Raw genomic sequence first — 144,179 nt, forward strand, 5'->3', positions numbered from 1 at the left:
ATTGCATTCTCACCTATACCTTCGGTTGCATTAATCAATTAGCCTCGGAATAATTATGATTATGGTTTAAATGCGAGGCTGTCTGTTAAGAACCAAGGAAGTGGTGGGTTTAAACCAAACCCCGACCGCAGAAAGTGCAAGTCTTGTATCGGCTTCGATTCGGGACACACACCGACGTGGAAAACACACCTCTCTCCGGCATTTGTATTTCTGACGTGATATGTGTAAAAAACAAAAAAACAAAACAAAAAAATGTGATAGTTATCGACAGGAAGCAAGAATAAAGTCATTTCAGGCGTGTATCTGCGGTGTCGCGTTAAGGTCACTCGCTGGCTGCCTGAATTCCCCTCTTTGTGTTTATACATCCGGGTTTCCCTGTTTGCAGCCCATTCCCCATTTAGAAGCCATTTTGGACACAGATCAGTAACATGCATGTAAACCCCGACCGACCTCCCGACGCAGCGGTGCTACTATTCAAGTGAATAACCTTAAAAAACAACGAGCTTCCATCTCGGGTGTTTTATCGGCTTCCTATTCGGGTTTTGGATCCACTTCCGACGCGAAATGAAGCACCTATTAATGGAATAACAACCTGGCAGTCAATTAATCGCCCCTATCTTTTCTTGCAACATTGTTGCAGCGTCGCGGCTATTGACACGCGCTGTGGCCGTGGTGGTTTAGGCTGCTGGAGGGACCGGAGGCCTGTGGTCGTTTTGATCCTGGACTGATGTTTTGGGCCACCTGAGTTTTAATGTTCGCGACGGAAAGCGGGGGAAATCTCTGCCCTGTATTTAAAGCGGAACATGTCTTTTTCATGGCTGACTTGTTCACTTCTTCTGGGAACTTTATGCGCAGGTAAGCCGCCGTTGTTGGTCCCGAATTTGCAACAGTTTAGTCGAACAGTTCGCCGCGATTATTTTCATTTTTTTCGTGGGAGTGTGAGTAATTTGTTCGCGTTTGAAATTTCGACCCGCGAACGAGTCCGCGGTTGCGAGTTGTTTAAACTTTGTTGGCAGCTCGTTCAGCTGGGATTTTTATTTCCCCTCTACAACCATAATCTCCTTTTCTCCGTTTAGCCCCCTTAAAGACAAATATGTCACACTCGGGATTTTCCCTCATTTAAACGCTCGAATCACACGTAGTATTTTCACAGGAGAATATATCTTATTATTATTTTTTTTATTGTACATGTATCCAAATTTAAAACTGTTGCTCCTTCGCTGTGGCAGGAATAGAAGGCAGCAGCTGCATCAACATCCTGAAACCTTATAGGCTACCTCTCAGGTCTGCACTCTTGTTTGTGGTTACGGGCTCAACAAGAACCTTCTCCAAACACTCTTCCCTCTGTAAGGATTTGTATGAATCGTTGGCGTTTGATTTGGAGAGACGGCAGCTGTTGTCACAAGTCAGGTCTTTGTCGTGAATCGAGGTTATTGTCTCCCACTGCTGAAGTCTCCACAGGGTTTGACTTGGTACCACGTGAAATTGAGCAAGAGGGTTGTTTTTTTTCTTTTGTTTGTCGTTTTTTTTGCCAGCGTTTTTAAGCCCATATGGATAATTTTTAATGTCCCAAAACGCATGCAACCCCTCTTCCTAAGCTAGGTATCGCGTCTGTGACTGAACAGAGGGCTTTGAAACAATAATTTCCACTTTAGGTTTTTTTTTTCCCTCTAACTGTAATAAAAATTTAATTGAGGCACAGCTTTCTCTTGTGTGTCAGCAGCACTGTGGCTAATGTCTTTATGGTTAATAGATTAGGACTGGCAGTGTACAGTAAGCTGCTTCTGCGGAATTCATGTTGTTGTGGTGTAAAAGCTCAGTAAGTGACAGAGGGAGGGGGTTGGGGAACGATATTGTAGTAAAAGTCCTCGCGGATCATGTGACCGCAGATATCAGAAATGCCATCTCGGTTCAATGAAGCGTTGAGCATCGCTGCTGTGTTTTATCCTTTGCTACCTTGCTTACTTCCAACCTTTTTTTTATATATATATAATGACTGCGATCTCTGGCCACTGTGTGCATTGCCTGTTTCTTATAATGAAGTCAGTTGTGTGCTGCTGAACAGCAATATGTATGCATGCGTGCCTCTGAGTGTGTGTGTGTGTGTAATGGGTTAGTGGGGGTAATATTGGGGGATGGGCAGGCTCCTATAGGCAGGGATTTAAAGAGACAGGCACCTTTTTTTTTTTTTTTTAAACCCTCCCCCCCGCTGAACAAAGATTAGGCCTGGATGTCCAAGCTAAATTGTGACTAACATGTACTCCATGTTGTCTGCTTTTGTGTTTGCCACAAACCCAGTTAGGTAAACAATTATTAGGACACGGGACACATATTTTATAAAATTTGCCTCTTTGCAGCACCACAGTTTGTTTGAAACGAAGCAATCTGATACAGCTGGAGTTAGAATTTCAGCTTTAAATCAAGGGGTTTAAAAAGAGTGATTGCATTTACAATTTTTATTTGATTTATTTATTTATTTTTACATTTTCACAGCCTCAGAAGTAACTCAATAATTAACTGATAAGACTTTTGATATCCATAGTTATAGTATAGCTGTTCAGAGGAACTCTCAATTCACAAACCGAAGAGGTGTTAATGCAAATAAAGGAGCACATTATTTGGCTGACAATAAATAAATAAATACAACAGGGTGTAACTTGAAGAACTGTGGGTGGGAGTGAGAATTGGGTCGAGAAAGAAAGGATGCGCTAGGCAACAGGAAAAAGTCATGCAAGACTATGAGTGACAGTTAAAGTGTTTGACTTCTTTTGTTTTTGAAGATTTTTTTTTTTTCCCAACATCCAGACATTGAGCTGGGTGTAGGACTCAAGAACTGAAAGGTCATTGAGAATTCCATGACAAATTTCCCAGCTTTAAACAAAAGCCTGGAAAGTTTTGGAACAAAACTCTGGATAAAGCCAAACGTTTACTGGAATGATGGTAAGAGAAGAGGATGGAGAGGAAGGAGGCATCTGTCAAATATGGTTGAGATAGTGGGCGTATCATGCTGCCAGTGAAATCGAGTTGGTGTTTGTTCATAGATATACTATAGAAATACATTTTACACTGAAATTCAGTCAAGTGACTTTGTGCTGTGGAAGTCATTGTGTAGTGTTTCACAATGCAGAATAACAGTGAGCTGAAATGTGTTGCAGAAGCAAGCTCCTTAAGATTCATGTTGATTTCATTCACATGATCTCAGCCCAACTGGGTGTGCTTTTCAATAAAGATAAAAACTGAAGGCCAAAATACCCACAAACAAGCTACAACTGAAGGTGGCTGTAGTCAAGTCCAAATGAAGCATCTAAGGAAGGAAACCTGCTCAGTATTTGGTGTTGTCCATGGATTCCAGACTTCAATGAGTACAAAGAAGTTTTGTGCAAGTACTGGTAAAAACGAATCCATGCATGTTATAATTGTTTGTTCAGCTACTTGAAAATCAAGACCATGTGTTTAGAAACAAAAACAAAACTTAATTCATAAAAGGTTAGTTCAATATTTTATTAAACCCCCTGAAAATCTTAGAGTTCACACTTGAGTCACACCTAGATTGCTTCCTTTCAAATCCATGGTGGTGTGGTAAAGAGACATAATTACTGAAAGTAAGTCACCATCCAAATAATCATGGAACAAACTGACTGCACACGTCTAACATGAAATCCAAGAAGAGAAATGAGAATAATGCCTTTTCATTAAATCATTCACCACTGGAAGACTGACAGCTATTGTAAAAAAAAAAAAAAAAAATTACTGTAGTTTATTTTCTTTAGTGTTTCCTGTCAAAGCTCTCAAAGAATGTCTTATCGGTCTTTCCAGATGCGTCTGTAGTCTTTATCTATAGAAAAAGAATGCCGACGTATTCATGCTGCGATTCTTTACCACAGCAGGGCATATCATTGTTTTATAGCTAATTGAATTCTGTAATTTTCCCCTTCTTCTTTTTTAACTTTTCACTCTCTGAAAAGATCTTAGTTAATGTGATTATGCCAAACTTCTATTCAGCACAAGTTTCTTAGCCCACAGGAACTCCCTTTTTACTACAGAGAGCTCCCAAGCTTGGATACGTGCCAGAGTGACGATGGAGGCTCTGCTCGGCGATGTTTCGTCGTGGCACGGAGCGGAGCCTGCGCCATATGTCTGTGCTTCCGCCATTGAGTTTCGATTCATTACGATGTGAGCTGACTGAGACTTTTCTGTCATTCTCAGGGTACAGTCTTGGCGAAGCGGAGACCCGGGAGTGTGTGTACTACAACGATAACTGGCGTTCGGAGAGGACCAACCAGAGCGGCTTCGAGCGTTGCGAGGGGGAAAAGGACAAGCGTCTGCACTGTTATGCCTCCTGGCTCAACTCCTCAGGGACTATCAAACTGGTGAAGAAAGGCTGCTGGCTGGATGACTTCAACTGCTATGACAGGTCGGATAACCGTGCGAGGTCATTCGCTGCTGCGAATTTGCATTTATATTTCATGTACCTGGCTCGCAACCAGACTGACGACTGACTGACATTGAGGACAACAGAAAAGGTTCCCTCAGTACCTGCATATAGTTCAGTGCATCTTTTTGTGCCCCTCTCTCACTTTGCACTGTTAAAGACAAATTAAAAAAATGTTTTTGCCCGCCTTTAGTTTAATAAATGGAAGAGTAATCTCTTTTTTTCACCTCACCCTTTGGCCTCGTGATTTCGCAGAGCAGGCAACCATCTCATGCTCTTTGAATGTTTAAAGGATCTTTTTCATTTAGCCTTGTGATGTTTTAAAAGGTGAATAACAGAGAGAAACCATGGGAAAATATCAGTTGCATGCCATAAAAGCAACCACGTATAACAAGAAAAGGAGATTAACTGTGGTCCAGTTTCATATTGCTTAAGGTGCTGTCAGGCAATCAACCATACAGGTATACCGAGACAATTTTCTTGTGCATGAAGCATAAGATATATTCAGATATTTATATTAGCCACTTATCCAATTCAAGCTCACAGATATTCATCTTCAGACTGCTTGTTTTGTTTGATTAGTTGGCAAAACCTAAAACACATTCACTGTAGAATGATATAAATGTGAGAGCAGTGGCAAATATAGATATTAAGAAGCAGATGCCAGGTAATTTTTAGCAAATCATTTCCAAGTATGGGTGTTTGTGTCGGGGAAGGTTCTCTGCAGCCTACACATATTTGTGCAAAAGCCAGATAGCCTCTGTGAGCAGTGCAGCACACAGTTCAGCCTGATGATGGCAGATACATACTGTGACACGAGGCCACTCAGGATTTTGTACGTGAGGAGGAGAATTTAAAACTAGTCTTTATCAGAAGTCTGCATTGAATTGAGTGCCGCAATCAAACTTTCCAGTTATTAACATGCTATCCACAGCCTTTCCAACAAGCGGGGGTCCTCTTGTGGCATGGAAAGGGGAGCTGGAGAAACGAGAGCTGCGATAATTGATCCTACATGACACAACTGTGTGTGTGTGCTTTAAAATGTGTATTTTATGTGGCTTTTATTATCCTTTCGAATACTTTGGCATAATTTGCTAGATTAATGTGCAGATGTTGTGAGTTGCCAAATGGCAATTAAGTGACTATTTCACTGAGTGTTAGTGTGAAATTTGAGCATTACCAACATGTGACTAAAAGCTAGAGTGGCATATGTAGAAATTGTAGGTTTAGGTACAAGATGCTGAAATCTTCATTTACCCGTGAGCTGCTGAGGGTAATTACAATAGAACCTGGGAAAAAAAAATACATTTGCTGGTCAATTTAATCTGTGTGAAAAGCACCATTAAATGATTGTAGTAATTGAAGAGCAATGGAGCAGGTGGGGAATTTTGAGTACATGAACATTTAGTGTCAATGGTTAATGGGAGGAATATGCAGATGCATAAAGTGTGAGAAATCCTGTGATTCCTCGGAATTGGGAACATCTGCTGTCTTAAGAGGAGTGAAAAGATGAAAAATTGGCTGTAAAAATTATTTTTTTTCCCACCCTAAACACAAAAACTCTATAAATGTAGTCTTTCCTGCCTTATATTTGTTGATACCAGTACAAGCAACCACGCAAAGATGTGCATTAGGTAATCTGTGGCAATATCCGATCCAATTATTAGATTGCGTTGTCTTAGAGTTAATATACAGCAAATACATGAAAACCATAGACTGACACTACTAAACTTTAACAGCCAATAATAATATCAGAAAATGTTTTTGTCCGTTGGGTCTAGAACAGTAACGTTGATGCGCCATCTGTTGTTTTTAGGCAAGAGTGCGTCTCCATGGAGGAAAACCCTCAGGTCTTCTTCTGCTGCTGCGAGGGCAACTACTGCAATGAACGATTCACCCACCTTCCCGACTTGATTGGCAGTGGCAACCGAGGTGAGTGGCAAATGCATCGTATAGATAGTAAAGATCTCTTCTTTCCCACTGTGATTAGTAGGAGTGAATCTGCATTTCAATGAGACTACAAATCTCATTAATATTAATAAATGACGCCATATTTAAGAAGGGGCTATTGGATCTGACCGATTTTGATTATTGGGAATGTATATGTGTGATTCTTCTGGTTCTGGCTTTTTAATCGAGTGGGATAAAACAAAAATTAATCTCTATGTTAACTAATTTCTCATCTTAGAATTGATGTCAGGCAGTCTCTTACCCTGCCAATTTAAAATCAGCTCTCACAGCCTGTGAGGGACAAACGTGATGCTTAACATATCTTATGTGTCATACAGCTGACATGCCGTAATTATTCTGTACCTCCTTGACAGTGAAAATCCAGCCTCCACCCCGAGTACCTTCCCTGCTCAATGTGCTGGTGTACTCCCTGCTGCCTCTCTGTGTGCTGTCCCTGGCCCTCGTTCTGGCCTTGTGGATGTACCGCCACCGCAAACCTCCCTACGGCCATGTAGACCTGAGCGAGGTGAGACGGGCTATGCTCATCTTAGTGTGAGACTTGTAAGGCCATCAGTAACGTAGTCCTGACAAGGATGGAGTGCTTGTCACTTTTGTGTTTTGTAGCACTGAAATTGTTAATGTTTTGAGGTGGATTCAGCAGTAGAATAAGATGTTTTTATTTATTTTTATTTTTTCTGTTCAGGATCCAGGGCCAGCTCCTCCATCTCCCTTGGTGGGTCTGAAACCATTGCAGCTTCTAGAAATCAAAGCTAGGGGGCGCTTTGGTTGCGTTTGGAAGGCCCAGTTAATGAATGAATATGTTGCTGTTAAGATCTTCCCAGTTCAGGTATGTCATTAATTCTGGCTTAAAAATATACGTCATATGCTTCAGTGTATGAAGAGACGCCTTTTTTCTTGTTCTAGATTCCATGTGCGCCTTTTTGTTTTTGACCTCCAGAATGCTTCTTTGCATCTTCAAGCTCTAAAAATAACTCTGGTTTGTGTTTACAGGATAAGCAGTCATGGCAAAATGAGCGCGACATATTCTTGACTCCGGGGATGAGACATGAAAATATCTTGCGTTACATCGCTGCAGAGAAGCACGGAGCCAACATGGAGACGGAGCTGTGGCTTATCACAGAGTTTCATGAAAGGGTGAGAACATATTCTGTCTACATACAGAATGCACACAGACCGATACATCAACCCCAAAGCAAGTTTATGGTGAGGTATACGGCTTTTATGTCGACTAGTACCGCTGGAGGTTTTCCAATATTGAGCGAGCCTCTCTGTTTACCTCAAAACAAGAAAAGAGAATCGCAGCATTTATTAAAAAGAAGATTTCACCACATATGTCTGATCTGCTGTTCCAGTAAATCCAAAAGCAACAGATCAGGCAGTGCTGCTTAAACTTAAGGCGGTTTGTTTTTTCTAAGCGTGTAGCTTAAAACGTTTGTATTTGATATCAGATATTGCAAGATGTTGTGCATTTGCAGTGATGCTGATATATGAGGACACAATAATTCTAAACACAAGTGGGACTGATTGTTGCAGCACCTTTTTATTCTTGGTATTGATACAAACGTGGTTAGTTGGAGGCATCAGTGCATGTGTCATTGTTTTTTTTTTTTTATGGTAAACGTTTAAATTGCTATTTTTGATGTTTTGAAGTATGAAATTGGGTTTCTGTTATATTCTCCCAGACTACAGTATTTGCTGTCAAATGGAAATGAAAGCAATTCCTGCTCCTTGGTGGATTCAGCAACAGCTTTTCGGTTATGCCTACGCCTGAATTCATGCGCAGTTGCTAATCCTTGTTTCATAATCCTTTTGTGTGTTTGTGTGTGAGCAGGGATCCTTGACAGATCACCTGAAGGGCAACACTGTGACCTGGACAGAGTTGTGTCACATAGCAGAGACCATGTCCCGCGGTTTGGCTTACCTTCACGAGGACATTCCCAGTTACAAGGGAGAGGGGCCTAAACCTACAATTGCACACAGGTAGGAAAATCAGCCTGGATTTCCTCAACTCTCGTTAGTTCACTAAAGATTAAACTGTTGCTTTTGATTTGAACAGAAATCTTAATTTACTGCTGCCCTCTCCTGGTTGTACCTCATTTAATATCTTTACTATGACAGTCTTTGTCTGACTTCTGTGACTAAACCTCCCTCTAATTAAGACATTGTAATGTGAAATTAATTCCCCAGGGACTTCAAGAGCAAGAATGTGTTACTACGAGATGACTTAGCTGCAGTCATTGGTGACTTTGGGCTTGCTGTAAGATTCGAGCCAGGAAAACCTCCTGGGGATACTCATGGACAGGTATGTAATAACTTCACTACTGTTTTTTTTTTTTTTTTTTGGGGGGGGGGGTGTCTGCATTGGCTCTGTGATGCAATTGTTTGCAGGAGTTTCCTTCTGCTTATTCTTAAGTGGATAAAACCCCCAAATTCATTATCCGTCTAGGTGGGTACGAGGCGTTACATGGCCCCAGAGGTGCTGGAGGGAGCCATCAACTTTCAGCGAGACTCCTTCCTGAGGATAGACATGTACGCTATGGGCTTGGTGCTGTGGGAGCTGGTGTCCCGTTGCTCCGACACAGATGGTGAGTCAACGTGGTGAAGGAATGTGGCTTCACATTCATAGGTGAAAAGGTCACATTGCTTGACCCCGGGCCAGTAAAGATTCGTTTTTGTTTTGTCTGCAAAGCAAATGAAGGGCAAAGCTGCAATGTGGATAAAGTTACTCTTTAAATAGTTTTGAATTTTCAGAAGTCAAAGTACTGCAGTATTTTCTTCTTCTGCGTAACACTTTCCACTCTGTTGCTTTGCTGTCCCTTTGTAGGAACAGTTGGCGAGTACATGCTGCCATTTGAGGATGAAATAGGCCAGCATCCCTCCCTGGAGGATCTGCAGGATGTGGTGGTGCACAAGAAGATGCGTCCAGTCATCAAGGACTCCTGGCTCAAGCATCCTGTGAGTAACAGCATAATAGCTACTGCAGTTTCAGCAGCAATACCAGGAAGTGGTGCATCCTTTTAGTGAAGAGCTCAATGATTTGAGGTTAAAGTTCTTTGAATTTGTTGTGGCTTTGTAACTTTAAAATGAATGGCTTAAATTTGGGGTCATTAATAGAGTTAGAGATTTCTCTGATTTGGGTTTTATATTAAAATTATGAACAGAAGATGGACAAGTTTAGTAAAAATAAGCAAATGCAACTGCCAAAAAGAAAATCCTTATATATTTTGTCTTTTGTGCGTACAGGGGCTGAGCCACATGTGTGAGACCATCGAGGAATGCTGGGACCACGACGCAGAGGCTCGACTGTCTGCAGGTTGTGTCGAGGAGCGCATCGGCCAGATCTCCAGGACAATAGGCAGCACTACCTCAGACAGCCCCATCTCTTTAGTCACGTCTCTCATCAACGAGGACCTACCTCCCAAAGAGTCCAGCACCTGAACGGGTGACACCATCTTTCACCTGAGCTCCTGACTTTTTATTTTTCAAACCCAAACTCAGCAGATTTTCGTGAATATTTAAAAAAACATATATATAAAAAAACAAAAGAAAAACAACAACAAAAAAATACATCTAGCAACTTAAATGCAGCTGCTATTTTATCCCAATACTGGTATTTTTTTTCCTGTTTTTTAAAGTGTGTGTGCGTGTGTGTGTTTCAAGTCGGATCCTACTAACACATCCATCTGCTGTAGTTGAAGTAGTAATAAGCTATGCGATGGGCACATCTGATAACACCCATGTGTCAAATCTTAAATGTTGTCATTACCTCATGTGTTTCTTTTGTGTTAGTCTATATTGTTTTTTTCTTTTTTTTTCTTTTTTTTTAAATTACCTCATGGGTTGTCATCGTCGTATTTCGCGTCGTGGTCCTGATCGTCTGCGGCCAAATGAAATGAACCTTTTTGCTCCAAACCTCAGACGACGTGCTGCACACCTCGGAGGAACCGTTTTGAGACTGTTAGACAACATAAATACATCTTCCTCAGGGGTTGAAGCTTCTCGATTTTGAAACTCTGAGTGCGCTCCCTTATTTTAAACCTGTGATTTCCTCAAAATGAAAAACGGAAAAAAAAAGTTTCAAAAAACAAAAACCGGAGCACAGCTGTTTTATTGTAAGGGAGGGAGCTAAATGGGAGCTGTATTGGACATTTTGGACTTGGATTTGGGGCAAGTGTCTTGTCCTCGGGGAACTACCTCTCAGGTATTCAGTAGGCTTCTTTGGAACATTTTCTCTAAGTTAAGAGCCGAGCTATCGAGCTAGCTATCATGGACATATTCCTGGATTTTTATTTTAGTTTTTTTATTTGTTTGAATTCAGAGTTACTCCTTTGCCAGTGCCAGGGGCATTGCTGGATGCTGTCTGAAGTTGCAATGTTACACATTCTTAATTTGAACTGTGTGAGTGAGTGTGTGAGTGAATCTGAAATTGAAATGATGTGAGATGGATAGAAAGTTTTTAAAGTGAGAGTCATGGGCCATACTTGAGTAAGCAACATGTCTGTTTTTTAATTTCCATGAGTGCGTGTTCAATAGACTCAGTCGGACACCAGTTCCCAGATACCTCAGTCACTGTATGTCATGCAAGGAGAGCTCAAATGGTTGCCTTTTGTCTCAAATGCAATGCCATAGTTGTACCATAACATGAATACCATACATTGAATGTCCGTTATGCTGCTGTGACTATTCCAGGATACTCAAGGATTTGTAGATGTACATGCATTCTTTGTTAATATAACGCTAACATGTGATTACTATCCACGATATAATGTGAGGCTAATATTCTGTTTTTGTGCGTTTTTTATTTTGACTGGGTAAGCCGTCAGGTGCTTACTCCTACAGACTGACCTCAGATATTCTGAAAAGTACCTCAGGCTTTTTCTACATGTATATCAAATTGTGTTATGTATTTTATTGTGTTTTTGGTAGTTGAGATATTTTATTGCTGGTTGGGCCTCTTGTCTGTTGAGATTGAGATTTGATTTGATTTTTTTTTTTTTTTTAGGAGTCTGACCAGTTTTCATGGTGTTAATTCTCTACAAATCTAAAAGAAGATGGGCAGATTTATGTAAATATGGGTGTACACACAGATGGCGAACACTGCTCAGTGATTTTTGGGGTGGTTTTTTTTTTTTCTGCGCTCTCTCTTTTTTTTTTTTTTTTTTAATAACACAAAATCAGGGCATTAATGTTCTCATTTTGCAGAAATGGAAGAGATTTCTCAGTTCCACCTCTATATATTTAAATAATTTTTATAACTAGCCCTGCATAATAATTGTTTTTCTTTTGGTAGAGAGTGGCGGTTACTGATTTCAGTGAATTTCAGTGAATAATGGTATCGGTCCCTCTGGATCAGAAGCTGTGTGGGTTGCACTTTGCATTATAGAGCTCAGTGTGTATATTATCAAGAACAAACAGAAAAAAACATACAGATTCCTTTTGTGATTTGGCTTCCTGTTTTGAACAGTATTGCCTCAATATTAACCTGCTGGTGTGATGTTCAGACTTGTTTAGTGCTAGTTTAGCCACATTGGACAACACACAGGCTCATCTGTTGTACGTTGATTAGTGCTGTGGAAAGATGGTGATTTTTAACAGTGATCTGTAATGCTTGCCGATGTGCAGTTTTGGTAAAGGACACTAGAAAAAAAATATCAGTCGAAATGGAACAATTACTTAACATTTTTAAAGTGTTTGGAGATCATCGTGTTTGTACCTACATTGATCGACTGATGATGCAGCACCATTGGGAGTCATGTGAGCGGTGGCATGTGCATGGTCCGAGGGTCCAGCAATATTTATTATACAGCAATAGTCTAAGTCTATCATAGTTTAAGACATTTAAACTCAGCTGTGACTTAGCAGGTTTCTTCTGCAGATCAATAAACTACATCTCATCACACCTGGACCATGTCCTGACGGCGTGGATGCGCTAAAGTCTCCTGATAAGTTGGGGGGGGAAATGCTGACGGTTGCATTTTTAATGTGAACTGAGCATGGCCCAGGTGCTTTCACGAATTGTGCCAGAAATAAAACAGCAGTCGCGTAGGGGATATCTGCTGCGGTCTGTTGTTACCTCCAAATGCTGTCTTACACCCAGCTCTTCTGAACAGAAAAACCAGTTACCTCATGCAGTACCTCATTAGTAACACTAACATGGAGTCAGCCTCATCTTCAACAAAAAGAAAAGAAAAAATGTATCAATTATTGCGTGTGTATATATCTATATATACATATATATATTTGACAAATGTAAAGGTTTTCTTCCTTTTCATGTGTGAATCCCGTGAAAGAAATCTTTTTTTGTTTTTTAAAGTTCACAGTCAACATTGTTCATTTCTTGTCGTGTGGATGGATGTTTGACTGAATTGTGTGACTTTCCCTGTTTATGTGAACTGTGTGTGTGGGGTGTATGTTGGTTGATGATTTCACTAAAACAGTACGAATGGTAATTTTATCTGTGAAACAAAATGCTTAGAAATATAAACTAGATGAGAATAGTCATCCTTTTGTATATGAAAATAAAGACAAATCTTGATTAACCATTACTGGGTAAATGGAGTTCTTTGCATGTCTCTCACTGCTTTCAATACTGTCTGTCACTTGAGACAACAAAAAGATTAAAATCAAATAAAAGTGCTGTGAATATTTAATGGTAGAAGGGGAAAAAAATACGTGCACTATGCCTAAAGACTGTAAGACCGTTCAGGGTTTTTTGTGGCTGCATAAATCCACTAGATGGCAGCAATGGTGCTACTAGTTTGAACTGGTTCATTTGCAACATTTCAAGCTCAAGAGTACAGTCTGGCTTGAGTTCACAGTGAATGCTGGTATCGCTTTCCGTTAAATCATTGGCGTACGTTTTAGTTATTTTTGCGGCAATTGTGGAAGAAATTAATAAATGGACGCTCACATGATTTGTAACTCTTGCAATATTTTATAATACAACAGTAAATACAAAGCGTTAAACGTCACCAAATGTTGCCATGTATCTGATTCTAGGAAAAGCCAGAAAGTCACTACCGCATTCAGTCATCCGTATAATCTGGCTTCAGCTCATTCCTATAATGAGATCATATGCCTGATAGCTATTACATATTTTAGGCAAAGTAGAATGGCAAAGATTGGCTATTGTGTCCTCAAATGTACCCTGTATCCGATAAAGATACATTACAATACCTCACATAATTAAGCCACCTCCGTTTGCGCTTCTGTATTTGGTATCAAAATAAAACGTCCGCTAGCACGTGAAGGCATCACAGAGCTATCCTTCGGAGGAATCTAGCCAATCAAAACGCGTCATGATTGTCATGTGACGAGCCGACTGGTAAATTACGATTGACTGGAGAGTTGCCGATAGTCAGCTACTTCTCGATGTACAGTTAGGCAAAGCTGACAACTTTTTGCCTTTGTTGGAGTTTGTTCGTGTCTCACGGAAATACTTTGCTGCCTTCTCCGTCTTCAATAAGCAACGTTTTATTTGGATATTGTTCCCATTATGTCAGCAAAGAGCCAAACAGGTGAGATTAGATAGCGTATTTTGGCTGTGCCAGGAATGCAGTTTATGACCCGAGGTCGACTGTTTTTACCGGGGAAGTAGCATCACTTTTTACTGTAAACTGTATGCAAAGAACCAGCACCATTTTAGTAGTTGCTAGAGTTCAAACGTCTCTTGCAAGCTTACATTGTGTTAACCTTCTTTTAACTGGATTGTTTTTTTGGGGATATTTTTTTGTGTGTGAAAATGTGTGTTACTAAAGGATAACGCTGTTGTTGTTTTTTTTTAGAACTTAACGTTACCTTAACTAGCTAAGAGCTAAACGTTGCTTTACAAAACTTTACAAAAAACGTAATTAAGTAAAAGTGTTAGCTAAAAGTGGAAAAGCAAAAGTAATTTAAAGAAATGAAAGAGTGTGAGAAAAACCCCCATTACTTTTATGAACGTTATACGTGCTGAAACTCAATAGTTTTTTTTTTAAATATATATTTCCCCTCATATAATAATCATAATAATAATGATATAGGTTGAGTTCCGTGGTCACTGTATAGTTTTTTGTAATATAGTAAATTGAAATAATAACAATAATAGCCCGATCTACAGATAGACATCAAGTCCACGCGTCATTCTCTGTCTTTCAGCTGTCCACGGACCAGGGCAGCGTGCTGAGTTCAGGGGTTAGCTGGCCTACTGTACCCCCAGTAAAGGGTCGCAGCTGCACTGAATGCTGGGATGCTACGGAAGGGCAGCGGCAGCAGCAGTAGTGGTGGTGGAGGCGGTGGAACAAAGCACACCCAGAGACTGCCACAGAACCTTTCCGAGACATCTACAGAGCCTCTATCAGCTGGATCCAGTAAGACCTTGAATATGGGGCGCAGTTCAAAGAACCCAAACCCTCTGAGCAACATGGGCCTTACCTCCCGCCTGATAGGGGCACCCGGAGTGGATGTCGAGTATGTAATGCAGCTGGTGAATGATGTGCGGTTGTTTGCTGATGTGCTACACAACCTCAAAGAAGCTTTCCAGTATAAAGGTAAGTTCAGGTAGAGCTGGAATGTGGGGGATTGTGTGGGGGCTTTGGAGGTCAGGGAACCATAAAATGACAGATGATGAAAGAAAATGCACCCTGGGCGGTAGTGCATGCGCCATTAACATCAGATTCAAGGACATTCTTGAGGTTATTTTATGATAACGTACTATTGTTAGCACCGTACCTGCTTTGCTGACAGGTACTAATCCATCAGTTATGATTTCTTTGATATCCTAAGTCACATTCAAGTGATAGTTGAGAGAGCATGAAAAGAAAAATAAGAGCAGGAAAGTTAGTTTTTCCAGTTACCTAAGTATCTGAAATCAAGCAGCAGTGCTGACCGATGGTCTAGAAATAAAATCCTTGCTCTTTGAACTGAGAAACTAAAACCCAATAGTTAAAAGTTCTCTGCCAGCAAATTCCACTAAACACCAATTTATGTGGCATCATGTTTTCTTTGTTTGGCCAGTTGTAGCAAATTCCACACACCTAAACCTTTTTATAGCAGACTGTAGTGAATATCTTGTTTTGGAATCACTATTACTATATCACACCTTCACTAACCACAACATTTAGTGGCACACGAAACTGTAAAACACTCTGAACAAAGTGCCCAGGAAGACTGTGCATTTCATTTGTGATATTACCTCCCAAAGTTTGCCACCATAACAGCCAAAACCACCTGTGGCATGTTAGTGTGATAACAGCCTCACGTCAGCTACACCATGACTACATACTTTATACAGAAGAATACAGGACGAGCAGAGATTAGAGCAGAAACAGGGTTTACATTCTTTCTGTTTTTCTCACTTGGCTTTGATTGCTCGGCACTTGTTTGGAGACATATACAAACACTCTGCCCACACAAATGCTCATTATTTCACACATTATAAATACTGATAGTAGCTTGCTGTGAAAGGGCTGTTAGAGCTTTTTTATAATCAGCACTTAAAAGTTTAAAGTTGTCAGTTTAATAATTGATGACTACTAATGTTAAATTGCAGATTATAAGTGTAAGATTATGTTAACCTTATCTCCTACTGTACTCCTAAAAGACACACATATGCTGGAGTACTACTGTAGCTCTGGTAAGGAGTGAGTTGTTTAGCCATTCCTCTGTCTTGGGGGAGGGGGTGAAACCTCTGTGTGAGAGAGAGAGACTTGGTTCTTGTCGTGCTGAGTGTTACTCTGAGCCGTCACAAAAACATTTGGGGTATTTACCTCCCCAAGAACAGCAGTGCTTATTCATCAGGTGGGATGAAATCATACCGTATGACCCCATAATGTCATTTGAATTAGTGTTTATTATTGCCGAGACACTGACATAAGCAGAATGGCAGACCAGCGCGTGCAAGATGCTGTTGCTGCAGTGTGGTTTCCTGCTCATGCAAATGTAAACAACGAGCCATTTTTAATTAGCAGTTAAGCAACAAAAAGTAACGAAAGATGGTAGGAGAAATCAAGCATTTTAGTCAATAGTTCTAGTTTAAGTAGAGGCTATGATTGGGGACTTAAAGAAAGACAAAACCAAACAATGCCCTTTCATTTTAATTCTAGCAAACATGAATCCAACAGGTATAGTACTTTGAACTAAAAACTATCTTTAAAGCTTAATAAATCTTACAATCAAAGTCTTAAGACCATTTCTTAAATGAAATGAATGAAATAGATGGATGAATGAATGGTTTACAGTAGCCCTTTATAGTGTAGGAAGATGGCTCAGCTTTTCATTTAAATCAGTTTAATCATACATATTGTTGAAAGTTTGGGGACTATAAAACAATGGGTCACAACACATGCATAGACATCAGGCATTCACAAAGGTTCTTGGTCATCATCTATGTTTGTCTACTACATTGTAGCATCCCTTGTTGACTTGGTGATGAATTGCTAATCTTATCATCTAAATCTTTAAGTCTTAAATTTGATTGGAGTTAACATATTAACAGCAGTTTCTATTTCATTTTCATGAAATCGTTTTTTAATATATATATATATATATATATATGTGTGTGTGTGTGTGTATGACTGAACCATGAATTTACATCCTAAAATATTCAAATCATTAGGGTTATTAAAGGGGAATGTATACTGTAATTTCTGCCTCAGTTTGAAACAGTTTTACTGTTGTGTGATTGGCAGCATGCTCTATGTGTCCTTTACATGAACAGACATACAGCCTCAGCGACAGGAAGAAGGTTTTGAGAGAGGTGTGGAGGAGGTTAGCGAAACGTGTGTCGTCTCTTCTGTTATTCTGTTTTGTTGAGCACTCTGTGTGTGTGTGCGTGTGTGTGTGTGTTTTCTCTCTCTGAAAGGTGTGCAACCTGTTGAGATCTTGCAAGCTTTTATTCCTGTTGCAAATAGGCATCCCATATAGGCATCAGAGTCCCATATTTCCACTTATAGAGCAAATGTTAGTTTGGAATACACTTAATTTTCCACTAAGAGCTCACACCATACTTCCAAGAGGCAACACATTAGCACACAGCATGTTTGGTTGGTGGAAACCCACAGAGACTATCCATGGCCATAAGTTTGAGTTAGCTAGACCACCCACATACACACCATGAACTTAACATCTAATGTTTCTCCATAAATAGATTGTCGTGAACATTTACTCTTTGTATTATAAGTGGGCTTTCAGTTACAATGCTCACAAGAATGGTTAGCTAGCAGTAATCAAGCTGTCAAAGAATATGGTCTAAGAAAAGCATGTGAGGGTGAGTGACCTTTGATTGAGTCGGTGACCCCTGTCCCCATGCTTCTTTTATCCCTAAATTACCTCTATCCAATCTCACAGCCTATAATCAATGAACCTTATTGTGTTATCCCTCTACACAATACTCATAATGGTGTTATGATCCTGATGTAATTGTTGAACTCTAACATTAGAGTTGATTTGCCTGAAATTGTAAGTAGTGAAATGTTAACATGTAATTTCAGTATATTGTTTAGCCCAAATCTTTGCTAAAAGAAAAGTTGAGAAATTATATAGTGAAATCACATATAATCCCTTCATGTGATTGTTGTCAGTGTTGAGTCAATTTCCCTCTGATAGAATATTTCTGCACATCTGGTGAGGATGAATGGCCTTTATGCCAGTATTAGAGCATTTAATAGTATGAATGTAGTGCACAGTACTGCAGGGCCAACATTAAAATGCAATGAAAGTGTCGGGGAAGGTTCTTCATTGTTACGTTTCCATTTTTGTCTGTATTCAGCTGCAAAAGACAGTTTGGTTAATAGTTTTAATCAGCATGAAAAAGGAGTCCTCTGCACGCAGTCTAGCTGCTGTCCCCCTCCCATCCCCCCGCTCTCCTGCATACTCTGCATTCCTTCTGAACAAATGTTCACTTGTAGCTATAGTGCCTTCAATAGACTACTGGAAGGTGCGAAGCACATTAATGATAAAAACCTTGCAAAATAAATACACTTTAAATTTGAGGCCACGGTAACTATTCATAAAGTACATAGCAAAGCTTGTCGTGAAATTACAGTTATAATAAAAAAGGAAGAATAATAACCTGCTTTAAAGGGAGTAAAGAAGTATTTCGCTGAATGAATGTCACATGTTGGGCAACAAGCTTGATAGCATTTCATATCTTTTCTTTTGCTTTTAGAATTTCACACTAAAATATCTGTTTTTGTTTTTTGTTTCTTGATTTTTCTTTCTTTCTTTTTTTCCCTCAAAATGTTGAAATTGGTGACGGAGCTCACTACTTTGTCCTTCGTCAAGCCAAAACAATTTTAGGAATGTGTGTTTAGAAGTATCCATTGTAAGTTCGGGATATTGGGGCTTAACGGGATGAGGTTTTAATTTTAAATGTCTCTTATGACAACAGCAGATATGCATCGGAACAGGATACAAAATATTATTTCCTTACAGTTTTCTTTGCTCAAGAAAGTCTGTATTTCTTATGTTATTGTTTTAGCCTCAGGTGCAGAAGAATTTCACACCAGTACCTACCCAGTTGCACATCATGGTAGATTAGACATCTTAAATCATGAGCCTAACCATGAGCTTAAGAGCTTATTTAGTCATTGTATGGTTTTCATTGTACAGTGAGTTTGTCCAAAGATAAACTAAAGATGATGTTCTTCACACAATCTAGTTCTTTTTAAGAGGATTTAAATGTCTTTAAATGAGGAAGAACTGAACAGAACATAGGCCTGTGAGTCAGCTAGACTCATAAGCCCATGTTCAGCTATTAAAACTGTTGGTGTCATCATGACACTCTGATAAGATCTGGCTGTACTCCAGTTAAGCTGCATTGTTCTGTGCCTCACTGTACCAGCCTGTAACTGTGTTGTTGTCTAAAGGAGCAAATGTTCACTGTTGTGCATGACTTGTTTAACTTGATGCAGACCGTTAGAAGCAGTTAGAAGAAGTTTTTTTTTCTTGAATGTTTTTCTGCTCATAATGTTTTTTCTTGAGGTTAAAAAAAGGTTAAAACTTTGTCAGTGGCTCTCAGAAATGTTCTGTCTTTATCACTGAGCAGGGTCATTTGTTTTACGTCTATACCTTTATTTTTTTATTTATTTAGTGATTATAAAGCCACTGTGGGGGAAAAAAACAGCAATAGCTTCCACAAATATCCTTTTTCCCTCACTCATACACACACACACACACACACGTAAGTGCTCCTGTGCCAACTGAAGTGGCCACTTGCAGGTGGCGCCTTCAATTGAGAGAAAAGCTGAAATCTACCACATAATGGTTTAATGGCCTGCTGCTCTTAGTAGAAAGAAAGGCTAGAATTGTTGGGCAGTAACTTTCCCCTGTGATGCTGAAGGATGTTTTTGTGCAAGCTTGTGGTTGGGGTGTGTTTCCTGGGGTGGGATTTATGGTTATGGGCTGTGGATGTTTGTGTAGGACAGTGGTCATGGAGAGTGCTAGATTGGGCACTGGAGCTCCTGCTAGCAGGGGATGTTACTGCTGCTGATTGGGTCAGACTCTTGAAATTTACAGCTGTGGGACAGGAGACAGGCTTGCAGCAGTGAATGAGCCAAGGCCAAACTATAAAGGGTTTTTTTTGTTTTGTTTTTTGTAGAGGAACAAAACCATCTACTGTATGTTGTTTTTCCCCAGCTCTGACTTTAGGAAGACAACAAAAACTTTGTGCATGTCCCCACAAGTTCTTAGTCTATTCGTTTTACATGTCTAAAAGCATCAGTCATTTCTCTTGCCCAAGACAACAGTTTCTACAAACATTTATCAAACAGTGTTATTTAGCCAAGTAGGTGGAGATTAATTCTCACTTCTGTACTACCAAGTTCTCTAGGTGAGGTCATCACATACCTGTGCCACAAACCTCTGTAACAGTGCCAGGCATTCATCGTTCTTGTGATCATAACAATAGCCTTGAAGATGACACTATTAGTTCATTAACTGGCTTGAATCATTCTTCAGACAATAAATAAATGAATAAATAAATATTTCAAATTCAAGCATTTGCTGCACTTCTCTAAAAATCATCATCATGGATTTTGGACAGTTCGAAAATGTCACTTTATGCTCTTAGAAATTATGCTTGGCATTTTCCTTAGAGTTTTATAAACATGAATAAGGGTGCAAATAACAAAAATTAACAATAATAATAATAATGATAATAATAATAAGAATAAGAATAATAAGAATAATTCAAGTCTCTAATCAGAGAAATTCAAGAATACATGTAATGAAGTGATGCCCAGACCTTACTCAGTGTAGTTCACTATTAGTCCGAGAGCAGGTAGATGTTTATGGGCTGCCCACTGTTTACTGTCTTTGTTAAGTCTGGGGCTCACTTTGTCTCCAAACAAGGCATGGGAAAGAAAGAGCAGCACCCAGCAATGCTGTGTTTGTTTAGGCAGAAGGGGAAATTAGTGTTTAGAGACGGGATCCTGACAAAACAATTCCACCTATTCCATATCAAGTTGCAGGCAGCTCAGTAATACCAGCAGAGTATGATACAGTGATGTTTTCTGGCTTAACAGTTTGCTGTTGAAGACATCTGTGTATAATCTCTGCTTGGCTTATTTATTTCTATCTGTGGGAAACACGGAAACAAACAAGTGGCCGTTGGAGGGGGAGTATTTGGGTTGATGGCTGATTCACCAATCAGAACAGTGTGTCATCAACCTGGTATGTGGCACACAGATATACATCTGAAACTAAATCTGAAAATCATCCGCTGCAGTGCGGTGTGAACGTGTCACCTTTCCTTCTTGAAGAAAAGAACGAAAGGTCTTGGTAAAGCCCTGCAGCTGTTTCCCAAAGCAGCGCTGTGCCACCAGAGATCCTGAGGCTTGTTTCATGTCGAGCAGATCGCGTGTCCAGACAGGCCAGTTGAAAGCTTGTTGTTATCAGTGGGGGGAGCAGAGGCTGTAACCTCTGTCAGGCCACCTGAAGATTTGGATTAGATTGGTCTCTGCAACCACTACACTCACAATGAGCTTTATTAGACACAATGGGTACCCACCTCCCAAACACACACACATGCACGCATGCACAGACACACACACGCACACACACACACACACAATAATCTGCGAGGCAACATTAATTTAAAGGCCCAACGTTTGAGCTGCTGTATGACGTTAAAGTCAAGTCACCACAGACCTGCTTAGACATTGTACTCCGGAGCACATGTTTTGAGTATTTAGGAATATAATGGCATTATATATGTGGGTGTTTGCAACACACTGCATAGAGATTTGACAGCAGAGAAGCGGATTATTCTGAATGAGTGGTTTGAGAACTTTTTATTGCCCTTCTTTTCCTGGTCACTAGTTTTAGATTAATTCCTTTACCACTTTTCACTCTACACCCATTGCATTTTTCAACCATGTTATTTAGAATCTATTAGATGAAAAAAGGCTGCAGATGTTAAAGGACTTTCAGATTAAGTCCAATAGTATGGTCTTGTTTTCACAGCATAATGGACACTGAGGAAAATCTTTATCTTTACTAAGAAACAATAACAGCTATTGGTTTGGCTTTTTATTTGTTTCAAGTTCGTTTGAATATTATTTAACCATCCAAATGGCCAATACATTTAGAACTAATTCTAGAAGCATGTCTACCCAATATGCCATGATGTTATAGAGCTTAATTAATTTATTAGCAGTTTATGACATTTTAAAAGCAACAGTACCAGCTATTTCATGGTTGCAGTCTTAATTATGCATATGTATCTGCATTTTCCTCTGTTTAAATATATTTTCCTAAAAGAGAATGAGATCTTGATCTTGTAGGAAGTAAATGAAGTAGACTAAGCCTTAAGTGTGGTTGGGACAACACCAGCTCATCCCACCACTGTAAAGAAAGACAGGGGAGGTTTGAGAATCACTGAGGTAGGTAGGGGGTCTTCCTTTAAACAATGTGGCCTGGCTGTATGCCTCAACCCTGTCATCTCTACCAGAACAATGGAGTGGCCCCCACAATCACCAGCGAATTTCCAGTAAGCTTTTTGATGCCATTGTTGTGACAAAGCCACTCATCCACTGCTTTTTTTTGCTAACCAGCTTTCTGACTTGTCTCATGCTGCAGTAAGCAAAGATACTCTTATACAATTTAAAAAAATAAAAAAAGAAGCAACAATGGTAAACACTGACCTTGCTTTGGCAGCTTTATTCATGTTCCTAACGTTGAAAAGTCTTTTTGGAAATTAGCTGCAATTTAAGTAACCTCTCTGGGCCCAGACTATACTGGCAGAAAAAAGGAAAAGTATGTGTAGCTTGGTCAGAAAATAGTTTAAGTATTTTTGCACAGATGGAATAGTATAATGTCTGATATTTTTATATGCAGATTTTTTTTTCACAAACCCTTGACTGAAATGTGGAAACTGTTTTTGCTTGCCTATTTATATTCCAGCAAAACAATCCAGCAGGTTTCGCAGGTGTGGTGCAAAATGTTGTTTCAGTGGATTCATGAAACTCTTCTCTCATCAGTGTAGATGCTGTCTTTATTTGTTCATGCTCGCTGGCAATATGTTTATCATTAATTGAGATTGCTGGCTGCTATTTATACATTTGTGCCATTCCAGTGTAATGTTTTAGCTCTGCACAGTGCCACATGTCTGACAGCAGGCAGTGCAGCAGTAAACAAAGGATGAAAAAATGCCTTTTTTGGCTTCAAGTATCATCTTGTAGATTGGCTCAGGACATTTGTCCTTGCTGCCACAACATCATGGCTATTGTTATTTCCTCACAATTTCTGCCCCCTATAGTGGTCTGAAGAATAGATTAGTCTAATTAAATTCTTTTCTTTTCAGAGGAAAAGGAAATGGGTGATTCTCATCTACACTACTGCTGTGATACTGTAACAGAACCTTCAGTCATGCTCCACTAGTGTCATGCTAAGTAAAACAATTCTCAGGTGTGCATCTCATTAGGACTGGCTCTTATATGCTAATATATGACTCACACATGCCTTTGATAAGAAAATCTTCAAAAGCCAGTGAGCTAGCCACTCAGTCCCTGAAGGGGGTTGGGGGTTTGGGGGTGGTTAAAAGGAAGGAAAGGGTGCTTAATGAAGACCTATCTTCAATAGGTGGACTTCAAAGTCTGTGTTGCAAGGTCAGGGCCTTGCACCTTGGGGGAAATGACCAAGTGAACCACCTGCTGTAATGGACACCTTTTTGTTAATCCTTGGGTGGAACCTTTGGACAGGGTATGAGGGGCAAGATGGACCATGTTGTTAAGCCATTTATATTTTGTGAATGATAAAAAAACAGGTCTTGTTGTTACTAACCTAACCTTGCCATTCTTCTTCCTTAGTCTCTTTGAATTTCTTTTAATTAAATTCAGTGTCTGTTTTTCTAGTCATTAGTTAAATGTCACAGATGGTGAGATGTCGAAATTTCAAATGGTCCTTTTTACATTTTTTACACCAGCCAGTTGGATTGGTGTGTGTGTGTGTGTGTGTTTAAAAAAGAGTAGGAAGTGCAACAAAACCACTCCCAGACTTTCTTTTTCACTCCCTCTCTAATTCCTTTTAAATTTCCAATAAATTTTGTCTCGCCTCACCCTCCTGACTGCTAGTGTAGCTTTGATGAAGAACAGATGAGTTTCTTTTCTCAGTCGGTGCCCCTGCTTCTTCCAAAACAGTGAGTTAAAGATGAATTCACCTATTGTGTGGTGAAGCTTACAGGGCTTCTGGTGATTAGGTTGGATCAGAGCAGGACTCCTCTCCTGTAGTTGCTGTGTTGTGTGCATAGGTTCTTTGTGTCACATGATTTATTGTTTTTCATGCTGACTTCTATTTTTCCCAAAGTGCTCAGCTGTCTGTTAAAACCCTGTCTACGACCACTTGGAATGATGTAGAAATGAAAAAAATCAGAGCAGCTATGGAATTAGAAAGAAGACAATCTGCGGGTAGAAAAATTCTTGGTTAGATACGCAAAACTGTTCTTCGGCTTTGCGTGGTTTTACAGGAAAGAGATACCTTTCATAGCAGTGATACACTGATGCAGTGTGATAACATAAAGAAAAGAAAGTACAGGAGTAATCAGATTGCATTTTGCACATTTTTTTTCATGTCGTCATCTTGGGTAACTTTACTGGCATTCAAAATATCTTGCAGAATCCCCCTTAAACAAAACATTCTATGTTGCTAACACTGTGTAGAAATTTCATTTCTACATCCTTGTCCACAGAAAGAGCCCTATGACTTGTATTCATTTTACAGATTGTATGGAGCACAAAGTCCTTCCCAGTACTGTTGCACTAACCATTCCTAATAACTAATAACTAATAATAAATATTAGATTTACCTGTCCATCAGGACTGAAATAATGACAGAAACTATAGATGGATTTTTGGCTCACTTCTGACTACAAAAACACACAAAAAACACGTCATCATTTCAGGATTCATCATCTCTCCATGTATATGAATATTAAAGTTGTGACTGAGACAGATTAACCTGTTTACAACATACACCTCTTCCGTTGTACGTGTTGTCACTCTGCCTGGAGGAAGCAGAAAACAGCTTGCATCACAGCAGTTTCATGCAACCGAGATCATTGCTGTCACAACCACAAGCTTCTGTTTTCCACCTTTAAACTGGTAGAGACACAGCTATAGACACTGATTAAAAAAAAAAGTTACACAACGTACAGTTATGTGAAAAAGAAAGCACACCTTCTAAGGTTTTATACGTCAGGACATAATAAAAAAAATCTAGTCCTTATCACCCTCAATAAATACAACATCAGATGAACAACAACACAACCCATATTTGCAGAACAAATACATCACATTTGTATTGCTGTTTCTCAGCATGAAGCTACAGTATACTGCTGCTCAATAATCACTTCTCTCCTACTCATCTGCATAACTCCACAGGCATGTTATCTGGGCCAACCAGTTTTCCACTTTTCATCGTCTTCATAGCTACCTTTACTTCCTCCTTGCTAATCCTCTGCGCCTCCTGATTGACTAACTGTCCCTCTTTCTTTCATTTTCATCATCCTTGACTTCTTCAAATCTTCTGAACACATTCTTCACTTGTCAGTAAATTTCCATCTCTCTATTAATCATCTATCTATTCTATCTATTAATCCAGCTCTGCGTTTCAGTCTCTCTGCCTCACTAATTGATAAAAGTCATTTTCTCCTTCCGTGTCCAGCTTTACATATAATTCGCTATAAGCCTTTTGCTTTGCCACACCTAGGCTCCCAGTACTCCTGTCTGCTTTTGCCATAAACTTGACTTTCACACTATTTCTTTGCATTCCTTTGAATATTTTCCTTCCCTTCCACATTCCACCACCCAGTTTTCTGTCTTTCCTTAAGAAATCCAGAGGATACACAAGATACCTTTGTGGTCGTTTCCCTCACCATTTCAGCGGTCCTTTCCCAGTCATCTGGTAACTCCTCCCTACCACACAGAGCCTGTATCAACTTCTTCCCTGGACTCTGGAAAACATTCTTCCTTCTTCGGATTCCTCCATTTAATCCTTGCTTCTGCTTTCATTCCTTCTCCTTGATTTCTATCTTACTAAATCTATTGATCAGGAAAAAAAAATTACACCAGTATTGTAATCTTTATTTTTCTTTTAAAAGCTTCTTTAAAAGCTTCTTTTTATTTTTTCATTAAAATTTTCCCTATAGTATTGAAAATGGCATCATAGCAACACTACTTTGTACATAGAGGAGTTCATGGTCAGATCAGTGCTTGCAAAACAAGCCCCTCCACTACCATGCTTGACAGTTAGTATGGGGCGTTTGTGTTGATATGCTGTGGTTGGTTTCTGCTGAACATTGCGGTATGGTCTCATCTGTCCAAAGGAAATCGTTCCAGAAAGCTTGTGGTTTTGTTCAGATGCAACTTTGCATTCGTGAGCGGTGCTGCCATATTCTTTTTAGAGTGAAGAGGCTTCCGCCTGTCAACTCTTCCAAACAGGTCATACTTGTTCAGTCTTTTTCTAATTGTGCTGTGATGAATTTAATATGCTAACTGAGGCCTGTAGAGTCTAAGATGTAGCTTTTGGGTTTTTATGCAGTTTTTCAGAACATGACGGACTCTTCATAGTTTCCAAAAACATTTTAAAAATATTTGTGAAGTATTGTTTGTGACACTGACAAAGGAATGCCAAGAATTAACGTGACATAACTAACTTTAAAATGCAGTGTAATGGTGCTCATTTTGACTAATAGATGAAAATGTGTGATTCGTCTTGTTATGTTCTCAATACTTTCATGTGTTCTCCTTTTTTTTCCCTCAGAGAATTTGGAAGGTCTTCAGGAGGTGGTGCAGCAACGTTTGGCGGAATTAGTTCGCATCCTCAAAATTGTCATTGGCAAACACCAGACGCTCAACTCTTCTGACATTCTGGGAGCAGCTGGCACAGTTATTGCTAAGGTCAAAGGTGAGTAGTTTCTCGCTAGTATGCATGGATGAGACACACAGTTGAACTTGCACACTGGCACCCAGATGATGGTCAAATATAGATGCGTGGAATCTCACGATTATAACACTGATGTCAGCATATGGGTCTACGTCAGTCTCTCAGATCGGTGTGGCAAATACGGTGCTGGAATATTACACTGATCTCTGTTTGGTTAGGGTCGGCTTGGAGAAATGTTGCTAAAAGCTCACACTGTAAGAAGTTGTTATTCCTTAAGCAACAGATCCATTTCCTGTCTCACAAATGAACACAAACAAAGGGAAGCTCAACTGAGAGGTTAATCTGCTGGAATTGAGATCCACTGCAAGTGTAGTTCTTCTCTTGATTTGAACTCAAGATAGATATATACATATTTCAGCTAATGTGGAAGCCTTCAACAGAACTGATTGTCGATCTTTACAGTCGCATTTGTTCTTTGTTTTTACCTGTGTTGTAAGGTGTCTGGATGTCTGACAGGTCACCTGGCTTATCTCAATATTTGTGTTGTGACCTAATCCTTAAAAACACTCAAGAATGCCTGTTTGTAGCCTGAGTGTTGCTTTGACAATGATGAGAATACAAAAGGGAAACAAAATAGACAGATTAGCCAAAGAAATTATAGGCACTGTGAAGACTGATCTTTACTGATGGCATGAGTCATAAGGACAAAGAATTACACCAGCTTAGTTTAGACATATTTATGCAGCACAAAGATTCTGAATAGCTGCAAAAAATCTATTTTTTTTCTTTTATCTCAGTTAGAGAGTAAATTATACATATCAGATTGATTAAAACATTAAATGACTTCGTTGATGTAATTTTAAATTTTAGAATATGTGCTGTCAGTTATATATTCTAAAAGCTATAGCTATATTTTAAATATCAGAAATTTTCTAAAAGAAAGATGAAGTAGAACTGAAGTGAAGAGAAAGTAAGCACTAGTGTGAAATTCATATCCATACCCTGATATGAGCTAAGTTGGGTGGATCCCTAATTAGAAAAATATTTCTCAAAATATTTTTCACGTCCTGGCTCTCCCTATGGTAGCTGGGATTGGATCCACTTTTCCCACAACCCTGATGAAGACAAGCGGAAGAGAATGGATGAATTTTTGAATTTTAAAAACCTTAACTATTTTTAAGTATTCAGTAAAACTAAAACTGGACAAGAGTACGCATGAATCAAGACCTTAACCAAGTTCATTGAGTCATTTGGTACTTGGAGACAACAGTTTCTTTCTTTAGAAAAGGCATTGCTTAGTTGTGGTTGGACTAACAGTTCTCCAGTTAATGCCACTGCTGAGATTAATGTGGTTTAAAAGCTACGTGCTGTGACAGAGTTATTTTTTAAATTGCAATGGTCCACTTATTTATTTAATTATTTATTGTTGACCCACCTGCTTTGGCTGCTTAACAAGAGATGGAGGCCCATGGGGAACTACATTGCTCCACTTCTCTCTGAAAACCCTGGCAAAACCAGCATGCTGACACGTGGAAACCAGGGCATGTAGTGTAAGATTGAAAATGAAAATAAAATCAACACTTCTGTCTGATGTCAGGCTTGTGTCATTCTGTACATGGCAGTGTGGTGTTGATCCTTATGTGTAAAGCTCTGCTATAGAGTGTTGCATTAAAGCCAGTGCGTTCATATGTAGTTGAGTTTGGAGTTTGCCTGTCCACAAGGGGGTGCCTTATGTCAACACTCTCCCTGGATGAACTGTCCCTAATGGCCAGTAGGTAACACAATACTGACACAGGCTGCTAGCCAGAGGATCGAAAAGGAGAGGTTGAAAGAGGGATGAATCAGTTAGACATCAGATGAAGAGTCAAAGGTCTGGATGATAACAGGCCTTGTGTGCCTCACTGTCTTCAGACCGTGTCATCTCTTCGCCCATGTTCCTCTTTGAAGCTTGGTCATGGCACCTGGAGCACTGGGACAGCTGCCAAAATTCACTGGGAAAAAAAATTCCTCCTTTCTTCTTCAAACACATGGTTGTCTAACCTGTTTCATGTGTGATATGATCTGCTCATGCTCTTACTGTTGTTTTTCTTAATTTGACGCTGTGTCGAAAACTTGACAATGTCAGAAACATGTTGTGCTCCAGTTCAACTTTTAGCCTGTGTCTTTGTGTGTCGTCACAAAGATAAAAATCTTTTTCACAGACTTTCATTGGCTCAGAACAAACCAAGTCAAGCGTTCTTTCCTGGTCACATTTCGTCTATGTGTTCCTTTTCCCCTCCCACTACTGAAAACTGCAGGGCATTGCAATAAAAGTGTTGACTTCCTCAGCTTATTGAAATTCTTTCCTCGCTTTCTGCTCCCCTTTGTCTATAAATATGCTTACAGCTGAAAGAGTGTGTTTGTCTAAAGGAGTCAGTGTTGTGTGTTCGTGACAAAGGCGATCTTATGTCCCTGTGCTCCTTATTGTAGAATGATTAAATTGATTTTAGGAAAATGTGTTTTTTACTGATAATGGATTCTGGGTTTTTTGGGGGATTTAAACACAGTTGTTGTTTTAGTTTTACCTAGTAATAGAGCCAAGTAACGTTGGTGATGTGCTTCCAATAGAAACATTGAGACATCTAAAGTCAGAATGATACACCAGCTTTAGCATACTTTTTCCTGAGCTAATGTTCCTACTTACAGCTAAACCATGAGAAAACAATGGGTCCTGCACTTGAATGATGCAGTTTCCATATTTCAGTCATGACAAGGGGGGCTGAGCTCTGGAATCATTGTTAAAGGACCCACAGGATGTCCTGAGGAAGAACTCCGCGCTGAGTTGTACGCTAGCATTCAGGGCCAGTGAGGTGCACGGCAGGGAGGTTCGCACCACACCTCCTCTCTTTTTGGTGTCCTCGAGTGTCTCCCTGGAAAGTGGGGTTGCCTCTTCAAGCCAGGATGCCGTGACTTTTCTGTGCTTCTTTATAAGCTGGGACTTAATAGTTTATGCTTTTACAACTGGCATGGATGGAGATTACTCACGATGAGAAAATGAAAGCACAAAATATAGAAAGTGTTCTCGAAACGAGATCTGTTTAGAGATTTTTGGTCCCAGTTGCTAGACAACTGAGGCGGCAAGGAGAAAAGGTAAGTGTTGAATATATCGCTACATGTCATAGAACTCAAGCTGTGTGAGTGTTTCCTGTTGTGGGGCAGACAGGAAGTACTCAGCTCAGTCAGATTTCACTGACTGTGCCTTTAGCTGTCCTGATTATTTTCTGCAAGCGTGTTCTTGCTGAGTTAAGTGTTTTATGAGAAAGAAAGTTCTGTGTACATTTTATCGAAGATTTTTCAGTCTTGGATGGATTTCTAGAGTCAAAGGACATTTTGCTGTTACCAGATCACAAAGGAAGGAATGAGATTGTGTGCATGTGTGTAGTTTGATTATTTTTTGTGAATGATCAGCGTTGGAAGATGGCCCCAGGGATATTAACACCTTTAAATGGAGGAAGAATTTCTTTAATTGTTTTTGTAAATTCTTTGAATATCAACCTCTGAAGACTTTTGAACCTGCTCCAGGAAGACATTTTGATTGGGTAGGGAGATATGCAGGCTGCACGTCATTGCGTTTGGCTGCTTCTACTCTTAACACGGTTTTTAAGCTGTTCTTGTAACATTTCTATTAAACCTCTTGACCTTGTGTTACTGACTTTTTATACATCCTCAAGTATGTCAGCACTTACTTGAAGCCACTTAAACTTATAGAGGCGTAAACACTTCCTGCAAAAGCCTAACTATGATCTTAGAGGCTTACACGGGTAAAACAAGAACAAATGTGCTTGCCATTGTTGCTTTTTTAATACTAATTTTAGAATTTTTTCACAGGTCACTCATTTGATCTGTTTGGCATTTGTTTTTTGCTTTGGAGGCTATGAACTTGTCATCTAGCCACATACAGATTCAGTTGTATCAGTGCTATTGTTGATTGATTGTGTATACAAAAGCTGGTTTGTAATTCCATTTTGTTTGACCAGAGTTCCTGTATGTCACTCTCCACAGCTGTTAACTTCTCCACAACCGTGAACCCAGAGAATAAAAAAGTTATATTTGCCGAGATACACACATCCATTGACACTTTGGCATTCACATTCGGCAATGTGTGAGTACAATGCTTGTTTACTTTTTTTAACCAATACTGGATTTTATTACTTTTTGTGTTGTTGTCAGGAAAGTTGGGCTGACTTTAGAGCTCAAGACAGCAACTTATTGGTCTTGTGAAGCTATAATTGTCTCTGTCATGTGTTTTGAATAGCAGGTTTGGGCTTTGTTCTGTGTTTTTGGTGTAAATACTATCTGTCCGAGTTGCTTTGTTATTGAATAGATTGCATTTTTGACCACAGGCGTTTACATGCTTCTCTTTTAAACTGGATTCTGACATATATGTATATATGTACACAATTATATATACCTTTAGAGTTTCTGACTTCCTTATGGGAGATGTGGACAGCAGCCCAGGGTTGGGGATCGCCCAGAAAAACAGAAGCAGGGTGAGACACTATCTTCCTTTTCCCAGCTTGCACAGTTTCCATATATCTTTTCTAAAGCTTTGTTTTGACGGTGACAGTTTTCAAAGGGGTGCACTTAAAGCAGCAATTTTACCCCGCCCCCAAGTAAAAAAGCCTCAAAGACTTGCTTTCTGTATTTAATTGGGTTGTTGAAATCCCAGCTGCCTCTGATGTCTGACTTTGATTGTATGTCTGCTGTTCCCTCCTTATAATCTGAAATGTCTTTTTCACAGTCTTCTGACAACCTCTCTGTGGATCCCGAGGGATATGTTTCAGAGAAAAGGGAGCTTGTGGGTAAGTGTTGTTCACGTTTCATCATTTATCTCTGCGCAATGAATATAAAATAAAACATCACCCTGATATGTAAGAGCTATTAATGGCTTCCTTACCAAGCATTTAATTGTTGCTGTCAGAGCAGCCTGAAGTGTCAGTTTGTGTGTTAGCAGAGTGATTTAGTGTTTGGACTCTTGAGTGCCTGAGGTAGACCCGCCTTAAAACCTCTGCTTCCACCCCTGTTATTTCTGCTGCCCTTTTCATACTACATCCTCATTTTTCCCTCTCCGTCCACATATCTGACATTCCTTGCCTGTTAAAGAGTAGTTCTGTGTGGGATGGGAAACACATGGGATTTGTGTTGAATCAGATTCCGAGTAGCTAGAAAAGGTTGTAAAAAGAAAACGCTGCTCTTAGACTATTTTAAAAGATGCCTAGTCCTTTCATATCGACCTACACTGACAATGCCGCTGACCTCGTTGTTTTTCCTTCCCCCTTCATTTACCTCCCACACACACACACGTCTGCTGGATAGTAAAAGTGAGTTCCATCAATCCAGCATTGAGATATTTTAGTCATACTACTAAACATGTGGATTTCTCTTCTGTTGACTTTACAGGCTCAGAAGTGCCACAGCCACGAGAGGAGGAAGTTGACTTGACCTTGCTGAAGAATGACAGTGGAGTTGAGTCCGCCCTACTCTATGCCAAGACCTGCTCCAAGTACATCAAAGATCTTCTGGCCTGGATGGAAAAACGGCTAGCCATGGGTGAGACTACTGACAGTTTATTAGGTTGGAAACAATGGATTACTGCACAGGGCTTAGGACATTAGATTAGATTTTTTTTTTCCAGAAAGAAAATGCTGCCAGTATAAGTCCACACCATCTGCACTGCAAAAGGCAGATAAATAGAGTTAACAGTAAAGTATATAACTGACCCATGGACAAAGCTAGAGGAGTTTTTGGAAAACTGTTTCTGCTGTTATATTTACAATATTATTTGTCTTCCTCACACTCAGGGGAAAGCTAGATTTCAGAAGAAAAACTCTTTCCATTTAGACTTCTCAATGATTAAAATCATTTTAATGTTTTGCTCAAAATTATTTGTACATTTAAGTAATTCAAAAAATAATTTCTACCACGCCTTATTGTCAATAGGCCATTCTTTATTATATATTAGACAATTACATTAACAAAAAGTAAGGCAGTAGAGGGCTACAAATTGACTAGGGTTCTAGAGGCTTTAATACTTCATACAGAATTTCCTTAAGGTTTAATAAAGTATTATCTATTTATGAACTGTATGTAAATATGTTTTTGTTGAGTCATTTCTTATTAAGCAGTCTTAACTAATTCTCAATTTTTCAGATATTGAGAATGCTAAAAGCTACGTCAAAATGGCTGAGTCTGCAAAAACACTGGCCAATCAAAAGGTAACTCAGTAGCCACGCTTTAAAGCAATATTGATTATATTGGCTGGTTGTTAGGTCTTATACAGTAACCCCAAAGACTCATGTATACATATTTTTTGTTTGTTGAAGGACTACATGCCATTCAGTGACCTCTACGTTTCTGCATTCAAGAAAGACATGGAGTACAACCAGCTGCTTATTCAAACCTCCATGACTCTTCAGACCAATAAATTCATGCAGGTAAGAGTAACGAGAAGTAAATTATGGCCCTTCACCACTTTATCTTGTCCCTAACAAAGAACATCTGTTGGGTTATTTCATTGCATAAAATAATCTGTAAAAGTACATTAGTTTATAAATTGTGTGTTCTTTGCCTCGTTTTTATTAACAAGTAATACTGAAGTGTAATTGTTGACTTTCATTTCTTCTCAGCCTCTTGTGGCTCGCAAAAATGAACTGGATAAGCTGAGGAAAGAAATCAAGGAGCAGTGGCAGAGGGAGCAGAAGAAAATGGTATTTACAGAATCACTGTGTAGATGTTGTTTGATAATTACTCGTAGCTAAGTAGAAGAGCTCCACTGTAGTGTTACAGACTGGTGAGCTTTCCACAGAGCATGTTGCAATGTTATCAACCTGCCAGGAGATTAGTCATCAGTGACTGAGGTGGTGTTTCTATTATAGAAAAATGTCAAATTTTCTAGACAATGGCAACAAACGAACTTCGGTGTGCCTTTTCAAATGCAAAGCTGATCGTCCGCCAAACGTATCTGATTAAATTTATGATAACTTTTGAACACATATACCACATTTTAATCACATGGTCTTTGTGGCTGATCTGTGTGGCTTTGGCAGCAAGAGGCAGATGCAACCTTGCGAAAGGCACGGGTACTGAAGACCCAGAGGAGGGAGGAATACCAAAAAGCCCAGTCAGCAGCAAGTCGCTCTCAGGAGGATCAGTCTAATGCTGGGAACAAACAGCTGGAGAAGAAGAGAAAGCTAGAAGAGGAGGCTTTACAAAAGGTGGGCGGGAGAAATGAAAACAGAAAAAGTAACTGGTGTCAATATTTTGTGGCATTATTTGGTATGGACAGTAATTTTTCTGTGCGCATTTCTTCTCTGTCCTTATGCTATTCTCTGTCCATTGTTTTGGGTAGGCGGAGGAGGCCCAGGGCCAGTACGAGAACTGCATAGCTGACGCAGGGAGCAGGAAAATGGATCTGGCTAATGCGAAGAGCACTATCCTGACTCAGATCCGAGAAATGATCTTCCAGTGTGACCTCACACTAAAAGCTGTGAGAAGCAGTTTATATTTCTGAAAGAGTAATTCAGACTGTACAATCACCGTTTTAAAAAAAGCGTATATCTTATATGTAGACCACAAAATGAAACTGTAAAACTTAAATATGTTATCACTTTCAGTTTAACTGACAAACCTTCACAAAAGCTGGAGTTCTGTTTCTTTCTGTGTGATTTCATTTCACAATGTTTCTCCATAATAACTGAAAATAGAAGTAGCTTGAATACTATATAACTGATATCTGTATTATATACTGCCCTTCTTTAGTTTGGGGTTAAAAAGAATTATGAATTAAAAGATTATTTTATATACATTTTAGAGGAGGGTTGAAATATGGACTGTGACCACAGTACTGGGTAATCAATTCAAATTTCAGAAAGGTCTCAAATAGTAAAAGCTTGCTCTATATATGTTTAGTCAGTGCTTGGCTGTTTTCTCCAAGTATGATCGTAATCATTACAGTGCCATGAAAAAGTATTTGACCCCTTCCTGATTTGTCTGTTTGCATAATTGTCACAGTTAAATGTTTCAGATCATCAAACAGATTTTAGTATTAGACCCAAAGATCATCTCATTAAATAAAAAATGCAGTTTTTTAAAAAAAATTTATTAATAGAAAATTGCTATCCAAACTTACTTGGCCCTATTTGAAGAACTAATTGCTCCCTAAACCTAATAGCATTTGCGACAACTGGCAATGAATCTTTCACATCGTCTTGGAGGAATTTTGGCTCACTCATTGTTGCAGAATTTTTTTAATTCAAACATATTGGAAGGTTTTGGAGTATGAATGGCTTGTTTAATATCATGCCGAAGCATCTCAATCAAATTTAAGTCTTTGGCTAGGCCACTCCAAATCCTTCACTTTGGCTTTTTTGAGCCATTCAGAGGTGGACCTGATGCAGTGTTTTGGAGCACACAAACTGATGGCTGGACGTTCTCCTTCAGGATTTTCTGGTAGACAGTTCAAGGTTCTATCAGTTATGGAAATATGTCCAGGTCCTGAAGCAGCAAAGTAGCCCCAGACCACCATACTAGCACTATGTTTGACTATTGGTTTATGTTGTTGTTTCAACTTAATATTTTCCCAAAAGTCTTGATTACCATCAAGATGCTTTTGGACAAATGTGAGACGAGCCTCTATGTTCTTTTTGGTCAGAATCGAAACTCTCATGGATGGGTTGTTGATTACTCTTCGAGTAATATGGTTGACCAGCCACTCACTGGGAAAGTTCACCACAGTTCCAAGTTTTCTCTGTTTGTGGATAATGGATTATGGTTCACCTGAGTCTCAAATGATTAGAAATGGCTGTGTATTTGATATAGACTGATAGATGCCAGTGGCTTGGTTTACCATCTCTTATTTAAGTTTCTTTAGATTGTGGCGTGATCTCTTTTTGTCACACAGGTTCTAAATAAGTGATTTATGGATTTCGCAGTCTGGCAGTAATCAGCTCTGTGTGTGGCTTTTAAAAACTCAGCTTTGCAAAAATTCTGGTTAATCACAATTCATTTATGATTTAAAAAGGCAAAATTACTTTTTCACATAGTGCCATGTAGATTTGGATAGCTTTTTTTTTAAACTGTTTACAGTTGTTTTGGCTCTCTTTCTTTATGTGTCATTTGCTGACTCATCCAGTTTAAATTTCTTTTTGTTTTTTTTGGTTTCAGGTGACAGTGAACTGGTTTCAAATGCAGCAGACACAGACCGTGTCACTTCCTGCACACTACCAGGCCCTGTGTGAGAATGCCAAGTTGTATGAGCCAGGCGAATGCTATGCAGAGTTTGTGCGTAACCTGTCCAAAAATCTCCCTAAAGAGCATCTTCACTCCGACTCCATCTCCTCTGAAAATACAAGGTATGAAGGACTATGAATGCAAACTCATATCCTAGAATTTTTAAAAACTTTTTAATGATTTATTGGTCCGCTAAGAGGGAAGCTTATAATAAAAATGGCTTTGAAATGATTATGCATAACATGAAACTAATGTTTTTAAAATCAAAACTTCCTAGCTTTGTACAAGTACTTTTAAGAAGGACCTGCTTGTTATACTTTTTTGTGATACTTTATTGCAGTTTAAAATTTGCCATAATTCAGCAGAATGTTGTACATGTTGCCATAATATGTGATCATTGGATTTAATTGAGTTGACACAGACTGTCTGTAAGTAGACTCACAAGTATTAGTTGTGTTGCATTTTTTGGTCATTGTAGCTGAAGCTTCATTTTTGGACGGCTGATTTTGAAAGTACCTTTTGCTGTCGCTCACACCCCTTTGGAAGTTTCTCAGTTCTTCTTTCAGCAAAGGTTAACAGTGAGTCAGAGTTGGAGCGAGAGAAAGAAACTAGGAGAGACAGAATGCGCGTTGAATTTCTTGCCCTTCCTCAGGAAATATCTGTGGCTCGGGCTGAATGCAGGAGGGAAGATTGCGAGCGTGAGAGTATGGCTCTGGTTTGGAGGAGTCCCAACACTCTATATAGTTTGTCTGAATAAGATAAATGCTCATTATTACAAAGAAAATAATGCACACTAAGTTAATAGAACAATTAATGATGCTGGTACATTACTTATTATTAGTAAATTACAGATGTTGCTACAGACTAAAATAGCTGTCTGTCTGGAATGTGAACTTAGTACTTAGCTACGTTTGTGCTTCCATTTCTCTAAAGGCATTTTTAACGTGACATTATGTGTCGTAGCCGTCTGCTCCTGGGCCTAATTTCAGTTTCTGTTCCTTAATGTTGTCTTTCAGTTTTTACCAGAGCACAAGTTACTTCTGAAAAAAAGCCTTGATAATTACACATAACGCACACACACACAAAAATTGTATGACTTTTATCAACATGTATTTATAGCTGTGCAATTACAAAAGCCCTGCCAGATCTCTTAATTCTTTTCAGTTGTTGGACTAACTAAATATTGCTGAGACTGTATACGCATGATAAAAGTGTGCTTAAATCTTGTATTTAAATGCATTAAAAACATATCAAAGGAATTCTATTCTGAGCCAGAAAAGCAAAAAACCTATGCGCCAGGTGAAGTAAGGGTTGAGTCAGCAATCCTGTCCAAATGCGACAGATACACACTGAAATGTAATAATGCTGAATAGGGCAATAGGGTTTAAAAACAAAACAAAACAATTAGTCATAATCAAAGTTCTAATTGAAAGCCTTAAATACCAACTTTATTTCTCAGATTTGGCAGCAAAAGGTCAGTGGGCAGCTATCATTCCTCCCACGGCAACCTGTCACAGGCATCCACCACCTCTTGTGACGTGTTGAGCGGAGAGGAAACGGACAGTACCATACATCGGCCTGCAAAGATCAGTGAGCACAGGTCCAGCAGCAGCACAGACATACAAGGTACATTCAAACACATGTTAAGTTTATTTAACTTGCTGATGCACTTTGAAAGTATAATGGTCAAAAAGAATGGTTGTTGTCTGTGTCTGTACAAGAAAATTCACAGAAATTCCCCCTTGGTGTCACATTCGTGCTATAAAGGGGAGTCTTAAAATAAACCTTTATCCAACATAGCTATGTACTATTTTAGAAACTGCACAATTTTAGAAACAAGCTAAGAATGATTGGCACTGTTGCTGGAGGTTGAATGTCTTTATATGAACCTCTCAGGGACTTACCCTGTGTTCTGAGTCATGGAAATGTTCTCTTGACTAGAGTCAAAACAGTTTGGGTTGTGTGTTGCTTAATCACCATAAGTCTGGAATATCTGTGTAAACTGCTTGTTTCTGAAAATAACTAAAAGTGACACTACAAATGTCGCTTCACGAGCGGTTGCCATGTAGCTTTATTTTCTGTTGTTATTCTGTTTGTGTGTGACTGTGGGTCTGTGTGTGCTTTTGCAGCTCTAAGAAACCAGACCCCACTGAGAGCATGGGGCTCAAGTAGTCAGGGGAGCCAGGGTGGGATGTGCAGTGACTCAGAAAGTGCTGGAGGCAGCAGTGAGTCAAGGTCCATGGACTCCCCCACTGCCAGTCCAGGTAAGAGGACTTTAAATTTTAAAACGTCTCATAAATTCATTATAAAGGTCTTGTGAGTGTTTGACCAGTAGTAACTGAAAATGATCACATTAGGCAGGGAAATGAGTATTTGAGGATCTGGTTAAAAAAATATGAATATACGAGACAGTAAAATAAAACTTTTATCATATTGGACACAGTCTAAGTGATCTGAGAAGATGAACAGATATGGCTTTTACTGTGATCTGTTCACTTTATCTTGTGAAATATTCAGCAGTAAATGGTATAGCTTATGTTTTTATCTAGTGTCCCTGATTTTGCTCTTGTGTGGTAAAACTACATTTTCATATAGTAACTGAGCATTTTGGTACACATTTGTTCAGGCGACTTTAAGCGCCGTTTGCCCAGAACTCCTTCCACTGGGACCATGTCTTCTGCTGACGATCTGGATGACAGAGAGGCACCATCCCCCTCAGACAATGGTGAGATATGTTTGTAATTGTGGGTGTGTTTTGTTCCTGTCACTGTATGCTCTCTGTGTACCCTTCTGCTCAGGAGGATAGAAAGGTAATCATTGTATACCTTTTTGTGACAAGGAAGTCTAGAAAGGGACGGAGAAATAGTTAGCGACCATTGCACAATTCTTTATCATGTATTACACATGGCGGTGTTCTGCTAGTCCAAATCTGTGGTGGTTTTTGCTTAGATCAAATGTTTTTATACTCAGTGGCACTGCACAGATAGAGGTCGTGTTAGTTTTGGCTGATAGTTTCAGCTAACTCTTCCTGTATCTGTGTTGACCTCATCCAGTCATTGTGTTCTTACTGTGAAATTAAACAGCCAATGAGCTATTTGACCTATTTTTCAGTGTGCATGGTTAGAAAGCCCATTTAACTATAAAAAGCCACCATAATAGCAGATTTTAAAATAATTATGCTAACTAGAAGATAGTGTAATTCTCTTACAATTTAGGTTTTTGTTTTTTTTTGCTTTGAAGTAAATGCCAGCTTCCCTTCTAATAATAACTCTGAATGATGTCACTTGTCGAGTTAGTTCCTTTCCTCATCAGCGGTTCTGTTTTTTAGGTCTGGCAGAGATGGTGACAGAGACCTCCAGTTCTCCTGGTCCTTTCCGAAATGCTCAGATGTCCAAAGCTGCTCAAACCCATAAGCTAAGAAAACTTCGAGCCCCGTCTAAATGCAGAGAATGTGATAGTCTGGTCGTTTTCCATGGAGCTGAATGTGAAGAGGTACAGTAAATATGCTCATCGTGATAATTGTCTTGTGTATTAGGTGTTTATAAAGGATCAGTGTATTTTGCAATTCTGCAGGGAAGACACAAGTTAATTATACTGTCGCTTCATTTGTCTTTTACAGTGCTCCTTGGCCTGCCATAAGAAGTGTTTGGAGACACTCGCCATCCAGTGTGGTCATAAAAAGCTACAAGGCAGGCTACAACTGTTTGGTATTGATTTTGCCCAAGCAGCAAAAAACAGTCCAGATGGTATCCCCTTTATAATCAAGAAGTGCACTTCTGAGATTGAGAGTCGAGCCCTCAACATCAAGGTAAGTCTTTTTTCCCTGTGATGCAGGGATGGTTACTTTTACTACCTCATCTCTTATTGTGTTGCAGTTTTAAAGCTATAAAAGTTCATGTGTGACCTTAAATACAATACCATTGACTTATGTATCAAGTATTTTCTGTGATTATGAGTTACATTAAAAAATGCATTGGTCTGTGTACATCTCACAGGGCATTTATCGTGTGAATGGTGCCAAATCACGCGTTGAGAAGCTCTGTCAGGCGTTTGAAAATGGGAAGGACTTGGTTGAGCTGTCTGATCTCTCCCCTCACGACATCAGCAATGTTCTCAAGCTCTATCTTAGACAGGTGGGCCTGAAATTCTTACTTGTTGGGAGGTTATTGAGAATTAGCATGCCACTTAAGTTAAAGGTTGTTTATGTTTAAAGGCTGTTATGATCTGAAGTATTGTTAAGTTAATGTTAAGTCGATCATTTAGATTTTACCCTTACTTTATTGTGCTTCTTTCATTTGGATTTAGTTTTTTGGGTACATGTAAAATGACTTTAATAGCATATTGATATTTTCCACTACAAGAAACTCAAAACACTTTGGTTGTTTTACTCAGTTACCAGAGCCACTGATCCATTATCGATTCTACAATGATGTCATCGGTTTGGCAAAAGAGTGCCAGAGGGTGATAGTGGAAGAGGCTGATAATAAAGCTCAAAACAACCAGCCAAGAGAGAAGACTGGGCCGAGTATGCAGCTGAACAGAGTCATTTTTAAGATCAGAGATCTCTTCCGCCAGCTGCCCCCAGCCAACTACAGGACTCTGCGCTACCTGATCGCACATCTACACAGGTAAAGGCTGAAAACCAAAACCCCGAGTTATTTCAGAGTGTAAATTCAGTCTGTTCCTCATAATTAGAATAATATGTGTAGTTCCTCATAACAGAAAGGGAAGCAGAGACTTCTCTGTAGCATAGCAGAAGTAGCAGGCTTACTAACACAAAATTAGTTCTCTGTCGATCTCATTACACGCAACTTTAAATTTACACCACCATTAATAAAACTCTAAATAGAATATATATATACTTTAATTTAACTTAGTTGATGTTCTTACTTGATTTGCAGGACTTTTTAGACCACGGCATGACAGAAACATGCAATTGGCATGTAGATGATTGTTGAGGTTTTGGTAGTTGTTTCAGATTCTCAGTGTCAAAGGTGATTCGCTGAAAACTATTATCACATCTTGTTATCCAGATCAATAAAGGGACCGATGCTGCTCTACAGAATGTCACTTTATGTTTCATTTTGTTGTGTTTCATTAAACAGATACAGCAATACTTGAACCATACCTAGAAAGATGTCTTTTTCAAATGAAAACTGTTATCACTCTTTGACTCCCACAGAGTCTCAGAACAGGCCGAAGAGAACAAGATGACTGCGAGCAACCTTGGCATCATCTTTGGCCCCACACTGGTGAAGCCACAGCATACAGATGCAGAGGTGTCTCTGTCCTCCCTGGTGGATTACCCCTACCAGGCACTGATGGTGGAGCAGCTGGTGAAACACTTTCAGACAGTCTTTGATGCATCTTTCCTACCTAGTTCTGACACAAGCAGCGCTGGCCAGGCCTCCCCCAGACTTACCCCGCAGGAGAAGATTCGACAGCTTAGCAGACACTCAACCTCCCTGACTGACATCAAAGAGGTGAGGAGGGATTAAGGCAATCATAAAACCAAATTTGAGTCATTTTGTTTATGCTGTGATTAGGGTGTAACCAGTCAAGTGAAAAGAGGCCATATGTGCCTTTAAAATGATCTTTCCCAACAGTTCAGTGTTAATAAAATCAACTTTAATACAGTATATTAATGTAATCAAAAAGATTCAGTATTTTTTTTATTTTTTTTAATAGAAATTACTCTATGGCACAATTTTAAAAAAAAAACAACTCATCTATACAAAACAGTAAACAAAAAATTCTCCCTCCTCTAGGTTTCAGGTGTTTTTGTTACATGTAGATACAGTTTAGTTTATTGTAATCTGTTTATATCGTTTCAGAGCACCAAAATCTACAAAAGATACTCATCTGTCATCCCATCATCTCACATCATGGGTGAGGTGCAGGAGGTCCGACCAGGAAAACACAAAATAGGGGTCTCGACATTGGACAGAGTCAACGGGGTCCAGGCTTCTAGTGGAGGAGATGTTCAGAGATCAACCTTAGTGTTTGGTCGTCCCAGCACCATCGTCTCCTCTGTCACCACCATGGCACCAAAGGTACAGCTGCGCCACCAGCGCGCCAGACAAGCGTCTCGACCAGTCAGCATGCCACTGGAACGCCTGCCCGCACCAGCTCAAATCGGCGAGAGGAATAATCGAAACACCAGCGATGTTGTTGATTCAGGCTCTGTTAAGCGGGAGACCATTGCTGAAACTATACAGGAGATGCCAGAGCCAGAGAGGGCTCGGCAAAGTGGCTCATCCAGGGTTAGTACCTACTACATTACTCCTTTTATTGACACTCAGAGGAGGACGTGGGACAAGAAGTACAAGCACTATGATGTTACACCCAGGACTGCTATGATAATGGCCAACCTACCATCTGCCAGTTCTGGAGTGCAGCCTGTAAAGGCAACGATACCTGTTAGCAATGTTGCAACCCCAACAACTGCGTCTGTGGTTCCAACGACGAGTAGCGTTAGCACCGTATTCTCCAGTAACCTTTACACATCGTCACTCAAGTCTGTTTGGACCTCCAAAAGGGAAAATGACACTCAGAGTTCACTCCGCGAGTCTAGCAGCTCACCAAACCTTCCACTAACACTCAGGGCACCGAGGACTCTGCACCCTCCTTCTGGAACTTTCTACAAGCCCCCTGTTTCCAACAACGGCCGTGCTACAACACTCCCAAACTGGAATACTACTTTAACTACCGCCACCACCACCAGCTTATCATCCACCCCCACCATCATCTCCACTACCATTACTTTGTCACCCACCACCAACATCACCATCATTACCACATCACCTGCTACTACCACCACCACCACCTCATCGTCTTTCCCCAACAGCCCTGTTGAAGCAGCGTGTCCGTCCCCTGTCCTTAAAAGCCCCACACAGACGCCACTCCAGACTCAGGACTCCACTGACAGTGCCATAGACTCTGGGGTCTCGACCTCTGCTCCCATGTCACCCCCTCAGTCTCCTCCCCCTAGCAGCCCTGACGACCTTAGCCCTAGTGAGAATAAACCTGTTTACCAAAGACTGCGACCCCGGCGGCTGCAGGAGCTCGAACACAGAGAGGCTCATTTTGTCTGACACCAAAAAAAGGAGAAACAAACAAAAAAACTCATATGATATCTGTAAATATTACTTTATCACAGTGAATGCTGGGGAAAAGATTTTTATCATCAAGCTGAGCATGGAAGGAAATGTCGACCTGTGAAAATAAACCATAAAAGTGTTATAAAAGTGCTAATATATTCTTTCATATGTCTAAGTCAACAGCAGCTGGTTTAAGCGCTCAAAATGTCGATGCCAACACAATCGTTTATTGCCACATTTTTAAATAAATAAATTGATTAAATGTATGACAAAGAAAACTGGCAACAAATCAATTTCTGTCTGAAACGAACTTTAAGCCTATCACATTTCTTCTTGAATATTTGATTTATACAGAAATATATTTTACACACTGCACTTAATAATCCAGGTTCAGATTCTGGGGTTCCTTTCATTTTCAAAAATTAGTTTAACTCTTATTCCACTAGGTATAGATGTAAGTACTTCAAGCATGAGGGTTCTTACTGATAAAGAAGTCAACATTTACATCTTTTAATGTGTTCATAGCCTGTGATTGGTACATCTTTTCTCAGCATGTAAATCATTTGTATCTTTGTACATTTTTATATTCATTGATGCATATTCCATGTCTGTCACAAAGGTTGTGTTTATTCACATTTTTGTGACTATACGGAAGACGAATGACACGCAACAGTTCCTGCTGCAAATTAAACATTTGAAATGACTCTGTTTGAGATTGAGTTTTGTTGTTGTTGTTTTGTTTGTAGATTTCTGTTCAGCGCCCTGGAGAATCAAGGTTATATTTGAAAGGTTGTTTTAAATTTATTGCTTTATGCTATATTTATTTGGTGTGTGTCTGTTTCAGTTTTCCCTCTTACTTATAAGGGTACTCACTTTTTTCTTCTTTTTTATCTCTACACAGTAGCTTTAATGTGATACCGTCAAGATTTCAGATTCCCTTCACCTAATTTCCCATGTCACCTACTCCACCTTGTCGAGCTGCTCAAAACAATGAGTCATTTCAGAACTGAAACAAACCCCCTTGTCTCTGAGTCTGATCAGCTCCTGTGTCACTCAGTCCAAACTGATTTATTATGGAGGTGCTTAGCTGAAAGGCTTTCTTCCAGAGTGATGTGCAGTGACTGTGCAGGTAAATCTTGCTCCTTTATCTTTCTAAAAGCACACTGGTTGCCGCCGTGATGAAACACATCTCCAGTATAGGATGAAACATCTCTCCACCTGGATTCCTCCTTTCCTCTTCCGTAGGTATCCCCTTAATTCTGCCTCAAAATGGATGACGGTTGTGTTTTTTCTGCTTGCCCATGTTGAGCTGGGAGATTAGAGCAATCAGATTAGGAGTGCTGCTGACCTGCAGGCAGAGGAGAGGGAGTGGGCAGCTAGAAGGCACACGGATCTCTTACCTTGCTTAATTTTTTCCCAATACTTCAGCTTGTCGGTGAACCTGTTTCTCTAGATGTCGTTCTACTTTTCTATCATTCCATAACGGGTAAGGATCTATATTTACTTGTTTAAGCTTGTTGTTGACTAAGTTGTTTGGAAGATCGTGTAACAAAGAGATATGGCTGCTAATTACTGTTTGGCTTTTAGATTCACTCAGAACATCTTGGTATTGATTTGCTGTGACCTTTCTTTAAAGGGATGAGTGGACCCAAACTGTATCAGAACTGCCCCCATATTCCAAAATGACTATTTTTCTAACTTGCATAAAGGTAAATGACAAATTTAACAACAAACAAAATAAGACTTCAGACTCAGTGAAGGGTGTCATGGCCACTGGTTATACTTGAGGGAAGCTTAGCCAGTTCGTACACCTGTGGGAGATATTGGAGCGGTGTGTTAGGGTGTTTTCTCCACCATCACCACAGCAAATGAGGGACTATCAATGCAATAATTGCAATGGTGTTCACTCTGACCAATAGAGACATAGAAAGGTGCCTAGGTACATTAAAGCTGTTCTGGTGGAACATGGCAGACCAGTGCCTTTTAAAGTGATTTATGCCAGGGTTTTTTTTCTTCTTTTTTTCAGCTTTTTTTCCCAAAGATGAGAGCAGAAAGCACAAAAACCCCCAAAATTACATCCAGAGATGTCACATACATAATGATAGCTTTTACTCTCCTGTTTCAGTCTTACAGCATCCCCTGTTTTCCAGACAGGTGTTCATGCGCTCTGAGGTAATCTGTTGGACACGTTGCACTGAGCAAATTACTCTTCATGTCCGAGATTTTCTGAAGCACCATCTGCACATATCCTGTATATGTCACTGGCATTTTCCCCTTAACATCTCCCTGAAAATTAATTTGCCTTTGGAATACATCTGCATGAGAGTAGGTTCAAATTGCAAGTATAAAGCTTTATTTGTATACACGCACAAAGTCATGTAAATACATCCTGTAACCGTGTCTGTTAACACATATGGTAGTTAATAACATCACCCATTGCCACTGCAGGTAAAATTTGTCCTTTTGCATTAATTAATAGAGGTTCAGTGGTTTTGCGGAGCCTGTCAGGGTTCTGTGTGTTTTGTGAATTAATTATCTGCAGTTGTAGTAAAACCTCTCATAAACCAGTTCAAATATAAGTCTGATATGAAATGAGCACAAGACAAAATCCAGCCCAAGACAAGACGTGCTCTTAGGGCTAGATCCACATATGGGTCTTTCTGAACTCCAATAATTTGATCTAGTTTGTCTTGTGTCTTCGAAATAGCTGTAGTAAATGTCATCACTAATGGAGTTATGTTATCTACAGGTTTATTAAAGTCTGATGACCCCTTCCAGGGGTTGAGCTGCAGAGCAATGAAGACTGGCTCTCAAGTCAGCCTGTTACTGTGGAAAAACTGGACTCTTCGAAAGAGACAGAAGGTAACACTTTTTATATATATTGTATATATATAAATAAATAGTATGAGAACGACAGAAACACAACCAAAACAATTACCATAGGGTTTGAACATTAATATACATACATATATATATGTATAATATATGTATATATATTAATGTTCAAACCCCATGGCAATTGTTTTGGTTGTGTTTCTGTTGTTCTCATACTTCACGGTGTATGACTGCATCACATCTGTCTATCCAGATCCGCTTCCTGGTGGAGATCTTCTGGCCAGTGTTGCTATTCATTGGTTTGGTGTGGCTGAGGAAAGCCAATCCACTGTACCAACAACATGAGTGTAAGAAGAATTCGCCAATTATGCATCAAGTTTTCAAATTAGAAAAGAAAAGAAAAAGACAAAATTGTATTTGCTGAAATTCCTTTCTTTCCTTGTAAAAATAGTATCCCTTTACCCTTTCACAGTTCTGTTAACATCAAATCACAACCTCTCACATTGCCTCTAACGTAGTCTGTGTTTCTTTAGGTCATTTCCCCAACAAGGCGCTGCCCTCTACAGGGATTCTCCCTTGGATTCAGGGCATCTTCTGCAACGTCAACAATCCCTGCTTTAGATATCCAACCCGAGGAGAATCCCCAGGCGTTGTTTCCAATTATAATAACTCGGTGTAAGCATAACTCAGCTCTTTTAAACTTGGTAAAAAACACTTTTAACCTTATAAAAAAATGTTTTTTTTTTGTGTGTTTTTTGGGGGGGTTATTCCAGATTGGCGCGATTCTACACCAACATCCAAAAGCTTCTGCTCAATGACACGGAGGTCCAACAGCTTGGCAGGCTTTGGCATGAAATGTCATCATTCTCAAACTTCATGGAAACTTTACGCAACAATCCGTCTGCAGTCTCAGGTGAAGTCAAAAAAGAGGAAAGTGGCCAGTAGACGTTTTTATTAATAAGCTGACAAAAAAATGACTATTGAGAACAAGGTTTCTGGACAGATGTGAACCCAAAGGTGCTAATAATTTTCCTTTTAAGAGACATTAATTCTTAACCTAACATAAACAGAAAACAGTAGCTATAAAAATATTTATTTATTTTGTCCAATTTCTGTAAATTACGTTATACATTTTCAGTGCTGCATGGATGCAGGCTTTAAAAATATCTTTTATTGTAGATTTTGCCACTTGCTTTAAAAAGTACGTACATGACATCTACACAAAAAGAATTCCTCCATGGTGGTTTATAAACTTCCCTTCACTATTTTTCACTTTGGCCTTTTAATCCTGGGTAATTTGCACATTATGGTGCTGAGTCACATGCCGTTTTTTATGACTAGGCCCAAAGGCATACCCGAAATGTGTTCTCAGTATTTCTTCCTAAGAAATTAGCTTTAGTTTTTGGCAGGGAAATGTGCATAAACACCCTTCCTCACTGCGTTTTCTCTGAAAATCTGTGTCAATCTTTTCTGCTGTGAATCATTTCCTCAGCGCAGTGGGTCAAAGTTATTTTTTGCTGATTTTGACCTTTCGCTATCTCTGTTCATGATTTTCCGTTTAGGTCGCGGGCTGAAGGTGGAGGATATTTTGAAGGATGATGAAGTTCTCACAGCCTTCCTGTTAAGAGATGCCGGGCTCTCGGAGTCTATAGTTTATCAACTTGTCAATGCACAAATACGACTTGAACAGGTACATCTTTTTAGAAAGATTTTTGCAGAGGTTAATGATGAATTTTTGCAGAGAATCAAAATTAAAACCATGCTTTACCTGGATTGTGGCAATTGCACTTGTCTAAAAAGACATTATATACATTATAGTAACTTACTGAATATGAATACAAATATTTTGATGCTGTTTTGCAGTTTGCATTTGGAGTCCCAGACCTGCAGCTGAAAGACATAGCATGTGGTCAGGCCCTCTTGGAGCGTTTCCTGTTCTTCCCCACTCGCATGGGACTGCATGGGGTCCGCAATGCTATGTGTGCCCTGAGCCAGCAAAGGCTCCAGAGGATAGAGGATGTCCTGTATGCTAATCTGGACTTCTTCAAGATCTTTAAGCTGGTTAGTAGCTTGTTTTAACTTATACAGTGGTGCATCATTCATATCACTAGGTGATGATCTAGTATGTCTAACAGCAGATGTTGGTTCCCACATCCACGCACTGCTCTCTATTGAAAGACTGGTGGATATCGATGAGCATCTCTTGTGTTACTGTATTGATTTTGCATATTTACTCTGCTTTGGAATGTCAGGATGTATTAATGCATTAAGTCGTGTACATATTTATATTATATATTATTTAATATTTGTAAGCACTTTAATCTATCAAAGTCTGGTAGCTTCACAGTTTAAACCTGAAGCGATAAATGTGGGTCCAAACTGTCACAATTTCTGGAGGCAAATCGTGCGGAGAGAGAGAGAGAGGTGTGGATCCAAACGCAGACACAGAGGGAAACTGAGCTGAGATGCGAACCAATAGCGGACCGTTTATTTAGCTGCTGATTGATTACAGGAACGAAACTGAACAGTGACTTGACTCAAACTGAGATGTCAAACTATGACCTTTACTTTGGCTGTGACTATGGGAGAGAACATAAGCAGACAACCAGACAGCTAACAGTAAGAAACACGAGACCTAAGTACACTGGAGGGTAATTGGGAAAGTGAACACACATTGGAAAACAGCTGACACAATTACCCATAATGACACAACAGGGAAGTGTAAACAAAACACATAGAAATGCAGCAACAAGAGGAGGTAAACCTAAGAACTAGAATTTGCAGAACAGAGAAGAACTTGAGTGCTGGAAGTACAAAACAGAAACCATAACACTAGAAGTCATAGCCATAAATAAACCCAAGAACAATAGTAATCATAATAATAGTAATACAAATTCCAAAACCCTGGGTCACTGACCCAAGACCATAACACAAACTCAGGCAAAATTGTCCTACACAGTTTTAGAGACACACACTGCTGTGTATTTTCCGACTGTTTCAGGCATATTCACTGCAAGACGTTTTCAGAGAGAATTCATTAAATTTTGGCCAATAAATACAGCTCAAACCTGGATTTAGTCGGTGCAGACCAGACAGTCACTCATCTACAAACCTATTATATGGACTTTTTAATATTAGCTGCGGGATCAGTAAAATTGATGTAGTGGAAGATGGAAAGTCTTCACATCTGGCATTTAGTCATGGAGTGCCACAGGGTTCTGTGCTGGCACCAATACTTTTTACATTATACAGTACATGGTTTCCTTAGGCAATAACAATATCAAGTACCACTGTGTTCATTTCCATTGGTTTACAGATGATACCCAGCTTCATTTCTCAGTGAAGCCAGGTGACACAAATCAATTAGCTAAACACTGGGAATCTTTTTAAGACAAAACAAAGTTATTATATAAAAATAATGGATCTTACCTGGTGTCTAACCAGACATATACCCTTGATGGCATTACACTGGCCTCCAGCAAAAGTGTGAGAGCTCTTGGAGGCAGTTTTGACCAGGATATGTTGGATAGTGTGGACATTAAACACATGTGAAAGAAAGCAGGACTGCTTGCAATATCTCTTAAATTAGAAACATCCCATCTTAGAGTGATAAAAAAAAAAATAGTTCATGCATTTATTAGGTCTAGGCTGGATTATTGTAATTTGGACTATTGTCATTTATTTTTATGAATTTGTTCTAAATGTTCCCAGCAAATACTTGTCAGGGTTCCTGGGTCGTTGACCCAGTGATTTCAGTTTGTTCATGTTCAGTTTGGTTCACCACATTAATGTTCTCACTTCCTGTTTTTTCCCGTGTCAGCTTGTCTCCCGTGTCATTAGTCAGATTATGTTCAGCCCTGTACTCACCTGTTTCCAATCATTGTCATCATCCACCTGTGTATTTAAGTTCCTCGGTTTCACCAGTTCTCTGTCGTGTCATTGATGTTAATGATGTATGTCTGATGTCGTCTGTATGTCCAGTCAGTATGTCCAGTCAGTCAGTCAGTCCTTAGTTCATTCATTCAGTCAGCCAGCCATTTCCTCCCTCTGTACTGTTTGCTCACTCCTTCGGCAATAAACATCCACCTTCACCTACCTGCCTGTGAGTCCAGCGTTTGGGTCCTCCTCCTCTCATCCACGACACTACCCTTGACAGAATGACACGACCCCGCGTTGTGGACCCAGCGGACCCTGAACTTTTCGAGCGGCAGGAGGCAGCGCTCCTTCGCTGGACGGAGGGGCTTCGGGGAAAACAGCGGCTCTTCGCGGAGGGAGAGCACGTCTTCGAGGGGACTCGCCTGGCTCTGGGCGGGCCTCGGAGACGCCACATTCCCCCACCTGCTGCCTCAGCTGCATCGGAGCATTCGCCGCGGAGAGTGGGCGTCACAGCCCAAGCTTCGGCCGCTCGCTCTCCCGCCGCTTCGCTCCTCGCTCGCCCGCCAGCCTTTTCACTCTCCAGCCTTTCCGCCTCGCCACGGCACGGCGGCTACACCTCCCATCTCTGCTCAGCGGAGGCTACCGCGCCAGAGGCTCAGCCGTTTACCCGGCCCGCTTCCTCTTCCCGGGGAAAGCGGCGCACACGCCGCCATAAAACGATTAGTTATGTCTATAACTTCTGTTCCCTGAAGGAGAGGAACGAGGTACAACACATAAGTATGGGATATCACGCCCTCGCGTGTCCTGGCTGAAGAAACCTTTATTCACGCCTTTACGGCAGATGACGTGTGATGACACGCGCAAGGCCCCGCCCGCACATATAGCCGCTGCCATCACCGTCATCCCTCAGTTCGATAGCCGCTCTTCACCGAGCCAACTGCTCAGTGGGGCCACCCTGTGTTGTACCTCGTTCCTCTCCTTCAGGGAACAGAAGTTATAGACATAACTAATCGTTCCCTTTCAGTCGATTCACTCGGTACAACACATAAGTATGGGACCTATATACACGCCCCGCAGAGCAGCCACCGAACCGGAACGGGACCACCACATCCTTAGTGAGTGGTAGACCCAGCAGAAAGGACAGCATGAGCCACCGAAGGGGCTGTAACGTCCAACCGATAAAACCGCACAAAAGTGTGCGGCGACGCCCAATTAGCCGCTGCACAAATATCAGCCACAGGCACCCCTCTAAAAAGAGCCCATGAGGTCGCCATCCCCCTGGTGGAATGAGCTCCCACCCCGTGGGGCAACGCAAAACCTCCGGTGCTGTATGCCAGCGAGATAGCCTCTACAATCCAGTGGGACAGCCTCTGTCTGGACAGAGCTCTACCTCTATTTGGATTAGCGAAGCAGACAAACAACTGGTCACACAAACGCACATCCCGAGTGCGCTCAATGTAGGTGCGTAGCGCACGCACCGGACAAAGAGAATGCACCCTCCTCTGCTCCTCAGATTCAAAAGGAGGGGAGCAAAAGCTCAGCAACTCAAACTCCATTGAACTATAAGATGCAGGCATGACCTTGGGAAGATAGGCGGCATTCGGACGCAATACGACCTTGCGGCCATCAGGAGAAAACTGTGTGCAGGCAGGATGCACAGACAGCGCATGAAGGTCCCCCACTCGCTTCGCCGAGGCCAAAGCGAGAAGTAATGCGGTCTTATACGAAAGAAGTTTCATATCTACCGACTCAACGGGTTCAAACGGAGGGCCACAAAGGGCCTCCAGCACCAAAGACAAGTCCCAAGCCGGGACACTGGACTTAAGCACGGGCCTCAGCCGGCGAACCCCTTTCAGAAAACGCACGGCGAGGGGATGCGCACCTGGTGTCACCCCGTCAAAACCGATATGACAAGCAGATATAGCCGCTAAATAAACCTTGATCGTCGAAAACGAAAGGCCTTTATCCAACAGCTCCTGCAGGAATGTCAAAACATCCACAATAGAGCACTGAAATGGGAGAGTGTGGCGGTCCTGGCACCATCGCTCGAAGGCTCGCCATTTGTAAGCGTACAAGCCTCTAGTAGACGAGGCCCTGGCGCTCTGAATCGTCGCTACCACACTAGGCGGCAGACCCTTAGCAACCAAGTTTAACCTCTCAGCAGGTAAGCATGAAGGTGCCACAGATCCGGGCGCGGATGAAACACTTCCCCCCCCGCCTGAGAGAGGAGATCCCTGCGGAGAGGAAGCTGCCAAGGACTTGCTGCAAGCAGGCTGATTATTTCTGCATACCACGACTTCGCGGGCCACCAAGGGGCCACCAGGATCAGAGAGAGGGAATGCCGACGCACCCTCTCCAGAATTGGAGATATCATTTCCACTGGGGGAAATGCATACAGGAGCACGTCTGGCCATTGGTGCGCTAGCGCGTCCAAGCCCAAGGGTGCATCGTGGTCGATTATGGAGAAGTACAGGGGGCAGTGAGCATTCACCCTGGAAGCAAAAAGATCCATTTGCGCCTCGCCAAATAGATCCCAAATCTGAGCCACCATTGAAGGGTGTAACCTCCATTCTCTCACCAGAGGACCCCCCCTGGAGAGAAGGTCCGGCCCCAGGTTCAGGTGGCCCGGGACATGGGTGGCTCTTAGAGTCAGAAAATGAACACTGCACCATAACAGCAGAGAGCGAGACAGCTGCAACAGGGGAAGAGAGCGTGTTCCTCCCTGCCTGTTTATATAAGACACCACTGTTGAATTGTCCGTCCTGACTAAGACATGCTGGCCCTGCAGGACTGGACGGAAACGCTTTAGAGCTAAGAACACTGCTAACAGCTCTAAGTGGTTGATGTGCAGCTGGCGCTGAGCCGCGGACCAGATCCCTCTCACCGACGCACCCTCGCACAGCGCTCCCCACCCACTTAGGGAAGCATCTGTGGACACCACCTTGCGAAACAACACCCTCCCAATCCGAGAGCCCTGGTGCAGTAGCCCGGGCTCCCTCCAAGGACGGAGAGCTAGCATGCAAGACGCAGTTACCGGCAGCCTCCTCCGGAGGTGACGCGAAGCACACAAACGGTGAGAGAGAGTCCAGCGTTGAAACGCTCTCATTTTCAACAGCCCAAGCGGCACTACGGCGATCATAGATGCCATCATGCCCAACAAGCGCAATATCGTCTGGAAACGCAGTCTGCGTCCCCGCTGAAATTGAGCGAGGCAGCGATGAAACGCGGCCACTCTGTGCTCTGACAACCGTGCGCGGCTGGAAAGAGAGCATATTTCCAGACCGAGAAAAGCGATCTGTTGACCTGGGATTAGCGAGCTCTTCTGAAAGTTCACAGAGAACCCCAGTGTCTGAATGTGTGACAGAACCCGCGACAGCTGCGTCTCCGCCTGTTCTCTGGAGCAAGCCACGAGAGCCCAGTCGTCCAGGTAGGCTAAGATGCGGATGCCCCTCTTCCTGAGGGGCGCTAGCGCTGCCTCGGCACATTTCGTAAAGGTGCGGGGAGCGAGCGACAGCCCGAACGGCAGCACTAGGTATTCGTAGGCTACGCCCTCGAATGCAAACCTCAGAAACTGCCTGTGTTTCGGGTGTATAGCGACATGAAAATAAGCATCTGTTAGATCGATTGTCGCAAACCAATCTCCCGGGCCGACTGCACTCAGGAGCTGTCTGAGCGTTAGCATCTTGAACCTGTACGTTCGCAGGTACGTGTTCAAGACTCGCAGGTCGAGGATGGGACGAAGCCCTCCCCCTTTCTTCGGAATGACAAAATAACGGCTGTACCAACCTTTGTCCGTCTCCGAAGCGGGGACCACCCGTATTGCTCTCTTCTGTAATAGCGCCTGTATTTCCTCTCTGAGTACCAAGGCTGCCTCGGGGTTGACAATCGTGTTCACGACTCTTTGGAAACGAGGCGGCTTGACCCGGAACTGCAACCGGTAACCCATGGCAACGGTTTGCAGCACCCACGGAGAGGGGGCGCAAGCGCGCCACTGAGGGAAGTGAGCAGCCAGCCGACTGGCCTGCAGCACTGACGGCGGGGCGCCGTCGCCCCCCAGTGTGTCTGCAGGGGACTGCATCCCCTGCCTGACCTGGCTCATTTCGCCTGCAGGTTGAGCATTTGAGATTGTTTGAGAGTAAACAACACTCTTTATTGATTGCAACATGGGAACATGTACATTTATACATTTTGTTGGGTGCACCTTTTCCGGGGCATAACAATGAAAAACAGCGGGAACACTCGATGTGGTCGCTTGAACATTCAACACATCTGAACCGTGTGCAGGGGTTATGTGCTTGGGAGACCGCGATAGGGAAGTGCAGCGCCTTCTGGGGCTGACAACCTGAACAGAACTTAAGCGGCACCTCTTGTGCGGCAACAGAGGGGTAAGAGCAGCGTCTCCCTGCTGCCGGATCCCTTCCCCACTCGCAATCACAGCTAGGAGGGCTGAGGCTTCTTCCTCCTGGGCGTCGGGTCCCGTCGGGGGCCCGGGGGAGGGCCTTTGCCCCAGGCCGACTGGCGTGGAGCTCGGGCCGGAGTACGTGCTCTCGCCGGCGGCCCTCCCACTCCAGCAGTGGGCGCCGGTCTCTTGCCAGCTGTCAGAGGAGCGGCGGGCCTGTGAGAGCTAGCAGTGGGCTGGGGCTGGCGTCTGGGGATGATGTCGCGCAGAGCTTCCGTCTGCTTCTTCCTCAGATCGAATCTAGCCTGAATGGCTTCAAGTGAATGTCCGAATAACCCAGCCGCAGACACTGGTGCGTCCAGATACACAGCTCTGTCTCTATCAGGGACGTCGGAGAGGGTCAGCCACAGGTGCCTCTGCGCCACCACTGTCGAAGCCATCCCTCTGCCCAGGGAGAGCGCTGCACAGCGAGACGCACGGAGGATGTAATCCGTGGTGACTCTAACCTCGTTAAGAAGAGGTGACAGCGGGCTGTCCTCCGGAACCAGCGATCCAAGCTCCGCCAGGCACATTGCTTGGTACGTCTGGAGCATGGTGACGGAGCTCATGGCTCGAGCGGTGCCGGCCTGAGCCCGATAAATCTTCTCCAGCTGCGAGGCCGAGAATCTGCAGTGCTTGGACGGCAGAGTTGCGGGGCCACCGACACCATGGTTATGGGACGGGGCCAGATAAGCAGCCAGAGACGGCTCCATAGGGGGTGGGTTAGCTAAACCAGCTCCCTCGGCGCCGTCCAATTCCATGTACTGTCCATAGCCGGGCACAGTGACGCGGGTAGACAGAGGTTTGTCCCATGACGCTGTTAGCTCGCAGAGAAAGTCTGGGAACATGGGGAGGCAGTTTTTGGCCGTTGCGGGCTCCGGTGGAAGGAAAAAACCCGCAAACCGCGACGGCTTCCGAGCTGGTGGAGGAGAGGGCCAGTCCACCTGCAGCTTCTCAGCGGCACGGCGAAACAGGGAGAAAAGAGAGGTGTCATCGTGGCCGACCGGCGCAGCAGCGGCGGCATATTGGGTCGACAATGAGCTCTCCTGCTCATCCTCCGACAAACCATGGATGTCCAGGCCGATGTCCAGCACGTCATCGTCTTCCTGGGGAGCGCTGGCGGGCTTCAACCCAGGCTGAAGCCCGTCAGCGCTCCTGCATGGTTCCGGTCCGTCATCGGCTAACCCGTCAACGTATTCCATGTGGTCAGCCCAGCTAATCGCGGGGACATCGACCTGAAAATTTTCGTCTTCGGACTCGGACGAAGCCGGGGCTCCAGACTCGGAAAGAAGAGGGTCATGCCGTGCGACAGCCGAGCGTCCCAGCACTCTTTCCACAAACGTCACCCGTCTTTCCAGGGTCGAGCGTCGGAGCTGGCGACAAAATGCACAAGCTTCGGGCTCCGTCAACGCTCTCCTAGCGTGGACGATCCCCAGGCAGACAGGGCAGGCATCGTGCTGGTCGCTGTCGTGCAAAGAGAAACCACATCCCTGAGGACAGGGGCGAACAGAAGATTTCTGCTTTGCTCGCTTCGGTTTGGAGTCCATTCCCAAAACGCAAAGCGAAACGCTGCACAAGAAAAACTTGAAAATAGCGCTCCGCGGGCAGCCTACGCACCAGCTGGGCGGTGGAGGCTAACACCAACAGGGGCAGTTAAGCTAGGTTCAAGTTGGCAGACAACGGAGCTAACTAGCAGTAGCTAGCTAGCCCAACTCAGCAGAGGTGTTCTCAGCGAGGTGAAGAGCGTAAGAACTGAGGGATGACGGTGATGGCAGCGGCTATATGTGCGGGCGGGGCCTTGCGCGTGTCATCACACGTCATCTGCCGTAAAGGCGTGAATAAAGGTTTCTTCAGCCAGGACACGCGAGGGCGTGATATCCCATACTTATGTGTTGTACCGAGTGAATCGACTGAAAGGGAACGGACTCTGTTCAGCAACTCCCGGTGGTGAGTTCCAGTGACTGTTTTCCACACCCCTCATCTGATTATCCACTTAAAACACACAACAGACTCTTTTCTGATTCATGGGGAGTTTCCCTCCTTGAGGATGATGTGGACTGGGAAGATTTTTTCTGCTCTGGCTCCCCAAAGACTGTTCAGTCAAAAACTGTAAATAGTGGTGGCAGAAGGACCAGAATACAACCCGATAGACCTGTCAGTGTCGCTCACCCAGTCGTTATTTCCACTCCTATCAGTCAGCCTACACCCACTCCAGTGCCAGCTCCCAGGAGGAGGGCAGCTGCGACCCAGTCTACCTCCACACCCGCTCCTGTTTCTCGGGTGGGGGTGACTGGTGTCCAGCCACCTTCTGTGCCTGTCCCAGCGCCCAAGCTGAGGGCAGCCAGAACCCAGCTTGACCTCCCTGGAGGCTTGGAAGAGCTAACTGGTCCACCTACTACTTCACCCTTTCATCCACCTCCTGATCCAGCTTTTCACGCCCTCGCAGTATCACTGGTTAGACTAGCTGAACTGTCCCCTGCCCAGGCACCAGCCTTACGAGCCCAAGCCGTAATGTTATCTCCGTCACTAGCTCACTCTTTAGCTCAGCCATTAGCCTCACCGGCCTCTGTTTATCCGTCAGTCTCCTTAGTCCAATCGGTTCCCTCACCTGCTGTCCAGTCTCCTGCTGCCCTCCAGTCAGTCCAGCCACCTGTAGCTCAGTCTCCACCTGTCCTCCAGTCACCTGTAGCTCAGTCTCCACCTGTCCTCCAGTCACCTGTAGCTCAGTCTCCACCTGTCCTCCAGTCACCCGTAGCTCAGTCTCCACCTGTCCTCCAGTCACCCGTAGCTCAGTCTCCACCTGTCCTCCAGTCACCTGTAGTCCAGTCTCCACCTGTCCTCCAGTCACCTGTAGTCCAGTCTCCACCTGTCCTCCACTCTTCTGTAGTCCAGTCTGCCGCCCAGTGCCCTGTAGTCCAGTCGCCTCCTGTTTCCCAGTCACCTGTCCACCATCCCGTCCAGTTCCCGGACCTGCAGCCACAGCACCCAGAGCCAGCTGTGAGCCTTCCTGCTCCTCAGCCAGGGGTTTCCACACCCGCTGGCCCGGCCGCTCCTCAGCCAGGGGTTTCCGCACCCACTGGCCCAGCCGCTCCTCAGCCAGGGGCCTCCGCGCCTACTGGCCCTGCCTGTCTCCGGCCAGGGGCCTCCGCGCCTGCATCGCCCGGCCCGGCCTCTGCCTCAGCTGCACCCACGCCCGGCCCGGCCTCAGCTGCACCCACGCCCGGCCCGGCCTCAGCTGCACCCACGCCCGGCCCGGCCTCAGCTGCACCCACGCCCGGCCCGGCCTCAGCTGCACCCACGCCCGGCCTCAGCCTCAGAGCCTTCGTCTGCGGCCGCCTCAGAGCCTTCGTCTGCGGCCGCCTCAGAGCCTTCGTCTGCTGCGGCCTCAGAGCCTTCGTCTGCTGCGGCCTCAGAGCCTTCGTCTGCTGCGGCCTCAGAGCCTTCGGCCTCAGAGCCTTCGGCCTCAGAGCCTTCGGCCTCAGAGCCTTCGGCCTCAGAGCCTTCAGCCTCGCCTGGTCCAGCAGCTAAACGGCCGTTTTCTAGACCGCTGGCTGAGCCACTGGCCGGGCGCCATCGCCGTCGTGGGCGGCCCCCGGACCCTCTTCGCCTGAGTGGCCGCCGTCGCCTTCCGCGCGGCCGGCCCCCCGAACTATGTCCACGTCGCCGCCGTCGCCTTCCGCACGGTCGGCCCCCTGAACTGTCTCGTCTCGGCCACGGGCCGCGTGGACGCCCACCTGAACTGTCTCGTCTCGGCCACGGGGGCGCCCACCTGAACTGTCTTGGTGTGGACTCCGTCCCTCCGTCCTGGGCCCCCTCCGCCCGCCCTGTTCTGGTTTTTTTTCTTTCTCTTTTGGCCGTCGGGTGCCGGCCTTTGGAGGGGGGGGGTACTGTCAGGGTTCCTGGGTCGTTGACCCAGTGATTTCAGTTTGTTCATGTTCAGTTTGGTTCACCACATTAATGTTCTCACTTCCTGTTTTTTCCCGTGTCAGCTTGTCTCCCGTGTCATTAGTCAGATTATGTTCAGCCCTGTACTCACCTGTTTCCAATCATTGTCATCATCCACCTGTGTATTTAAGTTCCTCGGTTTCACCAGTTCTCTGTCGTGTCATTGATGTTAATGATGTATGTCTGATGTCGTCTGTATGTCCAGTCAGTATGTCCAGTCAGTCAGTCAGTCCTTAGTTCATTCATTCAGTCAGCCAGCCATTTCCTCCCTCTGTACTGTTTGCTCACTCCTTCGGCAATAAACATCCACCTTCACCTACCTGCCTGTGAGTCCAGCGTTTGGGTCCTCCTCCTCTCATCCACGACACTACCCTTGACAATACTCAAGTTTATCCAAAGAGTACTAACAGATCATACTTCATACAGAGATCACATTTCTCTCATATTAGCGTCTCTTTACTGGTTTCATAATGAATCCACAATTTAATCTGAAATCCTTCTCCTCACATACAAAGCTCTGAATAAGCAGGGCTCATCGTATATGAAGGACCTCATTGTACCATTTGATTGCAACAGAGCACTTCACTCTCAGACTGCAGGCTTACTTGTGGCTCTTAGAGTTTCCAAAAGTAGAGGGAGAGCTATCAGCCCCGTCTCGCATGGTACCATCTCCCACTTTGGATTTAGGAGACAGACACACTTTCTAGTTTTAAGATTAGGGTTAGGATCCCTTTTGATAAAGCTTACAGTTAGGGCTGGAATAGGTGTCTCTGAACCATTCCTTATCTATGCTGCTGTAAGCTCAGACAACTGCAAGACTTCATGTGATACACTGACTACTTCCCCACTCATTTCTTCTTACTCACCATGTGTTTGTATACCACTGCAGCATGTCATTACATTTTTGTCTACTCTCTCCCTTAGTGTGTGTTTTGCCCGTCTCTTCTCTTTCTCCCCCGCCAGCGGGTTGTGGCATATGGCTGCACTTCCTTGACTCTGGTTCTGCCAGAGCTTTCTTCTCGTTAGAAGGCAGTATTTTTTTTCTTTCCACTGCTGCAAAGCACTTGCTCACAGGGGGCTGGTTGTTGGCGCTTTCTCCAGAATACTGTACAGTTGTTACCTTATTCTATAAATGGCCTTGAGGGGACTGTTGTTCAAATGTGGTGCTATCTAAATAAACCAGAATTGAATTGAACTGAGCTGAATTGGTACTGTCCTCCAAAAGCTTCAAAAGTGCTACAATACCAGTAAATCTTCTCTGTAGAAACTGTACATGTATGTCGAGGTTTGCATAGATATCAGTGCTGCACGTGAGGCCCAGTAGCTGGCTCTAGCAGGGGAGTCTGTAGAAGTGTTTGCTGGTTTTATTTTAGGCACTGGCTCTCTTTAGAAATGTTCGATTATCTTAAAAGCATATTGGGACTAAAACAGACCCTTTCTTTTTTAATAACACTTGTATTCACCTGTGATTATTTGAGCAAGTTATCCTCAACTCAAGAAATGTTATCTTCATTTTTGTCCCTTGTCTCCTTGTTCTGCACGCACACACAAATAGTGAAACAAAGAGTATAAGATCCACAAAACAACAGCAGGGACTCTCACGCTCATCTGAAATGATAAGTTTCGCATATACAAAATGCACCTGAACTTTTTTTTACATTATTAAACAGCTAACAGTGTATAACTAGTGTTAGCTTACGCAATAGGAAAAATCTTTTTCCTAACGTGTAACAAAAGATTTGTTTGTTGAGACAGGAAACCTGGCTATTGGAATATATGTAACTGACACTGTAATTGACAATCAAATTAGTCATTCTGTCCATACTCTTCCATCTTATAAATTGCATCGTATTTATATGATATCAATGTCAAAAACTCCATTTCACTGCATGTCCAGCTGTAAATGTTGTACTCTCTCTTTATCATATGTCTGTGTTGTTCAGCCTGGGTGAGTCAGGTGATTGGCTGAGGGAGTTTACATGGCATTATCCTTCTTGGCCTGTTTCTTTAATGGGCTTAGAGCCTGCCTGCAGACTCTGTGGTATTCTGTAAGACAGGATGCCACTTCTCATACATATATTTTGAGTCAACATAGCTTCTAGCAAACCTGGTTTATATGGTTGCTAAAAACCTGACAAATAGTGCATCTTCACAGTGTTGCTGTGGCTTTAATTACCATTTTTTAAAAGAAAATCCTTGGAATAGTGAAGAAGTTGCTATAAATAGCTTGCAAATTAGGGTCAATTAGAGACTACCCTATATTTAGACTTGAGAGATGTATGTTGTCAAATATCTTAGAGATGAAAAATCTGACCTAGAACCTTAAATTCCCCCTTTTGCCCTATGGTAACTGGAATAGTCTCCAGCCCCCCCACGACCCTGACAAGGATAAGCATAAGAGAATGGATGGATAGACAGTTTATGTGTGGGAAATCTGATCTCTTAATTTAACTCGTTAACTCCATCGCACATCATGCCCATTACCACATTGACCTTGGTCTCATAGCAGCTGTCCTCCCATCATTACACTCTTGACTCCCTTCTTGCATCAACTTTTCAGTGCCCTCCCTTCCCACTCCCTTGCTTTCTCTCTATCCCCCTCACCATACTGCCTCCCTCCTTCCTTCGTTCATTGAAATTCAGGCACGAAGAATGCGAGAAGAAGGATATCTCATGTGTGTGTGTGTTTGTCTTGGCACTCCTGGTTTCCTTACCCTCAGCACTCCTGCCCTGACCAGTCATTTCCTAACACCTACTGTTAATGGTTTCTCAAGAAGATAATGCCACTGAAGGATGCGTAGGGGAGTTATAATACGTAGTTCCACATCAAACAATTGGTGGATCTCAAGTTTAGCACAGGTTAAAAAAAATATGGCATTTTCTGTGCGTTTGATGTGGTTTTGCCCAGTAGTGTATTGCTTCAAATTCCTGGAAGTTTCCTGGAAATCACTTGTGACCAGATATGAATTTACAAGTCACAAGCTGAGATATTATATGATTTAAAAAGAGCAGTAATGGTTATAACATAAAAGAACAAAGGACCAGTTGTGTTTAAATCCCCCTTTATCTGTAATAATCTCATTTTACTTTAATAGATCTCCTGTTTTGTTCCCCCCTAGATGCCTCAGGTTTTGGACAGAAGCTCCGTGGGCATTGACCTGCATTTCTGGGGCCAGGCTTTTAAGGCAACATCAGCGAAGATCCAAGATGTAAGTAGTCCAAATGTCATCCATCCCTTCTCTTCTGCTCCTTGAGTCTCTTCTTCTTCTCAAGCCCTCAGTATCAAAGGCACTAGTATTTTTAGTCATGCAGGAAACTCGCCTCTTCCGTTGCTCCCCGTTCAAGAATCGCTCCCAGAAGAAGCTGAATGATGTGCTCAATACTGTGAGGGTTACATGTACAGTATGTGTTAAAAAATACATTTTTGCAAGTGCTTTGTGAGCTAAAAATATGCCTGTTGTGTATCTGCATACATGTAATGTATATGCATGCACATGCATTATAAATGAATGGATCTGAAACACTAACTACAATGGAATAGAACAGGGTTGAAGAGAATACAGTAGATACTGTAGATTACATTTTTTTTCTACAAGAAGAACACACGTGGAATGGAAATGTAAACACATATACACACACTTGCGCAAATGAAAGAAAAAAATGTATGAATGAGAAGATAATTTTCATTTCATTTCATTTATTTATTTATTTCACACTTGGTACAACAGATCAAACAATGAACAAATAACTGAAAAAGTAAAAAGAAAATGGATGATAAAAAATAATAAAATCAGCTTTCAAGAACTATCACTATTCAATTAAAGTCAGAAGAAGGAGACATAGTATGCTGACATGTTGTCAACAAGTCACAGCCACACAGAAACACTGATACGTTATTACACATCTAAAATATTAGACTAAAATAGAATAAAACTAAGAGAGTCGACTAGAACAAATACGGTAGAACATAATGAAATGGGATGCATTGGTTTATATATAACAAAAAGCACAAACAGTATAAAACAGCATTGTAACACAATAGAGTAGAATAATGTGTTTATCAGGCAACACATACACACAAATCACTGTGACTGAGATGTGTGTTTAGGCACGTTCACGGTTTGTCCCAAGGGAGAGCGTATCCCATCATCACCTTAGCCAGGGGTGAGAGAGAAAGAGAGAGGAGGGTGGGAGGTAGAGGGAGGGAGGAAAAGAGGGACATTCTTTTGAGGTGACACATCCTGTAGGTGGGACCTTCGTATCACCGTGGTGACAGAAAGGCGAGCCAAAAGCTCTCATTACCCACCTCTTCTTCCTTTCAGTTCAGTGTGTGTGTGGATGTTTCTGTGCGAGAAATAATACACAAGGAAACAGAGGAAGAGGGAGTGAGCGCGACAGACATGAGGGGTGTGTTGTAGCATGCTTATGTCTGCGCGTGTCCACATGTAAAAGGTAGCTTTGAGTAGGAGTCATAAACGATCAAAGAGCCATTTTCATCACTCACCTCTGGAGCCAAATCAGTGATGACCCGTGCTAATAAATCCAAATATGATTTGAACCAAAACGCTCCTGGAGGAACTCAGTCCTACCAACATGTAGGAGCAACATGCAATACAATTATTGATGGCCTCCTTCATTATCTTCACAGAGGAAATTACATGTAGCAGGGAGAATTGCTCTCCTGGTTGAAGCTATTTTTGTTCTCTCAATAGGAGGATATTTAATCCACCTTGCAGCTCAGCTCTGTCCAACTTCTTTGCTTATCTTTAAGCTATTGTTTTCTTGTGACCGTTTATACTTAAAAATTCACAGGGCATGAATGAGTATGACAAACATAAATATCCCTGATCTGTGTATAATTATCTGATGAAGGTCAAATAACTCAAAATGGATTGTTTACACTTTCCAGCAATACCTAATAGTTACTCATCCTGCTGTAGGCCAGAAAATGTTTGGTCGTACTTCTCAGCAATGATCAACAGACACGCCAGACAAAAAAATATATAAAACTTAAAAACTAACAGCCAGTCAGGGTTTGAGATACAGCATATAAACCATTTGGTGTTAGGGGTGTGTACTGTATATTAGACAGAGGTGATTGAACTCTAGTTTATAGGTTAAAGGTGCTTTAAATCCTAGTTTATTCTGACGATAGTAAATCCTATTTCCCGACTTGTGTTATCCGAGTAACCAACTTGTAAATATAAGCTATTAATCATGTTCACTACATATCGTACTGTGTATGACTGTGTACGTGACAAATAAAATTTGAATTTGAATTTGATTTTATAGTTTACACATATTTTACTTCATGTAAAGTGTTACCAGTATCTCATTTTCTCTGTGTGTACAGGGAACTCACTTTTTAGGATGTGCTCTGCTTTGTTGACCTTTCCACCAGTAAAATCCAATTTCCGTTTGATTTGGGCTCACCTTTTTTGTATTTTGCATTTTGTGATTAGTGCTAATTGCAGAGTGTGTTCACTGTGACCATGTTAGCATGCTAATATTGAAGCACTGCTGTATAGATACAGCCTCATGGCTGCAGACTATCGGATTGTTTAAAAGTTTAACTGGGCCTCTCTGTCTTGCGCAGATGATGCAGCAGGAGAGCTCTCAGGAGCTCATGAAGGCAGTGTCCTCCCTGTTCCAAACTGGGGGTCCTTCCTCTTTCACCCAGTTGATGTCCAGCGTGTCAAGTCTCTTCTGTGGATATCCTGAGGGTGGGGGCTCTAGGGTCCTGTCTTTCAACTGGTATGAAGACAACAATTATAAGGTGTTTCTGGGGGTCAATGGCACCAAAAACCACAACTATGCCTATGATGATACTACCAGTAAGTAAAGAGGGATTTTTAAAAAATACTCTACTCAAATATAGTATTAAGACTGTACTTGTTACAGATAAAAATCACAGAAACAGAAATATACCTGTACCTGCTGTATATGATAGCGCTATATATGATAGTGTTTTGCAGACACCACAAGTAGTTATAGTATGACTTTTTTGAAATCTAAAACAACGAGTAAAAAATATCACAAGTTTGCATCACAACACATACTTATGAAAATGTCACAGCTCTGATGCCTGCTGTGACATTCAGATTGTCCAAATGTCACAGAGTTATACATTTTCACGCTTACACAACCTGCAAACACCTCTCTTTCATTTGGAATGAAAAGTTTAGATTGGCAGTGACTGGTTGACCTGGAAAGAAAATACTACAACGGCCATTCAGTTTCACTCGTTCAGTGCTTTTCATCATATAGTTTCATTCAACATGAAGCAAGAAATAAATGTGCTGTAATTAAAGTGTGACTTAAGAAAAAAATACCAGTCAGATATAGTTAAATATTAGAAAAACACACCTTCTTACTTCACGTATTTATTTCTATTTATGCAAATGCAGTCTTTACCTATGCTTATTGTGTATTTGTTACATGTCGTTTGCTTTCATTAGCATGAGAAGGTGGGACAGAACTAATTTCACAAGCATAAAGAAAGATGTTTAGATCAATCAGTTATCATTTGGACAGAGTTTGCCTCAAAAGGCAAAATTTGTTCCAGAAGGTTGGCTGATATGCTCTGATTGGCTATTTTTTTTTAATATTAAGATTCTTTAGTTGATCATTTATTACGTCTGAATGCTTGAGACTTATGGAGGCCATAAGGAAAAATTATTATATATGAATACCATTTGTTTCTCATTCTCTTCATCTTTCCCTACCCCTAGCTCCCTTCTGCAATGCCCTGATGCAGACCCTGGAGTCCAACCCTGTCACGAAAATTGTGTGGAATTCAGTCAAGCCCCTGCTGATGGGAAAGATCCTTTACACCCCCGACTCCCCCGCAGCCCGCAAGATATTAAAGAGTGTGAGTGAGACCACCTCCAGCCTGACCCATCACCTCTCTCCCTTTTCCAACTCACTTTTGCCCCACTTCTGTGATTCTTTCAACACTCAGTATCAGTGTAGATGCATACAAACCAACCACCCACCTTTGGAATGAGCTGACTAAAGAAGCAGAGGAAAGCAAAGGGATGGTGGCGGTGATGGGGGTGAGGGGTAATGTGATGCAATGTGAGGGATGGGAAGAGGAGGGAGAGAATTCAGTGTAAGTGTGGGGGCGCGGCAGTGGAAGGAAAAACAGATCTGTTATGTCTCTTTTAATCCTCCTGACACAAAACAGAGTGGGGTTTCGAGAGTTTTGAGCGGCGTTTTGAATGTAGCCAAATTACATAATGTAACATTCCATTGTTATCCGCTGTATGTTGCAGCTTAAACCTTAGATAAAGTGTTAGTGGACTTTTTTGATATCTCTTTTTTTTTTTTTTTAACTGACACTATCCTTTAACAACTGACACTTCCACCAAACTCATTATTGACAGTGTATTTAGCACAGAACGCGACCGCTGTGTGTTAAATATGCTTTTGTTGTACTACTCTGGAAATATTTTTCAACTTTCATAGGATGTGTGTATTTGTGTTTGTCCAGGCCAACACAACCTTTGAGGAGCTAGAGAGGCTCCAAAATATGGCCAAGGCCTGGGAAGAGGTGGGACCTCAACTCTGGGCTTTCTTCCAAAACAGCGTTCAGATAAACATGATCAGGGTATGATTACTGCACATTCCTGCACACTAATTTAATGCACATTTGCACATCAACTCTCCTTACTACCACTGACATTATATAAAGAGATGGACACAGCCACTGTGAATCCACCCATTAGTTTGTGAAATCCTATTTTGAGCCCTTCATTTCATTACTTGGATAATAAAATAAAGTAAAAAAAAACAAAAAAAAAAGCAGCTAATGCTAGCAGGCTTTTTAGCAAGCTGCATCAATATATATATATACACTGCTGATACTGGCATCTTTATTAGTACTCCTGCTCAGCTGTTTGTAATTGGAAATATTTAATCAGCCAAACACATCGCAGCAACTTGATGCATTTAGGCATGCCGACATGGTCATGACAACCTGCTGAAGTAGAAACTGAGCATCAGATTGAAGAAGAGTAGTATTTAACTGTGGAGTGTTTTAGAAACTGCTGATTCACCAGGATCTTCACACATAACCATCTCTAGTGTTTACAGCATTTCTGGGTGAAAATGCTGTGTTGACTACTTCAATCAAATAGGAAACCAACAGTAACTCAAATAATACATTTTGCAAAACAGCATCTATAATTGCACAATCCATGAAGCAGATGGGTTACAGCAGCAGAAGACCACACTGGGTGCCACTCCTGTCAGCTGAGAACAGGAAACTGAGGCAACAATTTGAGGCTCACCAACATTATAATTGAAGATTGGGAAAATGTTGCCTGATCTGATTGTTCTGATGAATGCTGTGAGATTCAGATGGTAGGGTCAGAATTGGCATAAACAACATCTTTCCTCGTAACATTTCAGATTCCTGGTGGTGATGTAATTGTGTGAGAGATATTTTCTTGACACATGTTGGGCTCCTTATTACTAAATGACCATCAATTAAACACCACAGCCTACCTGAGTATTGTTGCTGACTATGTCACAAAGCTCAAATCATCTCAAACTGTTTTTTTGAACAAGACAGTTGCTTCACTGTACTCAAATGCCATCCGGAGACACGAGAACTTAATCTAGTCGAGCACCTTTGGGATTTAGTTGAACAGCAGATTCACAACATAGATGTGCGGCCAAAAAATCTTCCACAGCTGCATGATGGGGGCTTGAGCCTATACCAGCTACCATAGGGCGAGAGGCAGGGTACACCCTGGACAGGTCATCAGTCTGTCGCAGGGCTAACATAGAGAGACAGACAACCATTCACACTTACATTCACACCTATGGGCAATTTAGAATCACCAATTAACCTAACCCCACTGCAAGACAGACATTTGCATTAAAAATGCTCCTGAAGGGACCCCAAACATGGATGAGTTCGGTGACTTGAATTAACAGGTGATATTTCATAGATGACTACCAGCTACAGCTGCCTGTGTTAGTTTCCACCTGTCAGGTACTGAATAATCCACTCAACCATCTGATTCAGTTCTGTGACTGAGTGGTTTGTGGTTATGTGTGTGCTGTCAGTCAGCAACCTCAAACCTAGTAAAGCAAATTTAAAGTCTTTCTATAACTAGTATTATTTAACCGCCCCCCCCAGATACATTTAAAAGCACTAGCTAGTTGAATATTATGTCCACCCACATTATGTCCATGTCTACCTAGCATAGATAATTTGTTCCCAGTTAATTACTCCTGATATTTAGAGATTCATATTTATGGCCTCTAACATAAGGTTGGTCAGCACAACCTTGAAAATGTTAAATTTTACTCCTTACTCTACTATGTAGCCACCTGAATCAAACATTTTCTTCTACATGAGCATGTATTGTACTGTATTTCTATTATGCACAGTAACTCTAATCTCTCTCACTGAAGGATACACTGAGGAACCCAACGGTGATGCATTTCATGGACAACAGTCTGGTGGGAACTGAATTTACCACAAAAGACATTCTCAACTTCCTCTATAATGGACCAGAGCGAGAGAGAGAGGCGGGCATGCCAAACTTTGACTGGAGGAACATTTTTAACATCACCGACCAGCTCATACACATGTTCAACCAGTATGGAGAGGTTAGTAACCTGTCTCTATTTCTGTGTCTCCCTACTTTTTTCCTCAATTTTGCACATTCCTATGACAAGGCATTTGGCCTTTTTGGTAGGCTTTGTCTAAATTCTACAGACAAGAGCGTCTGTCTCCCAGGTCTTCTTCCTGGAGACTGTGCCAGGCTTTTTGACACAGGGCACAACCACTTAGCACAGCTCTTCCATACAGCAGCCTGAAAGGTGGCAAGAACATGTTTGCTGTCACCCCCTTCCCTTGTTTCCATTGTACATTCAGTGATAAAGTAGAGAGTAGATGGGAATGAGTCACCCCCCTCAAAACCCAGTGCTTTTTTAGTGTACACCACTTCATTCAAACAAACTCCTGTGCTTGCTACATAAAAGAGGGCAAATCACTCTATCCATCCTTCACGCCTTCGCTCTCTTCTTGTGTCTGATTAAAAGGGGGTAGGGTTTGGATTTTGGAAAGAGCCCTATCATTGCAGGCACCTCAATCTACCCTTTGTCTCCTAGTTTAGTGCCAAGACCCTTCAGAGCTCCACAAACAATCCAGGGGGATTTAGCAAATTAGATATAGCTGTCAGTAATCACTGGGCCATAGGATAACTGCTGTAGTTAGCATGAGGTCCTCTTACTCTGTCAGGGGTATGTTTCTCACACTGGCATCCTATTGGAACATGTGTATCAGTGAGGCTCCTTCTTCTCAGCCCATCTCTGAGAGAACATCATTGTGTAGTGACTGTGTGTTCACATAAAGATGAATGGGAAGTGATCTCTTGTCTGTCTTTGAGTGCTCTGGGGGTATTGTACAGTAATGTGAATGAGGACATTAGACACGGTCTACATGGGAGTGTGAGAGTGGGGTTAGAGAGCTGTATCTATGGTGTACATAGTGGGAGTTTCACATGGTAATTACACACGTGGTAAATAAATATAGCAAGTGTGTGTGAGAAAATGAGAGTTGCGATTAGTGTGTGTACATTAAATGGATTTTGCTTTCCTGCTTGCATATATGAACATGCCTATGTTTGCCACTGCACCATGAATATATTGGCTCACATTTTCCCATGTGGCCAGATTACTCCACTGAAAAACCCATAAAAACAACAACAATGATTTAGGATTCAGCTCAGAAAATAGATGCTTAGAAAATAAGGAAACACGATTTGCTTCCAGTATTTCATGGTAGTTATAGTGTTCAGCATCTAATCTAATGCATAATCTAATTAGAATCGTACATGCACTTGCATACTGTTACATCGATTTAGATGTTATAGAAGAAAGGGTTATATATTTTTTCTTCTGTCAGCACATTGAACAACACCACTGCTTAAAAGGCATCAGTAACTACACATACATGAAAACATAAATATTTATACTTGCTAAATGCTAAATCATCGCCCTGTTTCACTGCTTCTTATGAACACAAATCCACATCCTCCTCCATGTTTCTCTGTCTGCAGTGCGTTAGTCTGGATAAGTTTGTGGCCTACACAGACGAGTCCCAGATGATCCATGAGGCTTTGCACCTGCTGGAGGAGAACAAGTTCTGGGCTGGCGTGGTCTTCATGGACCTGTATCCCTGGACCACAAGTGTTCCGCCGCATGTCAAGTACAAGATCCGCATGGATATTGATGCGGTGGAGCGTACCAACAAGATCAAAGACAGGTCAGTAATGAATGACTACTCAACATTTGTAACCCCCTAAAATAAAGCTAAATGACAGCTTTTGTTGTACCTTAACCACTGCACTCAGAAAGTATCCAAATCCCTGAAGCTTTTCACATTTTTTTATATTGCACTGACAAGCTAAAAGTGTTCAAATTAGATGTTCTTTTGTGATCAATTTGCACTCAGTCCCCCTCCACAATTATGAAAATTCTTTAAACTGATTACAAGGATGGAAGAAAAAGAAACATTCAGTCGACAGACCTTGAAATGTAGCCCAGGCTTTGCTGCATTTAATATTCCCAAGAGCACATTGAGTGACCTCTATAATTCTTAAACTGAAAAGGTTTGGATTCAAGAGGGTGACTATATGATCAAACTAAGCAACTGGGTGAGCAACTCTTACAAAGTGAAAACCTGCGTGTAGTTTACAAAAGTTCTTCTAAAGGACTGTCAGAAAGTAGAAATTAGGTGATTTGGTCTGATTAAACCAAGATTAGACTGTCTGACATCAATTCTAAGCACCGTGTCTGGAGAAAGCACCCCAAACAGTGCACTATGGTGAGCATGATGCAGGGGTGGGATTTTCTTTTTAGAGCCAACACAGGGAGAATGGTTAGGGTTGAGGGAATTGAGCTAATGGAGCAAAGCACAGAGACATCTTCCATCTCTGTGCTTTAAATGAAAACAAACTCCACTGGGCTCAAGACCTCAAGGTGGGTTGAAGGTTCACCTCCAAATAGAATAATTACACTAAAGACACATAAATCCAATACCGGAGTGGTTTGGGGACAGCTCTGTGAATGTCCCTGAGTAGGTTGTTGGAGAGACCTGAAAATGTCCCTCAAAAACTAAGAGGATTTTCAAAGAATGACAGAAAGTCGTGAGCCAAGGAATCACTGTGTCATAGCAAGGAAACCCTGCTTCAAAGCCGAAGGTGCTTTAGCAACAAGCTGAATAAAGTGTCTGAATATTTAGATTTGTGTGACAGTTTTTCCTGCTGTGCAGTAGTTTAAAGAAAATACAGTTTTGAGCACAACATGTGAAAAAGTAAAGCGTCCTTGCAGTCTAACCCATGTTTTTGATGCTTTTGTTTCATTGGAGTAATTATTTATTTTTTCGATGCCAAAAATATCTGAAAAACTTCCTCTTTACTGTTTAAATTAATTTATCTTGGGACCAAACAAAGAGCTCGCAATTATAATAAACATCTTTGGCAAATAACAAAAGCCATTCATGGGCTTTAATTGTACTTAATTAAAAGTAGAAATAAAATTGATTAGATCCATCAATATCATTTTAAAATCAAAACCAATATCATTTAAAGCACTAAATATCCCTGTCAGCTTGGTCCTAGATTTTTTTAAAATCTTGTTACTGCCACTTTAATGAGGCAATTTATATGGATTTGTGACATTCCCCAGAGGAAAAGCTTCTCTCGCTGTCTTCCAAAGGTTTTTGGCTGTTCCATACCTGCCCTTTCATCCAACCATGTGTAGCTCTTACATGCATTTCCCCTTTCTCTTTGATCTCTTTTTCATAAGCAGACAGTATGTCAATATCCCCCGGGGTGAACAAGCAGATTTAGCTGTTTGCAGCACACCAGCAGGCTGTAATGGAAGCAGTGGGACTCCTGCCGCTATACAATTGAATAATCAGATTGTAAAAGAGCTTTGAGTCAGACTTATCCGCTTAAGTAAAATCAGTGTGCACAGCGTTAAAGACTTTGGCTTTAGGATAATTTATGGTGGAAAGAAAATCAGTGGAGATTGTGGCCGGGATTATTTAATACAACTACAACAACTTATATATTATTCTGATGTGATGACAAACACCATAATAGCGTAGATCTGGACATCTTTCATTCTTCTGTGTCCTCTCTCTCAGGTACTGGGATCCTGGTCCTAGAGCAGACCCCATGGAGGACCAGAGATACATCTGGGGAGGTTTTGCTTACCTGCAGGATATGATTGAACACGGCATCATTAAAATTCACACAGGCAACGACTGGCCACTCGGGGTCTACGTCCAGCAGATGCCATATCCATGCTACGTAGATGACCTGTGAGTTTACCAGTCACTGCAGTCCTGCAGCATATTTCACAATATGTCTTTTCATTAAGAAAGCTTTAAAAAGAAATAGATAAAGCACTTGCTGCACATCAGAAAGTGTAACAGTGCTTTAGAGGGCTGCAAAACCTATTATTAATAGAATAATATACAATTAATTGCAGAATAAAAATGATGCTCCTGCATATACTGTCCATGCAACTGATTCAATTTAACCTAAATTGGTGTATAGTTAAGATGAACTTTAATTTATTAATAGATGCGTTGAATAACTGTCCAACTCGGTGATTAACTGCTTAACTTCTTTCTGTGTGGACAGGTTTTGTAACTGAATTTCAGTAGGTTTCAAAGCCCAGTCAAGCCGACTCAGACATACAGTAGAATGAGAATGAAAACTCACATTATGAATTAAACATTTTCAGACTAATCAGCCAACTTGAGTGCTGGTTTGTTGAAAGCTAAGCCAAGGACAGTAAAAAGGTAAATTAAAAAAATCTGCTGTTGCTTTCATGCCATTCATCTTGGTGGCTCTTGTTTGAACGTAGAGTTGGGTATTGCTGTTTATTGCAGTCTGTATTAGTGCTATTCTAGTTATTATCAATGGAGGAACCAAATGTGTGAAAATTTCTAGTAGGCGTACTACACTACACTGAATTTCCTCTCTAGAATACAGCCTTTTTTTGGAAATACGTGCTGCTCTTTTGTCTGACTAAAATTGAGATTAATGCATTCTGTGCTGAGAGATCACAGAATCAGTGTAATCCTAATTCCTTCCTCTCTCCTACTTCCACTCTAGCTTCATGATCACACTGAACCGCTGCTTCCCAATATTCATGGTGCTGGCCTGGATCTACTCTGTGTCCATGACAGTGAAGAGCATCGTGCTGGAAAAGGAGCTCCGTCTTAAAGAGACCCTCAAAGCCATGGGGGTCAGCAATGGAGTCATTTGGTACACGTGGTTCATCGACAGTTTCCTCATGATGACTGCGAGCACAGTACTGCTGACCTCTATTGTCATGGTAAGAAAACACAAAGAGCTGGTGAGAAAAGGTGAAAAAAAGCTGAAAGTAAGACTGAGGGTGTTTTGTCAGCTCTTAAGAGCATGTTTATTCAAACCTGCAGCTTGACCCTTGGGCCTATATGTTATATTTGCTATCAAAGCAGTTTTAATTTGATTCCTCAGCACAAAGTGGCCTGCATGGCACATTACTTTGTTTTGAAGTAAACTTATTTGATAGTAGATTTGTTATTTAGTTCTTGAACTCAGTTAACATGTTATTAATGTAATAAAAATGCAAAAACCAGTTAAATACCAAATCCTCGTATTAACTAATTTATGCTTGAGAGGTTTAATTACTGTGACCTTAATTATAGGGCCCAAAAATACTTTGTGGCTCCACACAGATGGAAAAATTGCTAAATATGTCTCTTTTGAATAGTAAAGGTTGCCATACCAAAAGGTTGTTTCGGAGGGTTCATGTTTCACAGGGTTTAATGCTGCCCTCTTGTGGATCATATTAACACACACACACACACACACACACACACACACACACACACACACACACACACACACACACACACACACACACACACACACACACACACACACACACATATATTTTATGTGTTTTTCCTCTCTCTACCTTTTTTTAAACCCTAAATGTGCATGTTTAAATGTGAAAGTAAAACTCGCTGCAGAGATAGTCATGCTCTATATATATCTCCTTTTTAATCTCAGGGTGGCAAAGTGTTGCATTACAGCGACCCGATCCTTGTCTTCTTCTTTCTGATGACTTTCACTCTGGCCACCATCATGCAGTGTTTTCTGATGAGCGTGTTCTTCAACAAGGCCAACCTGGCAGCAGCCTGCAGTGGCATCATTTATTTCACCCTCTACCTACCTCACATCCTGTGCTTTGCCTGGCAAGACCGCATCACCAAGAGCATGAAACTGGCTGCAGTATGTTTATTTTTTTGTTTAAAGTACAAAATCAGACCTGAAGTTATGCTTTTCAAGCATAGTAAATATGATTTACAGTGCTTAACACATTCATTAAACTACTAATGTATAGTTTATACTATAGTTCCCCCTGCATATACTGGGTAATCCAACAGTATATGGTGTATTTTTTATAAATATGTCAAATTACTCTTATTTACTTCCATTTCTGAACAGAAAGAATTGTTTTAGCGGTTGAATGCTTGATTAATTTCTATGAATTCAGTCGTTTTGCATCATAAATAACAACAAAATTTTAAGTTTTAAACAAGTTTTTAACAGATTTCAAAAATATTTGTGCTGTCATGTTTTATGACGAGTCTAATAAATTAGTTAAGCGCTGTATTTAAGTAAATCTCATGGTAAACATTAGCAAATTTAACCCAGCTGACTTTCATGCCTACATACAGATATTTAGCAACAAATGAAACGAGTGATCATCCTGTTTTTTTTTACCCCTCATGTTTTTCAGAGCTTGTTGTCACCTGTGGCCTTTGGCTTCGGGACAGAGTACCTGTCACGGTATGAGGAGCAGGGTTTGGGCCTGCAGTGGAACAACATTAAGACCAGCCCCTTGGAGAAAGACACTTACTCCTTTCTCACCTCCATCCTCATGATGATTTTTGATGCTGTCCTCTATGGTATCCTGGCCTGGTATCTGGATAATGTTTTCCCAGGTTGGGCTTACTTTATATTCTACAGTATTTTAGCAATTAATTGATAGTATGAGCTTATTACTAATAAAATCAAACTATTTGTGTCTGCCCATTAGGACAGTATGGCATTGGTCGGCCATTCTACTTCCCGTTCCAGCCCTCCTACTGGCAAAGACCTAAACCCTCACACACAGAAACGGCAGACAGAGGTTAGTCAACAACAGAGCAGCACTATGACTAAAACAGGAGTCAAAGAAATGAATTTCTACCTTTATTCTTTATGTTTAAAATTGCGGCTAGAAGGGCAAATTATTACCAGAGGAATAGTGTTGTTGTTCCATTGAATGTCAATATAAGGTGAAGTTAAGGCTCATCCAGCCCATCCCATCAGTGTCAGAGCTGGAAGTAAAATCTAAAGCTTAGTAAAAGACAGATAATAGGGTGTCTGCACTTTGAGTAACTGTCCTTATAACCATATGATGGGTCAACAAAGCAGTGTATTATTTGAACAAAGAAAAGATTAGGTGCTTTCTTTCTTCTTTCTTTTTAACTGGAGAGTAAAAATCAATATGTAACTTCAGCGCTTTCATGGTGATGATTTTTAATTATAGGCCTGGTAAAACTTTGATCAAAAAGCATGCTAGTAAGCTGATGTACTGTCTATTCCTTATAGTTCCTGAGAAACCTGAACCAGAAAACCAAGAGAAGGATATCGAGAGCAGACCAGAGACAAACACCTGTAACGGCTCAGCCAGCAGGAAAATCTGCAAACACCAAAGTAAGAGGGAGCAGCGGGAGAGACAGAGGGAACTGCTGAAACAGCAAGAAGAAGCGCCAAACCAGGAGGACGGCCAGGACTCGGGAAATGAAGGTGATGACACAAATACAGAAGAAAAGCTCAGAATGCTGAAACAGTAACTTTGACTACACTTCACAGACTAAACAAGGAGAAGGCATACTAGATAATGACACAGTTGGAGAGAGATGCCACACTGCATGTGAGGAACTCTCTGGGGGCACCTGGTGGAAACATGCAAATCCTGCAGCAGACTGGAAAAACACAGGGGAAAACGGAAAATGACAAATTTGTGCTGATTAGAAGCTGTAATTATATTGTTATTAGGGAAACTGCTGGGACAAGGCCTCAGTCAGGTTAGTGAAAGGAAGGGAAAATAGTATTAGGTAGGTAAAATACTGAGAAATCAGACTAAAAACTCTCTTTCCTCTAAGTGCTCTCAGAAACTTTCTTTCAGAAAGAATTCCATCAAATTAAAATAAACGTTGAGAGATACTGTGTTATTTCTGTCATGTTTTGATAATATTTTCAATCTCTTTTTGCATGCAGACCAGTCGTTCTTTGAGCCTGACCCAGTAGGCCTTGTCATGGGGGTGCAAATTCAGGATCTGGTGAAAGTCTTTGATGGATGCTCTCGTCCAGCTGTCAACTGCCTCAACATTAATTTCTATGATGGGCAGATCACATCCTTCCTGGGGCACAATGGGGCTGGAAAAACCACGACAATGTAAACTGAAATGTTGTTGTATGAGTGTTTCTTATAGAAAGTACACTGATTTTTTAAAAAACACACACTGAAAAGATGTAAAGGGAATTCATGTAGTGTGTCTGAGCGGCAATGATTCAGCAACATTTCAGATTTGAATGGCTTTCACAGAAGCCTCTATGCATTTTGGAAGCTCCCTGCAAGGGTATTTCATTAAAACTTGACAATCGTCTTTAAAAAGTCTTTAAAAATGATCTACTCAGAACTTTCTGTTTGGTTTAGATTCAAACTGAATTTTGATAGCTACTTAAAGGTTGGTAACACCTGTTTATGATGCTCTGTTTCTGGTTTTTGCAGGTCCATCCTGACCGGGCTCTATCCTCCCACATCTGGCACAGCCTATATTAACGGGAGAGACATTAGAACTGACATAGACATTATACGCACGTCAATGGGGATGTGTCCTCAACACAACATCCTCTTTAACAAGTAAGTTCTATTTTAGGTAATTTAATCAACTAAACAACCAACAACAATATTAGTAACTTTTAAGTTATTCAATCATTCACAATCAGCCTTCTTACAGAAACGTCTCACTTACTGCTGCTGTGTTTTGTACCAGTCTTACAGTAGAAGAGCACATCTTGTTCTATTCACTGCTGAAAGGTCGGACCCAGGCGGAGGCAGAAAGGGAGGTCGAGGACATGCTTGTGGACCTTGGGCTGCCTCACAAGAAAGATGATGAGGCTCAGAACCTCTCAGGTCATTGCTTGTTTCTCTTTGTGTGTGAGAGAAAGCAGGAGAAAAAAATCTCTTTTAAACATCTGTTCTATTCACATTAAAGGCGGCATGCAGAGGAAATTGTCGGTGGCTATGGCGTTTGTCGGAGGGTCAAAGGTCGTCATCTTAGACGAGCCCACCTCAGGAGTGGACCCCTACTCCAGACGATCCATTTGGGACCTCTTACTGAAATACAGAACTGGTAAAAGCTGTCTGTAAAGTCACATTTAATGGTCTGGTCCACACTTTAACTCTCTCAGTAACTTCATTTTGTAACTCTTAAAAGGTGTTTTTTATCCTCAAGTTGACTTTTCACTGTTCCAGAATTTACTGAAGAATGAAAGAAAGTCTTTTGAAGCTGTACAGCTCCCCTGAGGCACTTGGATTTTGTAGAGAACTGATCAAAAGGGGAAAATTCAACTGGGTGGCTACAACAAAAGACAGAATTTTAGTCATAAAACCAATAAATTCTGCATCCGCTGTAAAAGCACTGAAAAGCTTTGGTATCACACACTACTTTGTTCATGTACAACAAGCCAAGATTTTGATAAAAGCTCGCTCCTTGTGCAGGCCGCACTGTGATCCTGTCCACTCATCACATGGATGAGGCCGACCTGTTGAGCGACCGCATCGCCATCATCTCCAAAGGGCAGCTGCACTGCTGCGGGTCCCCCCTATTCCTCAAAAACTGTTTTGGAGTTGGTTTCTATTTGACGCTTGTACGGAGGATAAAGGACCTCAGGAAGAAGGAGGTGAGGATGAACTTTTGTGCTTAATCAACCATCTGTAATGCTTCTCATCTCAGCAGGTTTCTGCACAGAAAACAAATCTGTTTCTACCACAGACATATGCAAGAGAATACGTGATTTTTGTCTGCTCACTTTTTAGTCAGAAAATCCTCTTTTTCTTCTTTTGCATTGTTCAAGGTGTTATTTTCTATTTTTGTCAGAATAACTGCGACTGTGCCTCAGACTGTTCGTGTTCCTGTTCCATCTGCACCAGATATAAAGATGAGTCTCAGAATCAGTTTCAGCACCTAGACAGAGTTTTGGATGGTAAGTGGATATCGTATATCCCTTTAATCTTCCTCCTCATGAGCAATGCCTCAGGAGTTGGTTTGTTTTTGCGTCTGTCTATGTTCTCTTGTTTTTCTGTTCCACTGAAGACAAAGTTTACACAAAATGTAGATTTTGGAAGACAGTTTTGGAAAACGAAAGGATTTTGGCTCGCTCTTTCTTCTTCAAGGTGTGTTTTGGAAAGTAGAACTCGGTTTTCAAGTTCAAGTTAAGTTTTGTTTTAGGGTAAGGACGAGGATAAGGGTGCGGCTACCACACTGGATATCAGAGAAGTCACTGTAACAATACTATTGGCTAAGAGCAACATTAGAGGTAGCACATTTTAAAATTGGTGCATTGGGCTTAAAGCAAAGCCCCAGTTTCTCAAGACTCTCAGGACTCTGCTTGGTTCAGCTATGGTTTTACCCTCTTTTACCCACTTGGCCCATTTAACACTAGAATATATGCGACTCTTTTACACTTTTCATCTATCATGCTAGCTCTGACTTATGTTATCATTAGCAGCAACTGGGCAACTGGTAAATAGAGTTTAAAGGCAATCAGCTAAACTGATAAAGACCAGATCCACACGGTCCAACTATCAACACAATGTTGAACTGTTAGCCATAAAGTAACTGGTGCTGATATTATCATATGTGTGTTATTAACTCAATATCTGTATCTATGAGTGGAGTCATATAAGTGATGCTTAATGAATGTGGACAAGGGTATTATTACTATTACTATCAAAAAAAAAAAGCCCAAAATACTGCCTTCAAAAATGTAATTATATGTAAATTTCCATATATTTTGTTACATGAGAACAATGTCAAATGTTAGAGTTAATAGAATCTGGTAAAATGAAGTTTACTTGATTGGTATGCATTAATTATTTGAATAAACCAGCCTTTATGTATGTCAGAGGTATTTTATTCAAAATTATTGCTTTATGTTTACTGAGAGAATGAAGAATAATTTTTTGACTCTAGGCTTGTGGTGTTGTTATATATAAGAAACAAAGCCAAAGGCAATTGAGATAATAAATGTTTGAACTGTCTGTGATTATAATTATAATCCTGGCAGCGATGGAGTCATCAGTATTCAGATGACTTACATACACTCACTCACTTTATTAGGCATACCTGGCTAGTACTGGGATGGACTGGGTTGGTCCATATTGAGGTAATAGCACCACACAGTTGCAGTAGATTTACTGGTTGCACATCTATAATGTGAATGTCTCATTCCACCAAATCCCAAAGGTGCTCTACTGGTTTGAGCTCTGATGGCTGCGGCGGTCATGTGAGTGCAGTTGGAGATGATCTGAGCTTTGTGACATGGTCAGCAACAATGCTCGAGTAGGCTATGGTGCCACAATAATTTTTAGTTGCACAAGTTTGTGCGCACAGACAAGGAATTTTACTTTGCTCTCTTCATGATATGGTTAAATAGGCAGTAACTAATTATGTAACTTAGTACTAAAAGGGTTCCGAAGTGTGTCAAGAAAATATCTTCTGTAGCTGTAGCTCAGCAGGTTCAAGCTGTTCTGCATCCTGCAGAGATTGTCTTCTACCTTGGTTGTAACAAGTGTTTATTTGATTGACTGTTGTCTTCCTTCAGCTTAAAGCAGTCTGACCATTTCCCGGCTGATGTCTGAAAACAAAAAAGGCATTTTCACACAGAGAACTGTTGTTCACTGGATATTTTCTCTTTTTCTGATCATCCTCTGTAAATCCTAGAGATGGTTGTGCGGGAAAATCCCAGTAGAGCAGCTGTGTCTAAGATTCTGTCTCAGAGCAGCTTGTCTAGCACCAACAATGATGCCACAATCAAAGTCAATTAAATCACATTTCTTCCCCCTTTTGATGCTTGGTTTGCATTCTAGAAGGTCGTCTCAACCATGCCTGTATGCTAATTATATATGCTTAAATGCACTACTGGCATTTCTGTTAATAAGCAGTTGAATAGGTGTAAATAATAAATGTATCGTACAGTGAAACTCCTGGTGCATAGCATCAGCCTTTTACAATAGAGCCCTGCCTAATAAAAATGTAGAAGTAATGATAATAATGATAACAATAATAACGATAAGAATAATAATATAATGTCATAATAATAATACGTTTTTTCTTTTGTAAGTGAGCGTCCTCACAAGTGTAGCAGAGGAGCACGTGTGTGTGCAACCTGCTGAGTTGTTTATACGTTTCAGTATGGACTTGTTGAAATTTGCATCACTGGCCCACTTATCAAAGTTGTAAAACAGAACATAAACAGACAATTTTTTTTCACATTCCCAATTTAATGGTCATATTGACCCATGAGCTTGCTATTACTGTTCTGCCTGAGGACACGTACTTAAGATGCAACCCCGTGAAGCTGGTGAAGTGTAAATTTGCTTATGCGTTTATGTGCTTGAATAAAATTTTTTGTTTTTTGTTTTTTTGTTTTTTTTGCATCTCAAGCAGTTTTTGTTCCTTTGTCCTTGTGTTGGTTTCTGCTATTTTGGGAACACTTTGCTCCTAAGTAGCTCATTTATATGTGAATTTCTGTCCTCTTTCCAGGGGATATAGACAGCATCACAAGTCTTATCCACCACCATGTCCCCGAGGCCAGGCTGATTGAGATGATTGGACAGGAGTTGACCTATTTGCTCCCCAGTAAAGGGTTTAAACATCGGGCCTATGCTAGCCTGTTTAGGGAGCTGGAGGAGACACTTGCTGATATGGGTCTAAGCAGCTTTGGCATCTCTGATACATCACTAGAGGAGGTACGGATGTCTGTTGTTTGTTGATACTGTGGATAGCTTAAGAGTCTTCAGAATATGTATTTATATTAAATTTTGGAAAGTTTGAATTTTGATAAACCCCGTTTGAAAATTCTGATAAATGAAATAAAGAGCCAGACATTGTAAGAGAAGTTTGTTTTTTGCCCTTATTAGTACTTTTAAAAGCTCTGAAAAGGTCAACATTTGTTTTCATTGGATGGATTAGAAAAATTGTGTACTTTTAAACATGACATGCCTCTGCAGCATTTTAACTATATTAATACATCTGTAAAGTTTTTTTTTAAAGACCAAGTGCTATAAGATTTCAGCTAATGTCTTTATTAGACTTGGATCCTGCATCTTTTCTTCTTTTCTCTTTTCTGCTGTTGCTTTCTACTTGCACACAGTTCTAGGGATTTGTCAGTTAAAAATTAAAAAAGAAAAAAGGGTACAATATATTCAGAACATAAAGGATGAACTTATACTACATGAATGAAAAGTTTTGAAAGTTAAGGAAGTTCTTTTTCTCTCTCTGCAGATATTCATAAAGGTCACTGCAGACGGAGAAGCTGCGAATAATGCCACCACTCCTGGTAAATACCACCACTGATATTCTCCATGGCCTTTTGCTGGAATTGAATTTCTGACCCTTTGCCCAGTCTCACACCTGTTTTTATTAGGCTGTTAGTGTTGCGTATCCTCGAAGTAGATTATACAACTGTGACTATAAAAGCAGCCAAAGTACTTGTTTAGATTTCAAGTGTGGTGTGGTGCTTCATTTGTCTTTTTTTAACCCTCTAGTTTGTGTGCATATGTGTGTGTTTTTTGTTTCACTTATGTGTCCTACTTCTAGAACAGTGGATGTTACAAGGGAGAAAAAATGGCTGCAATGTTGGCATAGAGGGAGATGAAGGTCAGAGCGTTAAGAGCCATTAGACTGAACTCTGGCAATATAAATGCTGTTTTTTGTCACTGAACCTGGGCCAATCAGATCTTTTTTTTCTTTCATCGATTAAATATTTTATTCCTAACTTTTTATGTGGGACTTTTCACATAAGGACAGTTATTTATAACACTCTGAAAGGCATTTATCCCAACCAGGGAAGCAAGTACCCCAGAGAGTACCTTTCCAGTAGCTAGGGGTACTATAACCATTAATTAAAGAAGTGACCTCAAAAAGTTAGGTAATGGGTAAGCAGTAAAAATAACAGCCAAAGGGAATGCATACACGATTAAAATGTAAAAGTGACTGGGTACTTTAGTCAACAATTCATACATATTATCTATGAATTGAATTCATAGACCCAGAAAGATTTCAGTTTATGATATTTTCATGAGAACAGCAGTTTTTCTTTTTTCCAAGTGCACATATATGTTGGAGTAGAAGTCTAACTAATTACATGACCTCTTTGACAGGTGTAGAAAAATTGTAAAGTGTAGAAATAAATTCTACATGGGTTAGATGAGGTTTTCAGAGATAATTATATACCCACTTCCATTTATATTTGATATTTACATGTTTACATATTTGATTCTTTATGTATGCACGTTCAAAGCAATAATATTTATGTGTTGAATTTACCTGAGGATAGGAATTCCTGGCTTCTGATTGGTTAGTGAAGTCACAGGGGGTCCGAACAAGGAAGTTGTGCGACGAGTGAACATGCTGCTAATTTAGCTTACATCCATCTCCATCTTACTGTTTATAATAGCTCAGAGAGATTTAGAACCACATAGCGATCCCTTCGGTTTCAAAAGTATGGCTAACTAAACTATTAATAAATAGTATGGCTAATTCATAGACTGCGGCTTAACAACTACAAGTCTTAGTTGAGGAAGAGATGAAACATGCTAAAATTACTAATGAAAGTATGGCTAACAGTTTTTTTTAAACAACAATATTTTAATATAAAGACAACCCAATTAAATATGAAATGCAGTTTTTAAATGATGATTTTATGTATTAAGGGATATAAACTATACAAACCTACCTAGCCCTATGTGAAAAAATAATTGCCCCCTGACCTAATAACCATTTGTGTCACCCCTGCATTCAAGTGTTTGCAATAACTGGCAATGAGTCTTTCACATCACTTTGGAGGCATTTTGGCCTGGACGTTGTTGCAGAACTGTTTGAATTCATCTCATTGGGATGGTTTTGAGCATCAACTTTAAGATTATGCAAAGAATCTCAATCAAATTTACATAGAATACCTTTATTTTTATTACCTGAACCATTCAATGATGGATTTGCTGGTGCTCTTTTGGATCGTTGTCCTGCTGCACAACTAACATGTGCTTCAACCTCAGGGGACAAACTGATGGCCATACAGTCTACTTGAACATTTTCTTGTAGAGAGCATAATTCGTGGTTTCATCAATTATGTCAGGTCATCCAGGTCCTGAAGTAGCAAAGCCGCCATGAAAACCCTCAAAAAAGTTCAGCTTTTGTCTGGTGTGTCCACAGACAAAACGCTTGGAGACCATCAAGATATTTTTTGGTATTAGATCAGCCTTTTTGTTCTTTTTTGGTCAGCAGCGGTTTTCACGCTGCAGCTTTTCAGTAGATGCCATTTTTGCCCAGTCTCGTTCTTATTGTTAAATCATGAACTCTGAAACAAGTGAGGCCCGAAGTTCTTGCAATTTCTTTGGTAGGCTGGCCACTCCTGGGAAAGTGCACCACAGTTCACTCAATTTGCACATAATGGTGCTCACTGTGGTTCACTGGAGTCCCAGTTGTGTTGTTTTTTAAAATCTTTCAACCAACTTCACTTTGTCAAGTGTATTCTTGATTCAACAAGAAATTAATAATTGATCATTTATTATTTATTCTTCGTCTGATATTAAAATTAGTTTCATGATTTGAAACATCTAAGTGTGACAAGTATGCAAAAAAGTACTATTCGAGCACAGAACATGTTTTCTGTGACCATTTAAATCCTTTTGTGTTAAGCCTCACTCAGCTTGAATGGCCCAGGTACAGGCTGCCTTAGTTAGAATTTAGTGTCTGTTTTTGCTGCTTATATGCTCTTTTCTATTTATAGTGCTGCATCAGATTCATATATTTACTCGCATTCATGCATTTGTGGTATTCAGAAAATATATTCATAATCCTCAGAATACTTTAGATGCCTTGCTCAGTGGATTTTAGTAGTAACACTCATTCACAGCCTGTTCCCACATGCAGATTATGCAGTTCATCTAAAATGCTTTGTTTTCTGTAGATATGGTTTTAGTGCTGCTTACTGTTTTCTTGTTGAACACAGAACATAATGGAGTGAACCCCACCAACCAGTCATCGGACAGCAGTGCAGGAAAGGGCTCCAGGCAGGTGAAAGGTGGATTTCTGATCCTGAAACAGTTCCATGCTCTGCTGGTAAAGAGGTTCCACCATGCCACACGAAGCCAGAAAGACTTTTTGGCACAGGTACAGGATCTCATAAACATGGGAATGACGTGATGAGTGAAATGGCTTTGTGGTTGCATTGTGTGGAGCATATAAACTAAATAGACTGGTGTGAGTTTCTTGAGAGACCTATTTGAATGAATTTGACGGTTTTAACAGATACAGTGTGTTTACTGAGAACATTTTTTGAGCCAAATTTGTTTGGATGTGTCCGCTTATTTTGCAAAACATTTTCTAAACTGTTGTTATTATGCTTGTGACTGTCTGATTCCAGATCGTCCTTCCTGCCAGTTTTGTCTTGATAGCACTGATCTTCACCATGATTGTCCCTCCTTTTGGAGAATATCCCAGTCTCACTCTGAGCCCCTGGATGTACGGACAGCAGTTCACCTTCTTCAGGTGTGAAGGCTTTAGATAAATCTTTCAGTAACATGTTGGATGATAGATATTTGCTTTTTTCTCCAATTTAATTTTCTTCTTTGTATTTTTTCATCACTGTATTAGCAATGAGAGGCCATATGACCCCAAAATGAAACACTTTATAGAGCGCTTGCTAAAGCCACCAGGCCTGGGCACGCGATGCATGGAAGGAGAACCCCTAGGGTGAGCATTATGACTAGAGATAACAACACTCCTTCTGCTACATCTTAGAGCACTGATGTCTATTTTCTTAGGGCTCATACAATGCCAGGAAACGGTATAGTCAAACAAACACATCTTTAAACTGTATCCATATGTATTTTTTTTAATAGAAGCAAATCTGCAGAATCTGGATCTGGAATAACATTAAACTCATTTAAAAAAAATAATATTCAAATTTGTTGTCAAATACTTTAATTTTAAGCTTCATACTTCCGTTTTGAGTTATTAATCCAAAAGACTCAAAGTCATAACAGTCAGCTCCAAGAAGTTTGGAAGGGAAAAAAAAAAGCAAAAGCAGTGAGAACAGAACTTTTTTTTTCAGTACAATAACAAGTAGCATTATACAGGGGAGTCCCGAATAAAGGTGGGAGGTAGTGACTAGACCACTCAATCTCTAGATGCTGCTGGCGTTGAAATAGAGTGAGCAGATGGCTGATGGAGACTTCGGATGAGACTCCAAGGACAGTCCGAATGAGCTGGGTGTAGGGAGGAGGAGGGATGAAAGGCACAGTGAGATATTACAATGAATTCAAAAAGCAGGAAAGTTTTGGAGAGCATGAGTAAAGTGGACAAGAGCTGCAAAATTAAAATTTAGACTTTTGACAAAAATGAAATAATGAAGAATTTAGGGCAGCAAAAAAACCTTATTGAACTCTTGCTTTAACTTCATTTAAATTATTTATTGGAGAACTGCAAAAAGCAAAAAAAGCTTCATTAAAAAAGAATAATCCAGTGGCTGAATTATATACAGTGGATGGTTAAAACTACAACTAAGTATATACAGTGCATAGATAGTAGCTTTACCGCATGAGTGATTTTACCTTTGCAGTTTAATTTCTTCACTCCTCTCCCTCCAGAGTTCCCTGCAGTAACAGGACCCCAGAGTGGGAGTATCCTGATGTCTCCCCAGCGGTTAGCAACATCTTACAAAGTCCTGCATGGAACCAGAGAAACCCATCACCTTCCTGCCAGTGCAGCACAAGTAACAAACTGACCATGATGCCCATCTGTCCAGATGGTGCAGGAGGTCTGCCCCCTCGCCAGCGACTGGAGCCAACGGAAGACACAATGCTGGATCTGACTGACAGGAACATCTCTGACTACTTGGTCAAAACCTACCCCAGTCTTATTAGAACTAGGTGAGTTTGAATGTAGTTGTAAACTGTACTCAAAAGGTAAAACCAGGTGGATTTAAAGAAGAAATACAAGTGTGTTAAAAACCCTCACAGAGCTGGAAAATATGTCCTAAAGGAAATTAAAAGGAGAAAAGGTCTAAGGCAAAAGAAAAACAAAGAGCTAAAAAAAAAGAAAGGCAAATAGCAAATATTAATGATCATTCTCCTTAATGAAAACTACATTTCTTTTCACAGTTTGAAGAGCAAGTACTGGGTGAATGAACAAAGGTAACAATTTTATTTCTTTATTTAATATTTTCTTTCCCCATTTTTGTTTTGTCGTTTGTTACAACGACACAGCAATGTGTTAAAGACATGCTGATGTTAGGAACTGTGATGTGAGTGGATATCTTCTGTCCTCAGATATGGAGGTTTGTCAGTTGGAGGGCAACTCCCCATCCTGGATGTGGACCCTAAAGACATCCGGAACGTTTTTCATCAGCTGGGACGGATGCTCAACATCACTGGGGTGATTATTCTTGTGTTATGATTTACAGATCGAGTGTGCAAGTTTGAAATAAGTCAATAAAAATTAATAATAATGAACTGCTGTCTGCAGGGTTACTATAGCAGACTTGCCCTGAGGGACATTGGCACTTTCTTACGATATATGGAAAGTGAATTCAATATAAAGGTAGGTGTGCAGCTCGATAGAAGAGTGGGTTTTTCCACAAATAGCAAAGTGGCACAAATGACTGTAAACGCAAGCAGTTTGACAGTCTAATACTTTGCTTGTGTTTTACAAACCTTTCACTTTCTGATTGTCTGTCATGTCATTGATTGATTCCTGTAAGTTAGCTTAAATGTTTTCCACTTGTAAATTTATTCTGAAGACTACATTTGGAGATCCTCTATGTTGTGTAACAGGCTGATCACACAGTTGCGAGATGTGCTCAATTAGTTCTGTTCTTCTCTGCCAGGTGTGGTATAATAACAAAGGCTGGCATGCCATGGTGGCCTTCATCAATGTGGCTAATAATGCTATTCTGCGAGCCTTCCTACCCACAAATGCCAACCCTGTAGAGTTCGGGATCACTGCCATCAACCACCCACTAAACCTCACTAAAGAGCAGCTTTCTGAAGTCACTGTGTGAGTAATAACTGTAGTTTTTTCTTTTTTAGCTGTGTTTAAATGTATGTGTTTGTGTAGTCTGTAAATCAACCATAGAGGGTATAAAAGATGGACATAGGTAGAAATCTGTGGGGAAGTGCCTTAAACCTATAATCTTTTCCAATGATCCACAAAGTGAAATGCAAAAAGAAGACTGATTGCCTATATATGACTAGCACATACAGCATATTATTATACATACCATATTTAATGACCCCGCTTTTCACTTGATTTACTACTTCCTAGTGACTATAAACATTTTCCTGGTGGCTTTAATGTCTCAGTTTCTTATTTATCAAATTTCATTTTCATTTTATAAATTATGATGCCATTTAATTTAGTCACATTAGTTTAAATTGGACGTTAAATCAGGATGTGATTAGGGGCAGGCTCCGTCAAATTCACTTCTTACTCATCACGTCTTGTTTCAGCATGGTGAAAGCCAACATGCTCAAGTCCATATTTTCAGAATAGGACTTCAAAAATCACAAGTGATTTTGAATCCACCTTTTTCCGTATAGTCTTTGAAGTCCAGCGTTCAGGTGTTGTGATGGACACTGCAAAAATGCATATGTACAGACCAGAATTTTATTTTGTTCTATAATTTTTCTCTTATTATGAAAAGAAACTGAACAATCAGAAGCTAAAGGCGCAAGTTACTATGTGTGTTTCTAATGTTAAGCTGTGAATTATCACATTATTTGGATTTAGCTTAATATACATGGGTTGTCTTTTCTGTAGGCTTAACATATCTAATAAGTTCAAGTACTGGTGAAAGGTTTCAAGCCACCTTTCATTTCTTTATTTTTTGTTTCCAATGAGCCAGAAGTTCTTTTAAAAGTGATCTTGAGCAATGCGTTCTGAAGCTTTCTGATGGCCTTTGAAAGATTTTCGTTTTCAGTCATTTTCAGTTCAGACTTTGTAACTGACTATTTTCAGAGGAATATATTTTTTAACCACTTAACACTGACTTATGAAACATTCGATCATAAAAAATGCACCTTATTCAAGGGATGAAAGAATATTGTTGTGTTTACACATAACAGACAAACTGGCAAAGAACCAATTTTAAGTTGTATCTTTTAGCACTTTGTTACCAGCAGCCTGTCACAAAAACACATCATTTGTTCCCATTTCTTTAGTTCAATCTGTAAAAATGCCAAAGAAAACAGAGTTTGACAGACATGAAAACATATTGTTGCACCAATAAGTTGAATCCCAAAGATTCAAAAATCATCCTCCACTTCTCCAGAAAAAAGGAGAAATGTGGTGTGGCTCAAGACTTTGGCACAGTACTATAGAGATATATTTATGGCCAAAAAATGCTTTTATTTTTAATTATCTCATTAATAATTCAGAGAAAACCTAAAGCCTCAAACCATTTGTGACTTAGCATGGATTCAGCATTGTTTTTAGTCTCTTAATAACAAACCCCAGAATATATAGAACTGACTTCATCTGCTTCCTCCATCAGGCTGACCACTTCAGTCGACGCCGTGGTGGCAATCTGTGTTATTTTCGCCATGTCCTTCATCCCTGCTAGCTTCGTCCTCTACCTCATACAGGAGCGCGTGACCAAAGCCAAGCACCTGCAGTTCGTCAGTGGGGTCAGCCCTGTAGTTTACTGGGTGTCCAACTTCTTTTGGGACATGGTAAGTGAAGCTAGACTGGCTTAAGTGAAATGTAATAACTGTATGTTAATATATCCTATATCAGAGCTATTTTTCATAATATTGGATTTCTGTCTTCTTAATCACTCTTCATGTTTATCTAGATGAACTACACTCTCAGCTCTGCAATGGTAGTTGGCATTTTCATGGCTTTTGACAAAAAGTGTTACACATCACCATCCAACCTGCCAGCACTAATAGCACTCCTTTTGCTCTATGGGTAAGCTGTTGTTTACTTTAATTTGGTTCGGTTTTGTTGTTCTGTTGCTATGGTATAACAAGACAATAACCGAATAACTAAATAATTGACAAAAAGTTAATAGAAAAGTTAAAATTAAAAGTACAAACAAAGAAAAATATATTTTAAATTGAGAATTTTTAAAAATATGTTGGTTTTTGTCTTTTAATCTCTTGCCTTTAGGTGGTCAGTGACACCCATGATGTATCCCTTGTCCTATATATTCAACATCCCGAGTACAGCATATGTGTCTCTGTCCTGCATCAACCTGTTCATAGGCATCAACAGCAGTGCCATCACTTTCATCCTGGAGCTGTTTGAAAACAATCGGGTATGTACTGATTAAAAACCATGTAGCCTTCTAACATTTCACTGCACTTAATGCTTATTTGAATTAATCATTACATCTTACATTATGTTTTGCATTTGCACAGTTATACTCACATTCCAGTTCAGCTTCACCAGTAACTACAGGGCAACATTTTCAGTGCTATTACTTTTGGAATGAAGCAGCCACAGCTGAATCGCATACATTTATAAAACATTACAAATGTTTTTACAATAGTGAGAGAACATTTGAAAGCAAAGAATATAATTTTTGTGAAATAAACTGAATAATTCATGAAAAGTTAATAGATGGTGGTTTGATGAAGTAGCAAAACAGGATTCTGAATGAAGAAGATAGGACAAGACCTGTAAAGTCTAGACACTGGAGGATGAGTTGGATGAAACGGCAGGTGATGGTTTGATTGGGGATCAAAGACTGAGGTGATTTGAGTTTGAAAATTGGAAGTAAGATTGGATCAGAATTCTTCAGTGGGAAAGGAGATAAATAGAAGAGCAAGAACAGACCAACACATGAGTGCAGAAAGACATGAGAACACAAATGTTCCTTATTAAACTCACACAAAAGCTTTTTCATAAAACAATACAGTGATAAAACTGTCACCAAACAGTATTTTGTAACAGTGACTGTTTATATTCTAAAATATTATAATACAGCAATATTATGGTGTCATAATATCTACTATATAATATTATTATATGTATTGTAATATGACTGAGTGAATATTATGGTCATTTTATTCTTGCTCCCTGATGGCTGAATGAGTAAAATATGTTTTTAACCATATTTTTTGAATACATTCCTGCCCCCAAAGGATTTGAACACATGGCAGCTGATGTTTACCAACAGGGACAGAATGATCAGAATTAGGATTAGAGTCAGGGGAGTGCTGTTGTAGAGTATATGGCTTTTTAGCACAGCAGGAAAGCACAGGTGTTACTCATCACATTAGGTGCAGATCTATACTAAGTCAGGACAATGTGACAGTCAGCTGGCATGCAGAGCACTAGAAACCTTACACTGAAGCAGTTAAGTGGAATTTCTCTTTTATAAAACAGCTATATAGTAGGTGCTTACACAAAAGCTGATCAATTGTTTGGCACAGCTGGGGAAGCATGAGGGAAGTTAAGCTGCTGGTCTGCAGGGCAGGGGATAACTAATAACTGCAGGGCTTTTAGACTCCTGATTGACAGTTTGGTGTGAACATGTAAGTCGACCACAACAACTGCCAACACCTATGCTGGCAAGTGGAAAATAAAGGAAAAAGAGAAGCAGAAGGAAACTGAAGTTGGAGGGAAAGGGCACATATGTGCAGATGTGCTCTCATCGTGACAGGTGACTGCCTGCTCAAAAAAAAAGAAAAAGAAAATGGAGATTGTCCTTCCCTCCAGATGGTTCTGTCCAATGCACATCTGTACACAGCTTCTCTCATGACATATGAGTCATGAGAGAAGCTGAAGGTCAAATGGGCTATATTTTTGTTGCCTGATATTTCCAAGGATTTCAGAGAATTTGTGCATTTCTATGGTGAAAAAACTGTTTGCTTTATACATGAATACATTTAAAACCCATTAAAAAATTAATTGCTATATTTTAGACTTATCTGTGTAGGCGAAGCAAGACATAAAAATGATCACTGGAAAGAAAGAGGTTTTATTTCAGCTGAAAAGAAGTATCGCTTTCTTAATTTCTAGAGTCTTGTTCTTTGGGAGAAAAATAGGAAACAGCTGAGGAAGGCTGTTCTTATATCAAATGTGCAATTAACATAAGAAAAGACATCTGCTCCAGTGTCAAGCATGACTGGGTGGTGGGTCTACTTTAAAGAAAATTTCAGCAACTTTTTAAAGTTTAACAAGGAGAAACTATGTTTATACCAATTTGATTTGGGAGCCCCTGGTTATGTCTCCCAAGTTAAATTGGTCCAGGCGCAGACCTAGCAATTCAGACAACCCCTAGAAAGACAGAAAAAAGAAACAAATGAACCTCACCTGGACTATGGATACCAGAACCTCGGCCTGGAAGAGTGGCAGCCAGACCTTAGCTTGTGGACCTTATTGGGCCTTCTTTGTACCCCATCTGTAGATTCCACTGTTTGGAAGTGCACTTGAAACCAGGATAGATGATCGATTTTGTAATCATCAATCTCTGGCTGTATGTTGTGTGAACTCAGGTGAAAAGAGGGTGAAATGTCAGCTGATTATCACTTATATGAGGTGTTTTGGGAGGAGAACCTAGAATAGACACAGGACATGCTAGAGAGATGTCTCTTGGTTTGAAAAGCTGGAGGAGATGACTGAGGAGAGGGAGGCCTGGACAGTTCTGCCCCCATGACCTGGATAAGTGGATGAATATATTTTAGGTCCTCAACTTTCCCTCAAAACCAAAGTAGAATATTTGCATTTCCTGGTCATGTATATGAGCTGTTCATTCTTAGAACATCTGATGCATTTCAAAATTTTTTAGAAAAGATGTTGCAATTATGTGATATATTTTTATATTTAGATGTTTGAGGTAACTTTTTTTGTGTGGCCAGTCTTTGCTCGTGTTCAATGAGGGGCTGAAGAAAGTCCTGCTGGTGTTCCCTCACTTCTGCCTGGGACGGGGGCTGATAGACATGGCCATGAACCAGGCTGTTACTGATGTGTATGCCCGCTTTGGTATGTACTGTGTACCTATCCATCATTTTAGCTGATAAAATTTCATACTGTGTGATTTGTGAAAATATTCAAGCAAACTTTTACAAAATTGCTAATTTGGGTTCTCATAGTTTCTAGTAGTTTGTACTCTTAATACCACACTGTAGTGTCATGGCTGGGGTAGCAGACGTGTGGTGTTGAGGAGGACCCAAGATGCAGGCATAGAATGTGATGCGAGTGAACTATTTACACGAGTGACAAAGTGGCAAAAACAGGAAGAGCAGAATGGGGAGTTAACAAAAGCTAAACTGGGGAAAACCAAAGAACTAACCTGAAACCATAAGAACACGGAGTGATGAACCAGGCAGAGAGACACAGAGTTACACAGATGACATGACCATAGGAGGGAAGCACAGCTGATCCTAATTCACATAATGATAGGAAGACACAAGCTGAACACAGTGAAGTCACACATGGATCTACAAAGTAAAACAGGAAGTATACACTGACGGAACAAAGAACACGAAACTGACTGGGAGCATAAACCGTAACCAAAGAACTGAAACATCCAACCCCAAATACATAATCAGAATACCCCCAAACATGAGATAATAATAATAATAATAATAATAACAATAACAACAACAAAACGCTGGGTCACCGATCCAGGACCATGACATGTAGATCTTCTAGGCTAGATTAAGCGTAGTGTTGTACCATCTGTACTGTCTATGCATAAAGTACCCTTTCACTCACTGAAAATTGTAGTAAAGTTTGAGTTTGGACCTCGTCTGTTTCCAGGTGAAGATTACACATTGGACCCTTTCCGATGGGACTTTGTGGGAAAAAATATTTCTTTCATGGCAGTGGAAGGCTTTGTTTATTTTATTCTTAATCTTCTGATCCAGTACAGATTCTTCCTGGACCACTGGTAAGAACACAGCTAAAAGCACACTAGCTTAAAATTTAAATAAACAACAGTAACTTAACCATAGGGTTAGAATTTAGAGCAGAGGAGCTCTTTTGCACTAGAAGCTTCAGTGCTGATGATTTTTTTCCAAATCTCCCAGGTTGTCAGACTACAAGCAGAGTCCTGCACAAGATGAGGATGATGATGTTGCAGCAGAGAGGCAGAGGATTTACGATGGAGGGAACAAGGCTGACATTCTGCAGATCAGGGACCTCTCTAAGGTATACATTTTAATCAAACGACTAATTTCATATTTATTGTGATATTTCATTGCGCATTTTGGATTATAAGACTGTATGAAATAGAAGTTTCAAGGTTTCTTCCAGGCCAGTTTTGTTAATTTCATTTTCAGCTTCAGAATTAAATTTATTTCCAGACATCCTTTCATTTGTATTCACATCAGCATCCAGTTAAATGAAAAATTAAAAACAGAGGGGAAGGCACTAAAGGTTAGTATTCGTGGGAACATTCAGAAAAACTCCAGTGGGATAAGTACTGAATACAGAAAAGGTCGCCACACATTGGAATTACAGCTCCCTTTAATTTCATTAGCAATGTTTCTACCAGCTACAGGTCTCATCATGCAAGTATCTGAAAAAGAAATAAAAGTTGTGAAATTCAGATTATAATGCAAAACAGCCCATAAATAACATAAGTAAATCCCTCTATGGAGACGGAGCAGGAAAGAAGGTGGGAGTTGTTTTATTTTTGTTTGTGTCTCAAGTAACGCGAGAGTGCTTTCCCGATACCAGAATCATAGAACTTTTCTTTATAAATACTGGATAGCAAACTTAATGCAGTGCTAAACATGAATTTAACTATTTTCCCAAAAAATCCACCACCTTTTTTAAACATAAATTCTTATTGTTCGAGCAGCACTACACAACTTAAATGTCTCCCTGCCTTCTCTGCACAGACGTATGTGGGCAGGAAGAGGGCAGCTGTGGACCGGATTTGTGTGGGAGTCCCTGCAGGAGAGGTAAAGTCACTGAGGACATTTATATTGAGACCTACTACTCTTTTCTATTTGCTGTCAGTTTTCTCTTTCTGCATCTCTTCAAATAAACTGACAAACTGATTTGGCATTAGAGCATTACAGCGGCATGGTAACACGCCTCGCAATTTGCAGTTCTATATTTATCTCTTCTAGTTAGTCTAATCAAGCTTGATCGAATGTGATGGAATATGAGTTTCATTCTATATAAATGGGAGTTTATTTAAGTGCATTCATAAGCCTGTTTGCGTTTTTTCCTGTTAGTGCTTTGGTCTCTTGGGAGTAAATGGAGCTGGGAAGACGACAACCTTCAAAATGCTAACTGGTGACACTGATGTCACCTCTGGAGAGGCTTCTGTGGCTGGTTACAGGTACATAAAGTTTATTCAAAAAAATGGTCCCTGGATAACAGAACACAAAATCTGTTCAGGCCTGCATCGGATGGAATTTATTCAAAAAATAGAAAACTTTGCTCTTAGTTTATCCTGCACACAGTTCCAGATGAGTGAAAACCAGAAACAGTTCACTGAATAAGACAGTTTGAATACGGGAAGGTCAACCTGACATTACCTGTGTGTTAACACCATCAGACTATTAAACTCATCACTGTGATACTCTGATTGGGGAAAAAACGCAGCCTAGGAGGGCTTGAATAACAATTAGATTTCAAAGTCTAAATTCTCATTTTGTCAAGGAGTTTCATGCCAGTTATTTGAAAATTCACAGTTTTCCCCTCAGAATACCTGCTCAGTTAAGTGGAAAATGTCTTTGAACAAAAATCTAGGGATTCAAAGAATGTGAAGCACCGATGTGTCAAATGATAGTAATTATTGTCTGACAAATATGGGCATTAAATTAAATACACTTGACAAGAAGATTAGGTAAGCAATGTTTTAGTCCCTTTCTATTGAGAGGAATCAGCTTCTGAGCTTCTTCAGATAGCTTTCTTAAATAATCACTATAGATCTGTCCCTTCTGGAATTGATTGATGTTTTGTTATTCCTACCATGTTAGGTGCTCCGTCAGCCCACTGCACTGAATTGCATTGTTTGTCCTGTTTTGTAGCATCTTGACAGAGATTCTGGATGTGCACCAGAACATGGGCTACTGCCCTCAGTTTGATGCCATCGATGAGCTTCTTACTGGCAGGGAACATCTCTACCTTTACGCTCGTCTCAGAGGGGTGCCCGAGTCAGAGATCCCCAGAGTGAGTTGGACTCCAGCTGCTTTACATATCGAACAGGCTAAGGATGTTTTTCACTCGGCTAGTCCAGTGACACTTTAGTTCAGCAAAGCAGTAGAAATCTGCTTTGTTCATAATGGTTTTGTTCTCTTTTTTTAAATATTTGCCCATTCTTCTTTTCTGTACTAATTTTGCTCATGCATTTTATGATATTTTATGAAATGCTATCTTAACGGGTGGGTTGTCCATTATAAAAGATCACTGTTTTGGATTCAAGTAGCCACTAAAGATGAATCTTTTTCTCCATCTAGGTTGCAGAGTGGGGCATTCAGAAGCTGGGTCTGTCAGAATATGCAGGCCGCTGTGCGGGGACTTACAGTGGAGGCAACAAACGCAAACTCTCCACAGCTATTGCAATGATTGGTTGCCCGGCCCTGGTGCTGCTGGTGAGTTAGCCAGTGACGAAAAGCTCATGAGCCCATTGTTTGGGATTTTAAATTTTTATGCAGGGATTTATCAATGAAATGCTCTATGAATCCAGATGGGAAGCCATATGGGTTCAGTCAAGCCTGGCCTCGAATGTTTTATACACTGGCAAGCAACTGTGCAGATCAGTTCAAATTGGCATAAATCTGAGATCTTTGCCATATGCTGATAAAGAAAAGGTTTTGGTCTCTGTTTGCATGGAATTATGTGCTCAGACATTCAAGTTGGCTGTTTCTGGCTCTGTGCGTTTAGGACGAACCCACGACAGGGATGGATCCCCACTCTCGACGCTTCCTGTGGAATGCCATCATGAGTGTGATTCGGGATGGCAGGGCCGTGGTGCTAACGTCACACAGGTTCGCCTAATAATGAAATTAAAATCCTCTGGACACATTTGCTGCACCAGCTGACCAAACGGTTAACTGTTGATGAAATCATGGCTACATTTGCATTCACTTGATTTCGCCACAGAGGTCCATGAAATGATGATGCATTGCTCAAACATGAAACAGCAGCAGTAAAAATAAAGATGGATTATTGTTGTTTTTTTACCAGCATGGAGGAGTGTGAGGCTCTGTGCACTCGACTGGCCATCATGGTCAATGGAACCTTCAAGTGTCTGGGTACCATTCAGCATCTCAAATACAAGTAAGACATATTTTGACTGTTACTATTTAAATATATAAGTGGTCATTTAGTCACAGTGGCATTTTCTAGCTAATATCAACTAATGATAAGAGCACATAAGGAAACATGTTGAATGTTTTGATGCTGTTTCCTTCATTTAGATTTGGTGATGGCTACGTGGTCACGATGAAAATCAAGCCAGCTAAAGCAGGCTTGTCCCCAGAGCTGGAGCCTGTCGAGAGCTTTATGGAGACCAGTTTCCCTGGCTGCGTTCAGCGGGAGAAGCACTACAACACGCTGCAGTACGAGATCGCCTCATCCTCCCTAGCGAGGATATTTCAGCTGGTGGTGGCCAATAAAGACAGGCTCAGCATCGAAGACTACTCTGTTTCCCAGACAACACTGGATCAGGTTTGGATGACATACAACAATGAGAAATGACACTGTGTTAATAAAACGGAAGGGTATTTGTCCCATGACAAGGAGGCAATAACTGTCAGTTTTTGTCATAGATGAAAATATTCAATCTTTAGGTTGCAATTTTTGTCATTTATAAAGAGTACATAAATAACTAAACATATTATGCATGTAATGGAGTTTTACCATGAACAGCTAGAACTCTTATGAAAACATATTTCATATAATAGCATGGTTTATTTAAACACCATCTGTGTACACACATCTTCCCCTCCATAGGAGAGATTATAGTTGTTGATAAATATATTCATAATCTGCTAATAACTGCTGTTGTAAGCCTGACATTTAAATATCACTTATGTAGAGCTGGATATAAATAAATTATGATTCAATCCTATGCATTATAATTTATCACTTGCATTAAAATGTTGGCGCACTTTCGGTTTTTCAGGTGTTTGTCAACTTTGCTAAGCAACAGGCTGGAGAGGACGAGGAGTCAACGCTACACAGACGAACGGCAGGTGGAAGAAAAGACATCAAGGTCTCACCGGTTAAGAGGAAAACATGAAAAAGTCATGCAAATGTAGAGGTGTTACTCCGCAGGGCAGTAATATACTGTAAAACCACACACCGAAATTCAACAACTTTAAATGTTTTGCTAGCCAGCTGTTTTTTTTTTTTAGAGTAGAGGTGAATGTGACCAGCTCCCTGCCAAACTGACCTGTGGAAGAGTTTGCTTCTCGAGCTACAGTCAAACTTGAAAAGCTCTTGTCTGCAAGTGGAGAGTCATCTTATACAACTTTTAAAAATCAATAATGTCTGACACATTGCTTTGACCTGACACTTTCCGAATTACTTTAAACTTCAAGCTAAACAAAAGATTCTTCTGGAAAAAATTGAGTTTTTTCTGCTTAGACTGACTGGCTTGTATAAAAGTGTACATATTGTATGTTTAATGAATACACTAACAAATACCCTGTTAAGCATTATTTTTATTGTCTATTATAATGAACACCTGTCACTTTTATATATAATATTTAAATGAAGACTCATGCTATGTATTGTTGAACTGTCTAAATGCAAAACATGTTTACGATTGATTCTGTTCTTGTCAGTATTTTTTTGTTGTAATTTTATTACTATTTTCTGCTGTCTTTTACATCTACGTGCTTTGTCAAATAGCACAATGTTTTCCTCTTGGAAAAAAAAAACGTATAAAGAAGCATAGCAAGGCTGAAGAGGGAATCTATTTTGCAACTGACATCTGTTTAACATGCTTTCCACATGCTCTGTGCAGTCCCTTCTAGCTGATTCGCACTTCCATCAGTCACAAATAAAGGAGTTTCATGAGCTATATATGAAGTGTGGTGTAATGTAAATGTGAAGTGCTGTATTTCCTATTAAATATTTCAGCCTTCCCGTGCTTCTTTCAAAGCTCCTTGGTGTTATGGTGGGATGCTCAAAAAGAGGAACTGAAAGGCTTTTCACATTGCTGACCTACAGTGACTCCACTGACCTCCATTCTAAAGCTAAAGAAGCAACTACGCAGATCAGTTGAGTCAGTGGCTACGAGACGGCTTTGCATCGGGGGCCAAGGCGACACTGTGCTGAGTGGCTTGTCACAACCTGGATTTTTCTGACACATAGTCCAATTACTGTTCCCCTTCAGTGAGTGGTGGTGTCATTGCCTCAGGCTGCCCATAAGTCTGAATTCCATTGGCTACCTCAAAGAAACAGAAGGATGATGGCACTGTGCAATTTCAAGGCTGCTAATGAATTCTCTGGTGGGGATCTGATGCTCACTCTCTGCCCATATGGTCATCTGGATGAGGCTGATGAGCATGAGTAGCACGCTGTGGGAGAGCAAACAAGTCATGCATCAACAGTGCGTCCAGAAAGTATTCACAGCACTTTACTTGTTCCACATTTTATGATGTTATAGCCTTATTCCAAAATGGATTCAATTCATTTTTCACTTTAAAATTCTACATACAATAGCCCATAATGACAAAGTGGGGAAAAAAAAGTTTGCTTGAAATTCTTGCAAATACAGTACGATGGTTAGTACTGTCTCACAGTAAGAAGATCCTGGGTTAAAATCCACACCGGGGCCTTTGTGTGTGCAGTTTGCAGATTCTCCCTGTGTTTGCAGTCTAAAGACATGCACCTAGTGGGGTTAGGTTAATTGGTGATTCTAAATTGTCCATAGGTATGGATTCGAGTGCAAATGTCTCTGTGTTAGCCCTGCAGCAGACTGGCAACCTGTCCATGGTGTACTCTGCCTTTCACCCTATGGTAGCTGAGATCTGCTCCAGCCCCCCCTGCAACCCTGACTGGATGTATGGACGGATATTACAAATAAAAGACATAAAATGACAAATGATCATCTGTCAGATGTTCCTACATCCTGATTGGAGTACACCTGTGGGAAAGTCAGGTGACTTGACAAAATTTAGAAAAGCACATATCTGTCGACATAAGATAGTTCACAGTGCATGTCAAAGCACAAACCAGGCCATGAAGTTCAATACTGTCTACAGACAATTGTCTGTACATCAGAGACAAGATTATTTTGACGTACAGATCTGCAGAAGGATACAGTGGCCTCCATCATCTTTACACGGAACCACATTTTGGAACCACCAGGACTCTTCCCAGAACTAAGGCTGAGCGATTGGGGTTGAAAGCCCTTAGTTAGGCTCAAGGCAAAGATGAATGTAGCAACATACAGATATATTCTTGATGAAAGTGCAGAGTGCTCAGGACCTTGAACTGGGACAAAGGTTCATCTTCAAACAGGACAATGACTCTAAACACCCAGCCAAGATAACAAAGGAGTAACTTCAGCACGACTCTCTGGACAGATCTGATAATGGCTGTGTACCAAAGCCACCCATCAAACTTGATGGAGTTCATGAGGTTCTGTAAAGAAGAATGGGAGAAAATGCCCAAAAATAGGAATGCCAAGCTCGTAGCATCACACTCAAAAAGACTTGAGGCAGTAATTGGTACCAAAGGTGCTTCAAGGAAGTACTGAGCAAAGGCTGTGAATACTTATGTACATGTTACATTTTACTTCTTTATGTCTATACTTATAGATATCTATTACTTACATTGGAATAGTAGTGGTAGAATAGTTAAATTTATGTCTTGCATATTTCCACAACCATATCCATAATCACATACCGTGTATGCCACCGTTGTATATAGTGTATTATCTTACTTATTTTATATTTGTTTGTATTTTCCTTCTGCTATCAGTACCTGAGCTGAGGTAACGTAAGAATTTTCCCACCGTGGGATCAACAAAGTCTTATCTTATCTTATGTTTTACAAATTTGTAGAGAATTTCAAGCTAAAATGTTTTCACTTTATCATGGTGAGGTATTGTGTGTAGACTTTCAAGGTAAAAAAAAAAAGAATTTTGGAACAAGGTGTTAATATGACAACATATGGATCAAATGAAGCGCTGTGAATACTATCTGGATGCCTGTTGTTGAATCCTGAATGAGGCCGACTTAAACATTGAGATTATCTTCAGTGCAGCTGAATCAAGAAGCCACATTTTGAATATACAGAACAGTGTGGAAAACTTAAACCTGTATTATTACATTTTAACTTTCATTTTATTCATTTATCTTTATTTTTTTACATTGCAACTCAAGACCAGAAATCTTATCTTATCATCTTATCCCAGCTGTCACAGGCCAAGAGACAGGGTACAGTTTTCCAATTTGTCACAGATGCCTCTTTCTGTCATGTTGGGTGACATAAACTGTGTTTCACAAATTTTTTTTCATATGATGTAGTAGCAAATACTGTATTTTCCATAGCAGCATATTGAATTGAGAGCATTATACTGAGTTACAAGAAATTAAACATGTTACATAATTGAAATGTCCTCTTTTGTGATCAGATCAACCATTAGGTCATGCCATAGTTGTTCTCTTATTTAAAGCCCTTTTTTCTGATCTTGTGGAAAGAAAATCACTCTACTGGAACTGTTGTTAATGTCAAACTTCTTGATGCTTGTTTTAATTTGTCTCTTTTCCATCATGCCTGTCAGCCAATTGCCCATAACTGGAATTTAATAGTCTTTCAAGCCCTTGAAAAAGAGGTTTCCTGTTATTTCCAGTAAAAAATCTCTTAATCCATGTGATGCTTACATCTGATTATCAGATATTCTTGCAAAGTGTTGTGTATGTGCACCAGCAGCCACGCAAGATTTTCTGCAACAAAGATAAATACTCTTGTGTGAAACATGCCATGGTAATAAATACACAAATCTGACAAGGCTTACTATCTGATACTGATTTCTCTTTGACACCCTTTGGTGTCAGACAAATACACAGTGACAAACTTATCAAGACCTTCTCAAACAGCATCATTAAAGCATGTAGAATTGGCATCTTTAGATGTTCAAGCTGCCTGCGGTGTGATGCAATCAGGAGCACTCACGCACTTTAAATGAAAAAGGGCTCAACAACAATTTGAAATGTTAGTTAACTAGTCATAGGGGGTGTTACTGTGCCTGTGGAAAAGTGAGTATTGTGGCTGCTGTGGGTCTTAGGGAGCTTTGCCACTTCAGTGGATACTCTGAGAAAGTTAAGAGCAAGAGAAGCCACTGTTACATGCTGTTACATGCTGCTGCTGTGGACCTGAAATGAAATGGACGTTTTCAAATGTGCCACAGTGACCATTAGGATTATAGAAGGTGTAGGAAAGAGTGTTTAAATCTCTTCTGCATGTGTTCAGATTGTTTTAGTGAGCAGATTTTAGTGATCCATTGATGATTTGTAATTTGCATGCAAAGCTTAAGTCATGTCTCACTGCATGCAGTGGACAAGGGGTCCTTTTGAGTTTAATGCTATTTTTTAATCTTTTCTTTCTTTCTTTCTTTTTTTTAAACTTGTGGGTCAGAGCGGCAGATATTTTGTGTCACAAGTTTAATTGGGAGCATAGTTGAAGGATGGACTCGGAGAAGGTTAGTGGTGTATCTGTGTTCAGAGAGGGGAGTGAATAAACTTCTGGATGAAAGACGGCGCTTCCGTCTGAGGTTAAGCTGATGAAAATTGTGTATCGAAGTTGGTGAACATTATTTTTATTATGTGAGAGAGTTAGGAATTGGAAAAGGAGAGCCAGACATTGGACTGATACTTATACAGCACCTTTCCACTCAAATTCCACACTTTCTACTACAAGTGAGTAATTCCTACACACAAATATTCCTGTAGCACTTTTGTCTATGCCTAAGCACATTCTGATATTCACATAAATGCAATGGGGGCAATGTGGGGTATCTTCCCCAAGAATACTTTGTCGCGTGGACTGCAAGAGTCTGGGATTGACTCACCTGATCCAGCTTCCTACAGGAGGAAATAGTTGGCTTGATTTCTGTGGACAAAAGGACCTTAGTTAGTTTTACTGACTAGTTTTTCTTTTTCTCCCCCTCTTTTTTGGATTAGCATCTTCCAATTTTTCCCACTCTTTTAATTTGCTTTCAAAGTGTTCCTTTACCATTTTTAAACAGTGTATATATGATAGCAACTATCTGTAAGTGTTGAGCAGCACCATCCTCTGACATGTAGACGTTGCTGTGTGACCGATGAAAAGTATGGAAAGCAAAGACAATATTGAAACATTTTGCACTCTTGGAATGATTTCAATTATGTTCACTCAGCTCTGCAAAGTTTTTGTCTTCTTTTTCTTTTCCACCTTCTTCTTGGTTGGTATGCGGGATTTGCATATATAACAGATATAGTGTTGCAACACTTGGTTGACCATCTGTACCTAAAGTAAGTGGATAAAATGTCAGGTGTTGCATTTTTGGATTTGACAGTATATTTTATTTTGCTCACCGACATGTCAGTTGTATTTATCATTTACTCCATAGCTGACATTTCAACAGTTTTCATCTGACTCTACATACTCCGTGTTTGTCAGCATTTACACATCCAGTGGCATTTTCATTGCCTTCATTCCTTAAACTGAGTGATCATCAGCTTTAGGTGGTAATCCAGGTGATGTCTCAGATATCTCAGCTGCTCTCAAACACAAGGTCTTTACCTTTGAATCAAAAAGTATTTCACAACTTTCACATTGAAGCAGAATTCATGTATTTTCCTAGCTAGAACTTAAACTCACTTTAACGGAGATCCTTCAGTTTATTTGCATTTTTTGCTTTTATCTCAACTAGTCGAGCTTTAATTTGAATCAATAATTCAACTTTACATATAAAGAACTTTAAATGTTGTAAATGTAGTCATTTGTAGTCATCAAATGTTGTCCAGTGTAGTCATTCTAGTTTTGTTCTAGTTATTGCATTTTGACTGATTCTTCAGCTAAAATTTAAAGCTGCTATAATTGCGTTTTTCCATAATTACCAAACTAGATTTCTGTCATCTGCAATCCATATTCTGGCTACACCAGAAGCTGGAGTTGCTCAATTGCAGACTCAGTATCTGATGGCCAAACATAGTGGTGGGATGGTAAAGACCTAAAACAGAGTGAATAGACTTACATTTACACGCTTTAATTATACAGAGCAACACAGCAAGATAAAGAAAGCAGCACATAAATCAGCCTTTACAATAAACTATTCATACCTTCAGTGTATTGGACCAGAATCAGACAAGTGAGAGGGAACACATTCATCAATACAGTCTGAGAAAAGTCTCAGCTGTTTCCTAAATTAGCCCAATCATGGCGTTTCCACCTAGAAAGCAGGAATCATCAGTCATTTGTTGATAATCAATCTGTGACTGTACTGACCGAGTCAAACGTTTGGAACGAGATATATTCCAGAATGCAGCAAATGATGAGCACTCTGTATTATATTTCTGAGAACTCAGTGACTGCTTTGAAAGTTTTTCATGGTTTTTGAAGATGCTTTTGTCAAAAATGTGCCCCGTAATCAACCACACGAGGGCAATAATTTTATTAAAATATCCAACCAATGTCTTATGTCAACAACGTGAAGTATTTCTTCTGAGGCATCCCACTGTTATCCACTCAGTTCTGTGCCCCGAACCTTCAGGAGGTGTCTTTTGAAGTCTGAGGGATGTGTGGGCTCATAGAAGGAATTGCTGATCAAGTGTGCTTTTAAAGTACATCAGCACTGTGCAGCCAGCCTGCATCTTCTTGCCTATATGTGTGTTTTTGTCTCAGCTGCAGGAGCCGCTCTTGAGAGATCTTGAGCAAATATTTCTCTCTAACCCTCCCACAGCTGCTCCACATTAAATATTTTTCATGTTGCATAAAATGTAACTTATGTTGTTCGAATTTTAGCTCTGGTGGATGATTATCTCAGAAATAATTGCGAAAATTTTGCTTTTGTGAATTACTTTTATTATTCATAATCAGTCATAACATATTTTTGTGAAAACTTGATCTTGTCAAGTTCTCTAGGTGTGCCCTTCACTCACAAAAATCCAAAACACGAGGGCATTAGCATTCAGAATGCACACCGTAGATAAAAAACAGTCTCAAAGTGAAGTCACTTAGGACTCGTGGGACTGACGGAAGAATATGAAGCTATGCTGATGGATTGGGTTTGTTAGGCGAAATAGGGACAGAAAAAAAGAAGTTTCTGGAGTTTGTCTCGTTAAAGGCGCCTTGTCAGCAAGCGAGATAATATGGTCTGGGTGTGTGGGCTTGTGTCATCCACAGGGACAAAAATAAGCCAGCTTTAATCAATAGTAGAGTTGGCTCATCATTAGTTTGCCATTCTTGCCCTCTTGCTGATGTGAATACCAATTTCAAAACTCTGTGTGTTTAGGCTATCATTTACTGTGGCACACTGTCAACATTTTCACAACTGTGGCTCAGGAAACACTTTGGTGCCATCAGTTTAATGTTCTCCCAAGGTGTCTCATCAGCTCAGCTCGGCACACAGAAACTCAAAATCCTGAGACAGAATGCGTTTGCTTCTCTGCAGCCATGATTACCATAAACCTCTAGCCAAGGTGCCGTAGTGATATAGTGAGCCATTAGAGATATGACAAATACATTCATTAGCTTCCTCACAGCACCTCAGCTCCATGCTGTTACTCCCGGGGGTGAACTACCTTTTTGCCTCCAAAAGGTAGAGGTATTGACCCCAGGGGTAATAGAAGATGATTGAAAAAGATGGATCTGGAAGAGCTACCTTCAAGTGCTGTTCTTGGCCTATTGATTATGAAAAATCTCAGAAAGTGTGTGTGTGTGTGTGTGTGTGAGTGGGGGGTGTCATAAAAAGCTCATAAAAAATGGAGAATTTTCTCAAAACTTCTGTATGCACTATATTACTGTGTGCAAAATGATTCATCTGTGTTGCTATAGGTCTACCTACCTACCAAGCTTCCTTGGTTGTTTAATACTGTAATGATTCATCTGAATGTTGATAAGACACTAAATTTGCTTTCACTCGTGCCATATTTTGGCAAGCATTACACAAGGAAGTATTTTTAAACAAGTCTTTGTGATGGTAAGGATGATTCAGTTAAATCTGAAGGGAGGCACCGTCATACAAATGGAAAAATGGGCTGAAGCAGCCGTGGCTCAGCTGGTAGAGTGGGTGGCCATTGAAGTGTGAGTGTGTGTTAAAAGGTAGTGTGTATGTGCTGACCATTTCCTGTTTACTGTAATTAAACAAAGGGGTTTTGGAGAGCATTGACAGTGGAGGTAGGCCATTAGCCATTGTTTTTTTTCCATTTGTTTCCAATTTTATTTTATATTTTTACTGGTTAGCACTGTAGCCTCACATCAAGAGGGTCCTAGGAGTTTTCTCCAGGAGCTTCAGGGGGTCTTGGTAAGGTGATTCTTGCAAAAGACTTTTAATTTTTTTTTTTTAAATCTCAACAGTTACACTTCCTTTTTAAGCAAGATAGAAAATAAATGAAGAAGCAAGATCTATCTGGGGTAAAATGGTGAGCTGCCAGTCAAACATACCATTTCATTTGGCTAATAGCTCAAAGGCTCCACAATGGATGGAATAACTTGCACTATCAGATACTGTATGATATAGTATTATTGACAGTAATTAGGTCAACCTCGCAGACTGTGTTGTCACCGGACGCTCTGAAATATTCAGATTTTGAATGCTCTATTAGATACTCCACAAAGTGCATAATAGGTTAGCTCAACCATAGATTCAATTGTGGAAACTGAACTATGAATAGTTCCCTGTTAAAGGTCACTCAAACCTCATTTACGGAACATAATTAATTTATTTGCCTGGGGAATACATGTGAATCTCTCGTGAATGCCTAATTGATTTAAGCTTAGCCCATTAAATAATGAGAAAGTCAGAACAAGTCAGTTTTTGCTAACAAAAAAAAAAAAAAAAAAAGTGGTATGTCCACTAAATGGCACATGTTGATTGTAGTTTTTGAGTCTAGTCTAACATTTACATAACAGGCTTGTGATAGTCGCTGAGTGACAGCTTTTAGAAATAGCAGATGTAAACATTCACAGTTGGCTTCAGTCTGTCCTGATACAGAGCAGGCTCATAAAACCTGTCCCTCCTAACCTTCTGTAGTAGCTGAGCATAACGAGGATGATGCAATTAGTCTTCTAATGTCAGAGACAATAAGGCTAACAGGGCGCCAGCATACTTATTGTAGCTTATTGCAGGTCACTGTCAAGTGATCGTCTGCATTGCTAGCAATAAGGGATAATTCAAGCTTTGGATATAAACAGGTTTTTTTGGTTGCTTTCTTGCTTAAAGTTGATGGATAAAGTATAATGGAAGCTAACTTGGCATAAACACTGTAAACACTGGAGCTGCACATATAAAACTGTGTTTATTTTATTTGTTTGTGAGTGGATTAAACACATACTGTTTGAAACATAAATAATTTGTGATCTTTTTATTAAACTCAAGAGAAAGTCCAGCTGACTGCTGCTCCCTAACTTCAGTCTGTGTTAATCAAGTCGCAACCTCCAGTAGTCAAAGCCAGGTATGGTCAGTGTCAATAACAGCATTGGTATTGGTGTCGGATAAGTATTAGTTAGTTAGTTAGTATCAGCACTTTAGTTTCACTTTCTCTTGACTATGTTCAGCATGTTGCTCCTGTTTCATCAAATATTAGACAAGTCTGTGTAAACACTGCTCCTGTCACAGCATACTGCTATGCTTTTTATTGGAACTAAAAATATATCTCAAACATGAACTAAGAAAATGTCTGAATTTAATAACCAGTGTGTGAGAACTGTGAAAGCCATTTTGTTTTAACTTATTAACATTGAAAAGGAAACACTGTAGTAGTGGTCGTTAGAATATATTCAGATTTATTGATGGAGCATTTTAATGCAATTATCCAAAGGTTAGCACGTCTTCATGTGTGGTTAACTGTACTAACAGAAGATTCAAGCAGTGTCTAGCTCAGTTTTGTTGAGTGAAATTTTACAATTTTATTTGTATCTTTCTTAGTTTCTGCTAATTAGGTATCTGTGTCCAATGCACTCGCTTTGCACATTGCTAATCATGCTCATTATCATGAGCTGATAACTTAGCACTCCACACTATCATCAAAACATGGTCACTGCTGGGTTAATGAATCCAAGATTCAGGTCGTGGCTGCAATGCTTTAAAAAAAGTTTAATCTCTGAGTCTAATCTAACCCATGCTAATGGGGTGGGGTGGGGGGGGCGGATACTAGAAACCCAAAGGTTTGATGCCTGACTCACCCAGTCAGGACCTTAATTGTGTGTGTGTGTGTGTGTGTGTGTGTGTGTGTGTTAAGAGAGAGAGAGAGAGATTTTATAGAATAAATTGTATGAATTTGTGTGAGAACCAGGCAATTTGGCTTGTAGTATAAAAGTTCTTTGAGTGTGTTTGAAAGGTCACAGCTGGCATTGAGAATACAGCTGCAGGAGAATACAATTCATTACTTGAAATAGCAAGATCCAACTGATAACACTACAAACACCAAAAACAATGAAGGCCTTTAGTTTTAGGCGATAGAAACAGGAAAATTCTTTGTTCATCTACAAGAAATACAACTAGATAGCATCTGATATTTCATTCAATTTTCAGTTTAAATAAAGACAAAGAAAATAATATTTTTGAACGGATGTCAATATGAGAAAGACTGTGATCTTTGCTGCACTTAATTCATATTGTGCTTCAGAACTTTTCCAGCTATATATATATATATATACTGTATATATATATATATATATATATATATATATATATATATATATATATATATATATATATATATATATATATATGGACACACACTTCGAAGTGTGTGTGTGTGTGTGTGTGTGAGAGAGAGAGAGCGCAAATTTCAGGCAGTGATTGTAAGTGATTTAATAAAACTGCCATATTTCTTTTATCATGCTCTTTCTCTCACAACCCCGGGAGCTCTTTCCTTGAAAGAACAGATCCAATCTCTTTTTACAATACCCACACGAAGGCCTTGGCAGTCGCTGGCGCAGATCAATCTCTCTGGCTTGAAAGTTAATCTGGGAGAAGGGCCTGTTTGTCTATGCCCTGACATGCTCAGCTGTCAGTCAAAGATCTCAGTGCACCTGTCCTGACAGCTGTAGAAGCTTACTTCCCAAAGAGCCCTCCCAGGACCAGTTAGATGACTACCATCTAACTTTATCAACAATTCTAGCCAAAAAAATTAAAAAATTTTAATTCAGAAAAAAATAATTTTGCCCATTTTGTCTGCTGTGGATTATATATTGAAGACATTTAGATGGCAGATAATGGAGTACTGTACTGAGTACTGTATTCATATATACCGTATTTTTCGCACTATAAGGCACACTTAAAATCCTTAAATTTTCTCAAAAATCAACAGTGCGCCTTATAATCTGGTGCACCTTATGTATGAATTCTGGTTGTGCTTACTGACCTCGAAGCGATTTTATGTGGTACATGGTGCTCAAAAATCTGTCAAAAAATGTTTTAGTACGACTTTGGTAAGCTACGAAGCCGCACCGCTTGATGGATTGTTGAAGCATTATGGCTACCGTAGTAAGGAGCCTCGCGGAGCAATCTGGGTTCAAACCTCCGTCCGCTTCAAGTTCCCAAAGTCAACATTGCTGCTTTACCAGGTGTAACAATTAAGTTTAACATCCAGGCATCCATGAAAACAGAATATATTAAATTTAATGGAGTTTGAAGTTAGCAGGAAGTTAATTCGCTAGTTTCCACCTAGACATGATATAACATGTTCTGATTGAGATATTTCTGAAAAAATGAAAACGTACAGCTCTGCTATCACTTCCAACTGTTTAGAAACTAATCAGCAGTGACGTTTGTAGGGTTACTGAAGTTGGACTAGCTGGTTTATAACAATGTGCTACGTGATCTCTAGCGTCACAGCTATGTTAGCATAACATAAACACAGTGAAGCTGGAGGATGAACGCTAACTGTTTTCCACTTGATAAAAGTTAACGGGAGAGTTCAGGATGGTTAGGGAAAAATGCAATTGCATGTCAGAATGCTGTAAACAGACCAAACTTCAGTCAGGAGAACAACTGAGATAATCCATCTACACTACGAGGTTAGTCATTAATATACTGCAACAACATGGGAATAGAGCAGCTGCGAGCAGTGTTGGTCAAGTTACTTGAAAAAAGTAATCACACACACACACACACACACACACCTATTTGTCACTTGTTTTCATGTGTAGGAGTACGGTGCATATATTCTGCATATTGTACACATATGCCTTAAAATAACTTCACAGGCCTCAGGCATCACTGACTATACCATACATCATAAGAATCACTTCTATATTAAAAGTGATATGCATTTATAGAGTACATAGTTATGATGTTTATCTTAAACACAGTGAAAGCAACAAAATCAAGGGAACATCAACTTGTATCAAGCGACTTTGTGTTTTAATACTATTGTCATGTGTGGGCAGAACATCATAGTGCAAATCTGTAGCCAAACGGAGGCTAATCAAAAGGATGGATTCCTTTAACCTGAGTAGGTACAGAGTCAACAAGTCTGGGTTGTGACAGTTTTATTGAGCTTATTCATTCAGAAAGACAAACCCTTAGCTGCTGTGCACACAGATAAGGAGTGATTGCAAAGGGGTGCAGCAGAACACACAAATGCAAACCTAAAAACAAGTGACAACTAAAATGAACATTCTTATGAAGCAACAGTGTGAAGGACAAAAACAAATTAAACTTTGTCTCCATCTCTCTCTCTTTATCTGCATCTCTTTCCATCTATCGCTACAAAGCAACAACTCATTAAAGTTGCTGTACAAAAACGTGACAAAGTAGCTTCCTCCCATTTCCTCTACCTTATCTCCCGCCGTGAAATGTCTTAAACTCTCATATGACAATTGCTGCCTCTGGGTTCAGTAACTTGGTTTGGTGGACAGACAAACCAGACTTCATAGTAGCTTTGATCATCATAACAGCTTGAGGGGATGTGACATTTATGCTGCTCACGTGTACATCTTTTTTGTCAATAATTGCCATTGGGGGAATCAGAGAGCTATGTTTTCAAGAAATAAGGGGAGGTGCTGGCAGATTACACAGCAATGTTGCTGATGGTGTTTCACTTTTCATATTTGTTCCTTATATCTCCAAAAAGTGTTTTTTTACCCTTGTACTATTTATATTTGAAGACCAAGGGCTAGCAAACTGATTCCCATTATGGTGAATCGTGCATAATACATTATAAACAATTTTGTCTCAGAGGATATACCTGTCTCTAACTATTACAAGCCCATTAAAATGAGGTCAATGAAGAATTTAGTGCTGGCATTTTTAATCTACATTAATCATTGTTTATACAAAGAGGACTGGCCTGAGGTCCAGATACATACAAAGCATTAATATTTTAAAGCAGTATTTTTTTTAAGGTTGTTGACAAGCATGCTCAAAACTGACTGCCTGAATTTGGATTAGGACTGCACCAGTGATGATGAACAGTATTCGTGCTGTGTGTAGAAAATTTAGGACATAAAACTAAAATAAAAACATTAAAAGGCAGATGGGTAATAACATTAAAACCAAACTGTGCATCTTTTGGAAGATGAGAAATTATGTAGTCCTCTGCTTACTAATAAAAACGTATTATTTGATCTGCAGTGACTGAAAACTTTATGATGACTAATGTTAAGTAGAAATACAGCTGTGCACCTACACACTCAGTAAGTAAACTGAATTAATGATATGACTCTTCTTGTTATGCAGAATTTTTGCATTTGCATGGCACAGGCAAGACTTGCGTAAGTGCTCATATTCCTATTGCTCCCAGTCAGCTCAGGGAGTCTAATTCACATCATGTGAATCTGGGGAAATGAAGAGAGCTGGGGCTCTTTGCAAAGAAAATGCAGTCCAGATGCAGCTTTGCAGACCCCACAGTTGGTGTGTCATGTTGCAAAATCTGTCTGTCACCAGCACACTTTTCCTTCTTCCTCTGCCCTCCCACAGTCACAGATGTCGACGGCGCTTTTAATTATCCGGCAGGGTATAAATACACCTACCTCTTTTTCTCCCCTAAAATAATATTACAAAAGGTTCTAAAGGGCAGTTTCTGCAGTGTAAACATCAACGGTGTAAAGGTACCTTATTTGGGAAACTGTGCATCTGTTTCAAGAACTTTTGGCTTCTGTTAATTTTTTGTGTAAAAGTACATTCACTTTTTATTAAAGAAAATTTTTTATTTTGAAAAGACACTTGAAATTCAAGCTCTCTAGGTTTCCTTCATCTCAGCTGTAGAGTTAGAAGATGCCACACACTGTATTTTATAACCCATTCCCACTTCATGCTAATTGCTTCTGAATGGCACATTATGTAGGGGGGCCTCAATGCATGAATGTGTCTCCTAGTATCCACACATGCACTCATGAGCGCTTCCATGCAATAGGTTGTAGGCGAGAAAAAAATCCTCCACAGTGCACTTGACCTGCACTTGATAAACTCTTTTCTTGATTGTGCTTTGAAGCAGTACAGTTCAGAGCTGAATCCATCTCATATTCAATACAGTCTACTGCACCCCACTTGTCTCATCTCTTGGGTTAGCCAGAAGGAGGTTAAACTTCATGACATGTTGAATCTAACCTAAATATATCACCTATTACAAAGTTATGGTAGACTCAGCCAAGATAGATCGTATAAAGATCTTTTTTTTCCTTGGATTGACCTATAAAAACAAGTATAATCCATCCATCCATGCAATTTATCCTAGGAGTAAAGGGGGACTGGAGACTATCTCAGCTGGACGAAACTACAAGCATGGGGAAAACATGCAAACTAGACATAGAAAGCTCCCAGTGAACCAGCAGGTTCAAACCCAGAGTCTTCAATCTGTGAGGAAATAGTGCTAAACATTCTAGATACTGCTTCAAATAAGACCAGTTTTAAATATAATATTAATAATAATTAATAATGAAAACTCTTTGCAAAAGGAACAATTTACAATATCCTTTATATAGAGTAGGCAAAAAATGCCTCTGGCTGTTGTCAAGACCTGTTGTGAAGTCTCTTTGTCTCTAGTGTAGTTTAGTTCCTTAGGTGTGTCTCATTTTCCATTAGCCCTCAGTGTGTCTGTTTGTATTTAAAGCCTCAGTTTGGCGTATTTCTTTGTTGTGTACTGTTTTTGTTTACTGTTGCCTTCTGTTGTCCTATCTTTGAATGTGGTGTAGCAGGCAGAGAGAGGTCCCAAAATGCAGGACTTGGCACACTGGCTGAACTGAAAAGTGTTTTATTGCAGGTAGAAGACTGACGGAAAAAATATCCAGCAAAACTAAGCTGGAGCAAACTGCTGAAATGCAAATACTGACTAACAGACAGGCGCACACGCAAAACATAAGGAGATAATGACATGACAAAGAACAGAGGGAAACTGAGGACTTAAATAGACATGAGGTAATCAGGGAAAGAGACGCAGCTGGGGAAAACAAGGCGCAGGTGAACACACACAGACACACACGGACGATCAAAATAAAACAGGAAACTAACAGTAAGATTGAGACTAAAATCCATAAACTTGAAAGACCAAAGTAAACACAAAGACAAAACTGACTAAACACGAAAGCTATAACAGAAACATAGACTCGGCATGGGGAACATAAGAGTGCTTGAGAATACCAAAGAAAATAATGAATACAAAATCAGAATGAAAACCTAACCAAGGGAAAAGTAATATTAAAACTGAAAACTACAACAAAGTTAAATGAAAAAAAAAAATCAAACACAAAAGTGAGTCTCAAAAAGAAAACGCTGGGTACAAAACCCAGAATTATGACGATCATTGCTGTTTTCTGATCGGATTCTGTTTATTTTTGGAATTTCACTGGCTCTTTGGACCGGCCTATTCCACCATTAAGAGTCAGCTTTTAATTAACCCTCCTTGTGAGTAAGCATTTGGGGCCTCATTCTCCTTCATATGAAAACTATGGAAGCGCGGTGCAAAGATGGGTTGCAAAGTGGCTTGCCGAGGCAGCAGCAGCTGTGTACAGGCTAAAGCACCAGATGCAATGCTATTCTCAATTTATATCACGCACGAAACCATTATTAACAAAGTTTTTACCAGTTGTAAGATTATTAACATCTTGTAGAGTTAACAGGCGCATGAGCACTGTGGTGATGTTCTGCTAGTATGTCTGTGTACCTGCCTGTTATGCTTATTTTGAGGAAGATCAATCAACTGCTCCTGACCAATTAGTGGTGCATGAACAAGCCTTTAGCTACTCCCTCTCTCCCAGGAATCAGGCTTTGCAGGAACAGTGAAATTCACTAGTCTTATTAGTACACAACTATATAAAAAACAATTCCTGGAGACACGGCACATGTATACTTAACATATTTCTCACCAACAGTGCAAAAGAAGCTTGTAAATCCTTATTACTGAGGGATAGAGAAGTCTGCATCTTAAAGACTGTAAAGAGTCAAGAAAAAATATCAACTTGGCTGTAATGTGCTCTGTTTACACCTTTTGAGATATTCTATAGTGCACCATACATCCCTACAAAAGTAGGGATGTATGGTGCAAACCACACAGTAGCATGTGTGGTTTGCATCTTGCAGTTTATTAACTTGCATCTGAAAGTGTATTCAGCTCACAGGTTATTTTGATAGTGTCTTAAGGTGACAGCTAAAGTACTCTATAACTGGAGACAACTGAGCTGTGAATATGTGGAATGGCAACTGCTGTTTCATTCTGAGGTCATATGGCACAGCAATATGTGTATATAGAAAAGAAGTCAACAAATGTAGGAATTACTTCCATCAGAGGTATTCATAAAAAAATAAAAACAACACACACAACACCCAGCACGCCCCTGCGGGCGGTTTATCCTTCAAGCTCGGGTCCTCTACCAGAGGCCTGGGAGCTTGAGGGTCCTGCGCAGTATCTTAGCTGTTCCCAGGACTGCGCTCTTCTGGACAGAGATCTCCGATGTTGTTCCCGGGATCTGCTGGAGCCACTCGCCTAGTTTGGGAGTCACCGCACCTAGTGCTCCGATTACCACTGGGACCACCGTTACCTTCACCCTCCACATCCTCTCGAGCTCTTCTCTGAGCCCTTGGTATTTCTCCAGCTTCTCGTGTTCCTTATTCCTGATGTTGCTGTCATTTGGAACCGCTACATCGATCACTATGGCCGTCTTCTCATGTTTGTCTACCACCACTATGTCCGGTTGGTTAGCCACCACCATTTTGTCCGTCTGTATCTGGAAGTCCCACAGGATCTTAGCTCGGTCATTCTCCACCACCCTTGGGGGCATCTCCCATTTTGACCTCGGGACTTCCAGGTTATACTCGGCACAGATGTTCCTGTACACTATGCCGGCCACTTGGTTATGGCGTTCCATGTATGCCCTGCCTGCTAGCATCTTGTACCCTGCTGTTATGTGCTGGATTGTCTCTGGGGCATCTTTACACAGCCTGCACCTGGGGTCTTGCCTGGTGTGATAGACCCCAGCCTCTATGGATCTTGTACTCAGAGCTTGTTCTTGTGCTGCCATGATTTTTGTTGATGTTTTAAAAATATTTTAATAAGTGTTAATGATAAAAATGCATCACACTAAAGTAGAGAGTTGTATCTTTTGCAACCTGAAAATTGCAATGTAATTTGTAAAGCGTCACAGCAACAAAGCACAATTTTCAAAGTTACCCATCTGGAAAAAACGTAATTATAAGGTGTTGTATACAAAAATAGGCCTTTAACGGAGGCAAAATCTTGTCTTGTTATAGCTCTACTTTAAATGTGAAATCTAAGTGTTCTCTGCCACCAATAGCTGTTAACTTTAATGGCTTCAATCATCACAGCTGACTTGTTTTAGACACATTAATCTGCAGCTCAATCTTGAACTCAAACGGTTTTCCGTTGCCCTCAAACACACCTTGAATGTAAGTGGGAACACCCGATGCAATGAAAACTGATGTTTTATAGAAGCAGCTTCTTCACTCATTTAGGTGGGAAACGAGGATGGGAACTGAAAAAAAAACTATCGGAAAACACACATTCTTTGTTTGTGTTGTATTTTTCTGTTTTTCTAAAATATGCCATATCCATCTTAAAATGGAAAAATCTCTTTCCATGCTTTTTATTATTGTCTCTGCTGATTCCACGCCTATAACTACAGCACTGAACAGTTGCATTTTCAGACAGTGATAAGGTGACACAGCAATGATTTCCTCTCTAACTATTTGCCCACAGCTGTCAGAATGATTTGCTACACCATATGCTATGATTTTCTCAATCACACAAACAGTTTTTATTTCTGCTTAAAGGATATTTCACACTTCCTATAGAGATAAACATGTGATTTGTTTCAGATCCTTTGTGTTGGCAAAGCTGAGCTGACAGCTAAAGTAATTCACACTGTTGATCAGCAGATGTTAATGTCTACACTGTCATAATTGTAAACACAGGCTCCTACTGGAATCTCATCAAATAGGATTGGTTGGACCACAGAAGTTACATTTCTCATCGGCTGATGGTAATGGCTTTCAGTATATATATATATATAAATTGGACTGTTTGTTAATTCATATCTACAGACTACTTCACATTATGTCTCATAAATTGGTCTGGTTGGGGTTCATTTCCTGTAAACTGTGTGTTGAAATCAATCACTGACAGGAAGCTGTTACCTAGCAACACATTCACAATAAAGGAAGAGGATAATCCTCAGTGTTCACACTGTATTCGTGCCCTTTTTAGTGTTTTTGTGTTGTTTGCTTTGAACTGGAGGTATTAAGTCACTAACGTCCCACATAAATGTTCAATTTAATTTCATTTGAGGTGACAAGTAAAAACAAAAGCGTGGAAAAAATACATGAGAAATGAAAGAAGATCAATACCACTCTCACTTTGCCAAATACGAAGGTACAACAAGCAGCTGCTAGCTTAGCTTAGCAAAACAACCGGAATCAGGAGGAAACAGCTTGCCTGCCTATGACTTATGGTAATAAAATCAGCCTACATGGTCTTCCAGAGTTATATTTCATGTTCTTAATCCATGAAAAGCTAAAATGTTGGTTTAAAAGCTGGGTTACGTGGAAGAATAAATAAAGTTACTTCAGGAACAGAACAGCTGCAGACTGTAGCTCTTTAAACGTCATTCAAGAATCAAAATATGAAAGCGAAAAGGGACATTTCTTCTAAATTCAAGCTATAACTTTAAATCACAGAAAAACATATTTTTCTTGGTATGAAAGTTTAGTATAAATCTAATATATATAGTAACTGTTGTAATATTCAGCTTTTAGGGCTGCAGTCTAGTTCAAGGTCCTTGATTGTTAGTTGGTGAAGTTGTAAGGTGGAGCACGGGACACAGTGCACTAAACTTAAAAAAAAGAACTAATAAAAAATCAAAACCTGAGTATGTGAGTATACTTCACTAAACTGAGCACACTAATAAAAGAAAGAAAAGAACTTTAGCCAGCGGCAAAGTTGACAGAGTTGATAGTTTATTGAGCTCTTGCCAGAAGGAGTCCTTCACGAGCGGTACATAGCTGTACCAGACCCTGACTTAAGGTTAGTTATCTGAATTTAGAATTTAGTGCTTCGAGATACCGACAGAACCATAAGCTGACACACAGGAACTTGCTTGACATTGCACTCAAGGGATCGATAACTCAAGAGAACATGAACTCAATGTGGATGCTTCCTTCTTTGTGGCTGAGCTGCATTAATCTGACCTGGGGGAGAGTTTTGGCACTCAGAATCTAGGCTGTGGGTGGTCAGTATTCTCACAGTGTATGCTACTGTGCGTCCTGTAATTGCGTGTGCTATGTGTATGTAGTGTAGGGATGTTACCCTGGCAGCAGAAGACAAACAGAGCATCATATCTCCTGACTGCATAAAGGATCCCTAATGAGCCCGTGTTCGTGCTGTATGAGTGAAAAGAGCAGCACACGAGGTGTGAAGGGAAGTTGTAAAAGAGTGTAATTGCTGTAATGTGGTAGAAGATTTTTCAGTGTTCTTACTTGTGTTACATTATTCGTATGATATGACGCACATCAAAACAAGATTGTGGCGTGAAAACCATTATTTACTTTGAAACTTCTTTAAACTTGTGGAAATGAACTTCCCCCGTCATTAACCTTACAAGATTTGATGAAGATTGTGTTTGCTTCATAATTATCTTCTATTCTTGATTTATTGTTTCTTTCCTCTACAAAATGCCATTTGAGATTGTTTACCACCCAATATTTATCCGGTTCCCATCTTACTAATCTCTTCATCTTACATTCCTTATCTTTATTTTGGAACAAATTAATTCTGATAAGAAATCACTTGTCTCAGTAGTGCACCAGCTTGATTGGTTTGGCTGGTCAAGATGAATTTCTGGAATCTTGAAAAACTGTGTCCTCGAGTTACAAACTTTTCAGTCTTTATCCATGTCAGCTAAGAGGTTGCTCCATTCTTGAAAGGTTGGCCATTTAAAATGTAACTTGTAGTGTGGAGCCTGGGTTCCTGTGTTTAATGGTCTTATGAGCAGTGGGTGGGTTTTTCCTGTCTTATGACTTTGCACCAGCGACGTTCCATCAGGGCAAGCAAGGCAACCAGTGCTTGCCCAGTGAAATATAAAAACAGTCAACAGTTAAAATAACCATGAAAGTAAGTAAAGTCTCTCTTTATTTTAATCTCATACAACAGAGTCATGAAGCTTCTCATCCATCATTTAAATTATTACCATCGTGTGCTCTCAGGTGACCCTGGAAGCAGGCTCGACCCTGGTTGACTTTGTTCACTTTGCAGTCGTTAATGCCTTTCATGCCTGGTTTAAAAAAAACAGGCAAATTGAACAGCTGAAGGCTGCACCAACACTTTTAGTTTAACATTACTGAGAAATGTCTTGGTTGACTGAATGCACTTTTTAACATAAATTTTTAATGATTTTTTTTATTTTTATTTCATTGTTTATATTTACTGTTAATGTCACATTACACTCAGGCATTTTAATTCAGCTGTGATTTTTTTGGGTGGTTGGTTATATATATATTTATTTATTTTTAAATCGATGTGTGTCCCTGTTTTTCTGATATGATTAACAGCCTTTTAGAGCAACATGGTCCACACAGGACAGCTGGACTACAAACATGATTTTATAGAAGACAATGCGTCACTGGGGATTGAACATTGAGTATAAAGTTATAAGTACAAGCATGAGTGGTCGATCTGCAGTAGTAATATCAATCCATATAGTACTGATGGGAAGTATTTTTCTGCAGATTAAGTACTTTTACTTTTAATAATTTAATTTACCAATAATGCAGTTTTTTGGGGTAAGCATTTTGATAACTATGGAATAGGTTTCAGAATTTAGCCAGGAAGGACTGCAAGTGAAGATGTCCAGGAGGAATGTAGCAAGAGGCACGAGACTCATATAAAAGAATACAAGATAAGCAGTACAAAGGGGGCGCACAGCATCTCTGCTTGGCTTTCTGTAAAAGTCACTGCATATAACTTGTTTGCGCTAATTATGCGTCCTTTTATCTTTTTCATATATACATCATGAACTGCATGAGGCATTAATACCAAAGCAATCTCACAATGTCCATCCATCCATCCATCCATCCATCCATCCATCCATCCATCCATTATCTTCCATTTAGCCAGTTTAAGGTCACCGGGGGGCTGGAACCTATCCCAACTACCATAGAGTGAGAGGCATTAACACAGAGATACAGACAACCATTTGTGTGCATGTACACATCCTATGGGTACTTTAAAAACACCAGTTAACCTAACCTGATTAACTGCATGTCTTTTGGGTTGTTGAAGACACAGGGAGAACATGCAAACTCAAGTCTTGCTTTGAGGCAACAGTGTTAACCACTATACTGCCCCACTGTTTGGCAATGTATGTCAGTAAAAAAAAAATTCAGCATTTTAGGGAGAAAACAACAGGTTCTATCATAATCAGCACACTTATCCACTTAAGACTAGTTCACCCTAAAAACAAAAAACCACAAGAAGCATTCACACTTAAAGTTTGATTGCCTGTCTGTATATTTAACACAAACATGTAGTGAGGTGTGAAAGTGTTGGCTAGCAGTAATGCATGTTATATAAGATGGTAAGCATTCTTCTGCTTTTTCTTCTTTTTCTCCCCCTAGGAGGCCTCACAGCAGATCATTTTCCTACATCTCATCCTATCCCTACCATCCTCTTCTTACATCCACAAACCTTTACTGTGTTTTTTCTCTTATCTGAATCTTCAACAGGATGCAAAAACAAAACAAAAAACAAACCACAAGCAAGGGGAAGCTGTGGCTAACTGACAGAGGAGCTGAAAAAGCAGGCTTTGTACACTTAGTCTCTCACCCCTCTCAGGTGCAGCCAGTTCTCTGATGACCCGCATGACTGTTGCTGAAAGCAAATGGGGAGGAGCAAAAATCAAGTGTTATGCATATTCTCTGCTTGTCAGCTGTCTGTACTTTCCTTGTTTGAATCTTCTTAGTTAAAAAAACACAGCAAATGCTCATTAAAATAAATAAATAAATAAATAAATCTCAATATCTTTTTGAAGATGAAAATAGCTCTGAAAAGCCACAGATATTTGTATTTATTTAGTTTTATTTCTTCTTTAATAACTCCCAAGAAAGTCCACTGTGAACATTAAACTATATTCTTTATAGACACAGACATACCATACTATGATTTTGTTGACAGCTAAAGTGATCAGACATATAGTATTGCACAAAGGTCTAACATAACATAGTATACAACACATGGATGTCACTCATGAAAAATGGGAGTTTTTCAGTTTATAGAACCACTAAAGTCCGGGTACAATTCAGACCGTGAAGCTTTTGCAAGCTGTTGTCACCAAGTACAAAGTGATATTTACAGCTCAAACATGTTGCCCTGTTGCTTATGAAGTATTCAAGTAACAGTAAAGTTACAAAGCTCTTATCAAGAATACAGTGATTTTAAATGAGTACAGTGGTGCAGGGAATAAAGAAGAAACAATCAAACCCTTACAGCAGAAAAGGAAATGCACAGAACTATGACTTAATGAAAACAATACTTTATTTGGGTTATGTATAACTTCTTATTTACACACATGAATCCTTGTTAAAGTTTTCTACTTCTGTATAAATGGTTCTTTACCAGGGACTAGTAAAGCGCTATACAAATACAGGCCATTTACTATTTACCATTAACATAGTCAGAGAGGAGAATGGAGCGTTTTGCAAATGCAAAATACACAAACAGTTACAGTAAGAATGCTTTTACGACAACAAGCATTCATGCATGAGAGCTGTTACCATCGGGCTCACAGAATATACTGCACTGAATAAGGCATACAAACTGTTGCTGAAGTTACAAAAAAGCTGCTGTCTCAGAGTACTAAGTTAAAGGCAACTAGACTTTGGGTTGCGTTAAGTACTTTGACTTAGTACGATGTAGATGTCATAAGACCTGAATGTCTGAGGATTTTCATAGACACAAAAAAGCCAGTATTAGCAAAAAAAAAAGCCAACATTAACTGTACAGGTGCATTATGGTTCACCACATTTCTCGTTGTCTTGAACGAGGTCAAGTACAAAAGTTTTAAAGTAAAAGTACAAAGACCAACTGAAAGCGAAATGCAGGCAGTGAAAAGCAGGAATAAATTAGCAGATCATGATGAATAAATGGCAAAGAAAGAATGGAAACAAAACGAACAATTAACGAACACAGAACTCAAAAATGAATAAATTAGAGGGCCTGAATAAATGTAATACTGAACGGAGAAAACCATTATAAATATGAAGACTTCATTTTGGAAAAGCTTTCATTTCAGAGTGAAAAGGGCATGAGAAATTACTTTAAGTTCACTGTTAAGTGTTTCAGAGTTTCAAGTGCCATTATTAAATCCAAAATGTTTTCAGGATGCTTCATAATGCACTGAATTGGTTCATTTTGTGCTGTCATTTATTTTATAGGCAGTGTGACATTTTCAATTAGACAATATCTTACTCAATTAACTCTGAAAAAACAGGTAAACAGCTTCATGTCAGTAAATAAATGCAAGAAAAAAGGCAAAGCTTATTAGGAGAATTTAATAATTTAATAAATAAATAACATTTATTTTGACATTCAGGCACAACCTTTAAATTTCCATATTTTAATCTTTTATGCGTACAGTACGCTCCCCGCCTCTAAGAGTCATCCTCAGTTTTAATGATGTGGAAAAGTGTAACGTTAAACAGGACCTGGTGGCCATTGTTCCAGCCGTAGAGAGCACGGTCCCTGGCATTGTAGTCCAACATAGACATGTGGAAATACTGGTTATGAAAGGGTATGTCTGTATACTCATAAGTGGAGGTTTTAGTGGAGTAGGCATAGTACACCTTGGCTCCGGTCAGGTGGGAATTAGTAATGTATAGAGTCCCGCAGATCATAAAAGACTCTCCGGCATTCCTCTTTGAATATTCTGTGTTCCATGTGTTGATGATCTGGAGCGTGTCTGGATTCAGCTGGCTGATAACAATGTTGCCAGCATTTTGGTTGGTTGCATACACGGCCCACAGTCCCAGCTCGTCTGCCATCAGGTCGATGTCTGAGAAGCCTCCCCAGGTGTAGGGGTACACATTGTGGAAGCCTGCCGACTCCAAAGCCCTCTGCGTGACCACGCGACCTGTCTCAAAGCTGTACCTCACGATGATGTTGCTCTGCATTTTGTTGTAGTACAAAGAGCCGTTGTATACTACGTGGTTTGTTCCAGCCCATTTGAAAGGCAGATTGTAGGTTCTGGATTCAACTCCTGCGACAAAATCAGTGATGGACTTAAACTCTTTTACTATCTTGTTGTTGGTGTAGCTGTCCATGTACCACACCTGGGGGGAAAAAAACATAGAGATGATAATGAATTGTAATTGGTCAGTGGTTTGTATTTAAAATTGTGATAGAAATAAATTTTTTAGCAAAATAAAGAAATCACAGAACACATGAACTCTATGAAAGGAAAGATAGAAAGCAGCCATGGCCAGTAATTTTTTATTAGCCAGATGGTCGATGATACACTAATAAGGTCAAACCAGAACCAAGGAAGTGTGACTGCAAGCACCCAATGAAAATTTTGTAATCTAGTCACATGAGCAGTGCTTTGTTGAATAGGCCAGTCTGTATCTGTAGCAGTTCAAAGTGCTTCATGCTGTTGTCTTAATAGATATGCTAAATAGGAAAATGCATGACAAGCGTCAGAAAAAGGCAAAGAAGAAGGCAGCTAGCTAGAAAAATGATGAAGACTTTTGAGTCGATATATATAGCTTGTCCTTGCTGACTTCTTAAAAATATTTTTACTTACATACAAATTTTCTTTATTTTTTTGAGCCATATCGCCCTACACCTGTTTAGGATATTTGTAAGAGCCTTGCAGCACTTTTACTTTTTAATCTTTTTTCAGTATGAAAAGTATACTTCTAAAAGAATTTTTTTTTAGTGATACTAAAAAGCTGGTTTGCGATGTTATGGATGAATGAAATGACATTTTATTTTATTTTGCATGCATTTACACTACGGGAAACTGTCCACCTCTGCAGTTTTTCGTATGTTCAAAACTGACTTTGCTAAGTTTTTACACTTCAACACATTTGACAAGGACACACAAAATGCATTTTGAGACAAACACTGATTGTTAAGTATGGGAATTCCAAAAGTCTGTCCTCCCCTTTTCTCAGTAACTCTAATCTTTTAGTGTCAGGGGTAAAACACTGACATGTAGTTTTTTGTGTACTTTTGTTTTGAATATTTCTGTCTTTTAATGTGTAAGATTAGCAATTAATGTGTCTAGTCATGACAGTCTCTGCAGTCTTGAACAGCAGTAGTGAACAAAGTGCAACATTTTCCACTTCTGCTGGATGAAAAGCAACCATATAAACAGCTTCAGCTACTGTATATCAAGCAGGAGCACAAGCAACATTGAGTTTAATGTCTGAACTCAGCAGTCAAGTGTGCAGAAAGCTTTTAGTAGGTGCGATGCTGTATTTCAACATCTCTCCCCTTTGAACAAAAGGAGGGAAGCCGCCACATATAAATTATTAAACTGCTCAGTGTTGTTTCAAAGACTTACAACCCAAAGAGATGCATATAAACTCACCCTGTTGTTTTTGGGAGACGCCTGCGGGTCGGTCATCCAAGCTCCGAATCTGGTGCCCGAAGTTTTCACCGTCAGTGGTCCAGTAATCTTCATAAGCTTGCCACATGCTGAAAACACACCATACAGCTGTGGTCACATATGTTATATGACTGGAATTTATCTCCAAGTGCTGGACTGCTAAGTGGGTTCTGGACAGCTTGTGTGCAGCATCTGGACACAGCTGTACTTTTGTCAGCTATTAAAGATATAAAGTAGACTGAATAAGAAGAAATGTGCCACAGAACAACAACTTATAATGTGTCTAAGCTGGGAGAACACTTACCCATATGTTTTAATGCTCAGAGTACTTGGATTACACTTAAATGATCTTGCCAGGCTTTAATGGTGCCAAATGACAGTAGGCTATCACTTGCACACAAGCTTTGAAGTTTCCTGTTAAGTATTGAAGTGCTATTTTACCCAATCAATCAAAGCTCACGCACAATGAATGCTTAAGCAATCATCTCCGGCTCCAACAGATTTCCAGCCACGTCCTATTAGCATTCCCCTGTTAGCTATTTATGTTGACACTTTGACAGGAGCCATCACTGTTGATAACCTGGCAGTTGGCAAATTGGAGCTTTAGTTATTCAAACCTTTATCAAAGGCAAAGCTGCTCTGGGGGCAGAACTGATCTTATTAGATGAATCAAACCTCAATGGGTGGAGCAATGTAACCACAAATTTTCTATAAGTGCGAATGGCAAACAAGACACAAGAAGGAATTTATAAGTTAAAATGATCAATCATCACTTTAAGTGAGCCTGAGTTGAATTTTTTCACTTAAAATCAGAGTACAAAGCTTCACATTCATCTTTAGCTTGGGAGAATGTTCTTTCACTTTGGGGTTTGTTAGCCCCCAGTAGCAGTTCTTGTCTGTCCACTGCTTTGGATCTAAAATGCCAGCCTCCTAGTAGCTGCAAGAAATGTGCCCATGATCCCTTTGCCACTGTATAATCCGATCTCACTGCGCACGAATGCCTTTTTTTTATCCCCATCGCTGGACTTACTGAGTTTACTCATACAGTTCCGAAGCCTATTTTCCAGGTTTAGGACCCTTTGTTGCAACTCCTCATAGTCATAGGCCCCCATCTCCTCCTGAATGCCCATCAACACACCAGACAGGTTTCTGATCTCCTCTTTGAACTGTGAGATGAGCTTGGCATCTGTCTTGTACTGCTCCAGGACTGGAATCAGCGGCTGCAAGGATTCCATCTTTCCCTTTAGCTCCTGCAACAGATAAGTAACAGAACAGGTATTTGGACTTTAGAAATACTAGTCTCAACAAATCTCTCAGTTTTTCAGCACATAAGTACAGCAATACCATCTTCTTATTGTTTTTTTCTTATTGTTTTGTATCAATACTTACTGTTTTGTTTTACACAAAATGCAGATTCACTTCTTATTGTTGAGTCCAGGAAAAACAGCATAATAATAATTAAAAAAAATCACAACAATGAGGAATACAAATCTAATATTTACAAGAATGTTTGCCCATATCAAACTTTCTGTTGTGAGGGAACTTAAACAAATATAGAAGCAGGGACACGCTCTAGCCGGAACCAAACAAATTCCACTAATGGATATTGCTACTACTAATAATTTAATGGAAATCCTGTCACTGTGAAGACAGATTTAGTACTCTTTACAATCAGTTTCTCCAGAATCTTTATCTTTATGGAAACAAAATCCTAGTATGGTATGTATCCTGGTATGTATTAACAACAGGTGGGTGCAAAGTTTTGAATTATAGTGGTGGCAAGGAAGACATTAACTCACCACAGTTCTGCTCATTCCAACTGTTTTTCTCAATCAAGGCTCCAAAAAGAGCGGTTTTACATGCCAAATAAATGGATAAATGTTTATTTATAATGCTGCCGTTAAGATATTTGTTATCTTTCTGTATCCATCCTGGGAGCCGCCTTCAGATTTAGTCTTGCTTTTATGATAGGGTTGCCCTTGGCTGGTCAGTGGTGGACCTGTATTGATCTTATCAGGAATGAAAGTTGATTAATTCAGATGCAACTCAGGTATCCTTGGAAGAGGTCCCTTCCCAGGCTTCCCTGTGATGTTTCTCACAAAGTTAAACATCAAACAAAAATATACCTGAAAGTTTTTGTTGACGAGCGTCTTCCTATCCGCTTCGATCTGCCGGAACTTTGACCGCAGTCCTTTGATCTGGCTCTCCATTCTCATGATATACTGAAAGTCCCTCTGCGTCCGCAGGTTCAGCACCTCGATTGACTGTGACATGTTCTGCACCTTTTGAAAAGAATGAAACAGCGCTGCATTGATTTTTCCGTCCACCACAAGATTAAAATGTCCCCCATGTTCAGCCTTTCGGTAGGATGCCATGCTCTAACTTCCCAAAGAACAAATCAACATTTTGACCTCCAAAGTGATTGTCTTTTAACAATTCAGCTGAGTAGAGCTTCAGATGATATTTTTTTCAGAGGCACAGTACTATCACATAGCAGTTTTTCATCAGTTTTAAATTTAGGTTCCATTTTGACAGATTTAATTCAAGTGTTTTTCAAATGTCATAGACAAACTACTGAATCTGATGAATTTTAATGACATATTAGGAGCAAACACTTAATGTAGAAACCTTACAGTGTGTCTTTGTGGTTGAACAAAAGCTACATTTATGGGGAATGTGAAGGAGGAAGAGATAGCTTCCCTTCTTTCTTCTCTTTAACTCAACTTATAATGAACCAACAGTACTGGTGCACAACCCCGGTAAAGCGGCGCGGGGCTTGTGTGTTGTGTTCTGCATACTTGTCTGGCTCTGGTAGAGGAATCCTGAAATGGCCTCACTGATGGCCTGAGGCAGCTTAGTACATTAGTGTCAGAGGGCCCAGTGAATGACAGAGAACACCCTTTGGCATACAACATTAAAATGTAGGCTACAGCCATGTTTTCTCATGTGACATAGTCATTGAGGAAAGTGATTCTAGGGCTGTGCTATTTTTTCGCTTGTAGATAATGCATTTAAATCGTGACAGGCATGGGGCAAAAATAACATTTGGAATTACATTCGAGATTTCCACTTCAATTCACAATGATGGCTGTCGTGTTCCAAAAATCATTTCAGGTAATCAAGACCAAATCCACACTTTTACAAAAAATGTCTATGGTAGCAGATGTAAAGGAAAAAATAAGTGATAACAATTTAATTTTACTTTTTTTTTTACAGATAACAATCCTGGTCAAATACTTAAAGCCTTCTAAAATCTGAAACCTTAAAAATATCCTTGATTGATTTGATACACAATAAAGGGATGCTCGAGTTCTATTAAGGTGGGATGGAATGTGCTCTCATCTTCCCAAGTAGTCATTCAACTGATGTCATCCATGCTATATATGCAGAAGTGGAAAACAGGGTTATGGACCTGGCTGGTGCAATCTCTCAAAGGATTAGGGCAGCAAAGAAGCATGAATAATAATTTAAATTGATGCCATATGTCTTTGAATTCAAGTGTGCTCTTTTGTTAACGCAAACACATACGGTGAAGAATGAGCATGTGCGTGCATTGTCACTTATACAGAAGCGTGTGTGTCTGTGTTGAATGCACCTTCTCCAGGAGCTGGCGGAGCTGCCTGCCTTTGGCATCTCTGGAGCAGAGATTCTGTTCAGGAGCCACCACTGTGCAGATGCAACGCCCATCTGCATCCTGAGCCGAGCTGTACACCTGCCACCCTTCCTTTGGCCTGATGGTCTGCACAGAGAGACACATGCAGCCATAAATACACAGCACACATTTCTACAGACGTGCAGTTGATGTCATGACTCTGACATTGCAGCACACAGCTGTTATGTTTTGTAATTTTGTTTATTATAGGTCATCCATTCTTCTGCCTTCTGCCCCAAAGCTGCAACACCAACCAATTCCACTGACTTAGAAAAAGTCGCTGCTTTGAAAGAACAAAGTGCTTTTGCTGTAAGATATTCCTCTGCTCACTGTGTATGGTCTCCAGCGAATTTCCTCTTCAACAATAAATAGTGTTTCCTGGCCTTGATGAATAACCCGAGAGCTGAAATTCCTCCGTTTCTCCTTACTAGGCCTTCCAGTGCTCTAACTGAAAGTCCTGCTGAACGACACAGATAAACCTGATTTGTGGGAGCTCATCCTGCTCTTTATTACAGTCAATATGTTCCACGGTGCTGGCATATAAGGCTCAAAGAACATAATGTTATGCATCATAAGCCGAAGCAGAAATTTAAAACCGTCAACTAAAGTTGGAGTGTGCACAGTAAAAAAAAAGTAGCTTTTACTCCAAACTTTGATCAAACTCTTCTGAAGTGCAGGAAAAGTTGATAGTTATCAGACACAAACAAGGGATCCATATTTGCTGTTTATTCTCTGCATGGGAAATTAACACAGGACTGGCAGCCAAATACTGGCAACCCTCGATTGTGAAAGGGAAATTTTTCTGCCTCTTTGGCAGACGGCCGATTGTTTTTGGATTTTGTTTTTACATTCAAAAACTACAGCTGGATGGAGAACAACATGTGAAACATGTGAACTCCACCAGACTCTGAAGTGTATGGCTAAAAGGTGAAGTGCCCTGTTTTTAAAGTGCAGGCATCCATTCCTTTTCCCATCCCTGCCTGTCATCCTAAGCAGTTTAAAGAGCATTTTGAATCATCCATGAAAGATCATGTCCCCTCTGAGCAGGCGAAAACGTCACACTAAGGAGAAAGCTCAGACTTTGACTCATCATTTTCACCTACAGAGAGGCCGCTTTTTGTCAGTCTGTAATCTGTTACTACCATGCAAAGTCATGCTGTTTAAGAAATAATCGATAAGGCGGTCTATTATCTCCCTTTGCAGTTTACATTCCATCACAATTTCTGTTTGTAAAATTTGCATCCTCACTCATCAGCAAAATCTTTCCCTTTAACATTTTTTAATAATGTTTCCCTTTAACATTTGCTACTGGTTATTTGTAAAGTTTGTGATTTAGGAATTAAACCCTGTGAATTGTGCCTGTGTTCTGATGCTACGTTGGCCCTGATATGATCTCATAACCCACAATATTTTCTTCTTCCTGGTATGGTCAGTGTGCATTTCATGAAAAAACAAAACCACAGTGAAAAGCATCAGTAGGAACATGAAACAAGTGCAATGGAATATCTTGAGTTCATGTGAGATACATTGCCACAGCCTGAAAATTATTAGAGATTCCAAATAGCATAGTTAACCATGACTGTCTCTCTCTCTGTATATCATAGCTGAATGGGATAAAAGAGTCAGAAAAAAAACACCCTCAGCTCTTCGTCTCCTTATTTTGCTTTGAAAGGCCCCTGAAAAGAAGCTAGTTTGACTAATCTGTTAAAATGGTCTTCCTCCTATCTCTTGAGTGATGCACATCCTTTCCACTCTTCTCACTCTCACATTTCCTCATATTAAAATGATTCTGTTGCTCAGCCAAGCCAGATGCACTCTCCAATTAGGCTTTTTTTTTATGAGGAACTCTGCACAAAGAATTTTTTCTTTCATTAAATAATTCAGACAGCTGCTTCCACTTTTGTTTGGGGCATTTAGACTTTTCTTTTTCATTATTACTGATAAGAAGGTAATTTTGAGTATTTCCTGTGCAACAAAATTTCCTGTTTTTTTTAAAGCATCATTATTTCTGTACACCACTCTCAATCGTGGCAAGGTGTTATGTGAGGGCACTGCTTTGCAATCAAGACATTGGCAAGGGGACTGTACTCTGCATGGGTGGGATGAACCTAATCGACCATTGTTCTTGTCCAACTGGCTTGCTGGTCTGCAAGCTGCTCCTCCTAATTTGTTACAATACTCCCAAACCCGACTATGTCCTTAAATGACTGCATGACCATTTGATGAATACATTTAGATTAAGTGTGATTGTTACAGAAAAACGCCACCAGCAAAATATGAGTTTAGACACAGCACCATTTTTTTCAACAAAGACGGAACTCTCCCTTAAAAGTGAGTTATAAGCCTGGCAATATTCCAGGATCGATATCAATACTCTATTGTTAATGTAAGCAATAAACAAAGTGCTATGAGGGTGGTTCTACTTCTGCCACCACTTGGAATATCTTTTGTTTTTAAAAATAAAATTGTATTTTGTCCACACATTAGGTCTGTGTGTAAATGTAAATCCCCTGCCAGTGCTGGAGCGTGTATGGTATGTATGTGTATGCTAACAATAGCAAAGAACCAGCCAAACACGCAATTATGGCAGAAAACTGACAATTTCTTTATGTTATTGTGTTTTCAGTAAACACGTTAAATACACCTCTAATCACTTGAACTCAGCATTACATGACAGTACAAGCTCATGCCCAAGTTTATTGTGCTGTTCCTGGTAGAAATACGAGAGGCAGTTGTGTTGGAAACTCACCACCGTAGGGCAGTATCCGAACAGCAGCAGAAACAGCAGCGGATTCAGGACCACGGACAGCGACCACATTCTGTCGGCTGCTACAACGTTTCCCTCCTCCACCTCCTCCGCGCCCACAAGAAGAAGAAGAAAAAAAAAATCACGCAAGTTTTTGTTTGAGTGCTCAGGCCACCACGTCCACTACGCTCTGGTAACAACCGCGGCTTCCCGTAGAAGAGGGGGGCACATCCATCCACTGCTCCCCGTTACGCATGCCATATGGACAGCGGGGAGAAACCTCGTCACTGCAAGGAGGAAAAAAGTTTGTGGGCACGCAAGCTGCGAAAAGCCGAGCTGCGGTTTGGTCAAAGGGATCCTTGTTCACGGATATGACATCATCCAAACGTCTCTCTTGACTTTTAATGAGCTCGTGTGTGAGAAGGAACCACCGGCAGCTGTGAGGTGACAAAAGTTGCAGCTGGCAGTATTTAACAGAAAATAAGAAGGCAGAGATCAGAGCTGCTGCTGCGTTTTTGTCACTGCAGAGAGAAGGCGCGCCAGACGGTACTATGAGAGCAGCAGAGAAACATACTGAAGGCTAGACCCTGTTTACTAAAAAAAAATCACGGAGCAAACAAGATCTGAAAAAGCACTGATAGCTGCTTTAAGCGTCAGATCGATATAGAATAAAGCTATTGTTTTACTACCCAACTTGATCATCAATTTGAGGCCGTTGTATGGAAGCCCATTTACGCCCATTAACTAGCACTATATATATATATATATATATATATATATATATATATATATATATATATATATATACTATAATTTAATTTTATTCAATTTTATTTATATAGAACCAAATCACAACAACAGTCATCTCAAGGCGCTTTATATTGTACACTAAATCCTACAATAATAGATACAGAGGAAAACCAACAATCATATGACCCCCTATGAGCAAGTACTTTGGCATCAGTGGGAAGGAAAAAACCCCTTTTAACAGGAAGAAACCTCAGGCAGAACCAGGCTCAGGAAGGGGCGGGGCCATCTGCTGGATGAGAGAAGGAAAACAGGATAAAGACATGCTGTGGAAGAGAGACAGAGATTAATAACAGGTACGATTCAATGCAGAAGGGTTTATTAACACATAGTGAGAGAGAAAGGTGACTGGAAATGAAAACCTCCATGCATCATGGGAATCCCCCGGCAGCCTAGTCTATTGCAGCACAACTAAGGGAGGATTCAGGGTCACCTGGTCCAGTCCTAACTATATGCTTTAGCAAAAAGGAGAGTTTTAAGTTTTAATCTTAAAAGTAGAGATAGTGTCTGTCTCTCGAATCCAAACTGGAAGCTGGTTCCACAGAAGAGGGGCCTGAAAACTGAAGGCTCTGCCTCCCATTCTACTCTAGGAACTCTAGGAACAAAAACTCTAGGAACAACAAGTAGGCCTGCAGTGTGAGAGCGAAGTGCTCTAATAGGGTGATATGGTACTATACAATAATAATAATAATAATAATAATAATAATAATAATACATTTTATTTATGAGCACCTTTCAAGTCACCCAAGGACACTTTACAATAGGATAAAACACTTAGTAAAACAATGGCAGAATAAGAACAATAAAATAAAAGCACAAGATAAAATTAACAAACAGTGGATTCATAGTGAATATGCAGATTTGAAATATATATATATGTATGTATGTGTGTGCGTGTGCGTGTATACTATTAACTTCAAATATGTAATGTTATGACACAGTACTATATTTTGACACAGTACTATCATGACATCTCTCTCTCTCTTTGTCTCTCACATGCCTTCACATGACACATTGTTTTTCAATTAATCCATTAAATAATGCTTTGGGCATTCTTTATGCACACAAATAGAGTTCACAGGCATGACTACTTCACACAGTTGGGGTGTTTTTTCCTTTGGCTTCTGTGCTCAAGCTGATTCCTCTAAATTGAGAAGTGGAAGAGCGCATTGGCGTAAATAAGTCAAGTCAAGTCAAGTCAAGTTTATTAAACTTTAAACCTTCAGACATTTGCTGTTTTGAAGTTAGACTTAAATAGGCTATGTTTATATTTTCTTTTATAGGCCTTCAGGCTGCTTTCATTTATCATTTATCATCTTGCCTGTTCTTTCTCCATATTTGCTAAACCATGTACTATGTTCTTCAGCATTTAAAGAAATTAGTTTGTGGCTGCTACACAACTATATGGGTTCATCAATTTCATGACAATCAGAGGACCAATGAGAGTACCAGCAACCTTTTCCTTGGCGTGCATGTGTTAAGCAGTTCCCCATTGCTTTGGTATATGTTTAAACTAATTAAATGACTTCATATGTTCAAAGTGCTATATGTTACAGTTGTGTTGCAACTGTAACAGCCTGACTATGTATGTTAGAGTGACAAATTCATGATCAACATACGATAAGAACACAGTAGCTTTAACTCACGAGCTTCTCCCTCATGCAGTATCTTTGCCTCATGCATTTCTTTCAACACTCCCACCACCATCAGGAGGCCCACCTTCAATTTGAAAACGTCCAGACAGATAATAGCAATTATTTTGCATCTAGTATACTAAAAACATTTCGCTCAGATAATATTTGACTTGTGCCATATCTTCTGTGTTCTTTGAATGCCGCTCAAGACTTCCCCCAGAAGCCATTCACAGTCTGCAACAAGCGCATGTCCTTGACAGCAGGAGTCACCTTCAACCTTCTAAGAAGACTTCAAGTTTTGCATGCCAACTGGTGTTTCCTCCTTTTTAAGGAATATAGACAGTTTGAAAGAGACACAAGGTCTCAAATGCAAATTTATGCCAGTACCAAGTTATCTTATGCTAGAAGTGTTGAGACACACTTTTGGTTTCACAAAAGGATGCGGTGATTGGCTTTACAGTTTTTTTTTCCTGGGTGCTCCAGTAAATACTGATGTAAGAGCGGCCACTATAAACTGCAGATGTGAGGAGTAGGGGAGTCTCCAGGCCCTTTTCAGATCACCAGTCAGCAGGAGGTTGGAATGAGTTGATGGGTTGGGCAATGAAGCACAGTATTGTTGGAGTGTTTCCTAGTCAAACTGTTTGAACAGGGAATACTCAAGTGTCTCTGACAGGAGAAATAGACAGAAGTTTCTTGGCACACTTGAACAAAGGGGTTTTGTAAGTCCTGACCTGCATTTCTGATGAGTTTCTCTCCAGCATTAACAGTGGCTGCTGCTTACTTTGTGGCTCAATTCAGTTCAAATTGCTTTTGACATTTGATGAGCCCAGGGTATCTTTTTCACTTCAAATAGACTTTCAGAATTGTCTCAGAGTATATACAGAAGTAGGAGGGGGAAATCCATAGACTACTGAAAATGCTAATGCTATTACCACAGCAGATTTATTTTCTTTAGGAATTCTGCCTTTCAAGAAAATATCAACAGAGAAAACAAGCAATTATCTTGCTATAAAAGAGATACCAGTCGATACAGGCTTTTCTAGTGTTCCTGCTCCAAAAAGCTGAAAATTACACAGAGTGAGCTACTTTAAGCAAGTCAGCTTTATCTCCCTTTATTCAGTGAAGTCCACACTTGTTATTTTTTGTTTTTCCCTTTTCCTTCTAAACTTTTACACAGAGTATCTTTTTTAGTACAACTTAGTTTTTCTGCTAAAGCAGTTGGATCTTTGGTAAGGAGTTGCAGCAGGATGATATGTAGCTACTCTTGTCTGTCACTGATAGCTGTCTTCAGTGTTTATTTGTGATATTTATCAATTAAATACAGTACTTCACTAAATTGTCGTATTTATAAGATCATAATTTTATTGTCCCACATGTGAAAATCACCAGTATCATTAAATCATTTAATGGAGAGAAATCAACTCGTCCTGTAACTAACCTAATACTTAGACAGCTGTCTTCTAGCTAGAGTAGTTTCAGATGTATAGATGATCTTAGATGATTTCTTGAAATAGTATCAAACTCATTAATTAAAGTAAGTGATTTTAAGTGATTCTGGATTTAAACATTCAGTATTTTAGGAAATGAAAGTGTTGGGGAAAACTAAATCTATACACTAGAATAAACTACTTGTATTGAATTACTGAAGCACACTAAGGTTACCATCACTGCTGTATACTGTGTTAGTAAATATACCAGCAACAATAATAAGTGTGTTGATGTGGCTCAGAGTGTACTCTTTTGTTTTTTGCATCTGTGTCTGTTGGAGCTGTTCACTCTCTTTTTAAACCAGACAATTAAGGTGAATCAGAGATTCTGACTTGTCAATTGCCTCAAATGTGACTGCGTGTCTCACTGTGTTAGTCCTCAGACAGAGCAGAATTTTTCTTGTCCTCAGGCTTAATTCATGCTGTGATAAGGTCCAGCTGTTCATGACCCTGGAAAGGATTAAATGGGCTGAGAGGATGTACAAGAATAGTGGGTGGAAAATTTAACACTTCCTCAGAATAGACAACACATCCCTTTCCTTTATTCACTTCCATCATTCTCCCTCTTCAAATATGACCGTAGGGCCACAGCAGCTCTGGAGTTTGGACAGAACGTTTTCAGCATGTTGACCGTTACACTGTAGGTATCCTAACAGATTGGCTGTGACTAGCTGGCTTTGGCAGGGGGATTAAGTAGCCCACATACCCCAGCAACAGCCTACAGTTTTCTGACTGGACATTTGAAGTTCACAGGAAAATATGTTTAAAAATGGAAAATAGGTGACCCTATATTGTTTTTTAAAAAATGTGAAATGATTAGCTAAGTGAAATTGTCAGGAAAACAAACTTGGTGATGACTCATCACCATATGCGCTTCCACTTGCCATTCAGATTTGAGAAGTACACAGAAAGCTCTGTAAACAGATTTGATGATTCACACAGCAGAACGAAAACAGGCCTCTAAAAAGTGTTGTAGCTTTTCTGTATGGTTAAAAACAATACTTTGAAAACAATATTGTGGGACAGAAGTTTGTGTACTAAGAAAAAATAAGTGGATTTTAGATTCTTTATTCTCCACATGACTGATTAAAGAGTAAAATCTCAACGAGCTGATCAACTAAGTATTTTTTCCTAACCCTAACTCCTTTCACCTTTCTTCTTTTCATACTTTTGTCTCTGAGAATGAACTTGGAATGAAGCAGTCAAGACGTGACTGAAGTGCAGAAATTACTGCCACTTTTTACAAGGTCCCTTCATTTTCACACGCTCAAAGGTAATTGGAAAAACGACTGATAAGTAGCTTCAGTTCCAGGTGTAGCTGGTTCCCTCACTATTTCATGAAAAATTACAGAGGCGAATGGTTCTGAGTTGATTTCAATTGTTGCATTTGGTAGCTGTTCATTAGACTTCTCAATATGAGGTTCAGAAAGGTGACAATGCGAGGGAAGAAGGCTGTGATTAGGCGGACCCCCTCCCCCCAATGATTTTACAGAGAGAAATTTTAGAAATAGCTACGTCAACAATACATGGTGGAGTTCATAGCATATTTTCTGTTCAATCAAATGCTGCAGTACAGGACAGATGGGAACTGGCAGAAAACAGTGAAAGCAATCAAAGAGGAAAAGAAAGACAAGGAAAAGAAATGAAATGGCAAACCCCACTGACTCTAACCCAGTTGAGTATATATTTTTTTTCCTTACTGAAGATAAAGTTGAAGGCAGAAATGTCTACAAACAAGCAGTAATTGAAGGCAGCTGCTGTAAGGGCCTGGCAAAGCTTCTTAAAAGAAGAAACTCAGCATTTGGCAATATTCATCAGTCCCAGACTTCAGGCTGTCACTGACTACAAAGGAATTTTAATCACACTTAAAAATAAAAATGTCTTTTGTCAGTGTGTCCAATTACTTTAGAGGGAAAAATGGCTGACATGGCTTGCATATACTTTAGCAGAAGCAACATTTAGACGCCGTTTAAATAAATAGGGACATGTGTTGTGCCAAAGTCTGTCATAAAGTGAATAATAATAATAATAATAAAAAACAGCCCAATGAAAACAATTGGAATCACAAATGAGATCATTCTGTTTTTGCCTCTTTACTGTGCTGTAACTTCACAACCTTAACCTGCACCGCTTTTAGTAACAAACCCTTCCACTTGGGAAGCTGCACAACATACCACATTTGTGTTGTTGTTCCTGTTTTCTGTGAGATAGGAAGTCATATTTGGTCTGTCACATTGGTTTTGTGAAACGTATTCAATGGTTTAGGTGCTTCATTATCATAAATGTAATCTGTTCTTTCATACTCACCACTGCTAAAATGACAAACTCCCTGGGAAGAAAAGATAATTATCGCCAATTTGCATTTGTTGTAGACACTTTAGCAGCACGCAGTCCTCAGCTATTATTATGTCTACATTATGCGGGTTGTGCTGTAAATTGCAGCCTTGTGATCTCTGTGAGCGTTTTATTTTACAGTAAAAATAAGAAATTGAAATATCAAACTCTCAAAACATATCTGCTGCCCGTTTTAAGAGGTTAAAGGTTTGACTCAGCATGTTGTTGGACAAAACATGTAGCTTTGGTCGTAGATGTGCTTTCTCTTTTTCCCGTTTTTTGATAATGCATGTTGTTTTTTTAGGTAAGTATTGTAACGTTTTGGTGTTTAACATTTCCTCAGTATTTACTATAGATGCCAGTGGTACAGTTAGGAAACTACTGTCATTCAATGTTGACAAGATCTCCGATTTTATGCACTGCAAAATCGTGGATTTTAGCAACACACACTGGTTGGATTAATTAATAAATTCATTTTTCTATAAATGACGTTTTATCTGTAAGTGGATCCAAATGATTGCAACATGAATTTGGCAAAGCACCAGACATTTATTTCAGTTGTACATAGGTTGTAAACATACTGCTATTACACAGGTTTCAAAGCGGTTCTGAAGTCTTTGCTATCATAGCTTTAAGCTAACGATGTGGAGAGGCAAACAGATCTTGATCAAAGTCAAATCTGAGTCAGAGAGAAAAGCTGGAAGAGATCACAGCGCCTGGGCTCGGCAGAATCAATCACATGAACCCAAACTCTTGGAACCACTAATCCTCACTAATCTTAAATTATAATGGCCAAGTTAAGGTAGTATGTAGAAGGCAGCGCAGAATCACAACAAGATCGCTACTTATTTCTTCACCCAAATAGCAACACAGACATTTTTGAGAATCCAGTTTTAATATTTTTAAATGAACAATTCAAGGCACATGAAAACATTTTGTCCATTGTTACAAAGAAAACATGAACAAGGCTTTTCTTGGAATTATTTCTTCGTAAAAGTTAGAAACCACAATCAAGTATTCAAACTTGATTATAAACAAGGCTGAAGAGCCAAATGTGTCCACATTTGTAACAGAGGCATCTAACGGAATAAATTCTGTCTTAAAGAATAAGCCATTTTTTGTAATATTTATATTCACGTTTAATTGTTTTTAATGGCTTGGTTTCCAAACTGAGTTTTAATAAACAAAAAAAATAAAAAATGGTGTTTGTGTTGGGTGTTCCAGTTTCTTTTTAATCACATAAAAGTTCCGAAAGTTGTGTTATTTACAAAAAGATTACGTCATACTTACAAATTGCTCTTGTCAAATATAAAATAAAAAATAATTCTCATCAGATTTGTTCTTAACAGACATTAAATAGGTTTTATTCTAATGCTGTTTACCAAATATTTATTGAAAATTTCAGAGGCGGGGCACATGCAGGTTTTTAGAGTGGATTCATAAAGGAACAGTATTGTACAAATAATAATAATAATAATTACAGTTTAATCAAAAAAAAATTTGTAGCACCTTGAGTGTTTTGTGATTCTGCACAAAAGCACATCTGTGGTTGTATTCAGAGCAGCACCGGGAGCATCGAGAGAGGGAGGCGTGGTTGTAGGGGAAGGACGAGGGAGGATTGGGCTTAGGGGGAGTGGAGCCTCTCTCTGCTGCTGTAAGTGTGCCACCGTCCACCATGGCATCAAATGTCCTTTTCCTGATGTCATTCCCATTAGTAAGTTAAAGTCATGTGATTCTGGCCCTACAAGGGCGAGGAGCAGTTTCCCCTGGTCAGCGCTTTCATGACAGGGCCTGGGGGACTCTTCTTCTCCTTGTTGGAGTGGATCTTCTTGGCAACAAAAGAAAAGACAGGCTTTCGCTTCGCGGGGAGAGAAGATGAAGGTTGTCAGATCTCAGCATGTGGGTGTTAATATATACCCTCTGACCCTGTCCTTCAGCGGGGAGCAGGGGTGTGTCTAGCCAAGGAAACACACAGGTCCGACCTCAAAGCCAAACCTCTGGTTGGATTTCCCAAAGTCATTCAGCATGACGTCAATGATGGGCAACTGGTCGATGCGGGGAGTGTTGATCTCCAACACCGTCTTTGAATAGCCCTGCTTCGCCTACAAACACAAAAGGGCGCACAGGGAGGCAGATATTTTGTTAAGGTGGTTCAAGTAAAGTAAACTAACCATGTTAACCCAATTTCCTTCATGGTCAACCTTCAGGATCAATAAAGTTTTATTGAATTGAATTGAATGTTAGCGCAAGGTACTAAATAATATAACATTATTTAAAATATAGATGGTTTTGGCACACGATACTCCTGAAACAACTGACTGATTAAATAACAAACAACAAATAATAATTTCATAGCTAATTAGTCTATTAGTCAAACATTGCGAAAAAACAAACAAAAAAAAACAACCAACATCAACAAACTAGTCTTCAAGCTACCTGATAAAAACCTTATTAAATTAATGCAACTCCAAAATAGTGGAAAAAATATAGTTTAAATTGTAATAGCTAACACATTACATGTAATATTACAAAAATTCGTACCCACGTACTGAATTCTATAATTATAGTATCGATTACATCCAGTGAAACCTAAAGTGACATTTGCCTTTTAGTCTAATACATATTTATACAGTGCTTACCAAATTTAACCCAATGTAAGGTTTATGTCCCAAATTAACAATATCAGTAATTACAGAAATCAATTTTTATGCTTACGTTTTGATCAAGATGCCGAGTTAAAGTTTATTAATCTGTTTTGGTGGTTGAAAGTTATGCTATAAAAACGGTACGCTGTGAACTCTCTGATCTTTAGTTTTTGACAGATTTGTAAAATAGTTGTGTTTTTCTGTTTCTGTGACAGTGGTCTAATAAATTTGTTAATCAATGTATGCTGTAGCCTCTGACACTCCGTAGACCTCCTATACACACAGCAAAATGTGTTTCACTAAGAATTAATTCATTGGATCCAGTTAAACTGATCACCATTTTGAAACAGGCTCTCGTTTTAGTTAAAGATCAGTGCTAACTGATCCAGTTATAGCATGTATCTACTTTTAAATGCCCTCATTGAGTCTATTAACCTTGCACTTGATCTCACTCTTACTCTATTCTCTCCAGGATAAAAATTACTTAAGATTTCTCTACAGTAGTCTACATATTTGTGAGGATTAATAGGATTTCATGGGATTTAGAAAAAAAGTTTAATTACAAACTGAAAGTTAGAAAATTAGTGTTTACCGAGCAGCCGTCCATCAGCGGCCTGATGAAGGGATTATTGTCATAAGACATTTCCTCGTCGTTGGAGCCCAGGAAGCGCAGTGCCTTGTCATAGCTGTCAGCATCTATATCGTGCCAGGCCACAGACTGATGGCAAATGTAGGTGAAGTTCTGCCGAGCTGAGGAGCTTAGCAGCTTCAGGAAGGTCATCTGCACTGGGTTGATGGCGTTGTCTGCTGCATCAACGTAGCTTAACTGGGGAAACATGGAGAGAATGAAAAAATCTGAGAGAGGGAGAAAGGATGTGGTAAAAGTTGGAAAGAAGAAATATAATTATGGTAATGAGAGATGGAGTGAGGTGAGTGAAGCTGAAAAATAGTATGAGACAGGAATGAAAAAATGAAGTAACAGGAAACAAGTGGAGGAACAAAAGGAAATTGAGGAAAGGTAAAATGCAAAGCATATGAGAGGGAGATGTATAACAGGGGAAGAAAGGAGAGATGTTGGTGGGAAAGAGTAACTGTTAGCAAGACAATATGATAGAGGAGCAAAATTGAAAAACTTATCTGAAAAGGATGTGAATGTCTACTGGGAGGTAATAGAAAAGAAAATAAGAGCTGTGCGGGTTGACTCACGATTTTGCCACGCTTAAATTCACTGAACCATGAACCTGGAGACTCCTTAGGCCAGTTAGATATTCTAGCCTGCAATAAATATCACACATTAATTAAATGAATTACCAAACTAGTAAAGTGCTAGTATTGCCACTGCTGTAAACAGACATTTAACATATAACTGCAAATAGCACTAATCTTTGTCAATACCCTACTGAACAGGGCTATGTAATTATAATGTGTTATTATTATGATTATTATTATTAGAATAAAGCAGATCAATTGTTGATTGACTGCGAGAAAAGGATAATATGTTGGCTTCAACTGTATATAATCAGGTGTCAATGTCACTTGCCCCTGTGGATTTCTTGTCTGGGTAGATGCAGGTTTCTCCACCTGCTGTGAAGTTACAGAACACTTTGATGGTGTCTCCTATACAGCCCTGGTTTGGATCAATCCAGTATTCACCTAAGAGAGAAACAGGGACATACATAAGGAGGTGGTATGATGAACAGCTTGAAAAAGACTGCTTAACTATGTAGAAATACACATTTTTTTCTACTATAAGTCACTTATAATATATAACTAAATGTTAAAATCTCAATTTTACCATCTGGGAAATCAGGCTGGCTAAGATGCAGGTCATTGCAGGTCCTGGCTGGGTTATCTTGGGTGCCCATTGGGAACTTCATGCGCTCAATGTCCTGTTTGAGGTTGTTGAGAGATCCAAAAACATCCTCCATTCCCTCCACGCCATCAACGCCGTAGTCTGCCAGTGGCTCATCTTCCTGCATCTCAGCTTGCCTTCTGGTCTTTCGGGAAGACTGCTGGATAGGCAGGGGCTGGATGACATCAGCAGGTGGACCCTGCAGCACAGAGGTTAAAGGTCAAGTGGAATTTTTGTAAACTACACTTTTCTGTCTAACAGTACAAAAGTCTAAAAAGTTCACAAATCACAAGGTGAAGAAATGACCTGTGGGCAACTGTTCAAAACCAAAGTACTTCATTCACAATAATAATTACAATTAAGGAGCCGGAACCATGCCATCATGTTTTATTTAGAAATTACCACAGTAATTAATAGACTAGAAAAATATTTGCTGATTAATCCCCATGATTTACTAAACCAGCAACTCACTAATTTTAGTTTGTGAAAAACTGTTTAGTAACAGTCTTTATTGTTAATGTAATGTAATGTTAATGAGCATTATGTACAATGTATAATTTAATGACAATAAACTCACAGGTGGTCCGGGTGGCCCAATCAATCCAGGGTCTCCCTTCTGACCAGTTGAACCCTGAAAACAAAAGTCATCATTGATTTATTTTATTTAAAGGAAGCCTCTTCTTTTAAAAACAATGCAGAAGAAAGATTACAACTTACAGTTGATCCTTTTGCGCCCTTTTGTCCTTGAGGGCCCTGAAGGGAATTAAGGCAATATTAACAGGTGAACAACACTGAATCAAAGATGGAAAACATGTTTGTTCGGCAAGATTTGTAACTTACAGAAATTCCAGGAGGACCAGGAGGGCCAAGAGGACCCGATTGACCATTAATGCCCTGAAAATTTAAAATAAATGATGTCAATCAACATGCAGTGAATAGATGTGTAAAATAAGATATGAAGTCGTATCTATTCAACTCAAAATGTCTTGCAGTAAAGGCAGTGACAGATAACCCATTTTCATTATTGATTATTTGCAACAAAGTGGCAGTACAAGAATAATTATTAGAACACAAACAAACTGATGTTCAGTGTAACTTAACAGGCTTCACATTTACTGTATAAGCTAATATAATGACTCTATGGGATACTTACAGACTCTCCCTTGCCACCTGCAGTTCCCTGGGGTCCAGGAAGACCTCTGTCTCCCTTCTCTCCAGGTTCACCAGGAGGTCCAATTAGACCAATTAGACCTGGGTGACCCTAGAGCCAGAAGAAGAAGCCAAATCAAAATATATTAAAGGGGCACGAAATCAATTCAAAAAGAAGATATTTTTACTAATTATGTTACATCATTTTCATATCGGCAATATTTTAATGTTTGTACATTTACGACCAACAAGAAAAGTAAATATGCTAATTCATATGTGAGTTTGTTCACAATGACTGGCAAGATGGCCTTAACGCTGTCTTATTTCTGCATATAAATAATTAGTGTGTTTATTGCAGTCATCATATTTAACAATGGTGGTCTGTCTCAGCACCTGCTGGTGAGCAATGTTATGACCATCTGCTTCTGACTACTGCATGCTGGCATTAAACCAATGACCATTACGAAGATGATATTATTGGGCTTATACATATTCATTCACTGCATTAAATCACTGTGTGAAAGACTCCTCACAAATCAGAGCCTTTCTTCTTCTCACTGGGAGTGTGAACAAAGAGACAGGCCGAGATATTTGCTTACTTCGGGAGCTTCAGATAAGGTGCATAAGCAGACACAAGAAATATAAAATAAAGCAATTTGAGATTAGCATCGTAATAATGTCTTGCCTTCTCTCCCTTGTATCCAGAGTCACCTTTCATACCAGGAAGTCCAGGTGGTCCCTGTGGAGAGAGAATCAGGTTGTCAAGTCTAACTGTCAGTGTGAAATGAATTCACACTGTCTTACAATGACAGCCGACACTGGTCTCTGCATTTGTGTTTACTATTCAGTATCTTCTTTGCAGAGCTACAAAACTAACGATCACACCAAAAACTTTATTGTGTCATAACAATCCTGTTGAAAATGGCTGATTTATAAATATTATGACTAGAAAGCAGTTCATATTCCAGATATTAAAGTATTATATGGGGGCGGTGCAAGGAAATGTCTTACAATAGGACCAGGAGGGCCATCTTGACCGGAAGCACCAGAGAGTCCTTGCTCACCCTGAAAATAAGAAAAAATAGTATTTTTTATAATTAAATAAAACAATTATTAGGAGATTTGCCAGTAATACTTGCTTATAAAATGTATAATGGTGCAGAAAATGTGATTATCAAAGATCCACTCACAACAGGGCCAGGGATTCCACGAAGACCCTCAGCACCAGACTTTCCAGGGGGACCTTGGGGTCCCACAGGTCCAGTTTTCCCAACAGGTCCTTCTGCTCCAGCTTCTCCCTGTAAAACAAAGTAACATCAGTCCTTATCATCATCTTCATAAGTCATTCACGAGTAGTGTACCGTTTGAAAAGCAAACTTCTGGAGCACTGTAACAAAAAATAATTTCCCCCAGGGATCAATAAAGTATTCTGATTCTGATTCTGATTCTGTAGGCAAAAAAAAGAAAGAAAAAGAAAACAAACAAATCCATGTTAACTGTATTTAACTTTCTCATCAAATGTATAAAACAGATGGTCTTTGGATATTATGCACACTTATATACAGCCATGGGTAGCAGATCCAAACAAAACAAGAACCCACATATTTATTCTGGCAATTGTCAAAACTTTGCAGGGACCTTTGCTTTGCAATACAGGCAATAGGCTATATCATACCGTTCACGGTAATACCGGTGTAATGTTGGGCAACGATAGGAAAATGAAATATCGCGATAGAATATGGGTAAAACACGCATGCGCAGTGCCTTTGTTTACATACGCGCATGGCGGCGACGCAGAATGAGAAGGGCGAAAGCGGATCGTTGAATGAAACGGATGAACCAGAATTGGTTTGTAAAAATGCTGCAACTTCAGTGGTGTGGAACTGGTTTAGCTTTCATCCGTCAGATACACAACAAAGCACTATTTTTGGTAGAGCATGCTAGCAGGTCGTCGTTATTACCGTGTTTTTTGGAAAATACGGCACACTTAAAATCAATCCTTTGATTTTTCTGAAAATCGACAGTGCCCCTTATAATCCCATGTGCCTTATGTATGAATTCTGGTTGTGTCTACTGACCTCGAAACGATTTTATGTGGTACACGGCGCTTGAAAATCTGTCAAATGTTTCAGTATGTCTTTGCTAAGCTACGAAGCCACACCGCTTGATGGATCGTCGGAGCATTACGGCTATGGTAGACAGGTGCCTCGCGGAGTGATACGTACTGTGCTTCAACATAATATTACCGTATTGTGTGTATAACCTCTTTTTAAGTTTTGTGGATTTTATACATGGTTATGCTGAGGATATGTCGGCCAATTTCCACTGGAAATGCCTTTTCGTTAAACTGTCAACAAGGAATTTGCATTTGCACTGTTAATTTTTTATATAACTTTAATGCACTTAAAAAAGCTGCTTGTTAAAGTGAAAATACATTGATGTTTTGTTTTTTTGCACTAATAAAGTTGAGAAGTTGTAAAGTATTTTGTCTAGTGTCAATTATATCGTCAGTTATATCGTTATCGCAACTTTTCAAAAGTATATTGTGATAAATATTTTTGGTCATATCGCCCTGCTCTAACAGGCAAAATCCTGTGGTACCAACACTATATGACCTCTGTCCAACTTGATAATTAAACTAATCCTGTATCTCAAAGTCATACATTTCGATATTCTGAATGTTCTCTGCTGCAAAAGCTTAGAGTGGAGGGATTTGAGGATTTGCGACGTCAAAACAGACCAAATGTTACCAGGTCACATCTGCTGTCTCTGAGCAGGAACGACAGGTTTTTATGTATTGAAGTTCCAGAGATGTCATATTGACTAGGATGATAGGAGGAGCGGATTAGATTGTTCTGACAACTAATTAGGCCTGGATTTGACACTCAAGGATCACCACGCAGGCTTTGGCTTGTCTCCGTCAAATCAAGTGTAATCCTTTACCTCAGTGTGGATAGAATGTGCACTTTGTCCATATGTCCGTCTGTGAGTGTGTGCGTGTGTTGAAAATAAGTCAGAGATGGAGACTGACAAAAATACAAAAGAAGTGATATTTGTCATGTTTTCTGTTTGTGCAATTCTTTAAACCGTGTGATT

The 144,179-nt window shown here is 40.1% G+C and overlaps 5 protein-coding genes across 9 annotated transcripts in view; 3 read left to right on the top strand and 2 right to left on the bottom strand.

Annotated features, from left to right (window-relative positions):
• The first annotated feature begins 377 nt into the window (after window positions 1-377).
• On the top strand, window positions 378-10,494 carry LOC113010725 (activin receptor type-2B-like). Its single transcript, XM_026149930.2, has 11 exons — window positions 378-855; window positions 4,207-4,414; window positions 6,249-6,364; window positions 6,757-6,908; window positions 7,086-7,229; window positions 7,394-7,537; window positions 8,235-8,383; window positions 8,591-8,705; window positions 8,850-8,988; window positions 9,228-9,358; window positions 9,647-10,494. The coding sequence occupies exons 1-11, from the start codon at window positions 804-806 to the stop codon at window positions 9,839-9,841; spliced, it is 1,545 nt and encodes a 514-aa protein (XP_026005715.1). The 5' UTR covers window positions 378-803; the 3' UTR covers window positions 9,842-10,494.
• Window positions 10,495-13,738: 3,244 nt separating this feature from the next.
• On the top strand, window positions 13,739-43,831 carry LOC113010691 (rho GTPase-activating protein 29-like). 3 transcript variants are annotated; one of them, XM_026149880.2, is made up of 22 exons: window positions 13,739-13,920; window positions 14,540-14,931; window positions 26,639-26,782; window positions 30,803-30,902; window positions 31,218-31,290; window positions 31,542-31,602; window positions 32,201-32,350; window positions 32,951-33,015; window positions 33,124-33,234; window positions 33,427-33,507; window positions 33,847-34,014; window positions 34,149-34,286; window positions 35,963-36,150; window positions 37,488-37,654; window positions 38,158-38,292; window positions 38,655-38,753; window positions 39,357-39,520; window positions 39,648-39,836; window positions 40,024-40,161; window positions 40,421-40,656; window positions 41,211-41,511; window positions 41,863-43,831. In XM_026149880.2, exons 2-22 carry the CDS (start codon window positions 14,631-14,633, stop codon window positions 43,120-43,122), a joined length of 4,269 nt encoding a protein of 1,422 aa, XP_026005665.1. In that variant the 5' UTR covers window positions 13,739-13,920; window positions 14,540-14,630; the 3' UTR covers window positions 43,123-43,831. The 3 variants fall into 3 exon arrangements, with proteins under 3 accessions (XP_026005665.1, XP_026005666.1, XP_026005667.1); XM_026149881.2 differs by lacking the exons at window positions 13,739-13,920; window positions 14,540-14,931; window positions 26,639-26,782 and adding an exon at window positions 29,292-29,890; XM_026149882.2 differs by lacking the exons at window positions 13,739-13,920; window positions 14,540-14,931; window positions 26,639-26,782 and adding an exon at window positions 30,106-30,339.
• A 631-nt stretch (window positions 43,832-44,462) lies between these two features.
• On the top strand, window positions 44,463-97,659 carry LOC113010690 (retinal-specific phospholipid-transporting ATPase ABCA4-like). 2 transcript variants are annotated; one of them, XM_026149878.2, is made up of 50 exons: window positions 44,463-44,614; window positions 45,878-45,990; window positions 46,217-46,310; window positions 46,497-46,638; window positions 46,737-46,876; window positions 47,526-47,653; window positions 47,827-48,024; window positions 61,342-61,431; window positions 63,819-64,056; window positions 64,954-65,093; window positions 65,715-65,831; window positions 67,649-67,846; window positions 69,301-69,506; window positions 71,394-71,570; window positions 72,373-72,595; window positions 73,318-73,539; window positions 74,051-74,255; window positions 74,351-74,443; window positions 74,908-75,105; window positions 75,580-75,757; window positions 76,094-76,225; window positions 76,359-76,498; window positions 76,581-76,718; window positions 77,087-77,268; window positions 77,466-77,571; window positions 80,133-80,338; window positions 80,874-80,928; window positions 81,189-81,248; window positions 83,602-83,762; window positions 84,016-84,140; window positions 84,246-84,344; window positions 85,241-85,522; window positions 85,754-85,786; window positions 85,922-86,027; window positions 86,118-86,192; window positions 86,479-86,648; window positions 88,144-88,321; window positions 88,444-88,559; window positions 88,761-88,908; window positions 91,457-91,580; window positions 92,361-92,490; window positions 92,630-92,750; window positions 93,446-93,508; window positions 93,788-93,894; window positions 94,589-94,730; window positions 95,018-95,152; window positions 95,445-95,548; window positions 95,748-95,840; window positions 95,981-96,230; window positions 96,688-97,659. In XM_026149878.2, exons 2-50 carry the CDS (start codon window positions 45,925-45,927, stop codon window positions 96,802-96,804), a joined length of 6,951 nt encoding a protein of 2,316 aa, XP_026005663.2. In that variant the 5' UTR covers window positions 44,463-44,614; window positions 45,878-45,924; the 3' UTR covers window positions 96,805-97,659. The 2 variants fall into 2 exon arrangements, with proteins under 2 accessions (XP_026005663.2, XP_026005664.2); XM_026149879.2 differs by lacking the exon at window positions 81,189-81,248.
• A 23,047-nt stretch (window positions 97,660-120,706) lies between these two features.
• On the bottom strand, window positions 120,707-129,393 carry olfm3b (olfactomedin 3b). Of its 2 annotated transcripts, none has more exons than XM_026150822.2 (6): window positions 129,179-129,393; window positions 126,373-126,516; window positions 124,904-125,059; window positions 123,916-124,027; window positions 122,760-122,866; window positions 120,707-121,497 (listed from the first exon to the last, which is right to left on the bottom strand). In XM_026150822.2, exons 1-6 carry the CDS (start codon window positions 129,245-129,247, stop codon window positions 120,820-120,822), a joined length of 1,266 nt encoding a protein of 421 aa, XP_026006607.1. In that variant the 5' UTR covers window positions 129,248-129,393; the 3' UTR covers window positions 120,707-120,819. The 2 variants fall into 2 exon arrangements, with proteins under 2 accessions (XP_026006607.1, XP_026006606.1); XM_026150821.2 differs by having other exon boundaries at window positions 123,808-124,027.
• A 6,920-nt stretch (window positions 129,394-136,313) lies between these two features.
• Window positions 136,314-144,179, bottom strand: part of col11a1b (collagen, type XI, alpha 1b) — an 80,161-nt gene continuing 72,295 nt past the window's right edge. The window contains exons 56-67 of the mRNA XM_026148756.2: window positions 142,274-142,381; window positions 142,095-142,148; window positions 141,769-141,822; window positions 141,088-141,195; window positions 140,775-140,828; window positions 140,652-140,687; window positions 140,512-140,565; window positions 139,878-140,133; window positions 139,623-139,735; window positions 139,289-139,357; window positions 138,675-138,908; window positions 136,314-137,539 (exon numbers count right to left, since the gene is read on the bottom strand). Of these exons, the coding sequence (XP_026004541.1) occupies window positions 137,393-137,539; window positions 138,675-138,908; window positions 139,289-139,357; window positions 139,623-139,735; window positions 139,878-140,133; window positions 140,512-140,565; window positions 140,652-140,687; window positions 140,775-140,828; window positions 141,088-141,195; window positions 141,769-141,822; window positions 142,095-142,148; window positions 142,274-142,381 (1,287 nt within the window). The 3' untranslated portion in view covers window positions 136,314-137,392. The remainder of the gene's footprint in view (window positions 137,540-138,674; window positions 138,909-139,288; window positions 139,358-139,622; window positions 139,736-139,877; window positions 140,134-140,511; window positions 140,566-140,651; window positions 140,688-140,774; window positions 140,829-141,087; window positions 141,196-141,768; window positions 141,823-142,094; window positions 142,149-142,273; window positions 142,382-144,179) is intronic.

This window comes from Astatotilapia calliptera, chromosome 18 (genome assembly GCF_964374335.1).
Source record: "Astatotilapia calliptera chromosome 18, fAstCal68.1, whole genome shotgun sequence".
NCBI lineage: Eukaryota > Metazoa > Chordata > Actinopteri > Cichliformes > Cichlidae > Astatotilapia > Astatotilapia calliptera.

What these genes read in the sequence shown, in the direction of transcription:
- LOC113010725 (XM_026149930.2), top strand. Translation starts at nt 804, where the DNA reads ATGTCTTTTTCATGGCTGACTTGTTCACTTCTTCTGGGAACTTTATGC. An exon ending in GCCATGTAGACCTGAGCGAG is followed by an intron (nt 6,909 to 7,085) that starts GTGAGACGGGCT and finishes TTTTCTGTTCAG; the next exon opens with GATCCAGGGCCAGCTCCTCC. An exon ending in ACTCCTGGCTCAAGCATCCT is followed by an intron (nt 9,359 to 9,646) that starts GTGAGTAACAGC and finishes TTGTGCGTACAG; the next exon opens with GGGCTGAGCCACATGTGTGA.
- olfm3b (XM_026150821.2), bottom strand. Translation starts at nt 129,247, where the DNA reads ATGTGGTCGCTGTCCGTGGTCCTGAATCCGCTGCTGTTTCTGCTGCTG. An exon ending in TCGGATACTGCCCTACGGTG is followed by an intron (nt 126,517 to 129,178) that starts GTGAGTTTCCAA and finishes CTCTCTGTGCAG; the next exon opens with ACCATCAGGCCAAAGGAAGG. An exon ending in TCGTCAACAAAAACTTTCAG is followed by an intron (nt 124,028 to 124,903) that starts GTATATTTTTGT and finishes TATCTGTTGCAG; the next exon opens with GAGCTAAAGGGAAAGATGGA.
- LOC113010691 (XM_026149880.2), top strand. Translation starts at nt 14,631, where the DNA reads ATGCTACGGAAGGGCAGCGGCAGCAGCAGTAGTGGTGGTGGAGGCGGT. An exon ending in AAGAGGAGGCTTTACAAAAG is followed by an intron (nt 34,015 to 34,148) that starts GTGGGCGGGAGA and finishes TGTTTTGGGTAG; the next exon opens with GCGGAGGAGGCCCAGGGCCA. An exon ending in CCCTGACTGACATCAAAGAG is followed by an intron (nt 41,512 to 41,862) that starts GTGAGGAGGGAT and finishes ATATCGTTTCAG; the next exon opens with AGCACCAAAATCTACAAAAG.
- LOC113010690 (XM_026149878.2), top strand. Translation starts at nt 45,925, where the DNA reads ATGAAGACTGGCTCTCAAGTCAGCCTGTTACTGTGGAAAAACTGGACT. An exon ending in ACTGTACCAACAACATGAGT is followed by an intron (nt 46,311 to 46,496) that starts GTAAGAAGAATT and finishes GTGTTTCTTTAG; the next exon opens with GTCATTTCCCCAACAAGGCG. An exon ending in CTTACTGAAATACAGAACTG is followed by an intron (nt 76,719 to 77,086) that starts GTAAAAGCTGTC and finishes CTCCTTGTGCAG; the next exon opens with GCCGCACTGTGATCCTGTCC.